At 46.2% G+C, this 144179-nt stretch overlaps 1 protein-coding gene across 1 annotated transcript; it reads left to right on the top strand.

The window, feature by feature from the left end:
* The first annotated feature begins 30759 nt into the window (after positions 1–30759).
* Positions 30760–102403, top strand: LOC134408950 (uncharacterized). Its single transcript, XM_063141469.1, has 2 exons — positions 30760–31267; positions 101799–102403. The coding sequence occupies exons 1-2, from the start codon at positions 30760–30762 to the stop codon at positions 102401–102403; spliced, it is 1113 nt and encodes a 370-aa protein (XP_062997539.1).
* Positions 102404–144179: the final 41776 nt, after the last annotated feature.

A 144179-nucleotide genomic window follows, 5' to 3' on the forward strand; every position in this document is an offset into this window, starting at 1 on the left:
TTCTGACATGGGATTTCATAGGCAACAGCCTGTTTCTTCAGAGGAGGTGAACAGAAAAACTGGCTACTCTGTATGTTACAGTAAATAGCAAAGGAACCTAGCGGACATTGACATTTACTGCCACTGGTATTGTTTAACATTTTAGAAGGCCTGTGGGAAATGTCAGGAAATTCTAAAATGTCAACTCAAAAAATCTTAAGTAAAAGTCATCATTCACAGAGATGACTAAGTTCATGCTGGTGCCCTCCAGATGGTTTAGACTACAATTCCCACTATCCCCACCCAGCATGGGATGATGGAAGTTGTAGTCCAGCTCATTTAGCGGGCACCAGGTTGGGGAAGGCTCCGGATGGAAAAATAAACAAAGCAAAAACTAAAGTTGGCAGCTTAAGAGTGCTAAACATGAGTTTGAGAGTGGATAGACACCTTAACCAGAGTTAGGCCTACACCCTAAGGTTGTAGTCCTGTACTTATTTACCAGGGAGAAAGTCCTATTGAATCCATTAGGATTTGCTTCTGAGTAGACATGCATAAGATTGCACTATTCATGTCCCGTTTTACCAAAGACTGCTCCCCTTGTCTGAAAACTGCCCTTGGTAAAACAATCATTTCTGTTCTGGTCCTATGGGGGAAGATGGTGGGTCTTTAGAGTGAAAGCTTGAGCAGGGAACCAATACATCTTGATTTCAAAATGCCAGTGTGCTGTTGTGTCTCTTGCATCTGCCTGTACTGAATGTGTTTGAGTTGAAGTTACTATATCCCGTGGCAAGTGAACCGCCCAGAGAGCTCCGGCTATTGGGCGGTATAGAAATGTAATAAATAAATAAATAAGTGAGCCTAATGAGAAAAGGAGTGCAGGATAGGTGGGAGTATTTAAAAAAGGAAATTTTAAAGGCACAGTTACAAACAATTCCAACAAGGAGAAAAGATAGAAGACAACAGAGGAAACCAATGTGGCGCCACAAAAAGCTTAGAGATGACCTGAAAACAAAAAGGGATACATATAGGAAGTGGAAGGAAGGCCAGGCTACAAAAGAAGAGTACAGACAAGTGGCTCAGAAGTGCTGAAATGGCGTCAGGAAGGCTAAAGCTCAGAATGAGCTGAGATTAGCGAGGGATGCTAAAAGCAATAAAAAGGCTTTCTTCAGATACGTGAGTAGTAAAAGATAGAGGAAAGAAATGGTGGTTCAACTGCTTAATGAGGATGGCAAATTGATAACAGATGACAAAGAAAAGGCTGAAGTGCTCAATTCCTACTTTGCCTCAGTCTTCTCCCAAAAGCGGGTCTATGACCCCCCTGGAAAAAGTGAAGCAGAAGTTGAGGGGGCAGGATTACAGTTTGAGATTGATAAACAAATAGTCAAAGAACACCTAATTTCCTTGAATGAGTTCAAATCTCCAGGGCCCGATGAACTGCATCCTAGAGTAATGAAGGAGCTAGCAGAAGAACTCTCAGAACCTTTGTCTATTATCTTTGCAAAATCATGGAAGACGGGTGAGGTGCCGGACGACTGGAGGAGGGCTAACGTCCCTATCTTCAAAAAGGGCAAAAAGGAGGAACCTGGGAACTACAGACCAGTCAGTCTGACATCCATCCCTGGGAAAATTCTGGAGCAGATTATAAAGAAGTCAATCTGTAAACACCTTGAAATCAATGCGGTGATCACTAGAAGCCAACATGGATTTGTCAAGAACAAGTCCTGTCAGACTAATTTGATCTCATTTTTTGATAAGGTAACCTCCCTTGTGGACCGTGGGAATGCTGTGGACGTCATATATCTTGACTTCAGCAAAGGTTTTGACAAAGTACCACATGTTCTGATTAATAAACTAGCTAAAAGTGGGCTAGATGGAACAACTATTAGGTGGATTCACAGTTGGATACAGAATCAGACTCAAAGAGTACTTATCAATGGAACCTTCTCAAACTGGGGAGAGGCAACGAGTGGGGTACCGCAGGGCTCAGTCCTGGGCCCAGTGCTCTTCAACATTTTTATTAATTATTTGGACGAGGAGGTGCAGGGAACACTTATCAAATTTGCAGATGACACAAAATTGGGTGGGATAGCTAATACCCTGGAAGACAGAAACAAACTTCAAAGTGATCTTGATAGGCTGGAGTGCTGGGCTGAAAACAACAGGATGAAATTTAATAGGGATAAATGCCAAGTTCTACATTTAGGAAATAGAAACCAAAAGCACAGTTACAAGATGGGGGATACTTGGCTCAGCAATACTACGAACGAGAAGGGTCTAGGAATTGTTGTAGATTGCAAGCTGAATATGAGCCAACAGTGTGATATGGCTGCAAGAAAGGCAAATGCTGTTTTGGGCTACATTAATAGACGTATAGCTTCCAAATCATGGGAGGTACTGGTTCCTCTCTATTCGGCCCTGGTTAGGCCTCATCTAGAGTATTGCGTCCAGTTCTGGGCTCCACAATTCAAGAAGGACGCAGACAAGCTAGAACGTGTTCAGAGGAGGGCAACCAGGATGATCAGGGGTCTGGAAACAAAGCCCTATGAAGAGAGACTGAAAGAACTGGGCATGCTTAGCCTGGAGAAGAGAAGATTGAGGGGAGACATGATAGCACTCCTCAAATACTTATTATTTATTTACTTATTTATTTATTACATTTCTATACCGCCCAATAGCCGGAGCTCTCTGGGCAGTTCACAAAAATTAAAACCATTCATAATATAAAACAACAGTATAAAACCATAATATAAAATACAATAAAAAAGCTCAACCAGATAAAAACAGCAGCAATGCAAAATTACAAATTTAAAACACCATGTTAAAACGTATTTATAGATTGTTAAAATGTTGGGAGAATAAAAAGGTCTCCACCTGGCGTCTAAAAGCATATAATGTAGGTGCCAAGCAAACCTCCTTAGGGAGCTCATTCCACAGCTGGGGTGCCACAGCAGAGAAGGCCCTCCTCCTGGTAGCCACCTGCCTCACTTCCTTTGGCAGGGGCTCACGGAGAGGTTGTCACACAGAGGAGGGCCAGGATCTCTTCTCGATCCTCCCAGAGTGCAGGACACGGAATAACGGGCTCAAGTTAAAGGAAGCCAGATTCCAGCTGGACATCAGGAAAAACTTCCTGACTGTTAGAGCAGTATGACAATGGAATCCGTTACCTAGGGAGGTTGTGGGCTCTCCCACACTAGAGGCCTTTAAGAGGCAGCTGGACAACCATCTATCAGGGATGCTTTAGGGTAGATTCCTGCATTGAGCAGGGGGTTGGACTCAATGGCCTTGTAGGACCCTTCCAGCTCTGCTATTCTATGGTTCTATGATTCTATAATCAATATAACCCAAACCATTGTGCACTCTACAAGCAGGACCTGCAATGGAACGTTGCAGCGTGGAACACTGGAGGCTGGTGGCTTCGATGTCAGGGGGCAGGGAATCCACTCCGGGTTTCAGTCAAAATTCTAAAGGAACTACCAAGGTGCTGGACAGCTCCTTTAGAGTTCTGACTGAAATCCGGAGCAGATTCACCACCCAACTGACATTGGAGCCACCAGCTTCCACTGGTGTGAAATGCTCCTGTTCATAGTTGCCAGCCGGAGAGCTAGCGCCATCCTCTTTCAAAACATTTCATTCTCATCTCACACTATTGCCCCGCTCATGCTCTTCGCTCCTCTGATGCCATGTTTCTCGCCTGCCCAAGGGTCTCTACTTCCCTTGCTCGGCTTCGTCCATTTTCTTCTGCTGCCCCTTATGCCTGGAACGCTCTTCCAGAACATTTGAGAACTACAAGTTCAACCGCAGCTTTTAAAGCTCAGCTAAAAACTTTTCTTTTTCCTAAAGCTTTTAAAACTTGATTTTGTTCTGACTTTATACTGTTAGTTTTACCCTACCCTGTGCCTGTTTACCCTACCCTGTGCCTGTTTGCTTTCTCTTCCCCTCCTTATTGTTTTATCATGGTTTTATTAGAATGTAAGCCTATGCGGCAGGGTCTCGCTATTTACTGTTTTACTCTGTACAGCACCATGTACATTGATGGTGCTATATAAATAAATAAATAAATAAATAAATAATAATAATAATAATGGTTGTCTGTTCAGTCCTCATTGAGGCTGCTTTTGAGGGCTCCCCGCAATTCCCCCCTCCCCATTTTTACTGCTTCTGCAAACCTTGGAGCAAACCCCAGGTCTGCTGATATCTCCCTTACTTACATGGGGGTGATGCCAGTTTGGTTACATAAAGATCTACACTCGGCGGATGAGTTCATTATTAATATGTTGGATATGTTGTTAATGAAAAATGGGAGAGAGATGTGGCATGTGTGCCAGTGAGAGACCCACCCAGAAACCTCGCCCAGCATCCCTGTAATTCTTCACACTCTTCATTTTGTTTTAGGCTAACGTGGTACAGGGTGAAGTGAGTCAGAAGCAGGAAAAAATAGGGTAGGGGCCTTGATGATGCCCCCCCAGCCCTCCATGGGCCGAATGGCATCAAAGGGACCCCCTGACATCCAAGGAGTGTGCCCATGATGTCATTTGGTCCCCGGTGGCATGTCAGGAAGATGATCCTTCTGGCATGTCCACCAGGAGCCAAGCTTTGCTCCCCAATCACCTTGTTATCTCAGATGTGTGATCAGAGGAAAGAAAGGGATTCCTCTCCTCCCTTCCTTCCAAAGGCCAGGGGAGGATGCAAGAGCAGGGGGAGACCTATAGGGGGAAACTAATCTTCTGTGGGTCGGATGGGCAATCTCCCCGGACCAGATTATAGCCATGGGACAAAGGTTGCATACCCATAACGTAAGTGGTTGGCATCAGAATACACCTTCAGCTGTTTGAAGCGTAAAGGTTACTTCAAATGCCCCAGATGGGTGGTAGAGAATTTTGAAGAACTTACTCTGGAAAGAGTCATGGTTGTCTCTATTACATGCACACGTACGACACTGTCTTAATTTAACAGCTTATTAGGAGAGGAGGGTCTGTAGTTCAGGGACAGCGCACATGTTTTCATGTAGAATGTCCCAGGTTCAATCCCTGGGTAGCGATGGATGTGTCTTGTCAGTTTCACTTTCTTCCATATCCAGTTGTTTGAAATTCAAATTCTTCCCTTCCTGTTTATAAAGAAATTTGTGAATTCTGGCAAGTTATCAAAAGACAAACCAAACAAAATCCCATCTGCACTGGCCAAATTCAATAGGTACAGCTATTTCCAATATGGAGAAATGTTGTACGTGAGCAGCCCACCAGAAAGAGCGGGGGGCAACCCTAATTCAGTACCACAAATATGGTTGAGTATATGTGGATTCAACCCCAGTCTTTAGAGCTTGGCATGTAAAAGCCCTTTGCCTGGATGGATACATCTGTCAGTTTCACTTTCTCTTACGTTTGATGATGATTTTTTTCCACTCTTAAGTTCCTTCAGTTCTGTTTATAAAAGAATATGCAAATTTGGGTAAGTTCTGATCAAAGAACAAACCAAACAAATTCACCCATCTTTATCTCTAGCATTTCCAGTTAAAGGGATCTGGTAGAAAGGGAATGAGAAAGACCTTTCTCTACCACTGGCAGTCAGAGCAGACAAGATTGGGCTGGACAGACAAATAGATGAATTTCTAAGGCAGCTTCCTAGGTTCCGACAAAACATTGTCTCATTCAGCCCAGCATTCACCATATCCTCTCCTGCTGGGCTATTTTTATTTTATTTGATCATATTATGTTTTAAGTCTGCTTTGCAGGAAAAAAAGTATCATTTCTTAAAGAGATGTGCATCAATTAAAAGAGAGAGAGAGAGTCTTTGCCCTCAGACTTTCAAACTAAAAAGACGAGACACAGAAGGGAAGGGGAGCAGAGTGGAAGAAATCAGGAGAGGAGGCAATTCAGTCTCGTGATGCCAGAGTGGTGAGTTGTAAACGAGCCTTGATATCCCTTTGAGGCCAGGCTGATCTTGCTGGTGGACTTGCTTGGATAGAGGTGCAGCTGCTGAGGCAGTAGGGGCCTTGTCTCTCTGGCCAATGGAAGGGGCTGAAGTGTGCTTTTCCTCTCTTCAACAGCAGGGAGACATTTTTCTCCTCTCAGAAGGACCTGGGGTCATTCCACAAAGCTACAAGACGTAGTGATGGCCACCAATTTGGATGGCTTTAAAAGGAGGTTAAAGAAATTTCTGGAAGAGAAGGTTATCTATGGCTATTAGCCTTGATGGCTATATGCTACTTCCGGATAGTGATGTTCAGATTTTGTGAAATCAGTCCCATATATGTTTCGTGAATTGTGAAAAAGAATCCAGAAGTCCATGGGGAGGCTGGTCTGCAGCAGATTTCCCAGGTTGGACTCTTAGAAGTCCAAACTCATTTTAGTCCATCTCGAATTTCTCCAGTATCCCTAGCTCTAGTATCAGAGGCAGTATGCCTATGTACACCAGTTGCAGGGGAACATGGGTGGGAGGGTACTGTTTGAGTCATACCTCATTTGCGGGTCTTTTGTCAACACCTGATTGGCCACTGTGTGAACACAATGCTGGACTAGATGGTCCATTGGCCTAATCCAGCATGGTCTTAACCTCAGGGCAACTGGCAACTGGAGATCCTCAGGAGGCACAGCTTCTTAGGAAGTAGGAGGCACAACCTTCCAGGGGCTCATGTTACCCTTCCTCCACATTTGTATTATCAGTAGGGATGTTGGAGAAATCTATTTGGGGGTGGAGTTTGATGGGCTTTCCTAGGTTTGCCCCCCCTGACTTCGTTCTAGTTCCCCCTGTGTTGCCAGACTCAGTTTGCAATGAGTTGGACCAGGTCGTGGATTTTCCAAGCTTTTTGCACATTTCCCCACATGTTCTGCAATTTGCACAAATTTCTGATCAATTTTGTACAAATTGGGGCTGAATTTGTGCAAATTTGACCTGAATTTGTGCAAGTTCGACCTTAATTTGCACAACATTGCTCAGAAATTTGTGCGGATTGCTCAGAAATGTGCACAAATTACAGAACATGTGGGGAGAAATGTGCAAAAATAGTTCCCGAAATTTGGGGGAAAGCCTGGAGCTCGGCTTGCAAATGTGAATTGCATCATACATACCACGGAACTCCATCAAGTCAAAGAAGAACCAGATTTCCCAGCAAAGGACATCCCTAATTATCAGCAACCCTGGGTTTGCCTCGTAATGTGTAGTTCTGGCCTTAGGGCTTTGTCTTAAAATTGCTGTAGCAACTGAGGGCATTTGGCAAGCACAAATCTATTTCTGTTCTGAAGTTCATTTGTACTTCGGGTTTGCACCTATTTAGAAGGAATAATTAGATATTTTAAACAGCAAATACAGACACGTCCACCTCTGATGGGATCACTATTATGTGCTAACAGCAGGCATTTGCAGGAGAGCTGCCAACCTGTCTCATCTTCGACATCCAGCCAGGTCTTGATTACCTTTAATCTCTCATCACTCTGTGTGATCCCATCTAATTTACACAATCTACCTAATTCAGCATTGTCTCTGCATAATAGTTGCAAGCCCTGGTACCAATGTCAAAACCTGGAGTTTGTGTTTACCTAGGAATCTGGTACTGATCGCACATGGATCTCTGTTCATGCATGGAGGTCTTTTCTATGTTGATGCCCACAAGGTGAGAACATCAATTGGAACATGGTACTCTGTGCTTATATTTGACAATATTTGGGCAATATTTGATTTGATCGCACACATGACCCTTCTTGCATATGTATCCTTTTAAACTCTTCTCGAAAAAGTGTTTTGGGCATAATCCAGCAAAATAAATGGCAACCACATGCCATTGAGAAGTCCCACTCCATTGGCTTGTGGCACAGGCCCCATTCAAACTAGGATTGCTGGAGACTTTCATTTGGTATGCATTTTTAAGCCAAATGACCTAAGTTGCACTAATATTTGGATCAGGACACAGTTATCCTTTGGTTTTTGCATTTCTACGAATTCTGCGATGCTTGACTCAAAAATTGCATACAAAAATGCATATGTTAGGGGAAGTTGCATTCAAAACCATGCATGCTATGGAAAGGTGCATGCAAAAATGCATATATTAGAAAAATGTGCATGTTATGCATAATAGAAAAAGAAATAGGAATTTTTGACCTTTTTAAAAACAACAACACACACATTGAGGAATGATATGGAAATTGGGCACAACAGATTTATGGCTGAATACATGTGAACTGGGTATGGACCTGATAGAGCCTGATTGATACATCTCTAATTCACATACACTAAACCAACCAACCATCCAATTGGCATGGTAGAGGAGCAGTGCAAAAGAGAGGGAAAAGAGCGGGAGATTCTCAGTGCAGAAGAGAGGGGAAAGAGTGGGAGATTCTCAATGCGAAAGAGGGAAAAGAGTGGGAGATTCCTAGTGCAAAAGAGAGGGAAAAGAGCGGGAGATTCTCAGTACAGAAGAGAGGGAAAAGAGCGGGAGATTCTCAGTACAGAAGAGAGGGAAAAGAGCGGGAGATTCTCAGTACAGAAGAGAAGGAAAAGAGCAGGAGATTCTCAGTGCAGAAGAGAAGGAAAAGAGCGGGAGATTCTCAGTCCAGAAGAGAGGGAAAAGAGCGGGAGATTCTCAGTACAGAAGAGAGGGAAAAGAGCGGGAGATTCTCAGTACAGAAGAGAGGGAAAAGAGCGGGAGATTCTCAGTACAGAAGAGAGGGAAAAGAGCGGGAGAATCTCAGTACGGAAGAGAGGGAAAAGAGCGGGAGATTCTCAGTACGGAAGAGAGGGAAGAGAGCGGGAGATTCTCAGTACAGAAGAGAAGGAAAAGAGCAGGAGAATCTCAGTACAGAAGAGAGGGAAAAGAGCGGGAGATTCTCAGTACAGAAGAGAGGGAAAAGAGCGGGAGAATCTCAGTACAGAAGAGAAGGAAAAGAGCGGGAGATTCTCAGTACAGAAGAGAAGGAAAAGAGCGGGAGAATCTCAGTACAGAAGAGAGGGAAGAGAGCGGGAGATTCTCAGTACAGAAGAGAAGGAAAAGAGCGGGAGAATCTCAGTACAGAAGAGAAGGAAAAGAGCGGGAGATTCTCAGTACAGAAGAGAGGGAAGATAGCGGGAGATTCTCAGTACAGAAGAGAAGGAAAAGAGCGGGAGAATCTCAGTACAGAAGAGAGGGAAAAGAGCGGGAGATTCTCAGTACAGAAGAGAGGGAAAAGAGCGGGAGATTCTCAGTACAGAAGAGAGGGAAAAGAGCGGGAGAATCTCAGTACAGAAGAGAAGGAAAAGAGCGGGAGATTCTCAGTGCAGAAGAGAAGGAAAAGAGCGGGAGATTCTCAGTACAGAAGAGAGGGAAAAGAGCGGGAGATTCTCAGTACAGAAGAGAGGGAAAAGAGCGGGAGATTCTCAGTACAGAAGAGAGGGAAAAGAGCGGGAGATTCTCAGTACAGAAGAGAGGGAAAAGAGCGGGAGATTCTCAGTACAGAAGAGAGGGAAGAGAGCAGGAGATTTTCAATGCAAAAGAGAGGGAAGAGAATAGGAGATTCTCAGTGCAAAAGAGAGAGAAAAGGAGGAAATTCTTTGAGATACAACAGATGCTCGGCTGGGGCGCCCAGCAAGCCAAGAACTGTTTTCTTTTGCATTCAGGTTTTATTGTTTTGACTATTTTGCTAAGGTTCTTGAAATCACAGTGAAGTGTTTTTTTCCTCAGCTCCTGATAAAGGATAATTTCCAAAATGTGTCAAGCAGATTGAAGAACTCATTAAAGAATAAAGAAAAATATTGTTTTATAGCACCAGAGCTTGGCTATCTTCTTTCCCGTGGTGGAGGAACAGCCAGAGATTCTTCCTTCCAAAGATATTTATGTAGAGATCCATATATGTAGTTTATATATAGTCTATCACATGAAAGAATCTGATGGTTAGATGAAGGTTTAAATTAGGGGTGTGCACGGACCCCCCGCTCCGCGGGCCGATCCGAAAATTTTGGATCGGCCCACTCCGCTCCACGCTGCCCATACTCCACTCCTCTTCGCCGCGGAGCACCGGCTCCGAATCGGAGCTCCGCAGTGGAGGGGAGTGGTGCCAGGTAAGGCCGGGAGAAGAGGGCGGGGGGGTTTACCGGGCCCTGCCGCCATCGCCGTCCGTGCGGTGATGGCGGCAGAGCCCAGTAAGGGACTGGGGGGGGCCTTACCTGCCTCCGTCCGCGGTCTGTCGGCTTCTTCAATTGAGCCCGCGGTTCAACCAGGAAGTCTGTGCCGCAAGTGCGGCCTAGACTTCCTGGTTGAACCGCGGGCTCAATTGAAGAAGCCGAGGGACCGCTGACGGAGGCAGGTAAGGGAGAGGAGGGAGGGGTTTACCGGGCCCTGCCGCTGTCGCCGCATGGGCGACAGTGACAGCGGCAGGGCCTGGTAAACCCCACTTACCTTTCCGGTGGAGCTCCGGATCAAGGCGAAAGATCCGCCTTCACCTCGATCCTCTTCACCACGCTCCGCCGGGCCCCCAATCCTCTTCGCCTCCGCCTTAAGGGGAGGCGAAGCACCCTGCTCCGCTTCTAATTCGCCGGTCCGATTAGAAGCAGAGCACATCCCTAGTTTAAATGGGCCTGTACCTTCCCAGGATCATGCTATTTTAAGTCAATTAGGGCACAATCCTATGCGTGTTTATACAGAAGAAAGTCCAACAACTCCCAGCGTATCCCAGAAAAAACTTACAACTTCCACAATTCCCTAGCCAGCCATGCATAGGATTGCACTATTAGACAAATAGATTGACTAGGTCATTGCAGGCAAGAGCAAATAAAAAGCACCCTCTCCTTCTCTCTCTCTCTCTCCACTCCCTATTTTTATGATGTTTTTACTTCTAAGAAAGAGAGCAGGATAGCGTCCTGATACAGTATGGCTGCAGCAGAGGGAGACTGAGATTGCACTGCCTGTCCTGTCCATTGGCTTAGGAAGCAGGGATTGACTTATTTGCATTTGATCTTGCATAGGCCGCCCTGGAAGCCTTTTTGGCCAAAGAGCGGAATGGGTGGCCAAAGACATTTTGCTGCATGAGGCAAAGAACAAGATGGCGCCCCCTTTATTCCATGTACAGAAGCTGCCGGAATTGGCAATTAAATGTTACTTCAACATTGGTGGCAGTAGGATAGTCTCTCTCTCTCTCTCTCTCTGTGTGTGTGTGTGTGTGTGTGTGTGTGTGTGTGTGTGTGTGTGAGAGAGAGAGAGAGAGAGAGAGAGAGAGAGAGAGAGAGAACTAGAACAGGACAGGCTCCATTACATACACAGAGCTCTGTCTATTGCAGCCCCTCACCTACCACCAGCAGGGCCGGCCCTGTTATTAGGCAGAGTAAGCCTGTCGCTTTAGATGGCAGATGCTGGGAGGTGTCAGCAAGTTGTTGGAGACCGCTGTGGATCGTGCTGCCTGCCTCACGCCCCCCCCCCCCCCCAAGCTAACCTGCTGCCTTCAGGTATAGTGGTGGATGCTGTCCCATTGCTAATATCGAAGAACGATTCAACTGCATGTTCAATTGGCTTTCGTGCATGGAATGGAAGAAGGCGCCATCTTGTCTTTTGCCTCAGGCAGCAAAGTGCCAAGGCTGGCCCTGACGCCCAGCATCTGTCACCTGAGACATCACACTGCCAAATGGTAGGACTGCCCCCTTGCGAGCGAGCAGTGGGGGCTGGTGGCTCCAGTTTTGGTGGGGCTGTGAATCCGTTCTGGGTTTCAATCAGAACCACTCTAAAGGAAGTACCCAAGGTGCTGAACCCTATCCCCAAAATAGGTCAAGGACCTTAGAAAGCTCCTTTAGCGTTCTGGTTGGTTCTGACTGAAACTCAGAATGGATTCACAGCCCCACTGACATCGGAGCCACCAGCCTCCACCGGGAGTGAGGTAAACATGCTCTAAATAAATAAATAACTTTTTCAAAAAGCCATTACCTCCTCCTCCCCCTTTTCTGGGTTGATTTTATGAAATATAACTGTACAACTGCGAATTGTAAGGATGACTTAAGACATCCTTACATTCCTGGGGCAGCATGTGGCCTGCTCCATTGTTTTGGACTCCAACTTCCATCAGCCCTAGCTAGCATAGTCAATCGCCAGGGATGATAGGTACTGTACTGAAAGGTAACGGTGTAAATGATCCTGTAGCATGTACCACTAGGTGGCGCTGTTTAATGACTTCAATGTCTGAATCTCCAAACAAGTTCTTTGTTGTGCAGTTGCTCATTCAACTTACTTGTATAGTCCCAAAGAGAAATCCAGAGAACCCCACATGGTTAGAATTCTTTATTGAAGATTCAGTACTTCCGTATTGTAGATTCCAATTCCGTCCACCCCACTCCCGGCCCATCTTGCCAGGCGTAGCTTTCGACGGCTGCATTTGAACTACCTTCTGCAGGCATAGTCTTGCCTGGTCTACACACCGAGGATTACACATCATAATCAGAAGAAAGGAAAGTCAACCCGGTGTCTCTCTGTACTCCTAAGCCACTGATGGGTGACATTTGAAGCGGGAGTTTGATCCCAGAGGCATGTACACGCACGTAACTCACAGATCCAGTCAAATACAATAGGTTGTTTGCAAAGAACAATTATGTGCAGTAAGCATGAAATTCATTCCACCCACCTAAAGCTTGTGCATTTGGGTTCGGTCATTAGATTATACAAAGGGGTAAATGGCTGAGATCACTACACCCCTGTCGCTGTCTGCAGGGGCAGGTTGAACTTTCTCACCTGTCCTGCCCCTTTTCTCACCTGGAAGTCAATCTGCCAGTGTTCCTTTGCAGCTCGCTGCAACGCTGTTAGTGACTCAGGCGGCTCAGGTAGGGATGCAAAGATTTTGTTAAATCTGCTCTGTCTGTGATCTGCAGATTGTCCGGCATATTTTGTTCCATCATCTGCTCATTGACGGAATCAGTGGTTTTTAGGGATGGCCGCGAAATTTGTTCCAGTTGCGCAAGTGTGGATAAGCATGAAAGAGGTGTGTGTGTGTGTGTGTGGGAATCCCTAAGTCCACATGACACTGAAAAAGATGGTGTTCTGCAAGTCTGATTCAATAAATAACTGAACTCATTTATTTATTATTATTGCATTTATATCCTGCCTGTTTTCATCCAAGGAACCCAAGGCAGTGTACATAATAACCACTTACACCTTCTTAAAAATAGGCAACTTTAGAAAGTGTGTGTGTGTGTTAGCCTGTCTTGAAAATTCTTGGAATTATTTATTATATTTACATCCTGCCTTTTTTTTCCTCCTTAAGGAACCCAAACTGGTATACATAATCCTCCACCTCTCCATGTTATCCTCACAACAACAACCCTGTGAGGTAGGTTGGGCTGAGAGTCTGCGACTGGCCCAGAGACACCCGGTGGGTTTCCATGGCCGAGTGGGGACTAGGACCCAGATCTCCCGACTCCCAGTCCAGTACTCTAGCCACTACACCACACTGGCTCTGAACCCATTATGAATTCTCTGACATAGAATAGAATCATAGAATAGCAGAGTTGGAAGGGGCCTACAAGGCCATCGAGTCCAACCCCCTGCTCAATGCAGGAATCCACCCTACAGCATCCCTGACAGATGGTTGTCCAGCTGCCTCTTGAATGCCTCTAGTGTGGGAGAGCCCTACCACAGTCTCCCTAGGTCACTGGTTCCATTGTCGTACTGCTCTAACCGACAGGAAGTTTTTCCTGATGTCCAGCCGGAATCTGGCTTCCTTTAACTTGAGCCCGTTATTCCGTGTCCTGCACTCTGGGACACATCTCTAAGCTTAGGTCAGCTTTCATCATTAGCGGTTCCAGGGCCACTAGGCAGCCTCACTTTTGCAGCCCCAGAAGAATTGACAGCTGCAGCAGAATTCTCTCTGGACAGGAGAGATCTCTTCAGACAGCCTGCTTTGGCTTGGGGTGCAGAGCACATCCCATTTGGGCCACACTGCCTTCCCCAGGGGTTGGAGGATGTCAGTGGGGATAGCCATTGATGTCAATGCCCCACCCATTTCCCTTTTTTCTGTGCTGGGAGAAAGGGACTCGCTGAAAAAATGGAGTTGCCTTTCTCAAACCGTCTAGATGCTTTGGACTTCAACTCCCAGCAGCCCTAGCCAGCATGTCCAATGAGCAGGAATACTGGGAGCTGTAGTCCTAAGTATAGGAGCCTCAGAAGCTGCTGAATACTGAGTCAGATCCTTTGGTCCATCTAGCCCTGTATTGTCGACACTGAGGCCGTTGCTAGACCAGGCGTTAGCGCGGTGTGAGGCCCGGTTTCCCTCCTGTGCATCCAGATGATGCACAGGGGAATCCTGGGTCAGGCCACGCTAAAACCTGCCTTAAACTGGGATAAGTGGATTCGCCTATGGCCTGGTTTTTCCGCAGCCCCGGCCTCAGGCCGGGGCTGTGGAAGGTCTAGCAGGATCCGTGGCTTTTTCCGGCTGCTCGACATAGGGGCCGCGGGGGAAGGCCGGACCCGGCAGGAGAGAGGGGTGGAAGAAGAGCGGGCATCGGGAATGGCAAGTGAGGGGTGAGGGAAGAAGAGCGGGCATCGGGAATGGCAAGCGGGGGGGGGGAGAAGATCAGGGACGGGGACAGGCCTGGCAGAAGGGGGGAGGACGAGCGAGCGGGCAGGCCGGGAATCGGGGGCAGGGGGAGCGGTGGGGCCTTTATTTTTTTAAAAAAATTTACTTACCTTCTCTGGCAGCTCTCCAGCGCACATGGCCCCTTTAACTTGCAAACAAAATGGCCTACGCGACGGGACTTCCCCTTGCCCCGCCGCGTGTTACGTTTGGAAGAGGGCGACGGCGTGCGCTAGCTGTAGTGCACCGTCGCCCCGACTCCCAGACGGATTATCAGGTAGGTCTAGCAAGGCCCCCAGTGGCAGCAGCTTTCCAGGGATTCAGGCAGAAGTCCTTCATAGCCCTCCCAGTATCAGAGGCAGTAAGCCTAAATACGCCAGTTGCTGGGGAACATGGATCGGAGGATGCCGTTGCACTCAGTCGACAGCTGGTTGGCCACTGTGTGAGCAGAGTGCTGGACTAGATGAACCCTCGGTCAGATCCAGCAGGGCTCTTCTTGTGTTCTTATGAGAAGCCGGGGATCGAACCTGGACCCTCCTGAGTGCAAGGCAGGTATTCTACCGCTGAGCTGTGGCCCTTCCTCAACGTCTGGAGGGCCCCAGGTTGGGGAAGGCTGACTTGGAGGAAAGGACTCAGCCAGTGCTGGGAGGAGTACAGGGTGTATTTTACGTCTAAGTGATAATTATTATTTCGAAGTGTGCATATAAATCAGCAGCTGCAAACTTTATGTAAATAGGTGTCTCTTTTTTTGGCACTGTGTAAAGCAGCTGCCCTATATGAGAAATGGAGGTTGGATCTGACTAGGGTGACCAACTGTCAGGATTTCCCCAGATTTGTCCTGGTTTTTGTTCTTTCCATGGTATCAGGGGGGATTTTCTATAATTTTCAATAATGTCCTGGAATGACACACCTTCCCCTTTAAGGCTGCCATTAGCATGGCAGGAGGGAGTGTCATGCTTTCTTGAGGCACATCATTCCCCCACCCCGAGCTCCAATTGAGGTCTTAAAGGGGAAAGTGGGTCACTCGTGGACATTATAGAAAAGGCCCCCATTGGAGTGGATGGTGGTGGTGCAGAATGAAATCCTTTCCCCTCCTCCACTCCAATCGGGTTCTTTAAGGTGGCGGGGCAATAACGTACTTTCTGCAGGACTCAGAAAGCTGCTTCCCCACACACACACTAGGTGTCCTCTTTTTTGGTTTCCCAAATATGGTCACCCTAGATCTGACCCTCCCATTAGAAAATCATAGAATCATAGAATTGCAGAGTTGGAAGGGGCCTACAAGGCCATCGAGTCCAACCCCCTGCTCAATGCAGGAATCCACCCTGAGAGATGGTTGTCCAGCTGCCTCTTGAAGGCCTCTAGTGTGGGAGAGCCCACAGTCTCCCTAGGTAACTGATTCCATTGTCGTACTGCTCTAACAGTCAGGAAGTTTTTCCTGATGTCCAGCTGGAATCTGACTCCTTTAACTTGAGCCCGTTATTCCATGTCCTGCGCTCTGGGAGGATTGAGAAGAAATCCTGGCCTTCCTCTGTGTGACAACCTTTGGAGTATTTGAAGAGTGCTATCATGCCTCCCCTCAATCTTCTCTTTTCCAGGCTAAACATGCCCAGTTCTTTCAGTCTCTCTTCATAGGGCTTTGTTTCTAGACTTCTGATCATCCTGGTTGCCCTCTTCTGAACACGCTCCAGCTTGTCTGCATCCTTCTTGAATTGTGGAGCCCAGAACTGGACGCAATACTCTAGATGAGGCCTAGAGCATTGCATCCAGTTCTGGGCTCCACAATTCAAGAAGGACGCAGACAAGCTGGAGCGTGTTCAGAGGAGGGCAACCAGGATGATCAGGGGTCTGGAAACAAAGCCCTACGAAGAGAGACTGAAAGAACTGGGCATGTTTGAAGGGCCAAGCTTGAGGTTGTTCCCTCCTGAGAGTTCCCTGCGTTCCCTTGTGGAAGTTGCACGGTCCAGGATCGCCTGGTTCTGAGCCTCATCCCATTATTATTATCATTATCATCATCACCATCATCATCATCATCATCTATATAGCACCATCAGTGTAACTCCCCCTCCCTGTCTGAATTACCGTCAGAGGTGTGGGTCTACTTGGTCTGTTTTGGAGCACACAAAAAAGTCTGTGCTTAAGCATAATGAATCAACCATTATGCTTTTTAAAACCTGCAATTAAAGGTGGTCTCAGTTTCATTCATCGATGAAAGCTTGTTAGCCCTGCTAAGGAACAAAAACAAGGCGATGGAACGAAGCCCAGAGAATGTCAGAACTGGCTGTTCATTCCTGATGATGCAACACGGAATGAACGCTGCCGGATGTGAACAGATGCTCCAAACAAGCGGCTTGACTCCCTCCGCTATTCATTCTTGGAAGTTGCAAAAAGGTAAATAAGAATCCATCTGCATGATTCAATGTCACCTATGTGTACATTGGCAAAGGGACTACAGCTGTTCTCTTTACTTCCAGCAAATCTTTTTTTCCCCTCATATATATATAAAAACATTGCACATTTTTTTAAAAATACACAACTTTAAAACACACACTCAAACGCCAATATGCAAAACTGTTCCACCTACGTACAACCCATATTACATATTTATTTATTTATTTATTTTATTGCATTTCTGTACTGCCCACTAGCCGAAGCTCTCTTTTGTGGGCGGTTCACAAAAAATAAAACCAAAGTATAAAACAACAGTATAAAACCACAATATAAAATACGATATAAAAGCACAACCAGGATAAAATCAGCAGCAGTGTGGAAATACAAATTTAAAACAGCAAAGTTAAAATTCATTTATAGACTGTTAAAATACTGAGAGAATAAAAAGGTCTTCACCTGGCGTCTAAAAGAATATAGTGTAGGTGCCAGGCGAACATATGAGTTGCTGCAAAGTCAAAAAAGATTGGCGTGCCTGAGAAATCGCAGGAATCATGAAACAAGTGTCCGTTATGTGCAAATATGTGCAATTGATACAGGTCCGGCCCATGAGCAGAGGGAGACCAGGCGAAAACTCAGGGTGCCAAAATTCCAGGTCCGCCTGCCTTAGCTATGTAAATGTCTTGGGGAAAGAGACACTGACTACACTGTGGAAGAGGTGCACGGCATCAGCTCAGCAGCTTGGCATCTGGACGATACGCCTTGCATTCCAGAGCCCCTTCTGGTCTCCATCAGCTGCCAAGGATATAGGCACAGATGTGAAGAGGAGGAAGTAAAGGTGCCACAGATATTAACACTGAAAACCATTAAGCAGCAGGCCAGTGGATGACATGCTGAAATGGGCGGGGGCAACACTTCACCTCCCTCGGGCAGCCCTAAATTAATGGCGATCCGTTCAAGCTCTAGCTTTTTAAACCATTTCAATAACAAAATAAAATACCAGTGGGGGAGCGGGGGCAGATTTCAGGTGTACATATTTTATTTTATTTGTGCAGGATATTTTTATTCCTCTCCTCGGCCCAAAAGTCTTCCAGAGTGGTTTGGAAATAATCAGTAAAAGAAGTCCCTGCCACAGTCTTACAAACTAAAAAGTCACAACACACAAAGAAAAAGAAAAAATGGGTAGGGAGGCAAGACCGGGGGAAGGCTTTTAGCAAGGCTGCTGGACTGGTCCTGCTTCTCCCTCTCCTCTCCAAAGGGGGCGAGGCCACGGGTGAAAGGGTGTCATGATTCTAGTCCCTCCCGCCGTGGAGATGTGGGACAGTAAAGAGGTCGGCTGTGCAATCTGCAAAGCTTTATTCAGTAAATAACATCTCTTCACACCTGAAGGAATTGTTAATGCTAGGAGCTATCTTCTAAGCTTCATTAGCTTAACAAAGCAAAGCAGAGCACTAAATGGACACTTTCCCCGCAGTGCTTGACAAGCTTTTATGGAAACCCTCCTTCAGGGTGGGTCTTCAAGTTGCAACCTCTGGCAAGTGGCTAATCTAGCAGTCTGCTTCCTACCTCTTCTCAATTCCACTCGCTTGACTCTGCAGTGGACTCTGGGATCTGTCAGTTCCGATGTTCTCTCCCCTTCCAACAAAGATTGAGTTCCTAGGAGCGGGGGGCGGGGGGAGTGGCCTTTGAGCCTGGGCCTCCTAGCCAATACGCTCTTGGGAAGATTCTTCTTTGACTCCTGGAGAGTCTTGGAGAATTTCTTCTACTTCTTATCTCCTCCTCCTCCTCCTCCTCCTCCTCCTCTTCCCCTTCTCCTTCTTCTCCTTTTCCTTCTTCTTCTATTGTTTATTTACTATTGCATTTAAATCCATCCTTTTTCCTTCCAAGGAACCCAAGGTGGCGTATATAATCTTCCTCTCCATTTTTATCCTCACAACTGCAACCCTGTGAGGTAGGCTGGGCTGAGAGTCTGTGACTGGCCCAAAGTCACCCAGTGGGTTTCCATGGCCGAGTGGGAACTAGATCCCGGATCTCTCGACTCCTAGTCCAACACTCTAGCCACTATACCTCACTGGATCTTCTTCTTCTTCTTCTTCTTCTTCTTCTTCTTCTTCTTCTTCTTCTTCTTCTTCTTCTTCTTCTTCTTCTTCTTCCACACCAGGGAGCCTGAGCCTGATCTTGACGAAGGGGGTGGGGCAAAATACCAACTAGTTCAGCATCTTTGAGTTTAAAGCTCTTCCTTCTAGTCTCTGAACCTTAGGTGAGGCATTCTTTCAATTTTTTAGAATGGGAAAAACTGCTCTAAAGCTGGGGAAACACCAAATGACTAGTTGGGAGAAAGGGGGTGGGGCCAGAGGAAAGGGTGTGGCTATCCAGGGGACTGCCAGAGATGGGCCAACACTTCTGGGCTAGACATACACTTAGAGTAAAGATACAGGCTATCTTATTTTCAGTACTAGAACTGAGCCCGCAGAGGGTGCACTGGTTGCTTGGCTAGGGGAGCTGAGAGGCCTCTGCCCCAGACAGATAGGTAAAACTAGATGGGTTTCGACACCTGTCTAGCTCAGATCACAACAAAGGAGGATGGTGAAGCTGTAAAAGTCTGCTGCACCTTCCAGCCTGGTATTCTACATAAGTTTCCCCAAGAGAGGTACCTGGAGACCAAAATGGTTTCAGAACTAGCTCTCGCTCTCTCTCTCTCTCTCTCTCTCTCTCTCTCTCTCTCTCTCTCTCTCCCTTTCTCCTTCTTCCCCCCTCCATCCTGCAGTTTCTTCCCACAAACACAAACTTTAGATCACCACCTCACCCCTTAACTGGGGAGATTGGTTGAAAAGTGTGTCACCTTCTCCCATTGAGGATTCATCGTCCAGCCATCATAATGATTAGCCCACTAATCTCTCCAACAAACGAAAGATATGGCCAGGGATGACTGGCCACATTAAGCCAGGGATTTACTACGGGGATGCCACGTTGTTTTGTACTGAATATACATTTTAGAAGTCGTGACACAGCATTTAAACACACTGTGTGTGTGTGTGTGTGCGCGTGCGCAAGGTTTTCAATTATTAAGAGCCGGGTATTTCAGTTATGCTTTTGATCTGATCCAATGATAAATTACGCCTTCAGAGAATGGCATGAGCACATGGTGTTCCTTTGAGGTTGGGGTGTGCGCAGGGAAGGAACGGCACACGGCTTAGCACAGAGCGCATTCATGCTATCAAAGAAAGAGTGCTAATTAGTTATGGTATGTATGCTGCTGTCATTGTTGGAGGAGAGAAAGTTGACGAATGCCAAATTAATTAAAACAGCATGTAGGTTAAAGAGGGCTGGTAGCACTGTTGAGCCAGCCCCATTGGATGTTAGTTGCATGAGCATCATGCTCTTATACATCCCCTATTCCTTTCTATGGTGCTCATGTAGGAGAACTTCCTAGCCAGTCCCTGCTAGGATCAGAGGTCCACAGACAATGCTGGACTGGGTGCACCCTTGGTCTGATCCAGCAGGGCTCTTCTTATACTGTTAATACCATGCCGTACCTTAATGTCTTGTTATTTTTTTAATATATTAACAGCAACATTAAGGAAACTCATCATGTGGTTTTCTTTGTTCTGGTGGTGATAGCAGTAATTTATTCATGGCCATCTTCCATGAATTTGTCAACATCCACTGTGCTGTAACCAGCCAACCAGCAGCAAATTGTAAAATACATTTTAATTACTTTTTAATATGTGCCTGGGGAGCTCTGGGGGATAGGGGGATGCCCACATAACTGTGGTCACGGGTAGGGGGAGGTATGGTGCTAGGGGAGGAACAGGCCAGATGAGGAGAAGAGGGGATAGATTCCTTACAGCTATTCCCTCTTCTGGTTCCTACCCCAACTGGATAGTTCCTGGTGGCCATATCAGCTTGCTCTCGGGTCTGGTGGTGCTGCTGCTGAACGCCAGGTCAGTCCAGAATAAAATCTCCCTCATCCATGATTTGATTGTGGATGAGGGGGCTGACCTGGTATGCATCACTGAGACCTGGGTGGGTGAACTGGGTGGGGTTGCTCTCACCCAGCTCTGCCCTCCTGGGTACTCGGTGCAGCACCAGCACAGACTCGAGGGCCGGGGAGGGGGGGTTGCCGTGGTCTATAGGAATACAATCTCCCTCTCTAGGCTTCCTGTTCAGTCGAGTGCTGGTCTGGAGTGTTTGTACTGTGTGTTGGGTACTCGAGACAGATTAGGGATTCTGCTGGTGTACCGTCCACCCCGCTGCCCAACAGTCTCCCTGCCTGAGCTGACGGAGGTTGTCTCGGACCTGGTGTTGAGGACCCCCAGGATGGTGGTTCTGGGGGATCTCAACTTCCATGCCGAGGCTGCTGTATCCGGAGCGGCTCAGGACTTCATGGCTGCCATGACAACCATGGGGCTGTCTCAACATGTCATCGGCCCAACACATGCAAAGGGACACACACTTGATCTGGTTTTCTCGACTGGACAGGAGGATGGTGATCTGGAAGTGGGGGAACTAACATCTACCCCCTTGTCATGGTCGGATCACTTCCTACTGAGGTTTAGACTCTCGGCGGCCTTTCCCCTCTGCAAGGGTGGGGGGCCTATTAAAATGGTCCGCCCCCGGAGGCTAATGGACTCCGATGGATTCCAGAGGGCTCTGGGGGATTTTCCTGCTGATATGGCCGGTGCTCCTGTCGAAGCCCAGGTCGCTCTGTGGAATGCAGAGATGACTCGGGCGGTTGACACGATCGCGCCCAAGCGTCCTCTCCCTCTGAGCAGAGCCCGGTCAGCTCCTTGGTATACATCTGAGCTGAGGGCGATGAAGCAAGAGGGGAGACGGCTAGAACGCAGGTGGAGGAAAACTCGTGCTGGGTCTGATCGAACACGGGCTAGAGCTCACTATCGAGCCTACTCTGTGGCGGTGAGGGTGGCAAAGAGGCAGTTCTTTTCCACCAGCATTGCGTCTTCTCGGTGTCGTCCGGCGGAGCTTTTCCGAGTGGTTCGTGGCCTGTTACACTCTGGGCCAGGGCGTGAGATAGTTGAACCCTCAGTAGCACGCTGTGACGAGTTTGCACGGCACTTTGAAGATAAAGTCGCTCAGATTCGTCATGAATTGGACACCACACTTAATGCAGCACCACTAGTAGAGGCGTTCAGAGCGCCGTCCGGCTCAGTTTTATTGGATGAGTTTCAGTTATTGAGGCCCGAGGATGTGGACAAGGTGCTTGGCCAAGTCCGGTCGACCACCTGTGTGCTTGACCCTTGCCCCTCGTGGCTCATTACATCAAATAAGGAGGAGATCGCCGGCTGGGTCCAGGAGGTTGTAAATGCCTCCTTGAGAGAGGGAGTGGTGCCGGCCTCTTTAAAAGAGGCGGTAATTAGACCACTCCTGAAGAAGCCTAATCTGGACCCGGAAGATGTTAACAACTACAGGCCGGTGGCTAATATCCCTTTCCTGGGCAAGGTGCTTGAGCGGGTGGTTGCAGGACAACTCCAGGCACTCTTGAATGAAACGGATTATCTAGATCCATTTCAATCGGGTTTCAGGCCTGGTTTTGGAACGGAAACTGCCTTGGTCGCCCTGTGGGATGACCTCTGTCGGGAGAGAGACAGGGGGAGTGCGACCCTGTTGATTCTCCTGGACCTCTCAGCGGCCTTCGATACCATCGACCATGGTATCCTTCTGGATAGGTTGTCTGAACTGGGAGTTGGAGGTACTGCGTTGCAGTGGTTCCGCTCCTACTTGGATGGCCGATTCCAGAAGGTGGTGCTGGGGGATTATTGCTCTGTGCCGTGGCTCCTAAGCCATGGGGTTCTGCAGGGCTCTATTTTATCCCCTATGCTGTTTAACATATACATGAAGCCGCTGGGGGAGGTTATCCGGAGATGTGGACTGAGGTGTCATCAATATGCGGATGACACCCAGCTCTACCTTTCCTTTTCATCAAACCCAGGTGAGGCAGTGACTGTTCTGAACCAGTGCCTGGGCACGGTAATGGACTGGATGAGGGCTAACAAACTGAGACTCAATCCAGACAAGACGGAGGTACTGTTAGCGGGTGGTTCATTTGTCCGGCGAGGTGATGTTTGCCCTGTCCTGGACGGGGTTGCACTCTCCCTAAAGGATCGGGTCCGTAGTTTGGGGGTGCTCTTCGATCCAGAACTGTCACTTGAGGCACAGGTGAACTCAGTGGCAAAGAGCACCTTTTATCAGCTTAGGCTGATATACCAACTGCGCCCTTATCTGGACAGTGATAGCCTAGCTACAGTTATCCATGCTCTGATAACCTCTCGTTTGGATTACTGCAATGCGTTATACGTGGGGCTGCCTTTGAAAACGGTCCGGAAGCTTCAGCTGGTACAAAACAGGGCAGCCCGTTTACTAACAGGGACTGGCTGGCGAGATCACATTACGCCAGTCCTTTTACAACTTCATTGGCTGCCAGTCCAGGTCCGGGCCCGATTCAAAGTGCTGGTATTGACATTTAAAGCCCTAAACGGTTTGGGGCCAGGTTATTTGAAGGAACGCCTCCTCCCATATGTACCTACCCGGACCTTAAGATCATCTACAGGGGCCCTTCTCCGTGAGCCCCTGCCAAAGGAAGTGAGGCAGGTGGCTACTAGGAGGAGGGCTTTCTCCGCTGTGGCACCCCGGTTGTGGAATGAGCTCCCCAGAGAGGTCCACCTGGCGCCTACACTGTACTCCTTTCGTCGCCAGCTGAAGACCTTTTTATTCACTCAGTATTTTAACACTTAATTTTAACTTAAATTTAAATTATACTGTTTTAACTCTGTATTTTAACCTTATATCAATTTTGCTGCGTGGTTTTATCCTGGTTGTGCTTTTTATATTGTATTTTGTATTTGTATTTTTAACTTGTTGGTTGTTTTATGATGATTTTAATTTTTGTGAACCGCCCAGAGAGCTTCGGCTATTGGGCGGTATAAAAATGTAATAAATAAATAAATAAATAAAATTAAGTGTGTTGGAACTGGACCAGGGTTTGAATTCCTGCTCTAAACGTTATAGTAACTGGGTGACCTAGGGCCAGGCACACCCTCTCAGCCTAACCACTCTTGCAGGGTTGTGAGAATAAATGAGGTAGCCCTATCAGGTCCAGCATCAAGGGGAGGTATGGTGGACATAGATCCCCAATGCATAGATCCTCAATGTATCATCATTGGTCCTTCCTTTTCCACAGAAGATCTGCCCTTGTAAAGAGTAACTGCAAGTCTTTGACATATACACAGGGCCAGCATCAAGGCATGGTGAAACATCTGCCAAGTTTGCACACCACAGTAGAGGCCCCATTGACAAGAGTCCCCCTGGACTTGTTCTTCCTCTTCCCCACTGCAATCTGTTTGTTCACCAGCCTCTTGCACTGGTCCAGACACAGGATTGGTGAGAAGGAGAGGCAGGAGATGCCATGGCCTCCTTGCTCCCTGGCTCTCCATCTGTCAAGAAAGCAAGTGGTTGCAATGGCGAGCAAGAGGAGGAAGAGCAAGAACAGCTGGCGACGATGGTGATGAGAAGGTAGACTCGCTGAGGGAGGGGCCCCATTGAGCCAGGGCCTCAATTGAAGCCCGTGACAGACCGCAACAGACACAGGTAAGGGGGCAGGGGTGAGTTTGGCTTACCTGGCTCTGCCGCCGCCGTCCATGTGGAGATGGCGGTGGAGCCAGGTAAGGGGGCAAGGGGGAGGGGGGCTTACCTGCCTCCATCGCGGTCCGTCACAGGCTTCAACTGAGGGCCAGGCCTCAAAGCGGAAGCAGGGCGCAGACCTCACTTGAAGCCCGCGCCGGACCATGGCGAAGCCAGGTAAGGGGTGGGGGAGTTTCGCTTATCTCGCTCCTCCTCCTCCGCAGTCTGTGCGGCAATGGCGGCAGAGCCAAGTAAGGGGGCAGGGGGGAGGGGGGTTACCTGTGTCCATCACAGTCCATTGTGGGCTTCAATTGAGGCCCCAGCTTCAAGCCGGAAGAGGCCGCGCCCTCCTTTTCCAGCTTCAAGCCGGGGCCTCAATTGAAGCCCGTGACGGACCACGACGGACACAGGTATGGCGGGGGGGAAAGTTTGGCTTATCGGCCCCCATTTTGTCCCCCCTTCCCCACTTACCTGCCTCCGCCGTCCGCCATGGAGGCAAGTAAGTAGGGAAGGGTGGGCAAAATCTCGATCCACCCCTCTGGATCTCACTCCACGGAGCAGAGCGGGGTATAGATGGATCGACCCAAAGTGGTTTGGGCACGATCCGGAAGTTCCAGATCGGGCCACGAAGTGGTTTGGGGGGTCCATGCACAGCCCTAGTTACAACCCCTTGAAGAAGGCGTAATAAAAAGCAATAGGCCAAAATGTGCTGGGCTTTTCTACAATACATTTGTTTATGGCGTCCTGAGACTTCCCTCTTGGTGTCCAACATGTCTTAAAACATCTGCAAATCACTTTCCTTGGGTTCTAGTGTCAATGTGAAAGGGAGGGAGGGGAAAAACTCTCACACCCTCCTATCTATCTACTTTCCCCTAACCCATGCCTTTCCTAACCCGCATTGAATTAGCCACTTGGAGTTATTTCAAATGCAACAAGGAGAAGAAACCATCGTTTCCCTGCCCGTATTGCCAGGAAAGGGCTGGTCAGTGGTTTGCCATAAATTCAGATGGCTGGACCATTCCCAGCACAGGCAGGAGGTCTACATTTCATCAGGGTGGGGACCCTGCCAGCCCAATCAGGCTCGTGGTGGACGCCATGTCTGCTTTTCCAAATATAGTGAAATATAATTTGTGCCGTTTGTGTCTGTTTGTTTTCCTAACGGACCTAAAAGCAAGAGTTGTTTGGCCGTTTTATATTTGTGCCTTAGTTTGCATCTTGTTCCCCTTTGGCCGTTTGCAAATATCTGCAGATAATTAATGTCTAAAAATATTCTCTGGTTAGAGGATGTTGATCCAAGCTAAACTTGTGGCTAATATCTGAGAGGTAGGTGAGAGAAAGAGTTTGTGTGTCAGAAATTCACATTTATCGGGCTCTTTTAACCTTGCCTTTCTGTTCCAGTTTAACCAGAATCCTCCAAATTCTACTATGCAGCTCATTCTGACTTGTATCTGTATCATATTGTGAGCTTTGTTATTCCCTTTTCACATAAAGGCCCTTTCTACTAGGGCTGTGCTCCGCTTCTCCTCGGACCGGAGAAGCAGAAGCGGATTGGGGTGCTTCGCCTCCCCTTAAGACAGAGGCGAAGAGGATCGGGGAGCAGCGGAGCGTTGCGGAGTGGATCGAGGTGAAGGCAGATCCTTCGCCTCGATCCGGAGCTCTGCAAAAAAGGTAAGGGGGGTTTACTTGGCCCTGCTGCCGCCGCCGCCTGTGCGGCGACAGCGGCAGAGCCAGGTAAGGGGGCAAGGGGGATGGGGGTCTTACCTGCATCCGTCCATGGCCCCGTGGCTGCTTCAACTGAGCCTGAGGACTCAAACAGGAAGACCAGGCCTCGGGCTCAGTTGAAGCAGCCGCGGGGCCGCGGACGGATGTAGGTAAGGGGGAGGGGGGTGGTTACCTGGCCCTGCCACCACCGCCGCCTGTGCGGCGGTGGTGGCAGAGCCAGGTAAGGGGGCAAGGGGGAGGGGGGTCTTACCTGCATCCATCCGCGACCCTGCAGCTGCTTCAACTGAGCCTGAGGACTCAAACAGGAAGACCAGGGTCTTCCTGTTTGAGTCCTTGGGCTCAGTTGAAGCAGCCACAGAGCCGTGGATGGACCCGGCAGGAGAGATGGGGGGTTAGAAGAACAGGGACGGGCATGGCAGATGAGGACAGGGCCTGGCGGATGGGGTGGGGGAGAAGAATGGGGATGGGCATGGTGGACAGGGACAGGGCATTGTGAGCGGGGGAAGGAGGGGTGAGTGAGCGAGCAGGGGGGGCATCAGGCATTGTGGGGGGAATTCAGGGGCAGGGGGAGCGGGGAACCTTATATTTTTATTTTTTAAAAAAACACTTAATGTGCTGCTGGTGCGCTCCTGCACACGCAGCCCCTTTAAGGGAGAAAAAAAATGGTGGATGCGACGGGGCTTCCCTTGGCCCCGTCGCATTTTACATGTGGACGGGGCCTACAGGCCGCGCTACTTCTAGCGCGGCCTGGCCCCTCCTCCCACACGGATTATCAGGTAGGTCTAGCAAGGCCCCGTCTGTGCGATGCACAGAGACCACACTCACAAAAAGGAAACTTGAAACTAGTTTCTCACCTATCCCAAGATTTAAATGCAGCCTAAATGCAACTAACATACTCTGGGGCCAGCTCTGAGCCTGCTCAGGTCTCCGCTCGGCATCGCCACCTCTGCTTCTGACAAAACCAGCCATCGTTGCGCTGCTGCGTTCGTTGGCAAAATAAGCCTTCCTGCCATGGTATGAATGTTTTTGAAAAACAGAGCTCTCTTCAAGATGGTGCTATGTGTGTGTGTGTTTTTTTTAAAAAAATGCTTTTCTTTTTTTAAAGTGAGGCCTTTCTCTCATCTTAATTGCCTCCATGTTCAGGTAGTTTATCTTTAGATGTGGCTCAAACCCACGCCGTCTCTTGTAGTGCAATTAATTCGACGCTCTGTCTGCAATTTCCCCGCCCCCCCCAGTCTGCCTTGAGCAAAGCTTTGTACTTTATAAGACTTCTTGTTTCATAGAGGTGTTGGCCTTCAGCCCATCTCCCATTTGGTTCCACCTGATTGGAAATATATTCATCTGGTATTCATCTGAAGAGAACTCTCCTTCTCTCTCTCTCTCTCTCTCTTTCTCTCACACACCCTAGCACTTTTGCTATTTATTTAACTTTTATTTAACTACAACTTTTATTTATGTGGTTTTACTTTTATTTTATATTTTCACTTTATTATATTCCACACTATTACATCTCACTTTTATTTCATTTCGCTTTTATTTCATTCATCTATTTAACTTTATTTCAATTTTCGCTTTTCTCTCAACAGAGCAATCCTATGCTCCCTGGGACGCTATCCCGGGGACCATGGGATAGTTTGGAAAAACCCTTCCAAGGTTGGAGACAGCGATCTGACCTTGGAAGGGGGGGTTGGAGATTCTTCCCCCTTCCCTTGCAGCCAACACAGAGGGAACCATGCGAGCTGCCTCCCTGAGGTTGGAGAAACGACATCGTAGGAATAGGAAAGAGGGCATTCTGGTGGGCGGGAAGAGGAGGAGACAGGAGAGGCCAGGAGATGAGATTTCCCGAGCCTCCTCTCCTCCCCCTCCAAAGTGTAGTGAAACCCATCAAAGATGGAGACAGGGAGGCCTATGCGGCAGGGTCTTGCTATTTACTGTTTTACTCTGTACAGCACCATGTACATTGATGGTGCTATATATATAAATAAATAATAATAATAATAATGCTCCTGTCCTGCTGGCTTCAACCCAGCAGGACATAGGAATCTCGCAAGCCTATGACTTTGGAGACTTCCAAGTAGCAAGGGTGCAATCGAAAAGGTTGCATCCTTAGTCACGCAACAACTTCTTCTTCTTCTTCTTCTTCTTCTTCTTCTTCTTCTTCTTCTTCTTCTTCTTCTTCTTCTTCTTCTTCTTCTTTAGAATTGCAGAACATTTTAGTGTCATCTTCTCTCTGTAAGCTGGCCAGAAATACAGCAAGTGATACCTTTGGAGCAGCGTGGTTGTGAATCCTACTTTACAAAGGACAGCCCTCTTTTTGATGGGCTGCCCAAGTCTGCTTTAAAGATAACAAAGCATGTGAAGGGAGAGCAGGGTGGCAACCTGAAGTTGCCCATCGTCACCGACTCCATGGACAGCAAACACATACAGGGCACAGTCGTCCCCACTGTGGTGGGATGACCTGTATTGCTATTTTAGGGCATGGCTAGACTAGGGTTTATCCTGGGGATCACCCTGGGATCATCCCTGTGCATTCACATGACACACAGGGGATCCTGGAGACAGGGAGGGATGATCCCTCCATTTCCCCGGGATATGGCCCTACAGTTTAATGCTATTTTTCCTGCTGTCCTGGGCTCCTTGCGAGTTTGTCCCGGCTCCTTGCGAGTAACCGTGAGCAGCTGGGGCATGGGGCACAGAGCTCCTTAAAAAAACTCATGTTTTGAAGTTGAGTGCTCGTGAGCTCCTTCTCCTTTAAAAAACAAAACAAAATGGCGGGCATGATGTCCTCTTTCTCCTAGGACAGCCTTCCTCAACCTGGGGCGCTCCAGATGTGTTGGACTGCATTTCCCAGGCTGGGGCATTCTGGGAGTTGTAGTCCAACACATCTGGAGCCCCCCAGGTTGAGGAAGGCTGTCCTAGGACATCGTGCGCTGCGTGTACACTGAGAGGGAGATCTCGCGATAAGCATATCATGAGATCCTCCCCACTCCGTCACGCTAGATCCATTAGGTCTAGCCATGGCTTCAGTTATAGGCAGAATGTCTAAATATGCATTCGTACATCATCATCATCTTCATCATCATCATCATCATCATCATCATCATCATTACTACATTTTTATACCACCCAACAACCGAAGCTCCCTGGGCAGTTCACAAAAACTAAGTTCACAAAAGCATATGCAAATGTTATGCAAATTGGTGTCCTCTTTTTTGAAACAGTGGTCTGAAAGTGCGAAATGAGGTAAGTTTGAATGGAAATGCAAACGGAATAAATTTTCTTCCCCGTGTATCTTTAACATGCAGAAAGACTAGTAATATGCATGTAATGTTTCCCAGCTCTCTGTTGGTCTCAGGAAGTATTTTCAGAAGCCCAAAGCAAGACGGTGGATGAGTTGAAATGCTTTCCTCGGAATGCACTTCTTGGCAAATCTATGTTAGGAAGATGTGGATGGTGGGCAGGCAGTATAAATGGTCGATCAACAAGGTCTTAGCGCTTTAAGATAAGATTTTCACTTGGTGAAAGAAAGTCAATTGATTGTTTGAATATGAATTTATCAGTTAAATCTCCATGTGCTTGCATATGGAGGAAACACTCTCTTTGATCTTAGATGATATATTTATGTAACACAGCAGGGATGGTCTTAGAACAGGCATTCCCTCCTGTGAGTGAGACAAGAGGGCATGATGCGTTAAAGACAGTGGCCAGCATCTGCAATGGTTACAGTAAGCATGGTTTTAAAGAGTGTGTCGCCCAATGAATCAGAGACACCTTTTTAGCTGCTCTGAAGGGTTTTAGTTGAGAAATCTAAATGCTGGCATTTTGATTTTGAAGCAAAATCAAGCAAGTTTTCTCAATCATTACATGACCCAGCATGGCCATTAAGAGTTGTAGTCAAAAACATCTAGCGGTTGGGCGAGCCTGGTATATACCCGGGGTGTGTGGGATAAAGAATTTCACAACTACTTTTTCAACTCTCTTAAAAATGTCTTGAGCCCAAGAGAGGACAAGGACCAATTTTAGTAGTCAGCCAGGAGAGTCTCAGGAAAAGTCCTTCAGCACATCATCCAAAGAAATCAGTGGTATACTATGATCTGCTATGTCCTCCAGATGTTTTAGACTACATCTCCTCCTCCTCCTTCACCACTGGCTATTCTGACTAGGACAGATGGGCCTTAGAGGTCAACACATCTGCAAGGCCACAAGTTGTAAAGGATTTTGGTCACTGGCCTTTGTTTTACTGGCTGTAGGTTCTAGAAGGAAATGGCACAGCTCAAGCATTGGTCAAGCATTGCCAGCATGTCACTGGTTAGTGGAGGACACTCAGGGTTTGTGATGTCACTGCTGCTGTAGAGACCATGTGTCCAGCCAAAGAAACAATTGGCCCTTTGCTCAGAGCAGCAGAGAAAGCAGAGACAGGAGGCAGCCTTTTAAGTCTGGCAGAATCACCCAGGCCAGTCAACTGAAAGAAGAACATTTCTAGGCATCCGGGCATTCATTGTTCCACTTCCAAGTCACAAAGATGGCTCAGGAAATTGATTGGTTAAACAGCCAAGCGGGCCTGTGCCGCGTCGACTTGTACAAGCACGACGTCCCCAAAGACAAGGACTGTGAAGTGGTTTGCTTTATCGACGTCTCCACCCTGAACCCGAAGGAGAGGGATCAGAATAAAGCCAAGAAAACCACGAGCCAGTCCAGTATCGTTTCGGTTTCCTCCAACGACTTTGACCTGGCCTTGGAGAACCTGGAAGAGAAAGACGTCATTGTCATCAAGGACAATGAACGGAACAATGCCATCAACACGGTCTGCCTTTTCAAGCAAGGCTCCTCCGAGGAAGCCAGCGTGGCGAACTGGCTGAACAACGACCTCCAGAAATACGCCGCCGGATTCAAGCAGGCCCTGTCCAATTTTGAACCTCCCCGTAAACCTAAGCCACCATTGCATTCATTGGTTGCCGACAAGTTGTCCCAGAACGCCAACACTTCTTTCCAGGGTTCGGATGGCAACCTGCTCCTGATTCCTGAGTTTGGTCGGGGTGGCTTAAGACCCTCCTAAACCCTAGACAAACTGTTCCCACCGTGGAGCCCTGAACATGGGGTTCCCCTTGGCAACTCTACTTCTGCCACCAGTTGCGATCTATTTATTTGACTGCACAAGATACAGTAACTCTTGCCTGAATTTCGATTCCTGTTATCTGTAACCAGGAGCTGGAGATTCATAAATAAAACATTCTTGACCCCAGCTTTCTGTAGTTACCTTTCGGGGGCACGTTTTGTACCTACCGGCTTGCATCTTTCAAAGTTGGCTGGTGAGTGTTGATGGTTGGGAGATCTCGGTCGTGTGGCTTCCCCAGTATGAGTGGAAATGGTCAGACCCTAAATAAGAGGCAGGGAACCTATCTGAGCTGAATTCAATTTTGGATGAATTCTCAGGCTGCATTGCCAGAGATGGGCAGAACCAAAGGCAACAAGGCTGTGACCCCAAATGCCAGCCCATATTAGCTTAAACCACTTGCTGCCGGTATTAAGCCTTTGAAGAGGGATCCCAACTTTTTAGAATGGGAAAAATGTGTGCAAAAGCTGGGAAACAATCAAAAATTGGGTGTTGGGTGAAAGGGGTGGGAACAGTGGAAGGGGGTGTGGCCATCTGGGGACCTCCGTGGGCCAGACTGGAATCTCGGGAGGGCCAGGTTTGGCCTACAGGCCTGCAGGTTGTCCACCCCTGCCCTAACTGGAGGAACTGCCCCCCCCCACACACATTTGCCTGTGGCAGTTCAGCCATAGGATTCACCTGAACCTCCTTTCCTCTGACCTCTCCAAAAGGCTGAGATCTTGACCTTCCTTGGGCCCTGATCCCTGGGTCTTTTGCAATATTCCATACTGCTCTGATATAACAGAAGACCAAAGCCACTGGAAGAAACCTGTCATAGGAAGAGTGAATTTTTCATGAGGCTGAAGCTGATTGAATAGAACATCTTTATTTATTTATAACATTTTTATACTGCCCAATAGCAGAAGCTCTCTGGGCAGTTCACAAAACCTCTTTGAGTGTGCATGCCTTTCTTTTAGCCTATCCTCTTTGGTGAAACAGGTTTTTCAGGTTCTTAAAACACTATCCCAGACTGTCTAGCCAGAAACAATACTGGGACAAAAGCAATAAGGAGACAAAAACTGAGCATCCCATGCAATAATCGCTCCTCATTGCAGGAGAAGAACCCATATTTTCTATACCTTATTTTCCTGAAGGATTTGGTTTTTATGCCATCTGCCTTCGATCTCCATTTATTCCACGCTTAATTTGCCCTTCCTGCAACAAGCTCAGGATAGCCTACAGCAGGGGTGGGCAATTTCACCTTGATTCCAAACTCGGCCCCCTGGAGTTATTCACATGACCACGCCCCTTCCCTGGCCACACCCCTTTCCCACATTTTAAAAGGTTGAAGTGCCTTTCCTAAGGCTTAGGGATTGACAAGAAAAGATTTAAGCTAAATATTCAGTTTATGTGTGCGTGTGGGAGTATTTTTTGACCACACAGCTTTTTGCCTAGGGCCCTGCCCACCACTGGAAATGTGACCCCTGAAAGCTTTTCTGAAACTGAATTTGGTCCTCAGAATGAAAAGAGGACCCCTGGCCATGGTGTACATGATTCTGCCCCTACTCATTTTATCTTCACAACAACCCTATGAGGCAGGTAAAGATGAAAGAGAGAGAGAGAGAGAGAGATATTGGCCCAAGGTCACCCAGTGAGCTTCATGGGCAAAGCCAGGATTTGAACTTGGGTCTTGCCAGCCCTACAATGATATAGAATCATAGAACAGTAGAGATGGAAGGGGCCTACAAGGCCATCGAGTCCAACCCCCTGCTCAATGCAGGAATCTACATTAAAGCATTCCTGAGAGATGGCTGTCCAGCTTCCTCTTGAATGCCTCTAGTGTGGGAGAGCTCCCGACCTCCCAAGTGACTGGTTTCATTGTCATCCTGCTCTAACAGGAAGTTTTTCCTGATGTCCAGCTGGAATCTGTCTTCCTGTAACTTGAGCCCATGATTCTGTGTCCTGCACTCTGGGAGGCTCGAGAAGAGATCCTGGCCTTCATCTGTGTGACAACCTTCCAAGTATTTGAAGAGTGCTATTCTGAGTGCTAGCCACTACACCAGACTGGCTGTCTCCAAGGCATTTTGGCTTCATTGAGCAGGCTCTTGCAACCATAACGAACCACCCCTTTAAATCCCACCCACCACCTCACTCTGCAGGGATGATGGACCACCTTCAGCTGAGAGGGAACAAGACAAGATTTCAGAACTGTCGGCACACAGGGCTCCTCCTGTCTGCTGAGAACCACAAGCAACGTGGAATGAAAACCACCATGGGAGGCTCAACTCCTTAAAGGAGCTTCTTGTGTCCAAAAAATAGCCAGGATGCAAGGCATCTGTGGAGCAGGGTGGCTACAGCTTGTGCCGCAGAGGTGGGAAGGAATGTAGAAGCGAGGCGGTGTTCTCTGGTCCGTTTTGTGTAGGGGACAGATGCAGTGGGACGCGCCCCAAAGGATCCTGTCCAGTAACAGAAAACTTTGCCCTCCTCTCTTCGAAGGGTAATGGCGATGCCATATTAGGGAGATAAAAGTGCAAAAGGAAAACCACTGAAAAAGTTAACAGATGTCACGCTTGAAGTTTTATTTCCAGAGCGGCTGCTTTCCTCCTTCTTTCACAGGACTCAGCCACCCCACCGGCCTCCGTAGCCATGAAGCCGGCCCACGACCACAGCCGATCAGACTGGTGGTCTTTCTTCGGCACTGGTGACAAGGCAGCATCCTCCACTGCACCTGAGAGCAGCGGCTTGCTCGGGGGATGCAGGGCACCCCATGTAGCACACACACAGCTCTGCCCTTCTATCACCCACTGCTTTCACCCCAGCATCCTGGGATGGCCACCTCATTTTCCCTAACAGTAGGGCCGGCCCTGCCTAGCTGCTGCTGCTGGTCTCCAGGTTTGAGGAGTTTTTGACAAAGTGCCATCTGATGGTGCCCCCTCTCCCAGGTGGCATTATCTGTTGTGGTAGTCACGGCAGCAGTGGGCTACTGGCCCAATGGGGACTGGCATTTAATTTCCCACAATGCCCTGGAGTGTCACTACTTTGGCGGGCATTGTGGGAAATCAAAATTGTGGGTGGCTTGCACCCAGCTGCCCAGAGCAGTGGGCCCTGGAAGGGCTGAAGGGTGCCAGATGCTAACCTTGCCCTGCCTCCAGGGAAGGGTTCCCGAGGTACCTGGTATGTAGCTGGTTGGCTCAGCCTGCCTCTAAACCATTGCATTACCACCCCCGTCCTCATAACTTCTTGTTGCCCTGGGAAAGAGAAAAGGCACAGCCAGCCTGAGAGCAAATGGTGGGCTGGCCGTCCTTGTGAGGGCTGGCCCAGGGTGGCATTGGTAGAGGAACGTGTGGCTATAAACAAGCACTAGGCAAAGGGTGCCGAGGAGGTGGGGGGAGGTGGTGCTTGAGAGGCGCAGGCTGGAATACCCTGCGAGGGGCCGTCGCTCAGTGGTAGAGCCCCCACTCTGCATGCAAAAGGTCCTGGGTTCAATCCCAGTAGGGTGGATAGAACTCGTGCCTGAGACCTTGGAGTCCCATTGCTACAGTCAGTGTTGATCATATTGGGTTAGATCAGTGGTTCCCAAACTTTTTCAGGTCACCGCCCCCTTGGTTCCACAAACTCATGCCCAGTGCCCCCTACCCTACACTATAAAAATCATTATTCAGAATAGCAGTTTTCAACGACCCACTAAGGAAGATAATAACAACAAAATTCAAAACAGTAACAATGAATTGAATATTTATTCAAACTCCGAAGCACTTGTCACAGGCTTGCCAAGGGAGGGAGGGAAAAGAGAGCAAACGCCTCTGTTTTGCAGCCGGCGTGGCAGGGCACACCGAGCAGGGTATGTCTCTTCATTAGCGTTTTGGTGCTTTTGAAATATTTCAATTCACCGTTAAAAGGACTCTTCTTAAATGGTATTAATACATGTGTGGATTCTTCCCCTGTATGGCTTGGGACCAAACTACCTTCTCCCATAAAAATGTCCCTGGGTTTAAAGACCTGCTGGAGAGGCGCTTCTCGGAAAAAAACACCTCGAGCACCCCCCTGCTGTCCCCTTGCCTCTTAGTGCCCCCCTGTGCAATCCCACCGCCCCCAAGGGTGCAGTACCGCCCACTTTGGGAACCACTGGGTTAGATGGACCCAATGTTCTGACTCAGGAAAAGGCAGCTTCTAAGGCTCCTAAAGATGTGGGGTAACAACTAGGAACGGGCAAACTCACCCGCTCCAATTTGTTGGATTCTCACCCTGCCGCTGCTGCCTGCTCCTGCTCGTTGGGCCATGTGAGCTTCTTTTGAGGCTCAGTGAGGACCGATGGGCGCTCGGCAGCTGTACTGCCCTTGCTCTGGAAATTATGCATTTCCCCCTATTTATGCAATGGGAAATTATGTAATTTCTGGAGCGTCCATTGTGGTGCACAGTGGAGGCTCTGGACGAGGGCGGGTGTCTGCTGAGTGCTCCTTGAGTCTTATGGGTGCTCAGAGCATGTCCACAAATGTGCCACAGGTGCCTGACTGAGTCCAGGGGCCGGACACAGGGGAGTCCGTCGGATTTCTGGACTCAGCTGGGCGTTTGCGACCTCCCCTGTCATAATAATACAATTCCATCGAAAAAGTCCCACTTGTTTCCATTCCTACTGGTTAACCACAGCTCCTAACATGCATCTGGGATTGAAGAACTAGCCAGCATTTGGGTTATTTAGTGTGCTTTCAGAAATAGACTCGAAATGTCTCGAAATTCCAAGAGTGGGTGAATTCTCAAATTTTTACATGTAGTTCTGAAATTTGAACTCAGAATTTGCCGCATGCTGGAGCTGAAATTTGGCCGCAACATCCAAAACACACCAATTTGCATTGGATGAATGAAGTGAAGGTAACATTGACTACATTCTGTGACAAATCAGCTGTGAGTTACTGATTGCTACTGCAGGTCTTGTGCCAAATATTATCAATGCTGGCTGTTACATGCCAGGTCCCATCCAATTCAGATTGCTCTGGCATGCCAGCTGTTGGCAATTACTATTAAATGTTGGCTGGTGTTACATGACATCTGTCAAATAGAGTCTAACACTGACGGCTACAACTCAGGCCCTGACAAATTCTAATTACTATTGTAAGCCAGCTGTCCAACATTGTCCAATGGTAACTGCTACTAAAGAATATTTGCATGTCAAATGCTGAAGATCAAATATCCACCCAACGTTTGATAGATATATGCATGCAAGTCCAGAGAATATCTGTGGTCAAAATTGACAGAGGGTGATGATTTGGAGAGGATTTCTCGGTATGCAGGGTGAATTACTTTCACTTCTAATGTGGTATCAGAGCAAGTAGTGAGGAGAGTGACATGGATTCCATGGCAGCCAATTGTGCCCAGACTAAAGGCACAATCCTATGATGATAGTCAGTAGCCTCCAAAGCTGTAGGCTGCTGAATATCCTAATGCTGAACAGATGGAGCACAGAAGTGATCCTTGCCTCTGTGCTCTGGCCATTCTCCATTTTTGCTAGAGGGGCAATTTCGCCTGTCTAGCCATGGCACTTTGAAGCAGGAGGGAAGAAGGCTGGAGCAAGCATAGGAAGCTGCATAGAGCAGCTGCCCTGGTCTCCTCTCTTCCCTGCTCCAGGGACCACCCTCTTCCCCCCATCTCTGCGCTCAGGTTTCTGAGTGTGGAGAGAGTAGCCAGCATGGTTCTCTCCATGCCAGCTAGGAGGGGGAGGGGGAGTGCATAGGGAGTGCTGCTTACTGGCTTAAAGGTCAGAACCCTGTCTCTAACCTCGGAGCCAGTAAACCGAACAGTTTTATGGCCTCACAGATACTGTTTAGGAGCTATAGGATTGGATTCTCCATTAGTTGAACTTAGTTCCCATTGAAAGCAGTGGGATTTAAGTCATGATGAACTTCTCTGATTGATTTCAAGGACCTAAATTCAAATAGCTTAGGTTGGGATTAGGGATAGGGAAGACATTTATTTGTTTGGCTTCCTAATGAGAAGTTAACTAATTTCACACTTTCAAACCAACATGCAAACTGAAACCCAGTTAACCTTTGAAATCCACCCTTCACAGAATTTTGCAATGGATTTCTCCAAAATGTGTACAAACGTGTGTATATTAGTGAAAATAACATTCAACATACATTTTATTTGGAAAATTGCTGGCAAAATTGTGTATATTCAGCAAAATATGCATACAACTATGCATGTATTAGGAGAAATGGACAAAAAAAGTGTAGACATTTTCATGCAAACTTTTAATAGAAGCCCTCAAAGTTCAAGATGATCTCAATGTAAAATTGAAAAAAAAAACCACCTCTCAAAGTACTTAAGAGATTAGAAAAAATGAAAAATGGAGAGAAACCAAAATGGACAGCTGTGTCCATTCCTACTCTGGATCCAACCCAAAGAGTCTAACATTTTGATCTGTGGACCATTGGCAGTTTCCAAGATGACAGGAAACAGTGATGGATGCTAAATTAAAACTAATTTCATCCTAGTTTGAAAACAAGAAACCCTGGACTTGAGATGTCACTGCACTGCAAAGATCCATACCAGAGGGGAAAAACCCAGGGAAATAGAATAGCGGTGTTATTTAGGAACACTACGCTACTAGAATGGCAAAGACATGGAATGCCCAGACCAAAACTGAAAGCATACACTCAAAAAACCATTGATGGTTTTTAGCTATTGAGCTAGGATAAGAATGTGTGGGGATTTTCTTTCAGTTTGGTTTTCATAAGAATGTACCCACATTTGCAAACTCCCCCTTATTCTGGACAAAAATGACTTTGGAAGGTGGGAGAAATCAGAACTGACAGATTTGTCCATCCAGGCCCAAGGCTTTGACTGCTTAGCCCTTAAAAGTCTGGTCTTGAATTTATTTATTTTATTTATTTATTACATTTATATACCGCCCCCATAGACAGGGCTCTCTGGGCGGTTTACAGAAATTCTAAAATTAAGATAAAAACAAGTATACAAAATTTAAAATTCTAAAACACTAAAACACAGAACATACACACATAAAGCATTAAAAACCGTTAAAAAACTAAACATGTGGGTGATTAAGAATCCCTGTGTCACCACCTCTTCTTTCTAACAGGCTCCTCGTCTTTAACAACCACAGGGCAGGCAGGCAGAACATGGCCCATTTCATGCTGGGAATAGCTGAACTGGTTGAATTTGGCTGGTGCGGAAGGATGAGAATTTAGTTTCAAATCAATTTTTGATCAGAATTGGCCAACATTCACAAAGTTCTTCATATTCGGGTGAGAAAGAACGTGAACTTTAAAAAAAAGAAAAAAGGAGGGGGGAATCAAATATGAGAGAAAGAGAAACTGACATATTCGCCCATCCCTGAACTAGGCAGAATTCAGCTTCCAATCTATTCTGTTAGCTATATTTTATGAAATAGGAACATCGGAAAATGCCTTATACTGAGTCAGTCCCTGGGTGCATCTAACCCAGTACTGGCAACACTGACTGGCAGCAGCGTCTCTCCAGGGTTTCAGGTGGGATTCCTTTCCTCACCCTACCCAGAGAACCTGGGGCCTTTTGCATGCAATGCAAGTGCTCTAGCACACTGAGCTATGGCCCCTCCCTATGAGCTGCCTCTGGGTGAATCATCAGACTAAATAAATCTAGAGCTGAGCCTGCTAACTGGAAAGAAGTGGGAAATGTTCCAAGAATCCTCCTACCAGAACAACAACCCAGAGAGAACACCCCTGATAAAAAGGTGTCTTTCTTTTTCTCTTTTTCTCTTCTTTTTTTAAGCAACACCAACACAGACATCACATATAATACATACAAACAAAGTTATACATGAACCAATTACAATCAAAACATTTAAGGGTAAGGTTAAAGTACATTTTTAGCCCTCTTCATGCCAAAAAAATGCCCACTAATTTCTTAATTACCATTTATATGTCAATCAAATTCAGTTCTTTCTTATGATTTATCTGAGGCCACAGCTAGACCTAAGGTTTATCCTGGGATAGGGTGACCAACTGTCAGGATTTCCCCGGATTTGTCCTGGTTTTTGTTCTTTCCATGGTGTCAGGGGGGATTTTCTATAATTTTCAATAATGTCCTGGAATGACACACCTTCCCCTTTAAGGCTTCCATTAGCATGGCAGGAGGGAATGACATGCTTTCTTGAGGCACATCATTCCCCCACCCCGAGCTCCAATTGAGGTCTTAAAGGGGAAAGTGGGTCACTCGTGGACATTATAGAAAAGGCCCCCATTGGAGTGGATGGTGGTGGTGCAGAATGAAATCCTTTCCCCTCCTCCACTCCAATCGGGTTCTTTAAGGTGGCGGGGGAATAACGTATTTTCTGCAGGACTCAGAAAGCTGCTTCCCCACACACACACTAGGAGTCCTCTTTTTTGGTTTCCCAAATATGGTCACCCTATTAAATGTGTGCTGTAAAATCAGACATGTGACCAAGGCTATGTTTGGGTGGGCACAACCCCTTGGTACTGGACATGCCCCCTTGGGGGCGACCATGTTGTCCTCCTTTTTGGTTTCCAAAATATGGTCACCCTATCCTGGGATCATCCCGGGTTTGCCCCTGCCTGAGCACTGGATCCCCTGTGTGTCACCTAGATGAACAGGTTTGACCTCTGGTTGATCCAGGGATAAACCTTAGGTCTAGCTATGGCCTTAGTCTCATCCATTGGATTCACAGAGTTGTACTTCATTTCTCTCTAATTCCTCCTTCTTTCCCCATCTTAATACTAAAATCCACAAACAAACACATCATTTCTCTGCCTCTTTCAGATGTTCTATCAAAGGTTTCCATTCCAGCATAAACATAGTTGTTGACCTTTCTCTCATTATCGCTGTAAGTTTTGCCATCTCTGCAAAAGGAATCCAATGGAATGAAATGGAGGCTTGGTTTTTGTCCTGTTCATGTCTAGGAGAACTCTGCTCCTTATCATTACATGGGAACCCGCCAATCTTGGGAAGGTTGACTGTAATTTTAAAGACTCTGATTTAATTGGTTGATGTTAATCTGTCTGGCCAGCTGCCATTCAAACTAACCCTGTCCTATCTCTTGTCTGAAGTGTGATCTTAAAGGAGAGACACGTAGGTGTGGGTTTTTATCAGGATTTCTGCAAAAGAGAGAAATTGGGCAGGAGCACAGAGTTCTAAAGAGTTGCCTTTGGTGGAATGCAGGAGTGAACATGCCAAATAATCTTAATAATTGGTTGCAGAGACCTTGAGAGCTCCATTTAAAAAAAGCAAAACACTTTCCCCCCAGTGGGCTACCTGAACCTGATGCTTTGCCTATGTGTGATAGTCTAATAATATAACTGATATAATTTTCAGCAGGGCTGGCTTGCCCAGCAAGACCTGCCTCTCTCTCAGGAAGTATTTGTTTACACAAAGGGCTGGGCCTGCAGAGCCTTTGAAAATGTCCTGTGGGAGAGATAATTTTCAAGGCGAAAAATCCCCTGACGTGGATCCAAGACTTTCCCAAAACATCTGGAAGACTCCTGGACATTTCTTGTAGGGAAAAGAACAGGAAATCACATGGAATAACTGAAATCATAGGTTGTTGTGTGCTTTGTTACTCTCGGCTCTAGGAGTTCAACCGGGCAAGCAAAAACCAACAAAGGTGGCTGTCCCGGAAGTATTGAATGGGTGGTAATGGGTGAACTCCCCTTGGCTGGATGGGGAACTGGGATCAATAAACTGACCTATTTTCAAAATCGTCGGGAATAATCTTTCTTCCTATCACTAAGGCCTCAACTAGACCTATCTGGTCTAGCGCAATGGAGGGCTGAGAATCTCACTATATTTTTATTGTGAGATCTCCCCCTCTGTTTACACATGGCGCACGACGACCTCGGAGGGAGAGGACGTCGCACCCGCCATATTTTTTTAAAAACAAAAACAAAAACAGAAGAAGTCCACGAGTGCTTGTGTGCTCAAAGGTTTGTTGGTTTGTTGGTTTTTAAAAATATATAATTTCCCCGCTACCCCACCCCACCCCGCTATGGGTGTAGAGCTCCTGAGGAGCTCTGTGGCCCGTGCGTGGTTCCCGGCTCGTCACAAGTAGCCGCGAGGAGCTGGGACAAACTGCCATGCCTGGCCCCAAGTTCCACGGTCTCAGGATCAGACGGGACCACAGAAAAACCAGGCTGCAAGGGTAGGGCAAAATCCCAGGGAAATGGAGGGATCATCCCTCCCTGCTCCCGGGATCCCCTGTGCGTCACGTGGACACACAGGGATGATCCCAGGGCAACCCCTGGGATAAGCCCTCGTCTAGCTATGCCTAACACTCCAAGCCCTCCTGTGATATTCAGGCCAGATCCACACCAAGCAGGATATGGCACTTTGAAAACATTTTGAAAACTTTCTATGGAGTGTGTCCTGGGCCACAACCGTTGTCACTACTGTTATAAACCGTTTTAAACCAGTAGTGTAGATCCTGCCTCAATCTCTGCTGATGACATTGTTGGGCACTCAATATCTCTTCCATGACTCTTGGGTGGCCATGTGTCCTACTTTACCAAGGACCATTGCCTGTTTGAAGAACAGTCACAGTCTTCTGAGGACTGGAGGGATATCCAGCTCAAAGCTTGCTTTAAGATAGAAAAACATAAAAAGTGCAGGAGGCTTGAAGTTGCCCATCCACGGTTAGCACCTGGACAGAAGACTGAGCAGGCAGGCAGGTAAGCTGGTTACAGTTTTCCCCATGAGAATAACATATTCGATTTCTATTTAAATGATAGGCATTATTCTAAGTTTGCACTCATGTGCATATTGAAAAATTATGCAAATCCCTGTGCATTTTTGGCCCTCTGTGTGTGTGTGTGTGTGTGTGTGTGTGTGTGTGTGTGATTCTAGCCATATAAATTAGCATCTGCAATCATTATGCAACTCTGCGTCAGAAGACTATAGATGATTCATGTGTGCCGCTAGGGCTAGTTCTGCTGTCCAGGTGCTAACTATGGATGGACATGTCCAGTGGAGACTGGTCAATGGATTACTGAATCCACTCTGGGTTTCAGATTTATTTATTTATTTATTTATTTATTTATTTATTTATTTATTTTATTTATTTATTTATTTATTTATTTATTACATTTTTATACCACCCAATAGCCGAAGCTCTCTGGGCGCTTCACAAAAATTAAAACCATCATAAAACAACCAACAAGTTAAAAATACAAATACAAAATACAATATAAAAAGCACAACCAGGATAAAACCACGCAGCACAATTGATATAAGGTTGAAATACAGAGTTAAAACAGTATAATTTAAATTTGAGTTAAAATTAAGTGTTAAAATACTGAGTGAATAAAAAGGTCTTCAGCTGGTGACGAAAGGAGTACAGTGTAGGCGCCAGGCGGACCTCTCTGGGGAGCTCGTTCCACAACCGGGGTGCCACAGCGGAGAAAGCCCTCCTCCTAGTAGCCACCAGCCTCACTTCCATTGGCAGGGGCTCACGGAGAAGGGCCCCTGTAGATGATCTTAAGGTCCGGGCAGGTACATATGGGAGGAGGCGTTCCTTCAAATAACCTGGCCCCAAACCGTTTAGGGCTTTAAATGTCAATACCAGCACTTTGAATCGGGCCCGGACCTGGACTGGCAGCCAATGAAGTTGTAAAAGGACTGGCGTAATGTTCCTGTTAGTAAACGGGCTGCCCTGTTTTGTACCAGCTGAAGCTTCCGGACCGTTTTCAAAGGCAGCCCCACGTATAACGCATTGCAGTAATCCAAACGAGAGGTTATCAGAGTATGGATAACTGTAGCTAGGCTATCACTGTCCAGATAAGGGCGCAGTTGGTATATCAGCCTAAGCTGATAAAAGGTGCTCTTTGCCACTGAGTTCACCTGTGCCTCAAGTGACAGTTCTGGATCGAAGAGCACCCCCAAACTACGGACCTGATCCTTTAGGGAGAGTGCAACCCTGTCCAGGACAGGGCAAACATCACCTCGCCGGACAAATGAACCACCCGTTCAGTTATAGCTCTACAGGAGCTATTAAAGTCAGGTGCATCACACATTGAATAGCTCCTTATAGTTCTGACTAGATTCACCACCCCATTCACATGGGAGCCACTATGTGCATCACACATTGAATAGCTCCTTTAGAGTTCTGACATCATCATCCCTGCTAATCAAAACACCCCAGTGGTTTGTCCCTGAGATCCTAGCTCCACTATGCCACCGCACCATATGGCTGGGATGGAGGCCTTAATCTAATTACCATAAACAACACTTACCAATTTTGTCACCACATTCCAAATTTTATATTAATTGCTGTCAGACCCATTGCTTCCCCTGCCCCACCAAGGAGAGGGGGAATGTATGAATTTCTTGTCCATCTAAACCTGACTCTGCATCAAAGTGTCCACGATGATGAGGAAGACATGGCATGCTCCTTGCAAAATGTCTCATATTTGCTTACGGACATGCATTGCGCAATTTGTGACACTGGAGTCATTCTGAGAGCAGTTCCCTCTTTGGCAGCTTGTTGTAAATATGTCGAATGCTGTTGTAGCAATTGCTACGGGAGCGAAGGTCTGTTCCAAATGATCGTCTCTTTATTCCTATCCCAACCCCATAGGTCCACTGGGAGTCTCATTTTGAGACATTGGCTTGGCAACAGACTAAAAATAAAACACTCCAACCTGATTATGAGCTGCCTGGAATATTCCACAATGCAAGGATGTTAAAACAACCAAAGAAAGGAAGGCGGAAAAGGAAAGAGAAGAGGTTCAACAACCCAGCCACAGTGATAGAAATGGCATATATCACTGGCTGATTCAAAAGGCTGTATCCTAAGAATGTGAGAATTATTAATCTGCTAGTTCCGCAAAAGTCTGCCTCTAGCAATGGCTGTCTAGATGTCTCTGGGTGCCCACGAAGAGGACATCATGGTGATCACCTCCCCTACTTTTCATCTCGGCATCTGGCAATTGTAGTGCTTTACCAAAATCTGCCCTCCAATCTGCCCTAAAGAAGAAGAGCCCATGTTCAACTCTTGGCATTTCCAGGTTGTCGTCATTGTTTCAGAAAGGATCGGGTCACGTGGAAGGCCTGATCCCGGGATTCTGGAGAGCTGCTGCAAGTCAGACTGGCCGATACTGGTTGAGGTCTGACCTGGTAAAAGGCAGCTTTCTAGTTTTAGGGCCAGCCCAAGACATTTTGCTGCCTGACTTGAAAAACACGACACTGCTCCTTCCCATACAATGTATGAACGTTGACTGGGCTGGTTATCGAATTTGTCTTTAATGCTGACCAATGCTGTCTCCAGGTTTTGGAGGAGCCTTGGACACGGCACCTTCAATGGTCCTTCTCCTTCATTGCATCTACCTTCTCATCAGCATTGTTGTTGTCTGCTGCTGTTATTATTACTATTATTACATTTATATCCCGCCTTTCTCCTCCAAGGAATTTATTTATTTATTTATTTATTACATTTCTATACCGCCCAATAGCCGGAGCTCTCTGGGCAGTTCACAAAAATTAAAAACATTCAAAGTATAAAACAACGGTATAAAGCCATAATATAAAATACAATATAAAAGCTCAACCAGATAAAAACAGCAGCAACGCAAAATTACAAATTTTAAACACCAAGTTAAAAATTATTTATAGACTTAAAATGCTGGGAGAATAAAAAGGTCTTCACCTGGCGTCTAAAAACATATAATGTAGGTGCCAAGCGAACCTCCTTAGGGAGCTCATTCCACAGCCGGGGTGCCACAGCAGAGAAGGCCCTCCTCCTGGTAGCCACCTGCCTCACTTCCTTTGACCTTAGGGTCCGGGCAGGTACATACGGGAGGAACCCAAGGTAGCGTGCATAATCCTCCTCTCCATTTTATCCTCACAACAGCAACCCTGTGAGGTAGATTGGGCTGAGAGTCTATGACTGGCCCAAAGTCACCCAGTGGGTTTCCATGGCCAAGTTGGGACTAGAACCCAGATCTCCTGACTTCCAGTGCAACACCTTAGCCACTACACCACACTGCTGCTTCTCTTCTTCATCATTGCTACCATTTCCTTGCTTGACAGGCAGGGAGCCAGTGAGCGAATAGGCAGTGGCATCTCCTGCTACTCCAACATACCATTTCTGGGGAGAAACCGAGAGGCAGGTGAACAAGCAGGTTGAAAGGGTAAAGAGAAAGAGGCGGCCAGGGGCTCTTGTCTGTGGGCCCTCTGCTGGATGTCGGCCCTCGGCAAGTAGCCAACTGTGCTGATCCCTGACACTGATGATGGAGCAGTGTCCTCTACCACAGAGGAAGGCAACAAGCTAACCTATTGGGCACACGGCAGGCCACATGCCCCACAGGTTTCTCCTCCAACACTTCACTGCCACCTCCCAGGATCTGCCTCATGGTGTCTATAGGTAGGGCTGGTCCTGTTGGTTGCTAGGATACAAACAAGTGCAGCATCCTTGTCTTCTTCTCCTTTTCCTCTCTTTCCTTCCCTTGCAGCACCACATCCATTCGATCCAAAAGCGACAGGGTTTTCAGCCCAAAAGCTTTCAGCCCAGAAGCGCCAGGTCCTCTAACTCCTTTGCCAAACCCTCTCCTACTTTCCAGACTTACAAGTTTGGATGACAACGGTTCGGATACCAGGGAACACATTGTGGGAGGGAGATGCCAGCTTTTCCTCCCAGCATGGGAATAACCCACAGAGAAACGCTGGGTCCTGGAGACATCCTGCAGTTATCTCATAGAGCTTTGGAAGCAACCTGCTCCTCAGTTCATCCCACCCCCCGCAGCACACTCCTCTATCAAGAGTCAAATCTACTAGGGCTGTGCACGGACCCCTCGATCCGCTCCGGATCCCGATCCGCAACTTCCGGATTGGGTCTGTTCGATCTGCCTATGGTCCGCTCTGCTCCACTTCGGAGCTCCAGATCCGAATCGGAGCTCTGTGCCGGTGCTAGCGACGCCAGGTAAGGCCCCCCTACCCCCTCAAAACTTACCTGCCTCCGTTGTGGTCTGGCAGCAGCTTCAACTGAGGCCGAGGACTCAAACAGGAAGACCAGGACTCAGCCTCAGTTGACGACGACGACGGACCACGATGGAGCCAGGTAAGCTGCCCTCCCCCCTGTCCCTTACCTGGCTCTGCCGCCATCACCACACGGACTGCGGCAGTGCCATGTAAGCCCCCACTTACCTTTTTTCTGAGCTCCGGATCGAGGCAAAGGATCCGCTTTGTCTCAACCCGCAGCTCCTCCGACCCGATCCACCTCCGCCTTTGTCGGAGGCGAATCAGGCCATCTCGCTATCACTTCTTCGATCCGAAGCGAAGCGGAGCACAGCCCTAATATCTACCACAATACAGCATCTACTTCAAATAGGAAAACTGATACCATCTCATGAAATATAAGAGGGCAGGCAGGGCTCCTGCAGCTTGAACTGTTGTGATGAAGAGGGAATTTCTTCAGGTGCTGCATGCCTATAAATGACACCTGCTGAAATTCCCTTTTCTAGATACAGGAGCCCTGTCCCACTTTCCATATGGTCACCCTAATCATAGCAATGAGTGTACCTGTGTGAACTTGCCAAGAGTGCCTTCCTGAAATGGCCATTCACATGGTTGTGGTGTACCGTACAGTAGCTGAAGGAAAAGCACCACATCAGTTTCTGGGCTAAAGTGCATGCGACATGGCAGGCCGCCCTCTGCCATGTTGTTCCTTAAAAGCCTGAGCTCAGCTCGGGGTCTTGGCTAGCTGCCTTGCGTTCCACAAACAGTCCTTGGCCATAAAGAAAACAGTAATTGAAATGTCTATAAGCTTTTCCTGGAACGGAGAACTGTGTGTCAGTGCTGATTTCGGGGACACGGAGCAAGCATTTGATCTGCATTGGAAACAGCTGGGAATCTGTGCAGGCAACGGCATTACCATGTTGAAAATTGGACTCCAAGAAAGGACCTCCAATTTCCTCTTTGCAACCTATCCTATGACACAAGTAAGTGTATGCAGAAACCTGGCAGATTGTCTCTAATGTGTTTGTTTAAATGTGGTAATAGGGTTTAATACTGATATCCTGTTCTTCATCCAAGGAGTTCAGGGTGGCCTATACTAGGGTTTCCCCATCCCTCCCACCTCACAACGGCCCTGTGTATAGGTTAGGCGGAAGAAGAATGAGAAGTTCACCCTCATCTATGGAGCATCTTGGGATTCCTCATACAAGTCCACTCTTCTGTCTACCATCTTACACACAATCATGACAACCACCATTTTTCAAATGCCTGACTTCTAAAGCAGGAGTGTTGAACCTCAGGTTAGCAAGCTCAACCTGGCCCTTCTGGGATTCTAATCTGGCCCACTGGATTTCCTAGATGGCTATATGTAATGTTTTAGGTTTCTATGACGGGGCAAGTCTACACCAGCTGTATATCCCAGGGTTAGCTCAAAGTCATCCCTGTGCATCCAAATGATGCACAGGGGATCCTGGGGTCAACCGGGGACAACCTCTCAGTTGTTCTGGGATAAAATGGACTGGATATACTGTATTATGCTTTTCCCATGGTCCTGGGACAACACTGAGGACCATGGGCAGTGTGGCACAGGCTCCCGGGTCCTCCCTGAGAGTAGGGCCTCAGCAAATGGGCATGGAGCTGTCCGAGGGGTCTCCGTGCCCATCGGGTTTTTTTTTTTTTATCACTTTCACCATCCGTTGGATGGCTCTCAGTGTCTTTGGGCACCAAGGTTTGAGGTTTATTTTTTTTAAAAAACATACTTTGGTGCATGATCATGTTTGTGCTCCTACACAAATGTCTCCAGTTTGGGGGAAAAAACACCACTGCACCGGAACGTCCTTCCTCACTTTCGGGATGATGGACAGGCGTGTGCATGCTAGAAGATGATCCCAGAAGCGGGAAAGCCTGGGATTCTCCCCCCCCATCCCGGAAAGCCCATAATTATGAAAAATCATAATACAGTATATCTAGCATGAGCAGGTGCAGATTGCAATCACTCCAGAGATAAACCGATATAAACATTTAACAGAATTAACTTTGCTTAAGAAGGTTAGAGTATTATTATTATTATTATTATTATTATTATTATTATTATTTATATAGCATCATCAGTGTACATGGTGCTGTACATAGTAAAACAATAAAATAGTAAACATGAAGAAAACAATTAACACAACTATGAATCAACTATATTCAACTCCCTTTTTAACCTGGGGCACTTCCACACGTCGTTCTCAGGGTGATTCCATCCGCCCCAGTGCACCCCGAAAACGATTGTGTAACTTGCCTGTAAAAGAGACGAGGAAGAAGCGTCCTTGCCACCGCCGCCGCCACCCAACTCCCTCCTCGCCGGCCGGGATTGGAGAACTCGGCGGAAGAAGGTGGGGTGAAGCTCTCCACCCCGCCTTCTTCCACCGAGCTCTCCGTCCCGGCCGGCGAGGAGGGAGTTGGGTGGCGGCGGCGGCGGCCAGGACGCTTCTTCCTCGTCTCTTTTACAGGCAAGTTACACAATCGTTTTCGGGGTGCACTGGGGGCGGATGGAAGCACCCTGAGAATGACGTGTAGAAGTGCCCCTGCAGTTCTCTGTGAAGTGCAATGTTAGATTTAATGTTTACTATTTTAATTGTTGTAAACCGCCCAGAGAGCTTCGGCTGTGGGGCGGTATATAAATGTAATAAAAATAATAAATAAAATAAATACATTTACTGTTTATCCCTGTTCTTTATTTCCTTGGCTGCTTGTCTCTCTGTGTGGAGGCGCGCTCTTCACTAAACCTTCTCCTCTTCTACACGATGCTGCTGATTTCTCTTTCCTTCCCTTTTCTCCACCAACTCACTCCTTCCTCCTCCTCTCTTTTCAGCTCCCTCTTCCTCTTCCACTCATCTCTTCAACCAATGTTTTTCTTTACTCAGCCAACATCCCAAGACTTTCAGAGACAGGCACTCTGGCCTAATCTACACCAAGCAGGATATTGCACTATGAAAGCAGTATGAAAGTGTCATATAAAAGGCAGGAGCCACACAACTACTTTATAGCGGTATGGGCCCATTGACACATACCATATACAGCTTTCATACCACTATATCCTTCTTGGTGTGGTTCCTGTGTTTTATATACCACTTTCATAGTGCAATATCCTGCTTGGTGTAGATTAGGCCTCTGACCCAATGATTCTTGGAAACTTCCTGGGAGTGGAATTTTGCTTCAAAATGAGGCACACGCTCCCTGTGAACCTTACTTTCTTCTTTTTCTAAAGCTGTTTGCCACGACACTGTCAAAATTCAGTGGCAGCAGGGGAGGTGGCCATCCCCAGTCGCTTGGATGCCCAGACATTGCTCACCCCTTGTGCAGACAGTGCTGAACTAAATGCACCAAAGGCAGGGCCAGCTGAAGGCATTTAGCTGCCTGGGGTGGAGAACAAGATGGCGCCCATGCCGATTCCATGTACAAAAGCCAACTCCATTTGGCTAATGCTAGGGCCCAGGGGCGGCCCATCCATATAGGCAAACTATGGCAACAAGCAAAGTGGGGTGCCAAATCTGAGGGCTTTACAGGTCAGAGAACCTGTCTGTCAACTGGCTTTGAATAGGCTTATAAGAGGGGGAGCAAAGCTGTAGAGCTTTTGCTAGGTTTCATCTTTCCATGCAAGGCCTGAAATCTCTCTTGCTTGGATTGATCTGCGCTTGAGACTTTGAAAGGATTCTGCACATGGACGCTCTGCTATTTGGGCTTTGGAAATCTAAGCACTATGCCCAGGGCCGGTGCCAGACTATTTTGCCCCCTAGGCAAGGTGAGCTACTTTCAACCCTAACCCCCACCCCAAAATGCCAACTTTGATTTTTCAGAACAGATGTTTCCTGGAAAAAATAACAAAACTTGAAACTGCTAAATTTATTTTAAAGTGCAAGAAATGCGTCATGCCAATTATAGCAAACAAATTGGAAAGGAACGTCTATGGGTCTAAAATGCATTATTTAATAGGAATATCACCTCCAAATCATCCCCCCAACTCACACACGTGTGCACACACACGCACACTCAGCATCACTCACTCCAAACAAACACACACATGAACACATGCATTCACTCAAAGACCCCATGCGTGCACCCCATTCACCCGTACATTCTCTCTCTCTCTCCTCCGGGCACGTTCCGGAAGTCCGAACATGGAGCCGCCCCACCCCAGCGTCCCTGGCTTCGCTCCGCCTGGGCAGGTGCAGGGTGCAATCTTGCCTGCCCAGGCCCAGCTGAATCCTCGGTCCGGGCTGGCTCACAGCCAACGTGCATGAGTGCTGCGCTGTGCCTGATGCCCCTCTTAGTTTGGTGCTCTAGCCTGAGTGGCCTCTATGGTAGCACCGGCCCTGACTATGCCATGAAAAGTACTGTGAGGCTTTTCATAGACTTGAACTTGCATTTGCTGTGGATTGCATGTGCGTGACCTGACTCAGGTGATAGAGAGCTCCCCTGGAGCTAAAGTTATGTGCAGGGGAGTTCCTGTGCCTGAGACTGTACCTTCTCTGCTTTGCTTAGCATATGGCAGGCTAGGTGGGACTGTTAGATGTCTTCTCTGCCAGACTCCGGTGACAGGGAGTTCTCCCAGAGCTAAAGTTGCATGCAGGGGAATTCTTGTGCGGGAGATATTCCCTTCTCTGTGGTCATGCCTACCGGGTCAGCTCAGCGTACGGCAGGCTGAGATTGACTAGTGTGTGATCTTTCTCTCTGCCAGATTCAGGTGGCAGGGAGTTGCCAGTGCTCAGCAGAAAGCATGGGGCTCCTGTGCCTAGGATTTTACCCCACCCATGATCTTGTTTAAGCTTGCACTATGTTTCTTGAGTTACCTATGTGTGGCTGCATTTAGACAAGCTCTCTTGGGCTGGTTTGTTAAGCCTTTCAAGAATTCTCTTTGCGATTGCCTGAAGTATAGAGCCTAAAGTGTTCTGACCATCATTCAACTTTCAGTGTGTTTTTGGAGTGTACAACCGTTAAGCCTGTTACCGTGAGATTTCCTCAATAAAAAGAAATCTCACTGATGTGAGTGTCTTGTGTCAGTTTCCCAGCACGTGTGAATGCCAGAGGGAATGGGCATGCATGTGACAAATATGCGCTCCTCCACAGAGATAGGTTTGTATTAAAATAACAAAACAATGACAATCAGTGATGAAACACGCTGATCCCCATCCGAAACATGTCGTGAAAATGGCAGGCAGGTTCACTCCGACACACCTCCGATACCCATGCACACGCCCCCTCACAGCTGATTGGCTGTTCGCTGAGCCCAGAACTCCTGGCCAACAGCAATGACCTCCCAAAGGGAAGAGAGCACACCACACACATTCTTTGGAATGGATGCAAGAGAGCCGGAAGGAACGTGACAAAACCAGTCATGGAAAATCCGGTATAACTGGGAGGTGGAGCAGGTGAACGTCATGTGCCCCGTTAGTGATGACTGTGATACAATCCTGCGATCAATGGCTGGTGTAGAGTCCCCCCTTGGTACAAGGCTGCGTCTATGTTCCTTAGCTCTCCCTGATCCAAGTCTAACCATCTCACTATTGCACCTTGCTGGATCACAAGCTGAATGTGAGCCAATAGTGTGATGTGGCTGCAAAAAAAAGCAAATGCTATTTTGGGCTGCATTAATAAAAGCATAGCTTCCAAATTGTGTGAGGTACTGGTTCCCCTCTATTCGGCATTGGTTAGGCCTCATCTTGAGTATTGTGTCCAGCTCTGGGCACCACACTTCAAGAAGGATGCAGAGGAGGGCAAAGAGGATGATCAGGGGTCTGGAAACAAAGCCCTATGAGGAGAGACTGAAAGAACTGGGCATGTTTAGCCTGGACAAGAGAAGGCTGAGGGGAGACATGATAGCACTCTTTAAGGATTTGAAAGGTTGTCACACAGGGAAGGGCCAGGATCTCTTCTCGTTCATCCCAGAGTGCAGGACATGGAATAATGGGCTCAAGTTACAGGAAGCCAGATTCTGGCTGGACATCAGGAAAAACTTCCTGACTGTATGACAATAGAACCCATGACCTAGGGAGGTTGTGGGTTCTCCCACATTAGAGGCCTTCAAGAGGCAGTTGGACAGCCATCTGTCAGGGATGCTTTAAGGTGGATTCCTGCATTGAGCAGGGGGGTTGGACTCCATGGCCTTATAGGCTCCTTCCAACTCTACTGTCCTATGATTCTAGGATTCTAATTTATCCTACTCTCCTGCCCAATGTTCATAGTCCACCCGCTTCCTCCTTTTGACAGTCCAGATTTGTTCAACCGCATGTTTTTATTTGGGTCAAACGAACAAGGCTCTGAACGCACCCAGATGCTGAGACTTCGTACGGTATCCCTGCGACCGCGGCCAGCAAAGCCTGAGTTGCAAGTTCCGTAACTTTCTCTTTTTGAAACGTTCTGCCTTTGGGCAAGATGCGGCAAGTTGGTTTTTTCTTGTTTTTTGTTTTATTATACACATGGTGCCTCTTTGTCTGTGCTTTGACTTATGCATAACAAAGAAGAGAGGGAAACCATAATAGAGCTATAGAGAAGATGCTATTGGCAATGGCAGCTGAATTATTAAGTAGACCCAGGAATCTCAAGCACAGTTACTGGAATCTCCACACTGCATTGTTGTGTTCCGGAGTGTGGTCTTAGGGGGAGGCTGATGGGGAGGGAGTATTTCTCCCCCTCCTTTGAAACGGCGTATCTTCTCTGTTCCAAATGTCTTATTTCCGTGCATTCTCCATTCTTATCCTCTGCATGATCTCCTTCCCCACCTCTGCTATTAAGCAAAGCAGAAAGGATGGCTCCACTTCTCCTTGAACTGCAACCCAGAGGAAGCCATTTCTGGGGCCAAAAAGGAAACCGAGCATCGCTGAGCGAGAAGCCGGGCTAAGAGCATTTTTAAAATGTATCTCATCTAGAGCTGTCTTCCAACAGCCTCTCAAATTCCTCCACCCTATTTGCAGGCGGGGAAATTGTGGGTGGGGAGAACCATCTAACTGAATTTCTCCAGGCGGAGGAGAAATTCTCCAAGAGTTTCTCAAGGGTGGCGTTCACCATGAACAGTGGCATTGCTACAGCTTCATTCTTCCTTTTCTGAAGGCGAGTTGCTACTTCCTTTGAAGCCACTCCAAGGAGCTGTAGCGGCAACCGTGTTGGTAGACTAGCCGCCATTTTGCATCCTTCATAATGCCCAGGACCTAGCGTGGGACAAAAATCACACACACACACACGTACCCAATGGGGAACATTCAGAGAATATTTTGCAAAGTGGGTGCCTTTTTCTAGTGTCTGGAGGGGTAGCCATGTGATAAAAAACAAACAAACAAACATAAGTCTTCTGGTACCTTAAAAGACTAACACATTGATCATGGCATATGCTTTCATGGACTGGGGTGTGAGAAAAAGAAAAACCTGAGAGATTTCTGCTCAGCTCTAATTCTGGGCCAGATCTATCCCAAGCAGGATATAACACTTTGAAAGTGGTTTGAAAACGATGTATGAAATGTGTCATTGGTCCCAAGCGTTGTCAATACCATTATAAACCGTTATAAACCAGTAGTGTAGATCCTGCCCTGGCCAGTAGCAGTTAACACAACTGGACAATTGTCCGAGTGCTGGGACATCCTGTAGAACAGCAGTGATGTACATATAGACCCAGTTAGTTGACTAAGGCTATACCCACTTACCTGGGAGTGCGTCCCATCGAACTCCATGAGACTCCAGTAGACATGAATAGGATCTTTTCCAACAGCAGAACCTCTCTTGTCTCTTTAATTGTGAATTTTCCCTGATCCCAGCAACTGGGGATGGGAGAAAGACGCTGAATCTGGTTGGGTAACTATGTGGACTACACTTCCTCCTGCTTCAATAGCCTGCCTTGAGTGACTGTAAAACACAATGTGACACTATTCACAGATGCAAATGCAGTAGTGCTGGTCTACCATATGCTGTACTGTGATGTGTCAGTGTGATGGAGAATGTGGTCAAGACTAAATGATAAAAACTAAAAACTAAAACCAAACCTTTTAAGCTCTGTGTTTTAAAAAACAAAACAAAAAATGGTTAAATGTAATTTTTGTGTGTTAGAAGCTAATTTAATACATTTGCTATGCAGTAAAGAGATTTCTATAACAATCTGAAACCCCGATCCAGAAAGAATAAATCAGCCTCTTCTGGAATTTTCACGTTATTTTCACTAACTTCCTCCCTCCACCAATTGGTGCCTCAATACATTTTCTTTTGTTGAAAACGGTGTGAAAAATGACCCCTGAAAGTTTCAGGCCTGTAACGCAATGCGCAAGATTGAAATGAGGGTGAGATAGTGCATCTTGTTGACTTCTCAGACAAATGGGTATGAATAAAACTATAATATCTCAACAAGGGTTACTCCTATAAAAAGATTGATAATGAGTTTTTGTAGCAAATTTTATGCTCTTCAATTTTGTACTGAGACATCTTTTTTGTGAGATTACAAATAACAGAGTTATTGTGTGAAAACTGACTTTTGGGTGCCATTTTCCAAGATGGCGGCTGTTACAATGATTTCTTGATATGCCTAGGGTGACCATATGAAAAGGAGGACAGGGCTCCTGTATCTTTAACAGTACTGTAGAAAAGGGAATTTCAGCAGGTGTCAATTGAAGAGGGTGAAATTTCCTCTTCATCACAACAGTTAAAGCTGCAGAAGCCCTGCCCTCTTTTGTATCTGGTCACTCTAGTATAGCTAGTGTAGCTTTAACTGTTGTGGTGAAGAGGGAATTTCACCCCCTTCAACTGACACCTGCTGAAATTCCCTTTTCTACATTACTGTTAAAGATACAAGAGCCCTGTCCTCCTTTTCATATGGTCACCCTATGCCCCTATATCTAATTTTAATCTACATGGTAATAAATACCACCATACCAAAGTTCACACTTGTATCACAATGTGCACGATTTGGCCAGACATTGTCGTTAAGCCACTCTACTAAGAGGAGAGAGAACAGCTAGGAGCCAGGATGAACATAGGAAGAGCTATGCTGGATCAGACCAAGGATCCATCTAGTCCAGCATTCTGTTCATGCTGGACCATGGTGAGGGGAGACCCACAAGCAGGACATGAGTGCAACATCTCCCTCCAGCCCATATTCCCCAGCAACTGGTGTATATGGGCTTGCTGCCTCTGATGGTTGCCACTGATGGCCTTTTCCTCCAGGAATTGGTCTACCCCCTTTGAAAGCCATCCAAATTGGTGGCCATCACTACATCCTTTGATGCCTGGATGGTTTGAGAAAAGAGGTTTCTGGGAGTAGCATTGGTTTTATTTGATTGAAAAAGGTGCCAGTCAGGAGTTGAATTTGATTGAGAGTGAATGGTGTGTGTGTGTGTGTAAGAGAGAGAGAGAGAGAGAGATGTGTGCGCATGTGAATGCAGCATTTACATGCAGCCCATCACAACCGCAGCAGAAACCTGATGCAGCTCTCGGGGTCAAAAAGTCTATGCGCCCCTGTTTTAAGTTAGGGTGACCATATGAAAAGGAGGACAGGGCTCCTGTATCTTTAACAGTTGCATCGAAAAGGGAATTTCATCAGGTGTCATTTGTATATATGGAGAACCTGATGAAATTCTGTCTTCATCACAACAGTTTAAGCTGCAGGTGCCCTGCCCTCTTTTAAATCTGGTCACTCTAGTAGAGCTCCTACAGCTTTAACTGTTGTGATGAAGAGGGAATTTCACCAAGTTCTCCACATATACAAATGACACCTGCTGAAATCCCCTTTTCTATGCAACTGTTAAAGATACAGAAGCCCTGTCCTCCTTTCCATATGGTCACCCTATTTAAGTGGGTATGTTAAGAACTAGATCCAAGACCTTTTGCACACAATATATGCTTACTACTCTAGTGGGGGGGGGGAATCAAGCATACTGCTATAGATGGGCATTGGTTACAACTGCTTTATTTGGTGTGTGTATCTGAGGGCCATTTATTCCAGTCCTCACAAAAACACTCCCATTCACAAATCTCTGTCAACGAAGGGCATTTTTCTGCTCATGACAGGCCCATCGCACAGGTTCAAAGTAGTCGCCTTACCTAGGGCAAATGCTGTGAATGCCAAACCTTCCCTCTGACTGCAAGTTCACTGCCTGTTGAAACTTAAAGGCCTTTCGCTCTTCCACTGTAAATCAGCCAGGCACTGGTGCCAGTGTGGCGTTACTGCAGACACTGCTTTGAGGGACGCCGTGACTCATTACCTCAGGGGGTCCGGAGGAATTTGCCTTCAAATATTTTCCTGCTGATTTTTAAGCTGCAAGACAGAAGCTTTGTTGCCGTCAATTGAGAAATCCGAGGCAGCTCAAAAACGACCTCTCTCAGGTGCCAGAAATGCAGAAAAGGAGACAATGACTCAAGGTTTCTCTGCGGCTCAACTGAGCCCGCGCCAATTGAACTGGCCTTGTCTGGGCAACAAAACGTTATCTCATCGTTCGACGGCGTCTCGTCCACAGGGCAGAAATGGAGATGTGCGAGGAACAAAGAAACGGTGGTTTTAATTATCTGCGGAGAAAACGGGAGCTGGAGGTTAAAAGGGACTGGGGTGGAATTTTGCCTTTCGGAGGATGTTCCCAACGCTCTCTCTGGGTGCAGGATTCTCATTTCAGCAGGAAAAGTGAGGCTCTTAGCCGTGTGGTTCAATTACTGAGGTCAAATGCTTAGCGGGGCCCCAAATTAAAACAGACCCATGGCGCCCTGCCGCTTAGAAATAGTTTTCAGTGGCAATTGCACCAGTGCTGCTACTGATAGAATCAGGCCTAAATAGGGTGGTTGTATTGCCAAAGGAGGAGGAGGAGGAGGAGGAGGAATAAGAAGATCATTCAAAAAAGGGTACTCCAATTTGCATAACATTTACAGGTATAAATTTCTATGTGTATCTGCAAACGTAGGAATAACAACTATAGTTTAAATAGAAATATGATACATCTCAACTCTGGTGGAGAAGGCAGATTAGATGAGCTGGGTGCCTGCTCACCCTGCTGTCCAGGTATGTGGATGGGCAACTCCATCCAACTGCTTACCCTCCTTATGGGTCTTTTACTTTAAACCAGACAGACCAGGACTGGACACCTGTGCAAATAGAGGATACCTTCAGACAGATGTTTCTCCTTTGCCAGCTCTCCAAAATAGAGGACCGCCCTCAGTAAAATAGGACATCTGGTCACTCTAGAGCCATTGGGCTCCTCTAAATGAGCAGATTCAAAAGAGGGCAGGGCTCCTGCAGCTTTAACTGTTGTGATGAAGAGGGCATTTCACCAGGTGCTGCATGCATACAAATGGCACCTGCTGAAATTCCCTTTTCTATACAGGAGCCCTGTCCTCCTTTCCATATGGTCACCCTAGGATGGGGAGGCATTTTTTCTCCCCCTCTCATAGCCGTAGAACCCGATGGATCAAGCTGATTTGTGGGACATTCAGGACAGATAAAAGGAAGGACTTCTTCACACAGTGCAGATACCACATAGATACCACAAGTTGTCAAGACGGCCACCAGTTTGGATGGCTTTAGAAAGGGTTTAGAAAAGTTCATGGAAAATAAGACTATCATTGGCTACTAGTCCTGATGGCTATATATTACCTCTAGTATCAGAAGCAGCACGCCTATGTACTTCAGTTGCTGGGGAACATGGGCGGGAGGGTGCTGTAGCACTGCTATCCCATTTGTGGGCCTCCCACAGGAAGCTGGTTGGCCACTGTGTGAACTTTCAATGCTGGACTCACAAGGTCTTTCGTCTGATCCAGCAGGGCTTTTCTCTTTCTCTTTATATTGGCCCATGCAGGTGCCCTGTGCTTTCTGGCTTGTTGTGCCTTTAAAGGTTTGCACACAATCTTCCTTTGTTTCGGTGACTTTGGCAACGGCAGTCTCTCCACGTTGTTTTCCCAGGCGCCTTTTGTCAGAGACATATTTGCCTACAGGTTCTGCACCGTAGAACTAATCAAGTTTATTCAGTGGGTGTGGACGGCCGCTATTTTGCTCAAATCTAGAGTGCAAGGACAGCATATCCTCTTAACTGTGGCCAGATCTACATCTTGTAGATATCCCGTTAGGGTAATGCTAGATCCTTCTTGCACATTAATCCCTCTCAGGACACACAATGGCATTTAGGGACATAGGAAGCTGCCTATGGCCATGGCTAGACCTACCGGGTCAAGCGCGACAGAGAAGGGAGGATCTTGCGATATGGTTATCATGAGATCTCCCCCCCCTGCCGTCTACACATGGTGCGCAATGTCCTAGGAGGAAGAGGACATCATGCCTGCCAATTTTTTTCTTAAAGGAGAAGGAGCACAAGCGCTACATTGCAAAATGTAATTTTTTAAAAAAACAATTCCCTGCCCCCCCCCCCCCCGATGGGCACAGAGCTCCCGTGAGGAGCCGGGACAAACCACGGTGCCACAGCCGGGGCAAACTGGGACAAACCGTGGCACCCGGCCACACGTTGCGTGGTCTCAGGACGAGCCCAGGACCGTGGGAAAAAATGGCATTAAACTGTAGGGCCGTGGGAAAATGGAGGGATCAGCCATCCCTGCTTCTGGAATCCCCTGTGCGTCATGTGACTGATAAACCCTAGTCTAGCCATGCCCTAAAATAGCAATATAGGTCATCTCACCACGGTGGGGACAACTGTGATTTGCCTCACAGAACCTTTGTTTTGCAAGCAATATCCCCAATATAGTGAACTATTTTCACTTACATGTTCATTTTGTATGCATTTTTTGAGGGGTACAACATGGGAAAATTCAAAGAAGTGCAAAATTTGGAGGATAATTGTGGCCAAATCTACATTACTGTAGCCGTAACGTTATAGATAGCTCTGGATGACAGCAGTGATCATGTGATGTGTTCCTTATAACATTATGCAGAAAGGTTTTGTACCGTTTTACCTTTTGTTGTAACACTTCTGCATTGTTAGACTTCTTTCAATGTGCTCTGTTGTTATGATGTCTTCTGTGTCGCATTGTGAAACTAATGTCACATGATCCCTCACCGGGCTTCCTGTCTGATGTAAATTCCTCTATGCGCCTTCAGTAACCATTGTTAGAACTGGTGAATGGAATGTGTTAAATCTTTCTCATTTTTTAAACATTATTTCCGTGGCATTACATGCAACCTACCTTGGGTAAAAACTTTGTTTTAAAATTTTTTTTATTAAAGGATGCGCATATGAACATCCTTAATTTAATTTTTTAAAATAAATTAAATTAGAAATGTGCATATGCGCATCCTTTAAGAACAATTTTTTTTAAAGAAAAAGTTTTTACCTGAGGTAGGTTGCATGTAATGCGATGGAAATAATGTTTAAAAAATGAGAAAGTTTTAACACATTCCGTTCACCAGGCATCCCTATACTTTCCTCAAGAGACAGACAACTCCAACAATCCACAAACCACTCTCTCTGAAGAACTCCTGCCACAAAGATTTGAAATTAAGAGCATGCGCATAAAGGAATGTTAGCTAGAGAGGCGCGGAAAATACAAAAACAAGGAAGTGGGAGGCGCAGAGAAAGGACAGTCTGGGAATTGCAAGGATCACAGAAACGAGAAGAAGAAACAACACAGACAACAGGGCAACAAACAGTGTGCTCCTCAACAACGTTAAAAGAAAAGGTAAGTAACGCTACTGAGCAACGGTATACAAGGTAGTGATATTACAATGTTACAAAGGCTCAAAAAATCGATATAAGCAGAAGTGTAGATCCACACTGTGTATAGGTTGGTAAGTGTGAAAGTAGGTAAGTCTGCATTAACGTGTGAACCAAATAGATGTCTCCTTGATCCCTAATTGAGCTACATTCTCTCCATTTCCAAGGAGAATCCCTGTTTTCAGCCCCTATTCTGCCTACTGGTTCCTAATTGACTGCTAACTGGCCACTCTGTGAAGAGAACCCTGGACTGATGGACCCTTGGTCTGATCCAGCAGTGCTTTTCTTATGTTCTTACTGGAGAGATATTTGGGACACTCTTAAAAATACTGGTAGTGTGTACAAACATGCCTCTGCAGCACACTCCTCTGCATGTTTACTCAGAAGTAAGCCTTGCTGTGTTCTTTGAGACTTCCTCCCTAGGAAGCATGTTTCAGCTTGCAGCCTCAGCCCCAGTGCAAACTCCATGTCTTTTCCATCCCTTATCCCAGTAGGCACCAATCTGGAGGGGAACTGCATGTCGAATGTGCTTGACAAACAATTATTCTATAACAAATAGAGCCATTGTATAATTCAACATTGTATAATTCATCCAGATCCATTGTATAATTCAACTTTTTTGTTTTTGTTTAAGGAAACTTTTATAGACAGCTAGTACCATGTGCCAGAGGTGTATCCCCCATTGCAGATCCTGCATTGAGCACAGGGTGGCTACGTGTTCTACTTTAGAGAAGACAGTCATCTATTTGATGATAGTCATCTATTTAAAGGGGTGTCTGGTCTAAGTGTGCATAAGAAGGAAATCAGGAGCATTGAAGTTGCCCATACACAAATGGACAGTACACTGTGTAGGTCCAATCGTCCTGCTATGGTGAGATATATTGTATTTCTATTATAATTATAGCAATTATTTATACATTATGAACATGTAATTATTTATGGCTCGGGTCCAGGTTATTTGAAAGACCGTATTCTCCCTTATGAGCCTGCCCGTGCTTTGAGATCTTCTGGAGAAGCCTTTCTTTCAGTCCCACCATCTTCACAGGCACGCTTGGTGGGAACATGGGAGAGGGCCTTCTCGGTGGCTGCTCCGGTGCTCTGGAACTCTCTTCCCGGGGAAGCTAGGCTGGCTCCCTCCTTGATGGGCTTTCGGACGCAGGCTAAAACTTTTTTGTTCCAGCAGGCCTTTGGAGAATAATCTGGCCCTCCATCTATGTTAATGTCTTATAATTTTGTTGTGTATTTTAAATGTTTATGTACCCCCCCCTCAATGAACGTTTTAAACTTTGTAAGGCTGCCTTGAGGCCCAGCATTGGGCAAAAGACAGAATACTACTACTACTACTACTACTACTACTAATAATAATAATAATAATACATTTGCATCTACATACCTAATTTAGCATGTCACATGTGCACATTTTATGCAAAAGTATGCCCTTTGTGGTTAGCAATTCTGCAGTAACATCTGCAACAAACACCTTCTTTTGTTTTCAAATGGTTGGCACCACAGATCGAATATTTCTGACCACATGCAGAATGCCTTGCCTGAGTGGAGCATTAAACATACAAACACACACACACACACAAATGAAGGACAGGTTTTCTGAACATGTGCGGAGATCCTTTCTTTTCAGACAGGATACAACATTTGCAAAACGCCAAGTAAGGATGGAGTTCCTTTGAGCATGTAGAGAGTGCCACAATCTATCTATCTATCTATCTTTCTTTCTTTCTTTCTTTCTTTCTTTCTTTCTTTCTTTCTTTCTTTCTTTCTTTCATCACATCTCATGGAAAGCAAAGAAATAACAAACAATTGGAAACTCAGTTTCCCCCTCTGACTTTATATCCTCTTTTCTGGCAACTCTCCAAGAGGAAGAAATTCTGGTCAGGCCAGTAAATTCTGGGTGGGTGGCAATCTGTCCAAAAGCACTCCTAGACAGGAGCTGAAATGTGGGCAAACTTGCTTAGAAAAGCTGGTGAATATAAAGAGCTTCAGATTCTCAAGCAAAGCACAATTAACTGCAAAAACAATCAATGACATTCCCAAAGAGTTAAACCCTTTGCTTTTATTCTGTCAGTGCAGTGATATAAAGTCCTTAATGTTGCTGGATCCAATGACACAACAATGAATATCCTTTAAAATCTACAGTCTAGACTGCAGATTATAATTTTAAAGGATAATTATTGAAGCGTTGTTACAATGCTATTAAGGACGATACATATTTGTACTAATGGGATAGAAATATTTGAGTCAGGTCGTTCTGAAATGTTATTGAGAGTGATGCTGCAGAATTCCGTAATTAGCTGATGTATTACGACTTTGCGATTACGTTCAGAATTGATTGTGAACTTCAGTGCATGTTCAGTTTACATCCAAACAATACCATTTTTGCACGTGTGTTGAATTAGCTGGTTTAAACCATCCTCTGCTGCTCCTCTTGACAGCATTTCCACTGCACCTCTTGCTCCTCCGTATACTGATAATCGACAAAGGTGAGTAAACAACCAATCAGCAAAGGAAACATGTTGTGTTGACCCATGGTGTCCTATTGCACTACGTGTTTCCAAACGACAGCTCCCAAGATGCACTTTAATGTGGCGCAGGCTCAAAACCCCATATACATGGAACAAGAGTTCCCGTTAAAGGAGAACTCTCATCCGAACGCACATGGGTGAATTTGTTACTTTCCGAGGAAATGACAATTCACCTGGGGTAAGTTCACCCATCATGAGTTACTGATTCTTTTTACAAACCTGCTTTATATCAGAAATGGGACCAATTGAAGAAGGATCCAACCTCTGACATCCTCTGTGTGAAACTGTTACAAATAGTAGTAGAAGTCTTGTTATCACTTCCTTAACTGGCCCGAGCAAGGAGGGTCTATCAATATCCCTGGTGCTCCTGGTCTGAAAAATGTCTTGGAACGGCATCCCCCTGTGTTTGCTCTCCAGATGATGCTCAATCCTTCTCCTCATCTGCACCTGAGGCCTAAACACTCCAAACTAGACCCTAATCTCCAATACCAGGATTCTCAGATGAGGGAAGTATAAGAAATGAAAATTTCATTTCAGTTTGCAAATCATCAGGCCTTGCCCCCATTCAAAACCCTGTATTTGAACACCAACGGGAGTACATTTTTGTATGTGAAAAACAGGAGCCAGTTGAACGGAGCTTCAAAGTGGAGTTTGGAAAATCTCAGCCAACTTGAGCCTTCCTGGTCCTCCCATCCATATATATCGCTGACATGCCTGCAGAACCAAAATGAAAGAGGTTACAATCTCATCGCTCAGCATGCCTGAGCCATTACGTGACAGGTTTAGCATCTGTTACAGTTTATTGGGATTTCAGGGAAAGCTTTGATAAGGAACCACAAGGCAGACAAGTGGTTGCAGCAGCTGAAATGAATGGGATATTAAGGTGGTGAATGAATCACCAACAGGCTTGAATTCAGCTGGAGCTGCAATTCTACAGGAAGAAGGTGTCTCTTATTCATGGGAATTAGTGGCCTGTTAACGGTTTTTAAAAAATAATAGAGAAAGAATACACAATGAGGTAATGGTTTAATGAGCTTTATTAGATGAGGGATATACTGGATATTCATTTTGAAAGCAGCCCATTCTACATTGCCAAACTACCAAAGAAAATCTCTAACCCAAAGCCGCTTTCACCAAGAGATCCCATTGTTTCACTGCTGTTTGCCCCCATTTTGTCTCTCCAGCTGCTTCTACGTAGGGATGTTTTGGGATGTTGCGGTTTCCAAAGTCCAATATAAACTGACCGAATCAACACCTCTCAGATTTTGCATTTGCTGAATTTTGCAATGCAGATTTTGGCTCTTAAAAGGTACCAAAATTCATATAAAAATGCATATTTTAGGATAAAGTTAGTTTAGAAAATACACTTAGAAATGCTTATTTTGTGAGAAAATACGTTCATAAATATATGAATACAAATGTTGGTGGAGATTTTTTTTTTAAAAAAAAATATATGTGCAGATGAATTAGGAGATGGGATGGAACGGATTTACGAAGGAGTAATTGCAAAACTGAGATGAACCCACCCATCCCAATGTGATGCCATTTCCCTGTTTATTGCCCTCACTGTCCTCAGCTTCATTTGCCAGTTGTTAAAACCTGATTGGCTAGTGTAGGGATGTGGAACCCCTGGCCCATGTGCCTAATCTGGGCTGTGGAGATTGCGCATCCGGCCCACAGAGCCTCCTTGGATTCAGCCCCCATGAGGACCCTCTGTGCTACAAGAACCACTCAAGACTAGGGATGAATGCATTTTGTAAAACCCATTCTGTCTGTGTTTCATGGGTTGCCAGATGCCGTTCATTCCATCATCCATCCATTGCAGAATCGGATTTTATCCAATTTCCTGAATTTGCACAAATTCGCACTTGCAAAAATGCACAAATTCCTCCTTCAAATGCACATTTTCATGCTTTTAGGCCATGGTGGAAATGTGCATTTTCAGGTGATTTTTAAAAACAATTCTTATATTTCTATGAATAAATTTGAATAAAATTCAGGAAAATGAAAAAAGAAGTCTGGAGAATTTCTGTGACCTGGGAATGTGGTGTGCCATAGAATCCATGTGTCAGATTCTTAGAAATCTGAAGTCATTTGGTTCTGTTGCACATTTCTCCAACATCCCAGCTGAAGACTCAGCAGGCACTAAGACGAGCAGCTTCCTTCATACTAAGAGAGGCATGGAGTCCCATCGTGGGGAAGGTTAAATGCTTTGGGGTGAGAGTGGGGCAATGATGTTGATGTGTGTAGCCACACCCACTGACTTCATCCAGCCTGCAGAGGGTCTGGTGGGGGGGCAATGTGGCTCCCCAGACCAAGGTCACAGCTAGACCTAAGGTTTATCCTGGGATCATCCAGGGTTCGCCCCTGCCTGAGCACTGGATCCCCTGTGTGTCACCTAGATGAACAGGTTTGACCCCTGGATGATCCAGGGATAAACCTTAGGTCTAGCTATGGCCCAGTTGTGTTCTGCACCCTGGCTATGGGGAACCTATGTGATTTTGTTTATGAGCATCCGTAATGTCATCATGACAGAGATGGTGTTGTCTCATGGGCACAACCACTTCAAGGGATGCCAGACCTGATTGGGAGGGGCCATAGGTCGAGCACATGCGTTGCATGCAGAAGGTCCCAGGTTTGATCCCCAGCTTCCCCAGGTAGGACAAGGAAAGAATTTTGCATGAAATCCTGGCGAGCAGCTGCCAGTCAGTGTTGACAATACTGGGCTAGATGGACCAATGGTCTGACCCAGTATAAGGCAGCTTCCTATGTACCGATAGGATTAAATAGACCTGTGGGCCAATTGGGGCTGAAGAGAGTGAGGGCAAAGAAGAAGAAGGAAAATGGCACCCAGAAGAATGGCATCGGAGCAGTGCACATGTGTTCCTAATAAGTCCTCCTTTTCGACACTCATGAAAGTGAGCATGAAAGGAGGCAAATAGCTTTCAGGCCAGTTCTGTATCTGATTGTAAGTCTGTCATGCTTCATCCTGGCTGAAGCTGAAGAAAATGAGTAGCTAAATAAATGGTTCCCATTTAAACAGGAATAGTGTGACACATGTTGGCACAGATCCTGACAGCTTCTCAGCGTGCCAAAGCCACACCCCCTAGCTCAAGTGGAGTCAAGATGGGTGAAGATATATCTCAGAGGGTGCTAGCTTCAAGCCACCTCACTGAAGAAGGGTGAGGTGGGGATATACCAGCTGATTGCCTGACTAATTGATTTCTGGTATTTATAGGATGCCCTATAACCAGGGTCTCAGAGTAGCTTATAATATAGTTAAGAACAGGTTAACATTTTATACAATGCACTAAAACCAGAAGAAAACATGAGAGTGGTATAAAAACATATGGCAAAGATTAAAAAATAACAATATGATGGGTTTGTCAGCAGACCTTTGAGAATAGAACTATCACTTGCCTATCCCCAACCTGGTATTTTTTTTTAAAAAAAATATTTATTTCATTTCTATACCCCCCCACCCACCCCGGCCAAATAGCTAAAGCTCTCTGGGTGGTTCACAAAAATTACTCTACAAATGTATTGGATTGCAATTCCCAACATCCCCAGACAGCACAGCCACTAACCTGCTGACTGGAAATAGAGTCCAACAAATCTTTGGCCAGAGTTTTGGACTTTTTCAAACGATGTTTTAGTAAGCAAGGATATTCATGGAACGTCTCTCAGTGGGAGCGAACTTTAAGAAACGTGCTTCTTGATGCAGAGACACTTCTGGGATGTTCTGAAGGGGCGGCGGCGGCGGGGGGGAATGAACAGAGAAAGCAGTAGGGGACATACCTCCCCCTCCCCAGCTAAGGGTGATGTAACTTGGGTCTCTGTGTGAAAAGAAACCAAAGGCATGGCAGCTTTGAATCAGGGAATGAGACAGACTGAGGCCTAATCTACACCAAGCAGGATATTCCACTATGAAAGTGGTATGAAAGCGGTATAGAAAAGGCAGGAGCCACACGGCTGCTTTATAGTGGTATTGAAGTGCACTGACAACTGTTGGGGCCCATTGACACAGACCATCTACCGCTTTTATACTGCTATATCCTGCTTGGTGTGGCTCCTGCCTTTTATATACCACTTTCATAGTGCAATATCCTGCTTGGTGTAGATGAGGCCTTTGAGACCACGAAGAGAGAAACAGGCCTCCTCTCTCGAGTTCAGATGTGGTGCCATTAAGTTGGCTGTCTGTGGAAGCGTTATGCTCTTTGCCTCCACCTATGCTCAACCTGTATATTTGTAAATAAGCTCAAATATGAGAAACCGCAATAAGTGTTCTGCCATCACTGCCTTCGAAAGGCAATCAACCTGGGATAATCACTGTACCCTTGGAACATCTTCCCACTTGGAAGAGGGGGGAGTCCAACAATTGATTAAAACTAGCACAGATTAAAATGGCTTGGGCCTTAGCTAGACTTGAGGATTATCCCAGGCAAATGGAGGGGTCGTCCCTGCCTGCTCCTGGGATCCCCTGAGTGTCGTTTGGATGCACAGGGATGATCCTGGGACAATCCCGGGATATAGGCCTGGTCTAGCCATGGCCTTGGAGACATGACAATGTGCTACAATGACACTGAGGTAAGCATCAGGCAAGCCTCTCTGGGGAAGACATTCTAAAGGCTGGGGTGCCACCACCGAAAAGGCAATTTTCCTAGTAGCCACCTGCTGCACCTTACCTGGCGAGGCCTATGGAACTCTCTTGATCTTTAAGCCCACCTTCTCAGTAAAGACGGAAGAGAAAAGGAGCCACAGCCACCACTAGAGTTCTATGCTTCCTGTGAGGCAATCCGCCTCAGGGGAACGGAGTGGACAGGTCCCTCCCTCAGAGGGCACCGCGCTGAATAAGTTTGCTTGAAGGAGTTGCTGTATCCAACCAAGGGCGAAGCTGAGTCAAATAAGTGTGATGTGGTTGCAAAAAAAGCAAATGCTATTTTGGGCTGCATTAATAGAAGTATAGCTTCCAAATCATGTGAGCTCCTGGTTCCTGTCTATTCGGCCCTGGTTAGGCCTCATCTAGAGTATTGTGTCCAGTTCTGGGCTCCACAATTCAAGAAGGATGCAGACAAGCTGGAGCGTGTTCAGAGGAGGGCAACCAGGATGATCAGGGGTCTGGAAACAAAGCCCTATGAAGAGGGACTGAAACAACTGGGTATGTTTAGCCTAGAGAAGAGAAGATTGAGGGGAGTCATGAGAGCACGCTTCAAATACTTGAAAGGTTGTCACACAGAGGAGGGCCAGGATCTCTTCTCGATCCTCCCAGAGTGCAGGACACGGAATAACGGGCTCAAGTTACAGGAAGCCAGATTCCAGCTGGACATCAGGAAAAACTTCTGACTGTTAGAGCAGTACGACAATGGAACCAGTTACCTAGGGAGGTCATGGGCTCTCCCACACTAGAGGCATTCATTCAAGAGGCAGCTGGACAGCCATCTGTCCGGGATGCTTTAGGGTGGATTCCTGCACTGAGCAGGGGGTTGGACTCGATGGCCTTATAGGCCCCTTCCCACTCTACTATTCTATGATTCTATGATTTTAAGTGCTTCAAGACAACAACATTCAAAGAGGGAAACGATGAACTCCAGCTCACTTCAGCAGGACTGGCCATGCAAACCGGCAATGACCACTGTAACATTTTCAATTACCTTTCAATCTGACACATTGGATGAGGGAAAGTGTAGACTCCTGAGACATTATCGTTATTACAGTCCTGTGATGCCATAATCTTGTGGTTTGCTTGGATGCCGTGTGTGAAAAGATATGTCTTAAAAGAGGGAGAGAGGGAGAGAGAGAGAGAGAGAGAGAGGAACAAACAGGCTTATTATCTAAAGTGACGGGAAGGCGCTTCCGTGGAGTGCTTGCGGTAACTTCCATTACGCTTGTGTTAACGTACGTGGCGGATTTATACCAGTTTTGTTGTCACGAAGAGGTCTGGTAATGGGAAACAGTAGCTGACTTTCCACAATGCTATTATATTACAATAATCTTGAAATGGGCTGTAATTAAGAAAAAGGGGGAGCTACATAATCCCAGCATTAAATCGTAGTCATTAGCAACAAAAGTGTGCATAATTTGCCACTGTGTTCAAGGAAAACTGGACATGTCTAAATACCGGAACGACTTACTGAGATGCATGTTCTCTTCCCAGCAGAGAGAGATGAAGCCTTTAATCTCAACACAGAGAGAGGTGAAGGCAATTTAAGGTTTTTAAAATAAAATAAAATAAAATGCATGAATAAATTAAAAGGACTCATTGATTGGGAAAAGCACTTGCAAACTGGAAACCATTATATTTATTATGAGTCAAATCCAGTGGGCTGTCAGAGATATAGGAATGTCTTCTCCAACCCTCCCCTTCAGAGCTCATCCAGATGTTCATTTCCCCCCATACATTCATCTTGGAAACAGCAAACTACTCTGCATAAAGCACATAATCCATCTTAAAAGTCCATCTTTTCTACCCAGGCTCAACCTCTTAGCCTGCATCCCACTATGAAACTACACCATGCCTTATCCCGGGGATCGTCCCGGGGTCATCTCTGTGTGTCCACATGATGCACAGGGATCCCGGGGGCAGGGAGAGAGGATCCCTCCATTTCCCCAGGATAACTGGGACGGCTTTTAGCCTGATTTCTCCCATGGTCTCGGGATCATCCCAAGACTGTGGGAGGTGTCGGTGGCCGTCCTGGCTTTGTCCCACCTCCTCACAAGTAAACGTGAGGAGGCGGGCACCAGGCATCAGGTGCTCCGTGCCCATCGTGGGGGGAGTGGAATTAGTTTGGGTTTTTTTTTACTTACTGTTGCGTTGGAGCGCATGTGCGCTCATCTTCAGTAAAAATAAAACAAAAACTGGTGAGCGCGACATCCCTCATTCCTCCCGGGGAGAATCTCCAAAGGGGAGAATCTTTTGATCAGAAAATCATGAGATCCTCCCCCCTCCCTCCCGGAATGCCAGGAGGTGTAGAGGTGCCTGAAGACTAAGGCTGCAACACTATAGACATTTACTAGAAAGTTAGCTCCACTGAAAACAGCAGGACTTACTTCTGTGTAGTAAACATGCATAGGATTGCACTGTAAACCTGCAATCCTGTATACTCTTGCACTAGTTTAAGTCCCATTGAACACAGTTAGACTTAAGTACACGTAACCTTTTGCTCATATACATCCTTCGTTCCCCCTTGTCTTTCTCTTTCTGCCTTCTCTCCATTGTACCACTCACTGGGGAAAATAATGGATTGAAAACGTTGAGGACTTTGATGGCATACTCTAAACAAACAGTTCATACACACTTTCGCTCTGTTGTGACTTAATTTTGGGTTCCATGAATCGAAAGTCCTGCTTAAGGATGGTTCCTTCCTTTGAAGCCCTGTTTCTAGAACATCCTAGGAAGTGTTGGAATAAGTAACAGCCATTGTTCAAACTCAATGTCTGTTGGGGGAAACAACGGATTGAAAAGCCTCTAAACCAGTGGTTCTCAACCTTTTTTGCTCCATCCCCCCCTTTCACCATTGTTCAGAATATAATTCCCCCCTTCCCAAGATAGTCTAACTCAAAAGGTGCATTCCAAATAATATGCATATAATATTGAAAACCTTTTATTTTTCTATATTAGTCCCATTTAAAGGGGCAACGCAAAGCATGACCCCTTTTACATTCTCAGTTCCCATGCTTTGCGTTGCCCCTTTAAATGGGAAGCTTGAAACTTCTAGGATTGCGAGGGAGGGAGGGAAAAGAGAGCAAAGGCCTGGCTTTTGCAGACAACATGACACATTTCTGGGACGTTTTTAATAACATGTGTAGGAAGACTCAGGGCCTTGCTAGACCAGGGGTTAGCACAGTGCGAGGCCCGTGCTCATCCGTGTGCATCCAGATGACACACAGGGGATCCCGGCCTCATCCAGGCCTCGAGCCATCCTGGCACCGCGCTAATGGGAACCGCTTGTAGCGTGGTTCTTCCTGCAGTCCGGCCTCAGGTTGGGCTGAGGCTGGGACCACGGGCATGTAGCCAGGTCCTCTGCTTTTCTCGGCTACCGGATTTACTCCCCAGTAGCCAGGAAAAGTGGCAGATGGGCTGCAGCGCTCCATCAGGGCTATGGTGGGGACATGGGGAGGGGCAGGAAACAGAGTCCGGGGACATTGGGTGGGGGGTGGGCAGGGGAAGGAGAACGGGGCTGAGGGGACATCAGGCGGGGGATCGGACATTGCAGGTGGGGGTGGGCAGGGGAAGGAGAACGGGGCTGGGGGGACATCGGGCGGGGGATCGGGCATTGCAGGCAGGGCAGGCGGGCGGGGGAAGGAGAATGGGGCTGGGGGGACATCGGGTGGGGGATTGGACATCGCGGGCAGGGCGGGCAGGGCAGACAGGGCGGGGGAAGGAGAACAGGGCTGGGGCGGGTGGGCGGGGAATCGGACATCACGGGCGGGTGGGTGGGTGGGGGATCAGACATCGTGGGCAGGGGGCGGGCGTGGGGAGATCGTGGATGGGGGGAAGGAGAATTAAAAAACAAAAACAAAACCCCTACTTACTTTTCCTGCCTCCAGTCGCTTTAAAAATAAAATAAATGGCGGCCGCGACAGCTCTCCTCCAGAGCTCGTCATGGCTCGCAGCTGAATAAGGGTGAGATCTCGCGTTATGAATAACGCAAGGTCTCCCCTCCTCTCTCCCGGATTCTCACTTAGGTCTAGCAAGGCCCATAAGCTACAGGACATCATACTTTGCTGAATAGTGGTCCCAATTCCTCCCCTGGAACCCCAGGGGGGGGAAATTCCCCCTTGTTGAGAACCCATGCTCTAAAGGCATAATCCTATGCATGTTTAAATGGGAAAAGAAGTCCGACAATTCCCAGCATTCCTCATCCAATGGGGAATCCCGGGAGTTATTGCGCTTTCTTCCATATAAATAGGCATAGGATTGCATCATAAATGGCTAATGCATGGAAGGAATTGGAGCATTGTTTTTGCTTTTGCCCACTTACTTTGTTTTAGTTGCCACAAGAAGATGCCTATTAGTATTAAGTAAAGGTCCTGTTTAAAGCTTGTAGTTGTCTTCTGTCTCAAGTATGGCCAGAGAAAACTTACTCTGAATCAGGAAGCACAAAGGAGCCTTTGAGCTCAGCTTCTGAGGATGCTCTAGGAATGACATGATAGAGGTGTACAAAATTATGCGTGGTGTGGAGAATGTGGATAGGAAGACATTTTTCTCCCTCTCTCAGAATACTAGAACCCAGGTTAGGGTGACCATATGAAAAGGAGGACAGGGCTCCTGTATCTTTAACAGTTGTATTGAAAAGGGAATTTCAGCAGGTGTCATTTGTATATATGGAGAACCTGGTGAAATTTCCTCTTTATCACAACAGTTAAAGCTGCAGGAGCCCTGCCCTCTTTTAAATCTGCTCACTCTAGTATAGCTCCTGCAGCTTTAACTGTTGCGATGAAGAGGAAATTTCACCAGGTGCTACATGCATACAAATGACACCTACTGAAATTCCCTTTTCTATGCAACTGTTAAAAATACAGGAGCCCTGTCCTCCTTTTCATATGGTCACCCTAACCCAGGTCGTCCCATGAAGCTGATTGGCGGGAGATTCAGGACAGATAAAAGGAAGCCCTTCTTCACACAGCGCATAGTTAAACTATGGAATTCACTACTGCAAGATGTAGTGATGGCCACCAGTTTGGAAGGCTTTAAAAGGGGTGGTGGTGGATAAATTCCTGGAGGCAAAGGCCATCAATGGCTACTAGCCCTGATGGCTATATGCTACCTCCAGTTTCAAGTGGTGCTCACAGGCAGTAAGCCTGTGAGCACCACTTGCTGAGGAACATTTATTTATTTATTTATTACATTTTTATACCACTCAATAGCCAAAGCTCTCTAGGCAGTTCACAAAAATTAAAACCATAGTAAAACAACCAACAGGTTAAAGACACAAATACAAAATACAGTATAAAAAGCACAACCAGGATAAAACCATTCAGCAAAATTGATATATGATTAAAATACAGAGTTAGAACATGGATGGGAAGGTGCTGTTGCACCATGTCCTGCTTTGTCCGTCCCTGGCCGATGGCTGGTTGGCCACTGTGTGAAGAAAGTAGTGGACTAGACGGACTCTCAGTCTGATCCAGCATGGCACTTCTTACATTTTTATGTTCTTAAGTTCTTAATGACAATTCTATGGCAGGAAACATATTGTCCATATCCAAAGCATTTTTCCTTCCTCCCTGGTATTTTTGGGAGAATTTAGGGGCCACCATACAAGTCCTGGGAAGGGGATCTGCTTGTGCCCCATGGACCACCATTTTTGTAACCATGGGGTAGGGCTACCATGGTTTCCAGGTCAGGCTTGGCTTTTGATTAGGTAACAGTCAATTAGACTTGAGTTTGTCTGTCTGGATCCTTCCATTGCCTGACTCCCTAGGGGGAAGCTGCCAACTGCTCAGCCTGAGGGGATCATCAGCTCTGTAGGCCCCATCGAAGTCTTCCCCAACCTGGTGCCCTTCAGATGTATTAGAGTACAAGTCCCAGCATCCCCCAGCCAGCATGGCCCTTGTGGGTTTCCTTGCTTTATTCCTTCCATTTACAAGGGGGGTGGCCCACTTGTCAGTCAAACTCATCTCGAGGACCACAACTCCCAATATCCCTCACCATTGGCTATGTTGGTTGGGCTGATGGGATTTGTAAGCCAAAACATCTGGAGCACAGCACTGATTTACAATCTGATTTACAGTAAACAGCAGGGATTGGGGGCAGAAAACTGGTATTGTACTCCAATCCAGATAGACAGCACATTCCGGATCAGACCCCACAGCTCCTGCTTAAGCAGCAACCGAAGCATGCTTCCTTAACAGCATGAAAAATGCTGCACGTAATTTGGTCCTCAGTCATTCCAGCTGGGCTTCCGCTGAAAGTGGAGGGTCGGTTTTAAGATCAATTATGTTTTGATTAGTTAGGGGAAGAGAATACGCACACCTCTTCACATGAACTGTTGCTTTTAAAAACATTATACTTCTCTTTGATTTATAGCATGCCATGCTGCTAAAACCCCAAACTTGGGAGTTCTAGTATATAACTTTCAAGGTTCTAGTATATAACTTGTTTGTCCAAAATGCCCACTTTGGAGCAAACTTAGTGGAGATGGACCACAGCCATCCCAGATGAAAAGGAAGCCGAGACCTAACAGCTGCCTTGCCTTCTTGGAGGATCATGGAATGCCACTCCTCTGAAATTTAAGGCAGTGTCATCAACCCCTCTTGCTTATTTCGTTCTCAGATGCATCTCATAAATCTATGCAGAAGCAGGATCAAAACACTTTTTTCAGAAAACTGTAATTTCCCCTCATTCTAGAGCTGTCATTTTCATTCTCCTTTGATTCTTCTGTGCTCCCTTTTGCCATTGGATATGTGCTGAGAAATATTTTCAACTTATGGTGAAGGGTGAAGAAGAAGAGGAGGAGGAAGAGGATGAAGAGGAAGAGGAGGAAGAAGAAGAGGAGGAGGAGGAAGAGGAAGAAGAAGAAGAGGAAGAGGAGGAGGAGGAGAAAAAGACTGATTGAAGACTGACCCTATGTACAATTACTCAGATGCAAAGCCAACAACTGTCATGGCAAGGTGATTAAGACATGACCCATGAACCAGAAGATGCAGGTCAAATCTTTCCCTCTGAACTCTTCATGTGGATCCACGCAAGCTCTGCCTCTTTCCCCCCTCCTCCATTGTTTCTGATTTCAGACCTGAATTCAGATTCAGAGGAGGATGAGGAGGCCAAGTCCAGGGCTGTACGGATAGGGATGTACAGATTTTGTAAAATACATTTCATAAGTGTTTTGGGGATTGCAAGGTGCCTTTTGTTCCATTGTCCATTGACAGGATCAGATTTCCCCCCAATTTCCTGAATTCACACTCGTGAAAATATGCAAATCACCTCAAGATGCACATTTTAATGCTTTAGCTGATGGGGGAAATGTGCATTTTCAGCCGTTTTTTTGAAATGTATTTTTCTGAGACAAAATTTGCCTAAAATTCAAGGAAGTAAAAGAAACCTGTCTTGAATGCTTGCTGAATCCACACATCTTGAGAAACCTGATCTGTTGCAGAACCCATCAGTTGGATTCATACAAATCCAAAGACATTTGAACACATTTCACTGACATCTCTACCGTTAGCTGATGGACTGGACTGGGTTCCTGAGGCTAAGCCCAAGGCTGGTGTTCCAGAGCCCCCAGAACCTAAGCCAGGACTTTCATGGGTGCCTTCCCCCAAGCCCAATTGCCTGAGGAGTCAAGTACCATGCCTGCCCATCAGCACAGAGAATGGGCCAGGTGGAAGCTCACACAATTGAGGAGAATTGTTCCCTTTCAGACCTGTGGGTTGGCACTTTAAGGATTCACCTTTGTCAGGCAGTAGGGGTGGAGTTTAGGAGGGCTGGGACTGCAGGAAGGGACTCATGCAAGGCCTCAATGCATCTTCAGCCTTGCTTGGAGCTAGTTGCTCCATTAGAACGTTCTGTAGGGTTGTAACTCCTGGACTGCTTTGACTTGTGAGTACCTGTTAGGAATGGCTCTGAACAACATTGTTATGTGGACAATAAGCCTACCTCATAGGGTTGTTGTAAGGATTGCTTTGGTGGAACATTAGGAGAAACTTGATGGGGAAGCAGTTTGTCAATACAATTGAATACCTGTTTAGGGCTGGGTGGGCTCTCCCTTGCTGGACAGCTTTTGGAGATGCTCTAACTGTTGGATCCTGGAATGGATCTTGGTTATGTTTTCCATTGCTTTGTTAATTGCTGAGGATCTGGAAGAACAGAAGACTCAGCAGAAACTTAAAGGTCAGCTCTACACCTGGACATTGAGTGTCATAATTGAATAATTGTCTAACTGATTGTCTTCAATTAAGGGTTGCAAGGAGTTGCATCATTGTACAGGTTGTCTATAAAAGTAAATGTGTTTTCATGTTCACTACTACTTCCATGTCCCTTACCCAACTTGAAGTGACTGACCGTTTGTAAGTATTTGTATCTGTACTGCCATAACAAAATTATATATTTATTTGCCAGTAAAAAGGTTTATTTTAACCTACATGAATCTTTGTCTTAATTCACGTCTTTGCTGACTTGGCTGAGAACCGCTGCAATCTCTGCTAGTCTCTGGAAGGCCCAGACAGAGACTTAACACAAAAGGTTATGTGTCAGAATCCCAGTCTGTGCCATAACTAATAAGCTTATAAAGCCATAACTCAACACTAACACCCAATTGCCTGCACTGAGCAGGGGACAGGACTAACTGAATGGTGGGGCAGGGTTAGGACTAACTCAGTGGATTGGATCCAGACTTAACCATAGAGTAGACTCACTGAAATAAGTGGGACAAGTTAGTCATGGTTTTTAATGGGTTTGCTCTAAGCATGACTAAGTCTGGATTCAGCCCTATGATTCTACAGCATTAATGTTTGAAGGTGCAGAATGTGGGATGTTCTGATGTCCTATAGATGCAAAAACAACAACAATCAAGTAATAATTGTGTGAAATGCCTCCATTGAAAAGCCTCATTTTCAGATAATGCAAGCAGAGATGTTCATGAAACGTCGTGTCACTATGTCAAAATTCTCGTCGTGTCAAAATTCTCTTGGTTTTTTTCACAATTTCTTGGATGTTTCATCCTGGAAAGAAGTTCCAGAATTACTCTAACAAGTTTGCTTGAGATGACATGAGTGACAAGTCTAATTCTGATGTGATGGGGAAGTTCTACTGGTGGTGCTTGAACTGTGTTCTCATTCACACACACAGCTTTTCACTTGATGGTGCTGCAGTTATCAAATGATGATAATGGATATGTGGAACATCTCTGTGTTTCTGCTCCAATATACTTTGATGATAATAATAATAATAATAATGTAGCTCCAAGACCATGAAACATAGACATCTGACATGCATATGAAGGGGATCCTAGGAGTGTGCATCTCAGGGTTATTTGTTTTTTTTAAAATGCAGCAATTTAAATAAATGTAAATATGCCTGTGTGTTGGAAGCCTGCACTGCTATCTTCAGTCACTAGATGGCAGATGTGTCTCGCCAGCACATGGCTTTGCAGTTGATAACAGTTTAAAGTCAGGATGGGACAGTCCAAGGGATAGAGCTATACGGCTGCCCCTCACGTGCTGTAGGGCAGCCCCCCCTCAAAAGGAGGGAGTGGACAGACATCTCCTGCAAGGAGCTATAGGGCTGCACCATGGCAGGGGCTGTACCTAGACATGCTAGCAGCTGTGGTGGGTACAATGTGTCCAGCTCTGAGAGTTGCATAACTTTGCTTGAAGGCTTCACTGTATCAAACTAAGGGCTATTCTAATCTGGGTCTGTTTGCTAGTAGTCCATCATAAATGACCAAAAAAGAAGAATCAAACTTGGTAACTTCTTGGCATCATATTTAGCCTTCATCCTGATCACCCATAGATTAAAAATGCCTCCTTTTTGTCCCAATTCTTATGCACTACTGTATAGTTCATGTAGGTCTTTCTTGGACCTGCTGAAGAAGCAAGTAATATTCTCCAACATATATATTTATACAGAAAACATTCTGTTTGATGCCTTTGGCTTAGTTCCCTGCTGCAAAACCTCAGCAGAAAGTCTGGCTTCTCCAGAGGGAGGTGTAAACAGATCTGGGTTAGTTTTAGAGAAATTCAGAATATGAGCCATCAGCTGCCAAGGAACGCTTGCGAGAAGCAGGATCCTGGAACCCGGGAGCTAAAGAAGCACATTTTTAATATTTGCCATCAGTAAGAAGTTTGTTTAGGATTTGCAACCTTTAATGGATTTAAAGTGTAGGCCCAACTATCATAGAACCACAGCGCTGGAGGAGAGGTGGAGGCATTCAAGCCCTGGGCCTTCATTCTAGTGGATTTCGGTTGAGAGCATGGGGGAAATTGGAGCTCCTCAGAAGCTTATCAAAGGTTCCCCAATGAGATCAATAACATCAGTAAGTGTTCCTAAAGGACAGTTTGCCCACCGCTATTGTTGGAAGGGCAACGTGGAATCAAAGGGAAAAGGTTGGCTGGTTCTAGGGTTCCCAATCCTCTGGCCCATGGACCAAATGCAGCCCATGGTGGTTCCACTTTGGACCCAGCAGTTTCTCTACAGTCCACGCCCTTTCCCCCAGCAAGGAAAAGCTCTTACTTCTGATTAGGAGTTGACTGGAGATAAGAGGTTTCCCCTGCTGTGCAATGAGAAAGGCAGCCTTTGTCACTGTGTGCAGAGATAAGAGTTCCCCCCTGCAAGACAGAGGGAGTAGAGCCTGGGGAAGAAGCTGCTGAATGACTCAGGCCTGCTTACTTCTGAGGCTTTATCCTGCAAAGTCTCTACTTATTTGTGAATAGCTATGCTGCTCACACTTACTTCTGAGTAGGCCAGTCAATTGGGGAGAAGAAGAGACCTTCTGCTCTTCCTACTTCTTCTGGGGCAGCTGGCAGAGATAATCTGTGGGGTGATTACTTACCTGCCTAGTGTCAGTCCATGCCATAAGGTGAAAGGGGAGAAAATTCTCATCACAAACGAGCTAGTTCCTTATTGTTTAGATTAAGACTACTAGTGTTGTAACTATTAAACTTTTGAGTTAAATTCTAGAATCATAGAATCTTAGAGTTGGAAGGGGCCTACAAGGCCATGGAGTCCAACCCCCTTCTCAATGCAGGAATCCACCCTAAAGCATCCCTGACAGATGGTTGTCCAGCTGCTTCTTGAATGCCTCTAGTGTGGGAGAGCCCACCACCTCCCTAGGTAACTTGTTCCATTGTCGTATTGCTCTAACAGTCAGGAAGTTTTTCCTGCTGTCCAGCCGGAATCTGACTTCCTGTCACTTGAGCCCATGATTCCGTGTCCTGCACTCTGGGAGGATCGAGAAGAGATCCTGGCCCTCCTCTGTGTGACAGCCTTTTCAGTATTTGAAGAGTGCTGTCATGTCTCGCCTCAATCTTCTCTTCTCCAGGCTAAACATGCCCAGTTTCTTTCAGTCTCTACCTCTTGCTGCTGTGTCTCTGATGAAGCCAATAGACCAATGAGCTTTTAATGTGCCTTTACCACAAGACCCGCTCACAGTAGGCGATCTCATTAAGCCACGCTGGAGTGTCCGATGATATGCCCACCCATGGTGGGTAAAATAAACTTATTGCAAACTTTGGGTTACTGGGGTGGCTTATTTTGTGTAAATAAACCACCGTAAATGGGAAAAGCAGCAGGCAGTAGACATGCTTAGCCATCATGGGTAACTCAGGAAAAGAAAGCATTGTGGGTTAACGTGTCATCCGAACCCAGTCAGTGAGTTCGTGGAAAAGGCAAATTTTGTCTCAGGAGCTTCCTTGTTTGTAACTCAGTCTCAAGCACTTGATTACACTACCACATTGTGCAGCACTATAATTAGAGGTATCACTTTGGTATAGTCAAGCGTGACTAAGTGATTATTTTGGCATATTACAGTGGCCATTGCAAATCCAGGCGCTGCAATGTTTGGGATGTTAGCTGGGAAGCAAAATGGGAAACCAATTCATGGTCACGTAAATATGCAACGTTATGAGGCCTGTGGTGTTAGTAGGTGGGAATAGGATATGACTGGAAATGAATACTTACATATTTGAGTAAATAAATGGCGAAAAGTGGGTAGATATTGGGTTGTATCCAGATTTATGCTGGATCAACTGTGCTGTCAGAAGTGGACTTGGTTGCCCCCTCCTTCCCATAGCAGCCCACCCCTGCTCCCATCCCACTGAAAATGCTACACAGAGAGTCAGGTGACCCAGTTGAATGTGTTAAGTTGTAGAATGGAGGGATGGGGGGCTCCCAAAAGTGGGTGGAGGAACCTTTCCGAGAAGAGCCCTTCCTCTCCCAAAAGTCGGACCCATTGTATGTTGAACCCTCTTCAGGTAAAATGGATCCTCTGATGTTATGTATGTTTGCTCACAAGGAAGTCCCACTGAATCAAATGATGTTTTTTTCCCAAGTAAAGGTGCATAAGATTGCAGCCGTATAATGCAATCCTATTCAGATGTTTAATGGGATTTGAGTTAAAAACAACAACTGGTCCACAAGTCCACAGAATCCATCTGACTTGGGGAAAGCCTTTCTGTTTTGGAATCTGAGGGTTGAAATCCGAACTCATTTGGTTCTGTGGCAGATTTCTCTGACATCTCTAGAACGAATTCTTGTCGGGCTAACTTTCTACCTCCATGGAGTTTCTTTTAATATATTGTCCTCAAGATGGTTTCCATCAAATTGACAAAAGTAAATGATACAACATAGTTTGAAAATGTCATTTGCCCTCCACCTGCAGTCTAAAATGGTACAGCCACATTCACCACCGTAGGACTTTACCACCTCATTTTACCACCTGTGTAGACAAGGCCAATGATAAGGACGAGAGAGGGTTGAGGTTGGAATACAACAACTCTGCTGTGCTCAGCTTTCTGCTCCTGTAGCCCAATCTGTACTAAATGTCTACTAGAATTCCCAGTCAATTTGGTCTTTTAGCTAAGTTGTTTTCTATCTGTTATTGAATTCTAAATCTCTGCATTGCTGCTCACTTTTATTCTGTTATTTACTTCATTTTATAGTATAGTAGTTTTGTACTTTTTTTAAAAAAATAAGGCATCTCATACTATATTTTATGGTTTTAATTGTTATGAATCACCCAGAGAGTTTTGGCTGTTTGGCAGTACAGAGATGAAATAAATAAATAAATGGGGTGGTGGTGGAATGAAGCAATGGAGGGCTCACAATACATTGGAAATGAGCCCAGGTAATTCAAAACTCTGGAGAGAAATTCAGAGAAGGGGAATTTCAGAAGCAGCTCTAGATAGGTCGTACATTGCCTTATTTTTCGTGTTGTACATTAGCAACAAAGAGGTGAATAGTTCTTTCCATGAATGCAATAGCTTTTGGCAGGCAGGGCCGGTGCCAGACTATTTTGCACCCTAGGCAAGGCGAGCTCTGGGTGCGGGCGGGGAGTGGGGCTACCTCACAGTGGTGTGTGTGAGGGGGTGTCACTTGCGCTGCCCCAACGCTTATTGGAGGTGCAGCCCCGCCCCTTATTCTGAGGGGCAGCCTGTGGGCGCCACTTCTTCCACGCCTCCCCGAGGGCCGCCCCCCCCAGCTCTGGAAGTGCAGCCCTTTGGGGCGCAGCAGCAAGGCCGGGCACGCCACTTCTGCCCCTGACCGTGCGGCTGCTCCTGAGCCTCTGCGCACCCTGCGAGGACAGGCTGCGATTGAGCCCTGGCTGGCTGGCTGGCTGGCTGGCTGGGGTGTGTGTGTCTCTGCCCTGCAGTCTCTGCTCGGTCACCAGCGGCTGCTGCCCCCAACGGGGAAGGCAGCGCGCGGGGGCTGCCTGTCTCTGCATCCTCCTCACTCGCCTCCCTGGCCCAGAGAGCCTTGGGCTGTCTCCCTGGCCCACTCCTCTTCTGTCTCCTCCACATTGTTTCCGAGAGTTTTGCAACAAGCAACACCCCCCCACCCCCACGGACAATGGAAATGAGCGGCGCCTCTCCGGGCCTCTGATGGCAGCTGCCGGGGTGCACACAAGTCAAGCCCCCACCCCGAAAACCTCCGACCCCAGGAGTGGGGGGAGGGGGCACTCTGCGCCCCTCTGACGTCTGCACCCTAGGCAGCTGCCTAGTTGGCCTTAATGGTAGCGCCGGCCCTGATGGCAGGGGTGGGGGTTGGCTCTGGTCCAGCATGTGGGGGGGAATGCAAGCAGTAGGGAGGGCCTCAGCCCAAAGTGGGTGGGGCCACCCTGACTGCTGGCATATAGCCCCAGACATGCTTGTCACACACATTCTCTCTCACACAAAAAGCCCTCTCCTGTGTGCATGTCGTGAGCTCCTCCCACCCCTGGCCTTGCCTGTTTGGGGAAGGAGAGTGGTGGGCGAAGCCCTCTGAGATGGCAACTTGTGTTGTGATGCCTCTAGCCACCGACCCCTAAGGGGGCATAATTTTGGAAGGGGGTGTTCCCATGGGAAACAGGTTTATGGCCTGGATTAGAGAGCCCTTCTGTCTGGATTAGGCCCGAAGGCTGGAGGTTTCTCATGGCTGCCTTGTGGGAATCAGGACACAGGGCAGGCGTCAACGGTCGGTATGACTGGGCCCTTGCTGAGGGCCTACACCCCAGCAGAGTCCCATTGACAAGAGCTCCCTGGAGTTTCTCCTCCTCTTCCCCACTGTAGCCTGCTTGTTCCCTTTCCTCTCGCTCCGGCCCAGACAAAGGAGGAGCAGGAGTTGTCGTGGCCTCCTTGCTCCCTGGCTCTCTGCCTGTCCAGCAAACAAGTGGCAGCAATGATGAAAAAGAGGAAGAGCAGCTGGTCACAATGGCAGGGAGAAGGTGGACTCACCGTGGGAGGGGGCCATTGAAGGTGTCTTGCCCCCCAAGATGACCCCCCCTCAAAAAAAAACCCTGGAGCCGGCACTGCCAGAATGCCAAAACACTTATTGTTGTATGCAAAAAGCCATATAATGCAACATCTATTTAGCCAAGTAGATAAAAGACCCATTTAATTTCTTCTTCCCTGGGGCTATTTTCGTTCCCCGCCCCCACGTCTCCTTGCTGTAGCTTTTCCTAATGAAAATAAGGGGACGGCAATCAAAACCAGGGCTGGCTGACAGCGATATGGAACAGACCTGGGCTCCAACAAGGAGGCCATTCATACCTCAGCTCATGCGAAGATATGTCACAGGGCTTGAAAGAGCCGAGCCATCAACCTGCCATTGATTTGGATACCGATAATGGAGGTGTGAGAAATACGAAGAGGCTGAACAGGCCGGGACAGCTCTCGGCAAACTCTGCTGCTGAATCAATGGTCTTTTTTCATGTCTCTGGAAAAAACAACAACACCCATCTCTCTCTCCCCTCTGGTAAATTCAACCAAGACGGCCCATTCATTTTGTACCTTCTTGGTCCTCCTCTAATCTCAACCATCTTCCAATATCAGGTCTCTTGACAGCCTTTCTGTAGAAAAACAACAACCCTGCAGCCTGGAGAGGTGAGACATTTTTCACAAATCAAAAGCAGGGATAGGAGGGGAAGGTGAAAGCAGGGATGCTTATGGTGCTTTGCCAAGGTGTGGTTTCCCTGTCAGGTGAAAAGACGACGGAGTGGGGAAAATAAAATGATAAAAAAGGAAACCCCAATAGCTGGTCTGAAGAAAAGAAGGAATCTTTTAAAATCCCGGTCTCACAGGCCATTGTAGCAGTAGGGCCCCATCCTCCTGCATGAGCACTTGAGCGGCCACCTATGAATCACCCCCCAAAGAGGAAAAGTGTTGCCAAACGAGTGGTCAAAACAGGTGGACCATTTGTGTAAAATGTCTAACTGTTCACTTATATGTAAAGATGTGTGTTCGGAAAGAATTAGAATTCGCACAATAGTGTGGGTAACTATAGTGTGGGAGACTGCGACCAGGGGGTTGTCTTCAGGGGTAATCTCAACACGAAGGAGGGAGCATGGGGTTTCTGGGCAGCCATCTGGGGACCAGACCCACCCACGCCTTCTTCCCGGTGGAAGGTGACCAATCGTAGGTCGCCTTCCACTGGGCACCGCCCGGCCATGCCTCCGCTGTGACTGGAGCAAGGCTTTGGGGTTGTCTTGAAGTCATCTTGCCCGTCCTCATCTCGCTGTAGAGAAAAAAGTTGGAGTTAAGTCCCCAACTTTTTTTCTCCGCAGCTTCAGCTGAAAGGCCCAGGGTGGGTGCACAATTGCAGCTGCGTCGTATAATTGACACTGCGCCACCACACTTCCACCCTGGGGCTTTCTGGGCATTTAGACAGCCCCCAGGTGAGCTGTGTGCCTCGCTCAGTCTGCAGTCCAGTTGCTGTTGATGGGCAGCTTCAAGGCCCTTTAGCTCTTCTTTGGATGGTTCTTTATCTTTAGACCTGAGCTGATCTATGATTGTTATCTATCTATCTACCTATCTATTGTTCATTCATTATCATAGAATCATAAAATAGTAGAGTTGGAAGGGTCCTATAAGGCCTTCTAGTCCAATGCTCTGCTCAATGCAGGAATCCACCCTAAAGCATCCCTGGCAGATGGTTGTCCAGCTGCCTCTTCAATGCTTCTAGTGTGGGAGAGCCCACCACCTCCCTAGCTAACTGGTTCCATCGTCATACTGCTCTAACAGTCAAGAAGTTTTTCCTGATGTCCAGCCAGAATCTGGCTTCCTGTAACTTGAGCCCATTATTCCGTGTCCTGAACTCTGGGGTGATCGAGAAGAGAGTCTGGCCCTCCTCCGTGTGACAACCTTTCAAGTATTTGAAGAGTGCTATCATGTCTTATACCAGGCATGGACTGGGCTGTCCTCTGGAAGGAGTACACATGGCCACCCATGTGTCCAGTAGGTTTCAGTAGGGTGCCTGTAGGATCATGGGTTTGATTCAGACTCAGTAATGCTTACAGCAGACTCATTGGAATCAATGGGACAAGTTAGTCCAGGCAAACATTTTTTCCTTCCCTCAACTGCCTGTCGTCGCATCTCTTTTTCTCTCCCACTTTGGTTCACCACCCATAGATGTGTGCTTTCTCTCTCTCAGACACAGACACCTATCCATTCATCCAACAATTCATTCACATCTATGCTTTGATTCGATGTGAGCCCAGCTGCTAGTAAGAAAATTGGTTAGTTAAAAAATATTAGAAAGCAGGAAGGAAAGTGCACCCTAGTGGATGCAAAATCTATATCTGTATCTATCTGGGGGAAGGGGGCCAAATTTATGCTCATAGACGCCATGTTGCCTATTCCTGCCCTAACCTAATGACACTACTAAAACCCAATGATCCCCAAACGGGCTGGCCCTAGGATTTGCTGTGGGCTTCTGGATATTTCTGGTTTCAGTCATCACTTTTGGGAGCTGATGTGTTGACACTCTGTCAATGAAAGGTGAGCTTTATCCAGCTGACAGACTTCTAGATTGGCAGAAAACCTCGCTCAATATCTGGGCACCTGGGGAACACGAACCAGTTGATACATGAATTCGGCACACAGCCAGTCTCAAGTGGATATGTCTGGAGATATTAGAGATTGGATGTTGTGTAGATGGTGGCTTGAGGGTAATTGTGTTGGCATCCCCATTTGGATTTGTATCAAGGAAGAAGAACGAAACAGGGGCACTCCAATGAAGGAATGCCCTCAAGATTCCTTTGGGTAGCCAGAAAATGCAGCAAATATTCCAGGTGCCTTTCGTCATGTCATACAACCCCCTTTGCTCAATTGTGTTCTACTTTAAATAATCATGGGGCATTCACATGTTGCAGAGCAATTAACTTCAAAATACATTTCTCCTCTGCCTCTAGCCAGTCTTGATCTAAATTTACAGTTGCTCAGTACGCCAAGCCAACCGTGACCTGAAGAAATTCCGATCCATTCATCAGCGACTCAAGTGGAATGAGTTATGTCTTCGGACTAATTGGCCATGAAGAACAGTCAATACTGAGACATCACAGCTGCCACTAGATATGCCCAGATTTCACCCGTGGAATAACTGATGCCTTCATTCCCAGAGCGTGGCACATCAATGAAGCTGTCTAGAGATGTTCCTTCCCAGCTCCAGATGCTTTTGTTCTCCAGCCAGGGATGAAATTCTCCCTGTCTAAATTTCTCCCAGGATTTTGAAGTTCCTAATTACTGAATCTTGTTTCCAAAATGGAACTGATGGGTTTGGAATTCTTCGTTGTCCTGTTGGTTGGTTTTTATTAGCAACACTGGAGAATTTTGTTTGGTCTGAATTTTTAAGGGCACCCACCGAATTCACGCTACCCAGATTAAAACCTGAATCATAATGCAGTTATCCTTCAGACTGTAGATGCACTGGGACCTTTTCGCTCCACACTTTGAGGACAAAATCATTTTCATCCACAGTAAATCTGATGCTGTGAGCGCAGCTGCAGTCAAGGTCTCTGATACTGCCATCTGCCTGATTTTGTGGGATCCGTTTCTGTTGCTGTAGCCTGATAATGTGGGCAGGGTACTTGCAGCAATGCGATCAACCGCATGCCCTCTTGAAAATTGCCTGTCCTGGCTAATAAGAGCAAATCCGTGAGTGTGTATGTGCGATCTAGGAAGTGGTAAATGCATCTTCACATGAAGGGGTGATTCCTGCTGTCCTTAAAAAAGCAGTAGTGAGACCACTTCCAAAGTTAATCACTTCTGAAGATAATCATTTTCTTGATCCTCTGGGCACATTTGTCATTTTGCGGTAGGGGAATCCTCTCTTTACTTGCCCCCTTGGATTCTCTTTATTTTTGCCCCCCACTTTCCTCACCTGTATGAAATTTCCCCAGCCCTTAATTGTGACCCCCCTCCTCTGCCACTGGCTACCTCACATCTGCACTGTTGAAACCCTAAGGAAGAAGTAGGAAGTCAACAGATGGTTGTCTTTAGACTTATGTGCACTTGCAGGTGGGTGACAGGGGACAGGACTTGTATAGCGTGTTCTTTCCGCTCCGATGATGTCAAGACTCCTTTTATCTTTGGATAGTTTGAAATGACTATACTTTGACTTTGCAATTGGAGCTGCCAGCTGTTTAGTGTACAAAGCGTTGGCATTCGGGCAGAGTTCGGAACTGCCAAGATTGAAGAAAGAGGCTTACTTGGTAGGTTCTTGTGGTGACCGTGGGTCGAGAGGGGCATCTTCGATTATATCACATGTAGCCTGCCCTTGGAGACCGGGGTTCTGTGACAACTGAGATCCATTAATAGGGGCTTTGTTAATCTCTACTTCAGCTCTCATCGTTGTTTCTTTCAGCCATTCTCATCAGACCACATATGATTGCTTGAATTTTCCTCCTATGTTCTGTTCAAGATCTAATGTTAACACATGTCCCATCCTTGCTCTGATCTTACTCCCTTTTACCCTTGATTTTTATGTATTAAAATGTATTACTAATGATATGTTTTATATGCTTAGGTTATCTTACTGACCTTTTGCTTGGAATAACTGTAACTTTCTTTTTCTGGTCTATTGACTGTAAATAAAGGATTGAATTGAATTGACATGTGCAGAGTCTGGGAAATAATCAGAATGAGCTAGAACCCTTTATTCAAGAAGGTAAATATGACTTCATGGGTATAATTGGGACTTGGTGGGATGACTCCAACCACTAGAATGTAACCATTGAAGGATGTAAGCTGTTCAAAAAGAGCAGAAACTATAGAAAAGTGAGGTGGGGGACTTGCAGTATATGCTAGAAATGTACACACCTGCACAGAAATTCAAGAGCATAAACATGGTGACCTTGGTTGAAAGCTTCTGGGTTAAAATAAGTGGAAGAAGGAATACGGACGATACTGTGCTTGGAGTCTACTAGTAGTCATCCAACCAAGGAGAAGATGTGGATGATGCTTGCCAAAAGCTAACTAAAGATATAGAAGGGAAGCATGAAGAAGTACCATATTTCTTCGATTCTAAGACGCACTTTTTTCCCTAAATTAACAGCTCTAAAAATGGACTGCGTCTTAGAATCAATGGAGTCTTAGAATCGAAGCAATACGGTAAGAGGAAAAGAGGAAGCTCCTGCAGCAGCCTCGAGCCATGCGAGCGAGGAGCTGGTTGGGTAAGCGCCTGGTTTTTTGTTAGGCAAATTTATTCGTAAGTCCCATCGATTTCCATGGGACTTACTCGCGTGTCGTCGTCCCCTGGTACAGAGACAAGTAAAGAGCAGGACTGGAGAGTTAAGTTTACTCTTTGTTTCAACGCCCCCCCTTCTTCCCGCGCAAATGGCAGTTTCTTCTCTCACAGAGGGAAAAAAGGACACAACCATTAGAAGAAAGCATGGAGGGGGGGGAGGAGGTTGGCTGGGCGGTGAGGGAAGTATTTATTTGATTCTAAGATGCCGTTTCCCCCCCAAATTAACATCTCTAAAAATGGGGTGCACCTTAGAATTGATGGCGTCTTAGAATCGAAGAAATACGGTAGTAATGGTGAACTTTAATTACTCTGAAAGCTATTGGAAGATAAATTCTCCCAAGCACGAGGCGCAGCACTCCTCAGGAGCGTTGCACACATCGGGGGTAGCGTGGGGGGAGCAGGGAAAGTAATTTAAATTTTAAAAACCGCTTACCTTATGCGCACGAGCGTTCGTGCACTGCTGGCCCTTTAATAATCATTTTAAAATGGCGGGAGCGACGCCTCTCCTTCTGAGGTCATCACACGTCGCATGTAAACAGAGGAGGGATCTCGCATTAAACACAACGTGAGATCTTCCCTCCTCCATCGTGGGATAACAGGTAGATCTAGCTAAGGCCTTTGAAACATTTTGAAAACTTGGTGGAATGTCTCCTGGGCCCCAACAGTTGTCACTACTGTTATAAACCATTTTAAAGCAATAGGGTAGATCCTGCCAGAAAGAAGTTGACACCAAAACTCCTTAAATGAGTTCATGTCTCCAGATATGATTCTCCCATTGATTTAAGTGTGTTTGTTAACTTTTTTTTAAAAAAAAGTACACATTTTTTCATGCGCGTTCTTCAGATGGACACATGCTGTCGAACACGTTTTTTTAGTTGGTGAATCACATTGCAATGTATGGAAAAGCACAGACTGCCTTCATTCACTTAATTTATTATACTTCTATACATACCACTTAATTTATTATACTTCTATACCGCCCCCATAGCTGAAGCACTCTGGGCAGTTCACAACCATTCATGGCCATGTTTATTTATTATTTATTTATTTATTTAAGGATTTTTATGCCGCCATTCAGCCAAAAAAGGCTCTCACGGCGGCTTACAAAAGTATTTTGTTGACAGTCCCTGCCCACAGGCTTACAATCTAAAAGACATGACACAAAAGGAAAGGAGATTGGGAGGGAGGAGGAGGAGGGGGAAAAGGAAAGCAAACTCAGGCACTACAATCTTAGTTGGAAAGTTCAGCAGTTACAGGTGACAGCAGGAGGGAGGGGGCTCTCAGCTGGAGCTGGACCCAGGCATGGTGGAGAGGTGCCTGGCTGCTGCTTCCTCCCTCACTGGTGGCCTCTGCAGAGACAGTTGGTAGCAGGAGGGAGGGGGCTCTCAGCTGGAGCTGGACCCAGGCACGGTGGAGAAGTGCCTGGCTGCTGCTTCCTCCCTCACTGGTGGCCTCTGCAGAGACAGTTGGTAGCAGGAGGGAGGGGGCTCTCAGCTGGAGCTGGACCCAGGCACGGTGGAGAGGTGCCTGGCTGCTGCTTCCTCCCTCACTGGTGGCCTCTGCAGAGACAGTTGGTAGCAGGAGGGAGGGGGCTCTCAGCTGGAGCTGGACCCAGGCACGGTGGAGAAGTGCCTGGCTGCTGCTTCCTCCCTCACTGGTGGCCTCTGCAGAGACAGTTGGTAGCAGGAGGGAGGGGGCTCTCAGCTGGAGCTGGACCCAGGCACGATGGAGAAGTGCCTGGCTGCTGCTTCCTCCCTCACTGATGGCCTCTGCAGTGTCAGTTGACAGCAGGAGGGAGGGGGCTCTCAGCTGGAGCTGGACCCAGGCACGGTGGAGAAGTGCCTGGCTGCTGCTTCCTCCCTCACTGATGGCCTCTGCAGTGTCACAATGTTAGGTCCAGAAGGTATGAGCTGGGCAGTTCCTGATCAAAAACAAACTGAAATGAACTTCTCATACATCTCTAGCACGTGTTTGCTGAAGACCAGAACTCATGCCTGTGGTGGCAGGTGGGCAGGAATAGTTTGCCACAGCTTTACAGCCTCCATGCCTAAGATGTATCTCCATAGCAACCACTAGCCTAGACGATCCTAACAGGCCTTTGGTTTTTAATGTTTTCAACTCTCACTGCAAGACTGATTCATTTTGTGTGCCTGCCCAACTAGCGAGGTGATGAGTATGTTGTGGAGTCCATGGCACTGCCCACCAAAGCATGGAACATCATGCTCTGGAAACCAAGGAACTTGCTTAATGTTCCTTGAAGGTGAGATTTTCATGTGCATGTGTGTGGTTGGATAATATTTTTGGATTGTATCTCATTAGAACAGATGCCAAACCACTTGGCAACCATTCAAGTATCTTTGACCTTAGGGAAACCTTTTTCACTTTGAATTCTAGGTTGATATTTTCTCTTCTCACCCAACCTGCTACTGGTATTTTACCCAGACAAGGGCTCTACTGTTCACATTTTGCCTGCTTGGCTATTTGTAGCTGATTTCTTTGCGTAAACTATATGAAAAAGAGGCCTTCGCTTTTCCAACATCTTTGCAAAAATAGATCTTAAATCTGAAAGGCTGGTGTTGAGGCTAGAGCTATTTCCTTGTTATTATAGTAACAAAATCCAACTGAATGCAACACAACGTCATTATGCTTTCATAGCTTTGACCTGGTCAGCCAAGATATTATTGATGGCTTCCTAGGTGAGGCCAGTGAATAGAGCCAGGGCAAAACTGCACACAAACAGAACCTGGTGGGTTGAGACCCAATAAGTCAGAGGCAAAACAATTTGACATTTCTTGGCTTTTCTGATCCCAGAATTAGACAGTGGATTTAACCACATTGTGGCGAGTTTGGTTTCACGGGCAAGGATGGCGTCAGGATGATCAAAAGGATGTTTGTTTTGTTTTGAAATACTTTTGATTCTTTCTGATTTTGGAAGTTTCTGACATTTGAAAGTTTTTTTCTTTACTTTTTTTTTTACATTGATTCCAGAAATGCCTGTGGTAACACAGTGGCCTGCTCCAGAAACTCAAGCTATCCAGCCTTTCGTGGCAGAGTGGACAAAAATGGCTAGCAGTTAATTGTTTCAATATTTAATTATAATTTAGCCTGCTTTTGAGGCAAGTAGTGACTCCCAAAGTGGCTCACAAATAAACATACATACATACAAGAGGCAGGCCCATCTTCCTGGGCCAAATGAAGACATTTTTGTGGCTGAATTGAGGGCAGGATGTCCTCACTCCCCCATTCCATATCCAGAAGGTGACTGAACTTGCAGCTGGATCTTTCTTCAACACTGGTGACTGGAGAACCCCCTGAAGGCACTGGAGGCTGCTGGCTCCGATATCAGATGGGTGGTGAATTTATTTATTTATTTAAAACATTTGTATCCCGACCTATATCACTAGGAACTCCACTCCCTGTTTTAGTCAGTACCAGTCAGAACTCTAAAGGAGCTCTTCTTGGACAGCTCCTTTAGAGTTCTGACTGAAACCCGGAGTGGATTCACAGACCCACTGACATTGGAGCAACCAGCCTCCAGTGCCTGAAGGATATCAGGCTAACTTAGAGATAGAGATCATAGAATCATAGAACAGCAGAGTTGGAAGGGGCCTCTAAGGCCATCGAGTCCAACCCCCTGCTCAATGCAGGAATCCACCCTGAAGCATCCCTGACAGAGGGTTGTCCAGCTGCCTCTTGAAGGCCTCTAGGGTGGGAGAGCCCACCACCTCCCTAGGTAACTGATTCCATTGTCATACTGCTCTAACAGTCAGGAAGTTTTTGCTGATGTCCAGCTGGAATCTGGCTTCTCCAGGCTAAACATGCCCAGATGTGAAGGCTTAGGGAGAAATTGGGAGCAAATAGAAGGGGGAAGGGGAAAATGGGACTCCCCCAATTTCCCCCAATACCCTGGAAAAAAACAAAAGGAAAAAATGAGCAACATTTCCCACCAATATTTCCTAGGCATCCACATCTCTATTTAGGAGACACAGGACAGGTCCCATGGCACTCATAGCTCTGTCCTCCAACCCTTCCCCGCCATCTTGTGCTTTCCGCCACAGAATCTACTGCCTGTGGCAGCTGCCTCCCTCTGCCTAATGGTAGGGCTGCCCCTATGTCAGGAATACAGATGGAAGGAAGAAATTACCACTAAGGAAGGGAAATGAAGTGGGGGAAAGATAGAGGGAGGACGTGCATCTGATAATGCCAGAACAAAGCGATGATTTGTAAACAGGCAGTTCCGTGCAGCTGGGGCCTGGTTGCTCATGAGCTTACTAGGGTAGAGGTGTTACAGCTTAACTCCTGTTCTGCAATCCCAGGGCAATCTTTTTACCTGGGCTAGATCCACACTGCTGCTTTATTAAAGTGCACCGATAACTGTTGGAGCATATTATGAGCATCATCAGATGGGGGTGAGGAAAATCACAGTTCCCTACTGTTGCTTCTCTGCCCCCACTCCTGTTCCACATTACTTCCCTTTTCTTCCTGGAGAAGAAAGAGGAAGTAAACAAAGACCAGGGCGTTTTTATCGCACCGCTTTTCCTACACACAACATGAAATGGCAGCACATTTTGTTTCCGAAAAAGAAAAGAGTCAGATTAAAAGGGGTCCATTTTGTGATGGGAAAAAGGCAAGAAGGTGCACAGGAGGTGGACGTTGTTGTCTAAAAGATGAGTGAAAAACAGTGTTGCTGAGGTTTTTTTTAAAAAAGGGTCCCGCTCCCCCCTTCCATCCCTGATGGGCACAGAGCTCCTGAAGAGCTTTGTGCCCCATGCCGGGTTCCTGGCTCCTCATGTTTACTCGCAAGGAACTGGGACAAAACCGGGACGGCTGCCCCGAGACCGCGGGAAAAGTCAGGATTAAAGCCATCCTGGTTATCCCTGGGAAACGGAGGGATCATCCCTCCCTGCCCCTGGGATCCCCTGTGTGTTATTCCTGGGATAAGCCCTCGTGTAGATTTGCCCAGAGTCCTCTTCCTTCACATGCTGAAGAAAGAGGAAGTAAACAAAGACCACGTGGACATTTTTATCGTGCTGCTCTCCCTGTACATAGCAGGAAATGGCAACACATTTTGCTGTAGGAGGTAAAATCGGATTTTCTGGGGTCTTTTTTTTTTTTAATGGGAAAATGACCAGAAGGAGCTGGAGGCACATGGAAAGCGGACGGTGTCCTGGAAAGGACCCACAAAAAGCCGTGTGGACCCAGTAACGAGCATGCCATAAAATGCTGGTCTGGTGATCCTCTTTGTGTGTCCCATGAGGTGTAAATGGGCAAGAAGGATATAGCGTCACTATAATGGGATCGTAATGATTTGACACAAGGTTTAGATCTGGCCGATGCCTCTCCATAAAAGGCTCAGGGCAACTTCCAACCACATTAAAACGGTCAATATTTTAAAACCAGGGTGTGTCAAACGTTCTGCCATGAAGTTTTTCAAGTTAGAAGTACTGCTTGAGGGGTGGGAACCAATATATCCCCAGAAAACCCTACTCTATGTTCACTTCCTTTGCTAATGATGTTCCCAAGCACTGATTTATTGCTTTTTCATCTAAGTGCCAGCAGGGTTTTCTCTTCCTGGTGATCCTAGCCAATTAAGGATTATGTCATGAATGGGATGACGTCAAGATGTAACCTAGCCAATTGGATCTGGCTATGTGATGACATAGGTGATTCAGAGTAAGGCAATATTTCTAGGCTCCCAGCCAGCCAGGGATCACAGAATGAATGGGATGATGTCATGACATTCAGCAGCCAATCAGAATTGGGGACTTGGGCAAACAAGTCAAATTAAGGAACATTATGCTCACGTTCCAAAAAGGAAATCATTTTTGCCTCCTTTTGAAGGATTCATGGGTGGGTGGGTGGGTAGAATCACTGAATTTCATCAACAATAAAAATATGCATGAAAAGCATACCCCGTTTTGGCTCAGTACTGTTTAAAATAGGGCTGTGCTCCGTTTCGCTTCGCTTCGGAGAAGCGATAGCAGAGCGGCCTGATTCGCCTCTGACAAAGGTGGAGACAAATTGGGTTGGGGGCCTGCGGATCGAAGCGAAGCGGTTTGCCTCAATCCGGAGCTCTGGATGCAGGTAAGTGGGGGGGAGGGGGACTCACCTGTCATTGCCACCGTCGCCGCAGTCCATACAGCGACACCAATCGAGACAGGAAAGGGGGCAGGGGGGCTTACCTACCTCTGTCAAGGGCTTCAACTGAGGGCCAGGCCTCAAAGTGGAAGCAGGCTGCTTCCGCTTTGAGGCCTGACCCTCAGTTGAAGCCCACGACAGAGCCAGGTAAGGGGGCAGGGGGGAGGGGGGCTTACCTGTGTCCATCACGGGCTTCAATTGAGGCCACGGCCTTCTCTTCTGGCTTCAACCGGGGCCTCAATTGAAGCCTGCAACGGACCGTGACGGACACAAGTAAGGGGGCGGGGAGTTGGCTTACCTGGCGCTGCTGTTGTCCATGCGGCGATGGTGGCGGAGCCAGGTAAGGGGTAGGGGGGCTTACCTGCCTTCATCATGGTCCACCACGGGCTTCATCTGAGGCCCCAGCTTGAAGCTGGAAGAGGCCGCAGCCTTCTCTTCCAGCTTCAACCAGGGCCTCAATTGAAGCCCGTGCCAGACTGCACCGGACAAAGGTAAGGGGGTGGGGGCGGGTTGGCTTACCTGGCGTTGCCACTGCCGTTCATGTGGCGACAGCGGTGGAGCCAGATCTCACTCCGCGGAGTGGGGGCTGAGCGGATCGGCCTGAACCAGTTCGGGCCCGAGCCAGAAATTCCGGATCGGGCCACGAAGCGGTTCGGGGGCTCCATGCACAGCCCTAATTTAAAATATAAATGATAATTTAAAAGCAACAACACATCTTATTTACCCAGCATGCAAACTGCCTTTTTGAACAGAAACAACTTACAAAGGCCCAAAGTTTGGAGCTCAAAAAAGTGGCTATGCTGTGATGTAATCCTACATCTAGGGACCTAGCACAGAGATCGCCAATACAGCTCAAAACCTGAGGTACTTGTTGAGTTTGCAGATGCTCTGGAAAGCAAAAGGTGCCAAGCACAAATACGTTCCTTTGGAGATTTTTTTTTTTTTTTTAAAAAAATCTATATTTTACAGCACCATGTTGTTCATCTCTCTGTTCTTTCTGTAAATATCCTGCCTTGGCCGAATGTCCAGGGCAGCACAGAAATTCCAATCTTCTTAGGTTGGTGGGCACATTTGGGGTTTTCAAAGACTGTCCTGGGTGCTCTCACAATATGGCTGCCATGGGGGTGGGGCTTGCTCATTCATATAATGGCTGTCATAGTGGACATACTTGGTCACAAAACACCCATCACCAGGGCAGTGAACCAGTGGGACTGAAATAAAAGTAAGTTGCTGAAGAACCTTAGTCCAAGGCAGAGGTGGGGTCTGAGCTCCAAAACTCAAAACCACTCTGTTGAGCCCAACTAAAGATAGCACTGGAGGGCAGCCCTTGGCTTTGCAGCATGCCAGCCTCACCATTTTATTATTTTTTCTTTAATTTTTAAAAATCTTAAGAAATAAAATGAAAACTAGGGAGAATCTGGGAGCTTACCAGGCAGTAAGAGAGGTGTCTGTGGGCACATTGGTGCCCAAGGACTTCACGGTGCAGATCCCAGCTGTATCCCATGCAATCACAGGTGCTTCAGTGGCAGGCAGGGGAAAGACAAGCCCAGTGAAGCAGGGTGACAGACAGGTAAATATGGTCAGGTCCAGGAGAGCAAGGGCCACTAAAATGATCAAGGGGCTGAGTGGAGCATCTCCCCTATGAGAGAAGGTTACAACAGCTGGGAATTAGGGGTGTGCACGGACCCCCCACTCCGCTTCACTTTAAAATCTGCCATTTTCGGATTGGCCCGCTCCGCCCCGCCCCCACTCCACCTGTGCCCACTCCGCTCCACTCGGAGCTCCGGATCCGGATCGGAGCTCCGGTCCCCCCCCATAGGGGGGGTTACCGGGCCCTGCCACCATCGCCGCCCATGCGGCGACGGCGGCAGAGCCCGGTAAGGAGGAGGGGGGCCTTACCTGCCTCCGTCCATGGTCCGTCGCCGTCTTCAATTGAGCCCGTGGTTCCACCAGGAAGTCTGGGCCACAAGTGCGGCCCAGACTTCCTGCTGGAACCACGGGCTCAATTGGAGACGCTGACGGACCGCGGACGGAGGCAGGTAAGGGAGAGGAGGGCGGGGGGCGTTACCGGGCCCTGCTGCTGTTGCCGCATGGGCGACAGCGACAGCGGCAGGGCCCGGTAAACCCCACTTACCTTTCCGGCGGAGCTCCGGATCGAGGCGAAGGATCCGCCTTCACCTCGATCCTCTTCGTCACGCTCCGCCAGCCCCCCAATCCTCTTCGCCTCTGCCTTAAGGGCAGGCGAAGCCCCCCGCTCCGCTACTGCTTCTCCGGTCCGATTAGAAGCGGAGCACATCCCTACTGGGAATGTTTACTTGGAAAAAAGGAGGCTGAGGGGAGACCTGATAGAGGTGTACAAAATTATGAATAGTGTGGAGAATGTGGACAGGGAGACATTTTTCTCCCTCTCCCATAATACTAGAACCCAGTGGGGTCGTCCCATGAAGCTGATTGGTGGGAGACTCCGGATAAATAAAAGGAAGGACTTTTTCACACAGCACATAGTTAAATCCTGGTTGTGCTTTTTATATTGTATTTTGTATTCGTGTTTTTAAATTGTTGATGTTTTTGATGTTCTTCATGGTTTTAATTTTTGTGAACCGCCCGGAGAGCTTCGGCTATTGGGCGGTATAGAAATGTAATGGATAGATAAATGAATAAGTAATAAAAACTATGGAATTCACTACCACAAGATGTAGTGATGGCAACCAATTCGGATGGCTTTAAAAGGGGGTGGGTGGATAAATTCCTGGAGGTGAAGGCTATCAATGGCTACTAATCAGTAAGCCTATATACACCAGTTGCTGGGGAACATGGGCAGGATGCTGTTGCTGCACCTGTGTCCTGCTTGTGGGTTTTGATATAAATAATAGTTAACTAATAGTTAACTGTTCTCTATCAGAAGACAAGCAGTAAGGCAAACATGCAGCCTAAGGGAAGAGACCACATATACAGTTGGGGTCAAGAGGTAAGTGCGTTATCTGGAAAGACCCAGCTTGCTCAGTCAACAAACAATACACAATGGGTTTCTGTTAAGGGCAGTGGCTGTAATGTTAGTCTATGAGTTTCTTGTGGAAATATACCCAAGCATGCACACTGTATAACCAAATATGTAACTTGTTTGCCACACAGTATAAAAGTCCTGGATGAGAAGCATTCAGGGCTGCTGCTGTTCCTAAATTTGAAGCAGGCAGTCTTTTCGCTGCGGAAATAAAGCCAAGGCTTTGATCTTCTCCCGTGTCTATTTGTTATTTGGTTCTGGCGGCTAGACATGTTCCTAGAGAGAGAGCTCAATTTGAGGGCTCTTATCACAGTTTCCCGTGGGCAGCTGTTTGGCCACTGTGTGAACAGAGTGCTGGACATGATGGACCCTTGGTCTGATCAAGCATGGCTCTTCATATGTTCTTAAGGTTATCATCGGGACATTGGCTGGAGTGTTTCCCCACAGGGTGAGCTGTTGTCTGAGGAAGGAGCTGTGGGCAACTGAGGCCTTTAAAAGGTTAGCAGGTCTGAGCTTTCATAGGCTCAACCCCTGGTGAATGCTAACCTCATGCTGCTGTGTGGCTGAGGGACAGGAGAAACTGCAGGGGAGTTTTCCTCAGAGTCTGAGCCTATATCCACAGGCCTGGAAGTTGTCTGGGGCCATAGCTAGACCTACCGGTTAGCCCGCGATGGAGGAGGGAATCTCGCATTATGTTTATTGCGCAATCCCTCTTTCATTTACACGCAACGTGCGACGACCTCAGAAGAAGAGGCATCGCAACCGCCATTTTTTAAAAAAACACTTAAAGGGGAATCAGCGCACAAACTCTCATGTGCAAACAGTAAGGTTTTTTTTAAATTTCAATTACTTTTCCCACTCCTCCCACCCTACCCCCAAATGGGCTCAGCTCCCAGCTCCTCATGAGGAATCGCGTGGAGCTGGGTCAACCCGCAGTGCCTGGCCACAAGTTCCACAGTCTCGGGCTCTGCCCAGGACCGCAGAAAAACCGGGGCCAAAGTGGAGGGCGAGATCCCGGGGCAAGGGAGGAATCATCCCTCCCTGATCGTGGGATCCCCTGTGCATCAAGTGGACGCACAGGCACGATCCCGGGGATCACCCCGGGATAAAGCCCCATCTAGCTATGGCCGGAGTGAGTGCTGAGGGCCCTCCCTGGTGGGGAGACCAGTGACTCATCAGAATGAGTCAATGCCACAAATGGCCACCAACCTAGATGGCTTTAAAAGGCATATCCATGGAAGATAAGGCTGTCATTGGCTATTAGTCATGATGGCTGTATATTATTTTGAGTATCAGAGGCACTATGTCCCCAAATGCCAGTTGCTGGAGAACAAGTCCTACTTGTGAGCAGTTGGTTGGCCACTGTGGGAGCAGAATACTGGACTAGTAGACCTTTGCTTTGATTCTGCATGGCTCTTCTTAAGTTCTTAGATTCTGAGTCCTCCTTGGGGTGCTTCTGAGCCTTCGAGCCTGAGGACATGACACTGAATGAGCCCCAGTTCCCATGACCATAGACTTTGCACTGACAACCTCCCATTGAAATGGGTTCCTAGTCACCACTCAACAGGCCTGCTTGAACTTCTGGACTTCTTGAGCTGGGATGGAGAAAGGGCACTAAATGCTAGAGACAAGAGAAGAGATGTCCGTTGCCATCTTGAATGTCTCCAGAAGCCTCTGGGAATGCAGTATCTTGGATACACCAAGTTCCGTAAGTTCTTTCCTCCTGCAGTATAGAAAACCTAGGGCGTTGCTAGACCTACCGGGTGTTCCGTCGTTGAGGAGCGGTGAAAGCGGCTTTTCCCGTTCAGCCGTGACGCCTCATGATCCACACCTGCCTTCGATTTATGGCGGAAGTTTGCGCCGGTTGTGCTGCTGCCGCCGCGAGAACGGTTGCGCAGCCACACCGGCCTGATTGCCGCGGCTTTTTTTTTCGCTCGCTGCACGGTTTGCGCACGTCCGAAAGACCGCAAACTTGCGCAGCCGTCAGCGATGCCGCCGCCGGCCCTGGCGGCGGCAGCGGCGGCAGTGCCAGTGCCAGCTGAAGTGCTGCTGGTGCTGTTGAGGGTCAACATTGATGCGCTCACTTCCTGATGGGGGTCGTGGCGGGTGTCATATGACCCGAGGTCAATCGTCTGCATGGCCACTCTGTGCCTACATCTCCCATCATGCCTCTGAGGTGTCGGCGGCGATGACCGCCTCTGTGCCCTGTGCCCCATCCCAAGGAGCCAACCCACATCTGGCCGTAGCCATGGCAGCAGCCCACAAACAGCTCTGCCCTCTGCCAGCCTGGTACCCACACTAACAGGCAGCGTACAGCACCGCCATTATGCGGCCACGGTAGCTGCCCACCGCAAGGAGTCACCAGCCACTTTTGCGGTCCTCCGTTCCTGCGCAAACTGTCACTGGGGAAATAAAAAAAAAAAGCCGCTCCGCCGCGCTGCCCCAGCTGGCGGACTGCGCGCAAATGGCGGAGGCGGCTTGACCGAAGCCGCTGACCACTCCCCCTTAGCACGCCTTTTCCTGACCAGTGCCGACCGCAGTGACCTCACATCCTCCCACACGTACTCCAAATTACCGCGGGACAGCAGGAAAAGGCGCACTACAACTCACTTTTTTAAAGTCGGGAGAAAGAGGCTTCACCGCGGGATAACGGCGGATCCTCGTGAACGTCATCTGGAAGCCTCGACGTGGCTGCGGAAGGTAACGCGCGCTAGAGCCTCGTCTAGTAACGCCCCTAGTTGAGTTCCAACGGAAGTCCTCAGGACAATTGGCTTGTCCTGTCAAGCCAGGATCCATCGCTGGTTGCCAAAGAGAAGGCCCATTGGAGTCTCACCCACTTCCTCCTCTCGAAATGTGTGTTAAACCAATTTGGATTTGGGCTGTTGTCGCAGTTTCTGCAGCAAAGGTCCCCTCTGCTGTCCCCTGACTGTAGCGATGAATGTCTTTGAAGCACACTGAAATTTCACCCACCCCCCAGGACACGTTCTTACTCTCCCTGTATTTCAAAGGAAACAACTCATATTTTATTTTTATGTTTTGAGTCCTGCCTGTCATCAAAGGCTGGAAATTTTGACTTCCCAATGTAGTGACTATTCTATCCACAGGCATTTCTGGAACAGATGTCAAACAAGCCCTGGCGAAAGCAGCGTATCACTCTGAGAAAGACCAAAGTGTCCTAACAAATCAATGCATTCATTCTTAAGGCCATGTCTAATTGGGTTGTCTTTCTTTCTTTTTCTTTTTAAATGTTTTGCTTATCACCTCAGCCTCATTGACCATTTGAGCTGCTGGAAGAAGCAGAGCCAGATTAAACAAAAAGAGGTCCCTGTGTGAAACTATTCCGGGGTCCCAGCATCTCTGACCCATAAACCACACTTCCTCTTCTGCCAACATTTGCACAAATAAAACATTCACACAGCTAACGGGCCTCCTGGCCAGCCAGTACTTTGCCTCTGGAGTATAGCCAGTGCACCTCTCTCACGGAGGTCAGTCTGCGGCCAGCCTTTACATTTAGGAGCTGAAAACGGAGCTGCCCAATAGATGATTGAAGAGATGACTTTCCGGCGAAGACAGCTGTACAATTTTAAGAGATGTTCTTTAACAGACATGTGAGTTAGGGCAGTGGAGGCTGGTGGCTCAGATGTCAGGAGGTGGTGAATCCGCCCCGGCTTTCAGTGAGCACCAGTTAGAACTCATTTCACAAGATGTATATATGGAATGTTGAAGACATTTACCACACACAGGTTTTCTACAAATATATTTTTTCTGTTTGTTCTCCTTTGTAACCCAACATTGTCCTTGTATAAATGAAACTGTTACGCATCAATGCCAGCACTATCATCCCATCAGGGGTCATAGGATTCAATTATTTCCAGTTAATTTTGGGAAAATCATACGACTTCCTTAACGATATTGTGAGAAGATGTGGGCGCCTATGGCAAATGGCTGAAACTTTAGAACTTGAATTTGGTGCATGGGCAAGGGGGGGCTTGTTATTTTTGTGAAATAATTATACTAGCTCTCTAGTATTGACTTAGACCAGCCTTCCACAACCTGGTAGTCTTCATAGGTTTTGAAATACAGCTCTTAGAATTCCTAAATGTTGAAGTCCAAAACATCCAGAAGGCACCAAATTGGGGAAGGTTGGCATAGATAATACTTGATTTTTAAATCTAATTTTTTTAGTCTTTCAAGTTCAAGATTTTTAAAACTTTTGTAAACCGCCCAGAGAGCTTAGGCTATGGGGCGGTATATAAAATAAATAAATAAATAAATAAATAAATAAATAAATAAATAAATAATAAAGGAGCTATCCAAGGTGTTCTGCATACACTTTAAACAAAGACTGTTAATCAATGGGAGAAGAATGAATACATTTCAGAGATGGAGACAGTTGGAAATATATGCGTGGAAAAAACCCACAAATGCGCAGGAAAAATCCACGAATCATGTGGAAAAAACAAACAAATCCAAGCCACAATCTGATACGGATTTGAGTCAGAATGATCTTTGAAATCTTTGGCAAGCTCAAATTTTGCTGATTCGCCAGACTCACAGAAATCTATGGGACAAGTTAATCACGTCTAACGCAATCCCCATTGGTTTTGTTGGGTCTACTTCAAGTGTGATAAAATCGGGATCTTATCCATAGAGTTGGAAACGGACGGTGGTGTTTGCCGGGTCCCAAACCCCCTGCTCAATGCCGGATCTGCAATGCAGAATGCTATTACAGAATTTAGTTACAGCCAGTGGAGGCTGGTGGCTCTGATGTAAGTGGGGTGGTGAATCTGCTCTGGGTTTCACTCAGAATGAGTCAGAACTCTGAAGGATCTCTCCAAGGCATTTCTGCACTTTGGATGGCTCCTTCAGAGTTCGGACGACCAGCATCCACTGCTTTAAGTGAGGGATGGGCGAACCTGGGAAGGTTGAGCTTGCCAGAATGAACCATCACTGTAGAGTTTGGTTTGGCTTGCTCCCGTTTTGACCCAATGTGACCCATTCCCCCCCCCCCACCAGTTCATTCAAATGGGAAAGTGCATATTTGAACAGGGAAAGCCTGCAAATTTTTTTTTCAAAAGTGCACACTTTTCCTCCATTGACTAAAGCATGATTTAGGTTTTTTTTAAAGTGTGTATTGTTAAAGCTGCGCATTTTAAAAACTGTGCATTTCCCAAATGTGAATGCAAGTTTGGGAATTTGGGAATATTTGGGGGAGAACCTGCACTCCCGATCATGTCTGGGTTTGCAATCGGGGCATTTCCCAGTAATTTTCCAGCTGAGACAACATTCTGGTACATCCCTAATGTGAGTCCAGCATCATAACGTTCCAGCAAAGTCAATCAGTGAAGTGGTTATTCATTTATTAATTATAAAAAAAATTTAAATTTTAATTATAGAATTTTTAAACAGCACTAGTGTTGCTCTGCTGAATCCTTTTCCCATGAGGCCAGCGGGCGACACGGACGGAAGTGGGGGTGGGACAAGGAAGTGAAAAGAAGATGGTGGAGGGTGTCGAGAAGCCCACCGGAGCCGCGGCTGCTCTGGTGTCGTTCGGTTTCACCGAACAACCGGGCGGAGGTGTTTTCTTTTCGTGACTGGGCAGGATGGCAGCGAAGCGAAGCAGGAACCCGATTTCCTGTCCACCATTGAAGGGCGGGAATTGCAAAGCGTTCGGCCAGCCCCACAACCAAAAGAACTTGTTATTCCCCTGATCCAGAAGAACCAGTGGAAGAAGCCAGTGGGCTCTGTGCCCCTGCAGGAACAGGATGGGATCAACGGTGTTGAGGCCCAAGCCGTCAGAGAGCTCATTGAAGAATCAAAGAAGTCACAGGAGCAATGGGAGAGCGGCACCAAAGTGGACCCCGCATTTGCCATCCCTCTTCTCATGCAGAACCATGTGCCTGATGGCTACGAGGAGGGAGAGAAAGTGGATGTGAGCCTTCGCCCGGAATCGTCAACCGATGCAGATTATGAGGAGGTGCCAGTGGAAGCCTACGGCCTTGCCATGCTGAAGGGCATTTGCTTGAAAGCAGGCGAGGGCATCGGGCGGACCTTTAAGCAGGATGTGAAGCCCCCGGAGAATTGCCTCCGGCCCAAGGGCCTGGGCCTTGGCACATCATGCTAGTGAAGGGTGCACTAGTGGAACACATAGCGTACTCCTGACAGTGGTTGCACAAGTCGTTAAGAACATAAGATCATAAGAAGAGCCCTGCTGGATCAGACCAAGGGTCCGTCTAGTCCAGCACTCCGTTCACACAGTGGTCAACTAGCCATCGGCCAGGGATGAAAAAGCAGGACATGGTGCAACAGCACCCTCCCACCCATGTTCCCCAGCAACTGGTGCACACAGGCTTTCTGCCTCGAATACTGGAGATAGCACACAACCATCAGGGCTAGTAGCCATCGATAGCCTTTGCCTCCAGGAATTTATCCAACCCCCTTTTAAAACCATACAAATTGGTGGCCATCACTTCATCCTGTGGTAGTGAGTTCAATAATTTCACTATGTGCTGTGTGAAGAACTTTCTTTTATTTGTCCTGGATCTCCCACCAATCAGCTTCATAGGATGACCCCAGGTTCTAGTATTTTGAGAGAGGGAGAAAAAAGCCTCCCTATCCATATTCTCCTTACTATGCATAATTTTGACACCAGTTGTGCAAGCAAAAGTATTGTTGGGTTCTCCCCTTGCACATGTTTAGGAGCTTACTTTCCTCTTGCACAATGTCATTTGCACTATCAAAATGGCACAGTCGGATACTGCCCAAGGTATCATAGACTCATAAAACTGCAGAGTTGGAAGGGGCCTACAAGGCCATCGAGTCCAACCTCCTGCTCAATGCAGGAATCCGCCCTAAAGCATCCCTGACAGATGGTTGTCCAGCTGCCTCTTGAAGGCCTCTAGTGTGGGAGAGCCCACAACCTCCCTAGGTAACTGATTCCATTGTCGTACTGCTCTAACAGTCTGGAAGTTTTTCCTGATGTGCATGTCTGATTTCAGTTGAAAAGGCCTTCCATTTTGCTCTTGGTGTCTATTTAAAAAGAAGCAGCAGCTCTGGGATCTGGGGAAGAGATGCTGGTTATATTGTAGATGTTAGCCAATGGACACCCTCCATGGGTGGATTTCCCCTAATTTGAAATAACCTGACTGCAAACTTACATGCTGCAGCATCCAGTGACACAGGGGTTCATGAGAACTGAATTTCCCATGGTTCTTGATATCCTTGGATGCTGCTGCACATGCTCACGACAGAATCCTGGGACTAAAGTTGAGGACCTAGTGCAATAGTTTCCAGGGACTCTTCCCATTTCCACCCCTCGCCTTAGTTAGGGCTCATCTACACCAAGCGGGATATTCCACTAAGAAAGCGTTCTACAAAAAGCAGGAGCCACACTACTGCTTTATAGTGATATTGAAGTGCACTGCAGGATCTAAACTACTGCTTTATGGTGGTAATGAAGTGCACTGACAAGTGTTGGGGCTCATGACACATCTACACCATTATTATTATTATTTTTATTTATTTATTTATTTATTTATTTATTTATTTATATAGCACCATCAATGCACATGGTGCTGTACAGAGTAAAACAGTAAATAAACCAAACAGGAAAGAACACTGAAAGTGGTATGAAAGCAGTATATGGTCTGTGTCATGGGCCCCAACAGTTGTCAGTGCACTTCAATACCACTATAGAGCAATGCTGTTGCTCCTACCTTTTAGTTTCAGCCTGCAGAAGTTCCATGAAGGTTTCCAATAACTTTTGCAGGCTGAAAGCCATCCGTTAGGAGAGGTACAGGTTTGATATGAAATGCAACAGAAGGAACAGACACGAGAAGTCCAACAACCACCCACCCTTTTCAGGCCCCGTGCCGTGGATGTGTTCTTCAAATTGTCAGTCTCCCTGGGGCCTTACGCTACAACTTTGGAGGCATCACAATCTACCAGAAACATATGCATTTTGCAAGCCCCGTGCAAAATTCCCAACTCTTGTCTGGCTCCCAAGCTTTTGAGAATGTGTGGGCGGGTGGGTTGGTAAACATAAAATCTTAATTACAGTAGGAAAGAGCGGAACTAAATTCAGCTACGGTTGCTTTCTTGCTTCAGCCTTTGATATGAATATATAAAAATGTGTTCAAAGTAGGGTTTGGGGCCCTCTAATTAGCTGTTTATTGTGGTAATTATTTCCTACAGCCCTTTCCAGACATGTATCATTGGGGCGGCAGCCAGGGTGCCAGAGAAAGTATTTCTCCATGTGGGCGTAAGCTACAAAGTATTTTGCAGATCGCCACTCCAAATATTTAAACATCAAGAATGCAGCGGCCACTTTCTGGTTACGAGATTCCTTTACAAATTCTCCCATATAATTTGTGGCGTACAATTCTCACTTGAGCTGGAGTAGGGGACTTCGCGCTCCCCGCCCTCCACCCCGGTTTTCAAGTGAGGGGTTGTTCGAGAGCTTTTTTGTGTGGTCTGGCCACCCCTGAGGGTTTGGCTGTAACTTGCAGCTGTTAGCCAAAGCCAACTAGCCAAGTCTGGATGCCACTAGAACTCCTGCGATGATGTCAGACAGGGGGCTTTGAAGCCATGTGAATTGGTTTAGATTTAACAAGGGACTCCCGTAGGGTGTTATTAAGATGCCCTGCATCCTTCTAACACCTTTCATGTTAGGGCCTCAAAGTGTGTGTGTGTGTGTGTGTGTGTGTGTGTGTGTGTGTGCTTCGTTCTTATTGTTGCAAAGAGAAGTCAAAGACTTACTAGCACCCTTTGTTTTAAAATCACACAACGTTGCTATTCATGCACTTGAGCTTCAAACTCCCCTTTCTTAATTTCTGTTTGCAGAATTGCCCCTTCAAGGTGGTATCCAGGATTTCATGGCATACAATGATCTACCATACACAATAATCTAATTAAAACCACTCACACCTCCTTAAAAATAGGCAACTTTAGAAAGTGTGTGCGTGTGTGTGTGTGTGTGTGTGTATTATCAGCCTGTCTTGAAAATTCTTGGAATTATTTATTTATTGCATTTACATCCTGCCTTTTTTTTTCCTCCTTAAGGAACCCAAACTGGCATACATAATCCTTCTCATCTCCATGTTGTCCTCACAACAACAACCCTGTGAGGTAGGTTGGACTGAGAGTCTGTGACTGGTCCAAAGTCACCCAGTGAGCTTCCGTGGCCATGTGGGGACTAGAACATGGGTCTCCCAACTCCCAGTCCAACACTCTAACCACAACACTACATTGGAATGACAAGTTTCCCCCAAATGGATCAAGAGAGTAATCCTGTGGTTCCTAGACAGTGTTCCAGGGGGTCAAAGGATTATTAAAAACCCCAAATACAATCCCCAAGGTATTAAGACAGAGCTCCAACCATCTGCCCATGGGATACCCACAAACATGACGTGAGTGCAACGGCACCCTCTCACACATGTTGTATAAATAAAAGTTGAAAATAAAAGTTGGATTTTAAATAAATGTATTTAAACATTTTTTGTAAACAATTTTTGTAGAAGATTGGATTGCTCTCCTCCTTGAACTGAACGAAGGTCAAGGGAGTCGAGAAGCTGTATTCATGTTAAAAATTTAATTAAAAGTACTGATGGGATTGTTAAGCCAAATGTGGATGTCATCTTAAAGTAAATAAATGGGGTTGGCTGAATTTGTTTATGGAACAGATTACTGAAGTGCCTGAAGAGTTTACATTTTGAAGATGGCAGTAAAAATATATGTCGGAGCTGATAACATGCTGTATTTCCATTTTGTATTGATTGATTTTTCATTAATTTCATCCTGGCTGTAATTAAATTCTTGCAACTTTGTTCAATGAAAAAAAAAAACAGTTCAAAAACAGTGCTTGCCAAATTTGTGAATCATATCCAGTTCCAGGAATTTGCATCCACACTCTTGGAAAGCCATCGCGAACTCTGGCTGACTCTGATTAATTTGCCGCATTCCTAATTAATGATAATTCATAATTCATGCATTTGCAATGAATGATCTGACAACCTGGAATTCATAATTCATACTTTTAAATATTTAGGAAATACAAACACTGGCGTGTCAGTCGGTATTCCAGGATCTGGGAATCAGCTGTGCTTTCAGGAGAGCTAGTCAGTCTTGCCAGGACTTCAGATGGGATGCTTCCTCAAAGGCCAAAGAGACTCTATACTTGAAGAACTTCAAGTATAACCTGATGGGATCTGAGCTGGTGATGACCGATCAAGAAAGGGGTTGTGGTGGACAGCTCGATGAAAATGTCCACCCAGTGTGTGGCCACTGTAAAGAAGGCAAACTCCATGTTAGGCATTATTAGAAAAGGAATTGAGAATAAAACTGACAGTATCATACTGCCCTTATACAAATCTATGATGCCACCACACTCAGAATACTGTGTACAGTTTTGGCCACCACACCTAAAAAAAAGAAGACATTGAGTGTCATCACATGGGGGAGAATCGTGTTTCCTTACCATTGCTTCTCTGCCCCGCTTTTGTCCCTTATTACTGCCTCTTTCTGCCCAGAGGGGAAAGAGGAAGTAAACAAAGACCACGTCACCCATTCAGGAGCCATTTGTATTGTGCTGCTTTTCCTTCACACAGCAGGAAATGGTGGCACATTCCATTTTAAAAAAGAAGTCGGATTAAAAGGGGTCCATTTTGCAATGGAAAAACGAGCAGAGGAGCAGGAGGTGCAAGGGAGGCGGACGTCGTCATGTAAACCCTTTTATAGCTTTTACATGGTATTTTATTTTTGTATTATGTTGAATTTTATAAGCTGTCTTTTTCTTTTCATCGAAAGGAGGCATAATAATAAAAATAAGGCAATAACAATAATATTGCTCTTATTACTATAGTGCCATCAATGTGCATATGCAGAGTACACTAACACGAGTTCCCTGTCCTGAGGACCTTAGAATTTAAAATTTAGCACAGAGGAAAAACAGAGGAAGAGGAGGCAGAGAGAATAGTAGCATAACAATTCACATATATGTTGCCCCCCAAAAGAGGAAATGCTTCACCAAAAGAGGATAAAAGAGTGTTGAGGTTTGCATTAAAAATTCTATCCCTCCCTCCTCCCTTTTCAGAGAACCTCCTTTCACTGTCATCCTTTTCCTCCTCTCAGTCTCCTCCAAACTTCCCCTCGTCAAGGTCAGAAAAGCTCCTAGCTTTCCATCAGAGGACTGTGCTCTGCAGGGTTACACAGGACACCTTCAGTTAGAGGACTGCCCCTTTTGCTTTCAGCCCTGACCAACGACTGGAATGCAGTCCTGAAGAGCTTCTCCAAAATGGAATTTGGCCCTTGGTCTGAAGAAGTTTCAACACCCTGGAACTGTGTGTGTCCTGCCAAAGCCTTCAGAACATCCTGCAGGTGTTTATTATGTATGTATGTATGTATGTATGTATGTATTGCATTTTGCATTTCTATATCACCCAATAGCTGAAGCTCTCTGGGCAGTTCACAAAAATTAAAACCATGAAGGTGTTCTGGGGGACAGTCCCAAACGTGCCAAACAGCAAAGGGGGGGGGGAGAGGAAGACATTGGTTTCTGGGGGAACAGGAGAACTTTGGAGGTTGGTGGAGCTGGAGGAGTGAAGGTCATGGGCAGGCTCATATTGGGATATAAAAGTGGTGGTCCTTGAAGTTAAGGATAAGGAAATGGTGTGGATCCATGAGTGGACCATAAGTTGGTGTAGGAGCATCACATGATTAATAATAACAATAAGAAGAACAACCCATGAACATCAGGGGAAAGAAAAAGAGAGGAAGAGTCCCCACAAAAGGCTCCACTTGCCGTTCCCAATTGGGGAAAAATTCCTCTCTGGCTCCAAGTATGTAGGGTGACCATATGAAAAGGAGGACAGGGGGCTCCTGCATCTTTAACAGTAGTTTAGAAAAGGGAATTTAAGCAGGTGTCATGTGTATACATGCAGCACCTGGTGAAATTCCCTCTCCATCACGACAGTTAAAGCTGCAGGAGCCCTGCCCCCTTTTGCATCTGGTCAAGAGAGCAGAGCTCCTGCAGCTTTAACTGTTGTGATGAAGAGGGAATTTCACCAGATGCTGCATGCGTACAAATGACACCTGTTGAAATTCCCTTTTCTAAACTACTGTTAAAGATACAGGAGACCTGTCCTCCTTTTCATATGGTCAGCCTACAAGTATGTTCATCAGTCATCCCAGCGACCACATTTACAAAATACGTAATGTGTCGTCCAGCCCTCTGGGAAACCTTCCAAGAAATAATTCTCAAACCAATTGGTGAGACGGGCAGAGAGGCGCTACAGCTACTTGCTCCGTATTTATATAGAGAAGTAGCCCAGAAAGATACAGCTAGTAAGCCAGTAAGAAGGGAGAAACTACATCACTTACTGCACTATTTCATGCACGGGGCCCGAAAGAAGCCCTTGTCCAAGAGTTTGGCAAGTGGTACACAGCTTAGGTGTCGGAACAGCAGGCATGGCATTGTGATTTATTTATTTATTTTTAAAAAGGGATGAAGTAATGAAAAGAAAAAAAAACCTTGGCATCAGCATGGCAGTCTTTGCATGCAAATTCCTTCATGTCAATTAAAGTTGCACTTTGCCGGGTATGTGGGATTTATTATGCTTGAGACATTTTGCTTGTGTTCTGTGCCAAAGAAGGCTCCTTCTGTGTGTGCAGAACCATGGGAGGACAGATCTTGATTTGTGCCTCCCTCAAATGCGGTTGGGCTCCTGCTCCGTCTGTTTTGAGTTAGCGCACGGGAACTGATTTGCAAGAGCAGGGAGGTTTGCCGCGTGCCCGTATCTCTAGCAAGAACAACGGGACAGTCTTCCTGGCAACCTTCCCAAGTTTATTGTGGCCAAAGCCTTTGAGGACTAGAGTTGACTTCATCAGATAAAAGGAAGGACTTCTTCACACAACGCATAGTTAAAAACTATGGGATTTGCTACCGCAAGATGCAGTGATGGCAGCCACTTTGGATGGTTTTAAAAGGGGGCTAGATAAATTCCTGGAGGAGAAGGCTATCAATGGCTACTAGCCCCGATGGCTATGTGCTACCTCTGGTAGCAGAAGCAGTAAGCCTATGTACCCCAGTTGCTGTGGAACATGGGAAGGAAGGTGCTGTTGCACTCATGTCCTCCTTGTGGGTTCCTCGTAAACAGTTGGTTGGCCACTGCATGAACAGAATGCTGCACTAAATTGACTCCTTGGTCTGATCCATCATGGCTCTTCTGAGGCCCTTTCTAGACCTAAGGATTATCCCAGGAAAAAGGAGAGATTGTCCCTGCCCGCTCCCAGGATCCCCTGCGTGTCATTTGGATGCACAGGGATGATCCCGGGATGATCCCAGGGAAAAAAGGCAGGTGTAGAAATGGCCTTAGAGTGCCAGTACATGTGTATGGAGGGGGAAAGATGCAGCTGAAAGGCAACAAAATTCCAAAAATACAGTCTATATGTAAAGCTTACAGTTAAGAGTTGGCACATCTGTCAATGTCAGTTCCTTTCAGTTTCTAATTTTTCCTTTCTTAAGTTCAATTTGTCTCAAACTTTGAGAACTTAAGAAACTCTGCATGAAAATTCATATGGATTTTTGTTCATATTTCTTCCAATTCATGTGTTCGTATGCATTTCTGCCTACGATCCGCATTCTGTGTTTCTCAAAACACAGTTTCGTATGTTGTTGTTGTTGTTGTTGTTGTTGTTGTTGTTATTATTATTATTATTATTATTATTATTGGAGAATCCCATTGCCAAATGTGGAAAGGTGTGGATTTTGAAGGATAACTGAGTTTTGACTCATGTCGTGCTTTGAAAGTGCGAAATTAAGTTGGTTTGTGTTAAAATGTGAACTGGACGCACGTCTCCCTTGTCTTTACTTACAATACACAAGATGATGATTTAGGATGGCAGTAATTGATGAGAACAGCATCATCCCAGTTTTGTTATGTTAATTAATGACTGAAGTGGGGCAGGAAAAATGTACAGCACAAATCTACAGCATTGTCTAATGATGGCTTTGACTGGTAACCCTCCCGGGTTTTCCCACCATTTTGTCTGTCTTTTTTCTTACTGTGGAAAATGCATTAAGGAAAAAACACACACCAAGAGAACATGAATTGCTGCACCATGCCTCCTAAGTGGTCATACTAGGCACCCCTTGTCTGGAAGTACTCCTAGTTTATTTAGGTGCCACAACACTCTTCATTGTTTTTGTGGTGGCAGACTATCATAGCCTCTTCAGGGGCACTTGGATGATGCCAGGGTCCAGGGATAATTTTGGGGGACAACCTCAATCCCATCTCATACATACAATCACAAGAATCCTGAAAGGAACATTTCTATTTTAATTCTAAAATTTACATTTATTACATTTCTGAAATGGCATCATGTGGAGGAATGGATTTTGCTAAATCCACTCCAGATGTGGTTCGTTGATTGTCAGGTTCTTTTATTCTGTTGTCTGCTCATTGATGGAATTGAGTTTTTTTGACGGGGGGCACGCATGAGAATTGCATACCTGTTTGCCAATGTGCGCTGGAACTAATTCGCACTTGCTAATGCATATTAGCACTAATGCAGCTTGTGCTCATGCACGTAAGTGCTAATATGCATTTACATAAACCCGCATTTGTACAAGTCCTCCTAAAAAGCAAAAGTAAAAGAAGAAGCCAGTCCTCAACTCCACGGAATCTGCACGACTGGGATAAAGCCAGCACATTGCACACTATGCAGGTGGGAATCATAAAAACCTCAACTCTCTTGAATCTGTTGTAGATTTTTCCAAAATCCCTATAATACCATGGCCTGGACAGGGGTATTTCAATCATGTTCCAGGCCCAGGCCCTTCTTTGGCTGTTTTTGTCTGACATGATCTCTAGCCTGAAGAAGAATCCTACACTGCTTGTTAAGTATTTTTGTAACTTTTGGGTTGGTCCTAATGAAGAGCCTCGTGTGGCGCAGAGTGGTAAGCGGCAGTTACTGCTGCCGAAACTCTCCCCATGGCCTGAGTTCAATCCCAGCAGAAGCTGGTTCTCAGGCAGCCGGCTCAGGTCGACTCAGCCTTCCATCCTTCTGAGGTTGAGTACCCAGCTAGCTGGGGGAAAGGTAACTGTGACTGGGGAAGGCAATGGCAAACCACCCCGCTACAAAGTCTGCCAAGAAAACGTCAGCGAAAGCAGGCGTCCCTCTAGGAGTCAGCAATGACTCAACTGCTTTGCACAAGAGGTTCCTTTCCTTTCCTAATGAAGGTATTGCCTTGCTGACGTTTTGATTTAATTTTTTTTTAAAAATGCTAATATACCGACACAGCTGCACATATATTTGATAAAGACAGCAATTCACTGTAAAGCTTTATTTTACTTGCCTTTTTCTTTCAAAAACATTGGTTTTCTCCCCATGGTCAGTTTCTCTTGCAAGTTCACCCTCAAGGTAGCATAACTGTTCTTTCCCCATATTACCCCAGAATCAGTTTCAGTTTGTCTCTCAATGCCAGTTGGTGGGGATCATGTGTGAGAGGGAGGGTTTCGCACTCATGTCCTGCTTGTGGGCCTCCCAGAAGCATCTGGTTGGCCACTCTGGGGGAAAAAGATTCTGGACTATATAGACTTGGATTTTCTTGCATTCTTATGTTATGTTCACCATGGTTTTGGATGACATTGTGTGTCAAGCCAACTTTCTGGAGAACATTGGCTTGACCATAAATGACCATAAAGAGGAAACAAAGGGGGATCACAGAAAAGGGAGCCTGACCAATGGGTGACCAGAGCAAGGTTACATGTCAATGGCTGGGCTTCTGATGAAAACTGGCTAAAAGATAGGCCTAATTACTATATACGCTCAGACAGACACATGAAAGACAAGCAGGGAGAGGGGTGAAGGGTGTAATTTGTAGGGAAAGGACCACGAGAAGATAGAGCAGAGGTGAAAGATATGTTTCCTGGACCTCCAAGAGTTTCTCAGAAATTTAGTTTGGCCCTTGGGTTCAGAGAGGTTCAACCGCCCAGGGACAGCAAAGGAAGCCTTGAAAAAAGGCTGCAGGTGGACCATTGCTTTAGTTATGGTGGGGACCTAGGTGGCAGAAGAATTCCAAACTACGTCCAAGAGAAGAATCCAAGCGGTTTTGCAGAACTTTTGTGCAACCCTTTGTATAACTCCTTGCACATTCCCATTGCACAACTAGCTAGGCAACTGCTTGCACCCATTGTGCAACAGTTGTGCAATGCACTGCACAGGCAGTTGTGTAAATGTTTTCACAACCGGTCGCACAAGCATAATGGGCCATGACTTGCACAATGGAAAGAATCAGTGGAACTCTGCTAGTACTATTTGAGTTTGCGGGATGTCACCATCAGATCCCACCAGGTTTCCATGGTTCAAAGTGATTTTAGCACAGGACCAAGAGCCAATGAATGCAACAAGGACAACTGGGCTTGTCACACAACCAATGGGTGTATGGCAGCAGAGCTTGGAGCCCAGGAACCAAGTGAGTTCTGCAAAGCATTATCTTGCCCTTGAGATGCTAGGAACCAATTGATTTCAGGGGTGATGTGAGAGTCAGAGAGTCAATGGGACCACTGGGTGGCTGCTTCAGATATTTATTCTGGGGATATACATGAATTTCTAAATCTGTATCTATATATTTGTAAATTAGCACATGTAAACTAGATGCAAATAGGTGCCCTTGCTGTTGGTGATTCATTTCCTGATTTTTGGAGATTCGTAGGTGGTCACCCTAGATGGATCTTCACTGTAGGATGTTTAGGCTCATCTCTAAGCTGTAATGGAAAACACAGGAGAAGGGAGGCCACCAGGAGCCTGCCAAGGAAGGATTATGCCTCTCTGTAGAAGGAAAAGCCTGGCTGAGGTAATGAGATATCTGTGGTTTGCTTCTGGAAAAATCTAATTAAGCTGGAAGAGTTATTTTTCACCTTGTCTCTGGTGGTTGTATGCCTTCACCCCGAGGGGCCTGGCCTTGTGCGAGTTCTACCAATTATGCACACATCCAAGTTAAAAGAGCAGAGGTGAAATGCTTTATACTAAGAGAACTGAGGATCAGCAAGACATGTTTATTAGGAAGAGCGACAGGAAAAGCCAGAGAAGTTGGCTCATTTGCACGGCGCCCTGGTTTTTGCTAGTGTATGGAAACGAGGACCCATCGTTCATTTTAAGAACAGCTTCAGCATCAAACTGGGAAAGGTTATGAGCAGTTCTGATTTCGATTTGGCCAGAATATTTGCACCCTCATCAGAAAAAGGACTAGGCGATGGTTTGGATCCTGACTTAGTCATAATTAAAGTAGACTAGGGGGTAGGAGAACCGGGCATAGTCAAGCTCACTGAAATTCTTTGAACTTTACTTCATAGCTCAGTTCAGCTCACTCCCATTCTAATTTGTAACTCATTTGTCAATTCATTTGAACAGGAAAAGTTGTGCATTTTCAAAAGTTGTGCATTTTGCCAACAGAAACGCAAGTTTGTGAATTTGCGAACATTTCAGGAGAACATGCACTCCGTATTCAGGGTTGCGAAAAGGACATGTTTTTGAGTGATTTGCAAACTGAAAGGAAGTTTTCATAAAACCCTAAAGTTTTATGAATGAAATGGGATTTAAGTTAGTCATGATTTCAACGGGACTGCTGCATGTACAAATAAGTTGGGATCTAGCCCAGTGGGTGTGAACATAAGAACATAAGACGAGCCTTGTTAAATCAGACAAAGGGCCTATCTAGTTCAATGTTCTGTCTACACAGTGGCAAACCAGCTGTGAACCACAGTGGCAAACCAGCCAGAAAGTAGGACAGGAGTGTAATAGCACCCTTCTGCTTGTGTTCCCCAGAAACTGATAGACAGAGACATACTGCCTCTGATACTGGAGGTAATATATAGTCACCATTAGGGCTGTGCACGGACCCCCCCCCCGATCCTCTTCATCCTCTTCAAATCTGGATCGGGCCTGATCCTCTTCGGGCCGATACACCTGTCCCTCACTCTGCGGAGCGAGATCCGGCTCCACTGCCATCGGTGCATGGATGGCAGCACTGGTGGCGCCAGGTAGGACAACCCCCCACCCCCTTACCTGCGTCCATCGCAGGCTTCAATTGAGGCCCTGGCTTGAAGCCAGAAGAGGCCTTGGCCTTCATTTCTGGCTTCAACCAGGGCTTCAATTGAACTCCGTGATGGACGCAGGTAAGCCTCCCTCCTCCCTGCCCCCTTACCTGGCTCCATCGCCATTGCCGCAGGGACTGCACCGCCGCCACCACCACCAGATGAGTCCCCCTCCCCCCCCCACTTACCTGCGTCCAGAGCTACGGATTGAGGCGATCCTCTTCGCCTTGAGCCACAGCTTCCCCCGACTCTCTTTGCCTCCGCCTTTTCCAGAGGCAAATCAGGCCACCTCGCTACTGCTTCTCCGAACTGAAGAGAAGTGGAGCACAGCCCTAGTCACCATGACCAGTAGCCAATGATTGCCTTATCCTCCATGATAAGCCAGGGAATAATCAAGGAAGGATCCTTGTGCATCCCTGTGTAGGGAGTATTTCCCACCATTGACATGAATTGAGTAGCCACAGCTCATGAAGAGCTCTGTGTTCATCAGATCTCTTCCTAGCCCAACAACCACAGGGATTATGGCGTATTGGGCACCATGCCTCTTCAGCAGACCCACCATGGCATGTTGGGCAAAAGCAAACATGGCCAGGCTTGCAGAAGTGAGACAGCACCACCGAGCATAAGAGGTCCCCTGCAGCAAGCCGGGGAGGAAGTTGAACATGGAAAGAACCCAGATACTAGCAGCTGCAGTAATTTCAGTAGCAGCAGGGCACGGGCACTCCCATGTGCTTTCTAGAGGACACTCCACTGGGGAGGAACGAAATACCAGTGAGGCACTGGAGGCTGGTGTCTCCAATGCCAGTGGGGTGGTGAATCCATTCCCGGTTTCATTTAGAACCAGTCAGAACTCTAAAAGAGCTTTCCAAGGTGCAAAGCAGACTCACTCTCTCTGTAAAGGGCTTGTGGGGTTATGAATGGCATCTACGTGTATCTGCGTGAAGTGCCTGGGATAGTTTACGCCCAGAGTGACCAAACCCAGATGTCTTTGGGGGCTCTTCATGACCAAGTAAGGAGTGATCTGGGGTGCATCCAACACTTCACATGTTGATGAGTTATTCAAGTCAAGTTGCTATGTAGAAAATGATAAAAGTACCATTGTCTGCTGCGGTGCTGCGGTCAACATCTTCTGTACTCTGCAATATACGCACATGGTTTTAATTAAATTTCCCAGCCTATTTTGCAATGTTAAGAACTGGTGATGGATTTTTTCTCCAGTGTCAGCCAGATAGCTTCATGGCTAAATACGACACTCATCTTATATCTGCTGTGTCTAAGTCTGCACTACTGATTATATTTATTCTAGGGTCAAAGTTGGGGTTTGCTCTCCTTTTCCTCTGGGCCTGATCCACGCCACCTCTGAGATAGAGTGACACATGAAAAGGAGGACAGGGTTCCTGTATCTTTAACAGTTGCATAGAAAAGGGAACTTCAGTAGGTGCTATTTGCATGCCTGCAGCACCTGGTGAAATTCCCTCCTCATCACAACAGTTAAAGCTGCAGGAGTCCTGCCCTCTTTTGCATTTTTCAAAATGTCTTCAGATCGGTAGCAGGGCTGTTGGAAGTCCAAATCTTTTCTGATATTTGAGTTTCTTGATCTTGTTTTCAAGCCATTCTATATCTTTCTTCCCGGGACAAATTTAATCTTCAGGTGGTGGGTTGGAACACAGCAAATGGTTTGCACCCATATCCATGAGGTTCAGGAGGCGAAAGAGGTGGGAAGGAGAAATTCTCTCTTTAGAAATTTTGGCTTAGTTAATACTGATTTCATCTAGATTGTTAGCTCATTTTAGGAATCACTTTTTCCCCACGTTCAACTAGTTTACAACTCATGTTCTTTCATCAAGTATTAAGAATCACAATGAAAGAGGACAAAAGGGACACAGTGTTGCATAAAACTGGCATAAAAGTTGCATTTCCCAAGGAGTGTTGACATGAGTAAGACTCTTCTTAGTTGTGGTCCCCTCATTGTGGAACTCCCTGCTTTCAGAGGTGCACAATTCATCATCAGTAACCCAATTTTGCCAGATGTTCATGACTCACTTCTTCACCTAGGCTTTTGGGTCTTTTTCCTTAGAGAGTTGAGCCTTTTGGTTATTGAACAGTGTTGAGAATCTTTTATCTTGCTGCTGGTTGATTTGATGGATATTTACAGTAGATAGTGGCGTATGAAAAAATTATTCAGTTCATTTTTGTTTGGGATTTAACCAGTTTGCACCATCCAAACTGAACATGGACTTGGACACAATCTGTGGCCGAATTCGGTACATGTCCAAGCTTCCAGTGTGATTCCCTGACCAGAAAAAAATACATCCGGGAGCATACATTATTTTAAAAATGTGCATGAAAAAAAATGCACACTTTGGAAAAATGTGTGCAAATATGGGAGGAAAATGCTTACATTTCAAAGATGCACACAGCGGATGCATAGATTTGGAAAAAAATATGCACAGAAATATGCACACACGGCTGTTCATGTGACAAGAAAAACAACAACAAAGCTTGCAATCTGATTCGGAGTCGAGTCAGAACGACCTTCAGGATGGAATTTGGAGAAATTGGAAGCTCAAGTTTTGCTGATTCGCACATCCGTGCATTTAGATTTTAATAGGATTGTTTTGTTAGTGCTTGTGTTTTTATTGTTAATTTATTTCTAAAACCTTTTGAGATTTATTGCAAAGACAGGTATATAAAATTAATTAACTAATTAATTAATTACAGATGCAATTTCACAAATAATGACGATAATTTAAATAGAAATACAACACATCTTACCATTGTGGGGAAGCAGGGTGACCATATGAAAAGGAGAACAAGGCTCCTGTGACTTGTACAGCTGTGTAGAAAAGGGAATTTCAGCAGTTGTCATTCGTGTGCATGCAGCACCTGGTGAAATTCCCTCTTCATCATAGCAGTTAAAGATATAGGAGCCCTGCCCTCTTGACCAGATACAATAGAGGGCAGGGCTGTAGCTTGAACTGTTGTGATAAAGAGGGAATTTCACCAGGTGCTGCATGCATACAAATGACACCAGCTGAAATCCCCTTTCCTACACAACTGTTAAAGGTATAGGAGCCCTGTCCTCCTTTCCATAGGGTCACCCTATGGGGAAGACTCCTGATGACTTGTATACCTGCTCAGTCCAGGTGCTCCCTGTTGATGGACAACTTCAAGGCTTCTGCTGTTCTGCCTTCTTCTGGCTCTTTATCTTGGACCAAACATCCCTTCAAACAGAGGACTGTCCTCTGGCAGCCTTTCAAATGGAGGACTATCTTGTGTTCATCATCATCATCATCATCATCATCATCATCATCATCATCATCTAGTATTACTATTATTTACTATTATTATTACTATTTGTTGTTATTGTTATTTATGTATTTATTCCAATTAAAATGTGCAACATTTAAAAATAAATAATGTCAGATTCATGGCCACCCTTTTCTTTCTTGAATTTTGAACATAGCCCTGGGAGGAAATGTTTTCCCCCAAAAGAAATGAAAATAAAAGAAAGAAAGAAAGAAAGAAAGAAAGAAAGAAAGAAAGAAAGATTGATTGCAGCAGCAATTCATAGGATCCCAGTCAATTACTCACATCCCTCCTCTGGCTGTGGTTTTGGCGGCTCCATGCTTTTATAACATACAGATGTACAGCTCCTTGCCTCAGCTAAATGTCCCCCCTTGCTGACTTCTATGTAGAAAGCTGCCTTTTAAAATGCTCCAGAGATGATTTCACTTCAAACCTCTGGATCTAAAGCACCCCGGGGGACTTTAAGGAGTGATGAGTTTTGATCTTTGCGCTTGCAAACAGTTGCCGTACCTTCTTTTCATCACATGCTGTGCTATAGCTGCTACCTGCTTGCCAGTGTGTGCAGCAGAATAAATGGATGCAACATATGTAGATCAAGCACAGTAGAGCTTCCTGCAATACATTAAAGTGTGGATGGGCTCAAGCCCTCCAATATTACAAACACTAAAGCCTTAGATGCAAATCAGGGCTGCAGAACTTTGGACCCGGGGGCCAAATCTGGCCCATTTATGGTCCCAATCCAATGCTTTATGGTTCACCAAACGGCCTTTCCCTGGCTTCACCCACATTCCCCGGACCACTATTCATTTGGTGGTTCCTTAGCTTTTGTGCAGTTTTCCCCCATGCTAAAAGGTGGAAATTAGGGATGTGCTCCGCTTCTCCTCGAACCGGAGAAGCAGGAGCGGAGCGGGGGGCTTTGCCTACCCTTAAGGTGGAGGCGAAGAGAGTCAGGGGGGCTGCGGATCGAGGCGAAGAGGATCGCCTCAATCCGGAGCTTTGCCTGAAAGTAAGTGGGGGGGGAGGGGGACTAATCTGGCGCTGCCGGCGCCGCCATCCATGTGGCAGCAGTGGCGGCAGCACCAGGTAAGGGAGCAGGGAGGAGGGACGCTTACCTTCCTCCGTCACGGGCTTCAATTGAGGCCCCGGTTGAAGCCGGAAGTGAAGGCCGAGGCCTCTTCCAGCTTCAACCGGGGCCTCAATTGAATCCCGCAATGGAGGAAGGTAAGGGGGCAGGGGCTGGGGCCGGGGCTGGGGTGGGGGCCTGGCCTACCTGGTGCCGCCGACGCCGCCATCCATGCAGCGGCGGCGGCGCCAGGTAAGGGAGCAGGGAGGAGGGACGCTTACCTTCCTCCGTCGCCGGCTTCAATTGAGGCCCCGGTTGAAGCTGGAAGTGAAGGCCGAGGCCTCTTCCAGCTTCAACCGGGGCCTCAATTGAATCCCGCGATGGAGGAAGGTAAGGGGGCGGGGTGGGTGGGTGGTTTCTCTTGTGCCACCGCCGCCATCCATATAGTGATGGCGGCGAAGCCGGATCTCACTCCACAGAGTGGAGCGGGAGACGGGCGGAGCGGCGCGAAGAGGATCGGGCCCGATCCGGATTTTCCGGATTTGGCCATGAAGCGCATTGGGGGTCCGTGCACACCCCTAGTGGAAATGCCTCCCCAAAGGCTAAGTTACTACTAAGGAAGAATGTCAAACTGAAGTATGCTGGCCTCTTTAGCATGATAGCACTCTTCAAGGACTTGAAAGGTGGTCACACAGAGGAGGGCCAGGATCTCTTCTTGATCCTCCTAGAGTGCAGGACACGGAATAACCAGCTCAAGTTACAGGAAGCCAGATTCCGGCTAGACATCAGAAAAAACTTCCTCACTGTTAGAGCAGTACGACAGTGGAACCAATGACCTAGGGAGGCCATGGGCTCTTCCACACTAGAGGCCTTTGAGATGCAGCTGGACAGCCATCTGTCAGGTACGCTTTAAGGTGGATTCCTGCATTGAGCAGGGGGTTGGATTTGATGGCCTTGTGGGCCCCTTCCAACTCTACTATTCTATGATTCTATAATATCTTTTCTCTTTGGCCATGCCCACCACTGGAATGGGGTCCCAGAGACCCTTTCCAAAATGGAATTCAGCTCTTGGGTTCAAAGATGTTCAATAACCCTGATGTAGAGTTTACCCCAAATTTCTCAAAACAATTTCCTGAGATTTTTGCTTTCTTTCTTTTGTGACCTCTAGGTGATGTTTTGGAGTCTTTCAAGCCCTGCCAGGAGAATATTCAGTGAAATGATCTGCCTGTAATTTCAATGCCTGCAAAAAGGGTGGAGAATTTCAGGTATAACTGTGGATCCAAGCTGATAAGATTTTAATATTACTAAAAGAAGCAGTGGGCTTGGCTGCTACTCCTTCCAATCCTAGACTTCCCTTCTATCATCCATAACAATGATCTGGGCATCAAAGATCATAGTTGGAAGGGGCCTAATAGGCCATCGATTCCAACCTCCTGCTCAATGCAGGAATCCACCCTACAGCATACTTGACACATGGTTGTCCAACTTATCAAAATTCATAGAATCATAGAATCATAGAGTCACAGAATAGTAGAGTTGGAAGGGGCCTACAAGGCCATCGAGTCCAACCCCCTGCTCAGTGCAGGAATCCACCCTAAAGCATCCCTGACAGATGGTTGTCCAGCTGCCTCTTGAATTCACCGTTTTCTTCTTTAAATGGGTGGAAACTATTGGGGTAGAATCCAACTGAGGTTGTACTTACAATACATCTATTGACATGAATGGGTCATTCATGTCAATGGGTCGGCTCTACGTAGGAGTTTGGTTAAATTCTATCCCCTGAGATATTTTTGAATCCAATATGGAAGAAGGCCAACTTATAGATGAATGAAGAAGTTGTTTCATTTCATTTTTGAAAGGAATTTGCCAGCTTTGCAACTCCCAGCACCAAACGCAACCTGTGCTTGAAGTACAAATATTTCTGAGCTATCATTCAGAATCATGGAACAAGAATACGTTTTTGAAAAATGTGTACGTGGAAAAGTGCATATGAAAGAAAAGGAATGCTTTTGAAAAACGTGCACAAACCCACATGAATGCGTGGGAGAGAAATGCTTACAGTTCAAAACTGCACATGGTGGATGGATAGACTTGGGAATATGTTCATGAACACGTCCACATTTTCATACAAAAAGAAAAACAAAAGAAAAAACCCAGGAGCTTTCGATCCGGTATGGACACAAGTTAGAATGAGCTTTGAGGTGGAATTGTGAGAACTTCAAAAAGTTCAAATTTGCTAGATTTTCACATCGCTCTGTGCAGCTGACAGATTCGAACCCCTGTGTATTCAACCATGGAGGGGGAGGGCCAGTCGGCCTCTGGGGGGCCCTCAGCATAATTGCAACAATGCCCCCTATTTGCACACTCCCCAAGACATCCCTGATCCTATTGTACTTGAGCTGCCCCCCCATGGTCCCCACAACCCATCCAGTTCTCCCTCCTTATGTAGCCAAAATGGTAGCACCCTCCCACATGACGTATAGATCAGCAAGCTTACAGGGGACCCCAAGCTTTGTAGAAGTATAAAAAAATTAGAAGTATAAAAAAATTAAGTTAGAAAGAACCTTAAGTGGGGAACCCTGAAACAACCCTATAAGGGTTCAAGATACTTGGGCTACAGCTAGACCGAAAGTTTATCCTGGGATCATCCAGGGTTCGCCCCTGCCTGAGCACTGGATCCTCTGTGTGTCACCTAGATGAACAGGTTTGACCCCTGGACGATCCAGGGATAAACCTTAGGTCTAGCTATGGCCTTGGTGGTCATGGAATGCTGACTTAGTGTATCTGCATGTGAGTGGAGTGTGTGTGGAAAACCAGGAGGGAAGGAGAAGGAGGATGAAGTAGCTGGAACAAGAGTCCTCCGCACTGAAGTATGTCGCTGCAAGTTCCCTTTTCATTTTACTTTTCACTTATTGAAAAAGGGATGCCAGAGAAATATGCAACAGAATCAAATGAGTTCGGATTTCTGAAGTTGCACAGATTCCGTGGACTTGCAGACCAGTTTTTGCTATGTTTCAGAATTTTTAACAAATTTAGTTGTTGAAAAATAAATCAAATAAAATTAAAAAAAAAGGAAAGAGAAAAAAAATACTGGCTGGAAATGGCATTTTACCCTTAGGCTAAAGTATGAAAATGCACATTTGGGGGGGGGGATTTGCGCATTTTGGGGGGAATTCGCAAATTTGCACAATTGTGAATTTGTGCGAGTGTGATTTGCACACATTCGGGAGATGGGGGGAAAAAATCTTTGTTCCATTAATGGGCGGATGACAGAACCAAAAGCACTTGACAATCTGCAAAACACAGACAGAAAGGATTTAGTAAAATCTATACATCCCTATATGAGCCTCGTGTGGCGCAGAGCGGTAAAGCAGCAGTTTCTGCAGCTGAAACTCTCCCCATGGCCTGAGTTCGATCCCAGCGGAAGCTGGTTTCAGGCAGCCAGCTAGGGTCGACAGCCTTCCATCCTCCTGAGGTTGGTAAAATGAGTACCCAGTTATCTGGGGAAAAGGTAATAATGGCCGGGGAAGGCAACGGCAAACCACCCCGCTATAAGGCCTGCCAAGAAAACGTTAGCGAAAGCTGGCATCCCTCCAAGAGTCAGTAATGACTCCGTGCCTGCACGAGAGGTTCCTTTCCTTTCATACATCCCTATACTGAAGTGATGGAAAGGTTGTGATGCAATCTTTATATGACAAAACTACAATACCCCATAGCCTCATGCACTTCAATCAACAGGCCTTCTTGAGTGGTTCTTCTACATCAACATCTCTGTGTGTCGTTGACATACAATTTTTTCAGGACACGAACATCACTCCTGGAGTGTCTCATTAAAAACACTGACATGGATACAGAAGAAAATGATGGGTTTAGAAACCATTTTGGGGGTGGAGGGGAATGCATTGGCCTCAATGTGTGGGCTTCTTTATATTTACGTTTCTTGGACTGTTAATGGGCTGACAATTTAAATCCACTCTAATTGGCTCTTCTACGGGAGAGCTCTCAACAGTTGGAATAATTGCAGCAGAGGGAGAGCAGAGGTCAAAAGCCAGCAGATGTGCTAACTTCTCTTCATGCGTTCATGGAGTGTTTGACACATGATGTCTTTGCACTTTTGCACTGCTCTTCATTCTTAACGGAAGACAGGCTAATTAGGAACATAGCAAAGCGCCTTATATGGAGTCACTGTTGGTCCATCCAGCTCAATTTTGGCTATACGGACTTTTTTGGGATTTTCAGATGGTGGACTTTGCAAGCCTTACCTGGAAATACCTGGGATTGAACCTGAGGCCTTTGACATCTACAGAAGGTGCCTGCCATTGAACTAGGAGCCTTCCACAAAAAGGAAGCTGCTTCCTATCAAGCCACGCCACTGTTTCATCTAGTTTAGCATTTTCTACAGCAGGGCCTTTGGGACCGGCGGCCACATTTAGCATTTTGTGAAAATGGCTGCCATGGTGAGCACAGCCAGTCACAAAACACCACATCCCTCAGCCTCTGAGTCCATGTGGGGTCCAGAGGCATTTTGTGGAAAGGAAATACAGAAGGTGGGTGGCTTCACTTTGCAACCACCCAAGTTTTTTTTTTTAAAAAATCAACTTAAAAAAAAAAAAGCAAAAATTGGAAAGGAGAAGGACCTTGGTGGTCACCAAGAGAGGTTCCTGTGGGTACTTTGGTGCCCCACTTGTACACTGAATGGCAGCAGCTTTGCAGACTTTTAGTCAGGGGTCTTTCCCAGCCCCATTCATTCATTCATAACATTTCTATCCCATTCTTTAGTCAAAATACGGAGGTTTGCACAGCATCTATTGTCCTTCTGGGCTGTCCTGTCCTCTGTTCTTTCTTCCCTTCTTCCGTTTCTCTTCTTTTGAGTTCAAGCCTAATATGTTTCTCCTCTCATCCCCTCAGGGAAAGATGATTCCCCAAACACTCTTCTGATAGCAATTGGGGGGAGGGAGAGGGGCCACCACCGGGAGCAAGATGGTGGCAGCTCGCCAGGCTGTTTCTGCTTCTTCTCCAATCCACTCCAAGCAAAATGTTCCTCAGAAGCCCTTCTATCTAAGCTATCTGGGAAGCATACCAACCTGGTAACATCCTGACTGATCTGCAGCATTCATTTGGAGCACAGGCATCCCAATTACCTTTGCTCCTCTTCGGCAGAGAGTATTTATTCATTTGTTTCTTTAGCAAAGTTATTTCCCATTTTTCGACCAGGGTCCCCAAAGTGGCTTACCATATCTATAAAATACAACAGGTACAGCAAGAACCACCTGCTCATAAAAGCCCCAAACTGAACAACGCAACCAGCTTCATTGGAGCAGGAAGCATTATCTGATGTTCCCTCCCATAGGGTAATTGATACCAGTTGGCCTGGTGGTGGTGGTGGTGGGAGTGCAAATGGAGCAGGCCCTGATGTTCCCTTTGGCTGCTGCCACCTCCCTCATGCCTTCCTCCTTCCCACAGGGCAGCCGATGTCTGTGAATCCAACTGGAGCAGGTTCTCTTATTCCCAAAAACATCTGCCAGGTGTTTATCAGACTGTTTTCTAAAAAAAGAGAGTGCAAGAGAGAGAGAGAGAGAGAGAAATCCCTGTCCCCCAAAACACACAGCAACAGTCCCACTCAGCCCAGGAAATGGTACAGCAACATGCAACCCCTGACTTATTTTCCTACGCTAGGTCCTTTGTCTCTCCCCGCTCACCACCACAACGGCCGGATTGCATTACAGAAGCAAAGTGTTGCATGATGGAGTGATTTTATTTCAGGTATAAGTGTTCTCTAATGGCCGGCACATTTGCACAGGGGGAAAAAAAAAACCACATTCAAGGTTGCCAGCAGGGATACGGGGACGAGAGGAGGGTGAGATTGGACAACAACAACAAAATCCCATTAAGGCTATCGCACAAAATCCATTTCTCTTCCAAAGCTGAGGTTAGTCTTTAAAGGGCCTCAACATTAAGAAGGCCAAAGAGGAAGTCAATACGGAGATGGCAGAATTTAAATTGACAATTGGCAGGGCAAGGTCACAGACTCTTCCTGCGGTGAGCTGGGTGAATTCTATTTCGGCATTTGAAATCGCTCGCTGGCCTCAGACTTCGCAATCTATTTACAGGCAGGAGAACATTACCTCCCCCAAATTAAGGGACAGAATCTACTTTGTTGCTTTTGTTTTGCTCTTGAAATGGAGCCTACAATTTTAGCCAATTTATCACAGTTACGATCTAGTTCTAGGCGGGGAAATATTGTACCTTTGATCCGCTTTGGATAAGCAAAGGGAACGGCAAGCATGGCGCTCATGCTTCCTGTTTCCTTGTGTATCAACAGGGAGGTTCCCATGACAAGTGCCGACTCCAGGTTTTTGCCTGCCCTTGGGCAAGACGTCCTCAATGGGTCTAGCATAGATCCGGATTACTTTTGTGAATCGCCCAGAGAGCTTTGGCTATGGGGCGGTATATAAATGGAATAAATAAATAAATAAATAAATAGCCGTCCCTAAACTGACTCTGTCCAGGTGTGCTGGACTACAATGCCCATCATGCTGGATAGGGATGATGGGAGTTGTAATCCAACAAATCCAGAAGGCATCAGCTTGGGCACAGCTGATGTATGATTTGGAAATAATGAGACCACATTATGCTAGTCCTTATTAGAATGTAAGCCTATGCGGCAGGGTTTTGCTATTTTATTGTTTTACTCTGTACAGCACCATGTACACTGATGGTGCTATATAAACAAATAATAATAATAATACTGGCTGCCAGTCCAGGCCCAGACCTGATTCAAAGTGTTGGGATTAATATTCAAAGCCGAAAACGGCTGGGGCCAAGGTTATCTGTGTCGTGAGCTGAGCCCACGGTCCCTTTAAGGGAACATCTTTTGCTTCATCCCAGGGAGAGGGAGAGGGGTTTCTTTGTGTCTGAAAAGGGAGTAGCAAGTGAAATGCCAAGGCCGCGCTGGGCGAGAAGCGCCTGCCATCTGATAACGCCTCCCCGGGCTGGTACTGGGGGGAGAGTAACAAGTTGCAGCTGTGCAATGTCTGGGAGCATTTCCCCTTCCCTTCGGGAGAGGTGTGGATTGCTATGGGGTTTCTATTGGTCAAGGTGGGTCTGGTGACAAGGGGGACCCAGAAAGAGTTAAAAGTCTTAGGCATCTAAGGGTCTGGTCTCTTTCCTGGGGGTGTTAGGAGTCCAGCGTGTGTGTGGTGAGTCGGGGCATCCAGGCCGGACCGGCTGGATGGTGGAGGCCCCATGCGGCCGCTGAGGGAAGGAGTTTAGCTCGAGTGGCGTGAAGCCAAGTCGGGGTGAGCAGCAAAGATTGAGTCGCAGAATTAGGTGTTTGTTTGTTTTAGAATAGGTTTGGGTACAACTGGGGCAAGGGACCTTGCCGGAGTAACGGCTGGTGGGGAAGGTTAAGCGGGCAGCAAGTGTGAATTCTGTTAGGCTTGAGCGTGTGAGAGGGAAGGGTGAAGTGTCAGTCCCTGCTGTTTATGTGTGTTATTCCTTTGTCTGTGTTCTTCCCCCAAACCTCCTAGGTGTTAACCTTAATGTGTGGCCCCTTGTGGTAGTGTATGTGTGTAAAGAATAAAAGTGTTTGGTCCCTATTCTGGAGTGTGGCGTGGTTTCCTTGAGAACTTAGACTGTAAAGGGTTAACAAGCGGCAGTGAAGGGGCGTGTGTCTGGGCTGGCGGAGTCAGACCCCCCTTCTCCGGCCGGGGAATTGCTAAGCCAAACGGAGCAATTCCATTACAATCTGAACGAATGCCTCCTCCCATATGTACCTGCCCGGACCTTAAGATCATCTACAGGGGCCCTTCTCCGTGAGCCCCTGCCAAAGGAACTGAGGCAAGTGGCTACCAGGAGGAGCAGGGCCTTCTCTGCTGTGGCACCCCAGGTGTGGAATGAACACCCCAGAGAGGTTCGTCTGGCACCTACGTTATACTCTTTTCGATGCCAGGTAAAGACCTTTTCATTTTCACAGTATTGTAATATTTTACCATCTTAGTCTTTTAGCTTTCCTGTTTTAAATCTGTATTTTTTAATCTGTATTTTATTTATATTTATTTATTCATTGCATTTGTATACTGCCCCATAGCCGAAGCTCCCTGGGCGGTTCATATAAGATAAAAACACTTAAAAACAATATACAAAAATTAAAAACCACAAAAACTTGCAATATACACATACATTTAAAACCGCTATAACAACTTTAAAAACAATGAGCCAAAAAACAGACCCAGGCTCATTACATATTTCTAAATGCCTGGGAGAAGAGAAAAGTGTTGACCTGGCGCCAAAGAGATGACAATGTCAGCATCAGGCGGGCCTTGTCAGGGAGATTGTTCCACAGTTGGGGGGGCCACCATAGAGAAGGCCCTCTCTCTTGTTGCCATCTTCCAAGCCTGCCTCGGAGTAGGCACCTGGAGGAGGACCTTAGATATTGAATTTAGAGTTCAGGTAGGTTCAAGTTGGGAAAGGCGTTCTGTCAATAAGTCTCTGTATTGCTGCTCAGTTTCATTCTGGTTGTATTTTTATTTTTTACATTTTATATTGAGTTTTTACATTGTGGTTTAAGTTTTATGGTTTTGATTTTGGGGAACTGCCCAGAGAGCTTTGGCTATTGGGCGGTATAGAAATGCAATAAATAAATAAATAAATAAATAATAAAATAATAATAATAAATAATATGAATGGAAATCTATGGGACTCACACCCTGTGCAGGAATTCTCCACATGTATAAATGAATATATTGAGCTAGGGATGTTTGAGTCTTTGTGAATTCCAATACAAACTGACTGATCGCCACATCTTGAACCATTACGTGGATTAGGACACAGCGATTCATGCTTAGATTTCAATCTTCTCTTGGAACGTGATGATGCTGTTGTCAGCAAACTGTGTATCAAAGTACACATTTAGGCTGCATGCCTAAACATATTTACAAGCGAGTAAGCTGCAAGTCTTTCTAAGTAAAGTGCACCGTATGGATGCAATCCTATACACATTTACCTGGGAGTAAATCTCATTGAACTCAATGGGACTTAGTTCTGAGTAGATACGTAGCGCATTGCGCTGCCAAGTGTGTGTTTTGCGTGAAAGTACATTTTAAAAATATGTATTCACATTATCTGAGGGGTGTTGTTTTTAAAAGTTGCAGCTCAATGCAGGAACAGAATGAAATTATGGATTAAAGCATGTGAAGATGACATGAACAAAGAGCAAACGTATTCATGGGTCTTTACATGGAGGTGGGGGGATCATGTCTGTGCCAGCTGCTTTCACTCCTAATCTACATCTGCCCGGTGTCCTGTTTGCACAGGGGTCTCTGCGCATAGGGGCAGCAGGGACAAATCACACATCAAGCACTTATGTGAATTTCTGTATACGCACGCAACCGAGACCTTGAATGCTTGACCACTGATGCCCAACCTGAACTTCTCTCTGCACATGCATGTCTGTGCTCATCTGCTCAGGGCTCTATCTGCAAGTAAAGAAGGGTCAAACTGGAGTGTTCAAGCATATTCGATTGCGAACAGCTTTATTTGGTGGGAAGAGGACACCTAGAGGCGACTGTAAGATCAACTGTAATATTTTGAATGTTATCAACAAAAAGGCACCCTGAATCCAATGCTCATTTTTTCCCAATTCAAAGTTCTCTCTCTGGTCTGCATTCGGACAACACTTTAGTCAATGGTGGGTGGAACAGTCAACTCACAGGTGGTTTTTTTGTGGGTTCTCCCTACACAACATGTTCCTACACAACTGTGGCTGGTTGAGGCTCACGTTGAGTGGATTCACAGTCAACCCAGCATTTGACTGACACAGCCTCCACCTCTCTCCCCACCCTCCCTCCTCCCTCAGTCCTCCTGGTGCTATCCCAGCAGCCTCTGTGAGTTGTGCTGGCTGTAGCAGAGCAGCTGGCTCGGTTTTGGCCAGGAGAAAAAGTCCACTGAACGGGTCGCAAACTCCACTGGCTCAGTTCGGACAACACAGTAACCACTGGTTGTGTGACTAGTTAACTCTGCAGCTGGTTGTGTTTCTCCAGAGGTGTTTTTGGCAAAAAAAGAGTCAACCATGGGGTGGTTTTTACCTGACAGATGGCACAAAGACCAACCGTTGACTGCTCAACTTATGGCTGACGACTAAAACTACTGGTGGTTATTGTGTTCTCTGAACTGAGCCTCTCCCTCTCCCTCTCCCCCCCCTCTTAAATTCAGGCCCCTTTCCTGGTACAGTCTTCTCATGCTCTGATGCCACTGGGTGGTAGTGCAAGAGCTGCTGAAATAACTCTTCCGAATCAGAGTCAATGCAACGTTCCATCAGTTAACTGGGTACCATGGGGTTTAAACGTGTCCTTTGAAGACAAAAGAAAAATGGGGCAGAGCAGTTTGGCCATGCTCCACCTGCTACTCAAGCCATCCAAACTGGTGGCCATCACTAGTACATCTCCTGGACTTTGCTACCACAAGATGTGGTGATGGCCACCAATTCGGATGGCTTTAAAAGGGGATTAGACAAGTTCAAGGCTGTCATTGACTACTAGTCCCGATGGCTATGTGCTACCTCCAGTACCAGAGGCAGTCTTCCTAGGTGAACCAGTTGCTGGGGAACATGGGTGGGAGGGTGCTATTGCACTTATGTGTTGCTTGCGGGTCTCCGGTCAACAGCTGGTTGGCCACTGTGTGAACAGAATATTGGACTAGATGGACCCTTGGTCTGACCCAGTATGGTTCTTATTTATTTATTTATTACATTTTCTTTTGATGTTCTTATGCTCTGACCCGCTGTAAAGAGCTGCTTTAACTACTGTGACCTAGATCTCTCTGTGTTTAATAAAGACAGGCACGTGTGAAACCTGCCTAGGCATGTCATGGATAGCCGGGGAGAGGGGATAAGGGTGGAATTTGGCTCCGCTTGCTGAGTTGCTTCACTCACCAGTGCTCTGCTAGAACATTTATGCTTGTCATGTTCTGTAGGTGGCCCCTTTATGGCTGCCATTTACATAACATTAAATTTACAGAAATGTTTGGGCCGCCAGTTCTATGCAAAATGGCAGCTTGGCAAGGGAGTGCGTTTCCTGGGCGCTCCCTGGGCCATACAGTATGGCATAGCCAGTGGTGGCGGGTGGTGGCAGTGGCTCAGTAGGCATCCATTGAGGATGGACAGAGGTGAGTCCGTCCATCTCTGAACCTGCCAGAAAAATTCCATCTTGCAGTTCTGTAGGACGGAAATAAAATGCCTCCCCACGATTTGCAGGAGATAAAAATGGCCAGCATGTCTCCAGTGTCCATGAAATTATGCTACATACCCCCAGACTTCAGGCCATGTTCCGCTGTGGATTCCAACTCAATCAGTCTTGGATTGGGCCAGTTTTCATATTTTTTTGTATTTTTCAAGTTGCACAAAATTACGACTGAATTTTGCACAACTGTGCATAATTTGCACAAATTTCCCCTGCAATTTGTGCAAGTTATGCAAATTGTGGATGCGATTTGTAGAAATCTGTATTTCCACAAACTACACCTTACCACCAAAAATAAATAAATAAATAAATTTAAAAAATGCACAAAAAGTTCCAAAATTTTTGGGAAATCCTGCAGCTCGGCCCACAAATGCAAGCCCAGTCAGGCAACCTGCAGAACTCTGTTCTTTAAAATTATTTTAAACATCACAAACACACAATCTTTACCCCACATATAATACGTAAAAAAAAAGGTATACACAAAACTACACTAAAATACAATAAAAATCATTTAAGAATAAGGCTAAAGCATATTTTTGGCCCTCTTCATGCCAAAAATGCTAACTAACTTCTTAATTACTATTAATCTGTTAATCAAATTTAATTGTTTCTTATGACTTATCTGAATCTCATACATTGGATTCACAGAATCATACTCCGTTTCTCTCTAATTCCAATTGATACATCAATCAAATTTACTTTCTCTCTTTTTTCCCCTTTCTCTTTTCTTTTCTCTTTTCTTTCCCCGTCTTAATACTAAAACCCACAAACAAATACATCATTTTTTCTCTGTCTCTTGCAAATATTCTATCAAAGGTTACGATTCCAACATAAACATAGTTGTTAATCTTTCTCTCATTATCGCTGTGAGTTTTGCCATCTCTACCAATTCCAGCATCTTCAACATCCATTCATCTGTTGTTGGTGTTGTTTCATTTTTCCAGTTTTGTGCGTATAACAGTCTCGCTGCCACTATCATGTACAAAAATAAAGTTCCCCCTTCTCTTTTAGTTGTTTGTCCATTAATCAGAGTAAGAAAGCTTCTGGTTTCATTTCTATATTTGTCTTTAATATTTTTTGAATTGAAGAATGTATTTTGGTCCAAAACGTTTTGGCTTTTTACAAGTCCACCAAAGATGATAAAAAGTTCCTTCTTCTTCCTTGCATTTCCAACATTTTCCTGAGGCACCCTTATACATTTTAGGTAATTTTACAGGTGACATATACCATCTGTACATCACCTTATAAAAATTCTCTTTAAGTTTTGCACATAATGTAAATTTTAAACTCTTTCCGCACATACTTTCCCACTCTTCCATTAAGATGTTATGTCCAAGATCTTGTGCCCATTTTATCATACAATCTTTTACTTGCTCATCTTCCATCTCATATCTTAACAACAATTTATTCATCTTTGCAATAACATGTTCATCATTTGTACATAATGCTATTTCAAATTCAGATTTTGTTTGTTCAAACCTATGATTCTTCTTATCTATTTTGAACCTTTCTATAATTTGTGCACAGAAAAATCATTGACATGTATGACCTTCTTTCAACAATTCTTCCCTTGTTTTTAACTTATATTCACCTTGTGACAATTCTAGTACATCATTATATGTCAACCATTTGTGCATACTGTAAAATCCCTTCTATGAAGGACCTCTTGCATTGATACCCATAGCGGTATTTTCTGGCAATACCTTAATTTGTATTTATTCCATATTCTTAAGATAGCACATCTCACATAATGATTATGAAATTCTACGTTAACTTTTGCTTTACCGTAACACCGGTAACCATGCCATCCAAATCTCAATTCATGTCCTTCAAGTCCCAACATTCTTCTATTTTTTAATAACACCAATTCATTCATCCACAGTAAACCGCAGGCAGAGAAATACACTTTGAGGTTTGGTAGCCCCAGTCCTCCTCTTTCTTTTGCATCTTGCAATATTTTAATTTAAACTCTTGGTTTTTTTGCTTGCCAAATAAATTTAGATATCATAGAATCATAGAATAGCAGAGTTGGAAGGGGCCTACAAGGCCATCGAGTCCAATCCCCTGCTCAAGGCAGGAATCCACCCTAAAGCATCCCTGACAGACGGTTGTCCAGCTGCCTCTTGAATGCCTCTAGTGTGGGAGAGCCCATGACCTCCCTAGGTAACTGATTCCATTGTTGTACTGCTCTAACCATCAGGAAGTTTTTCCTAATATCCAGCTGGAACCTGGCTTCCTTTAACTTGAGCCCGTTATTCCATGTCCTGCACTCTGGGAGGATCAAGAAGACATCCTGGCCCTCCTCTGTGTGACAACCTTTTAAGTATTTGAAGAGTGCTCTCATGTCTCCCCTCAATCTTCTCTTCTCCAGGCTAAACATGCCCAGTTCTTTCAGTCTCTCTTCATAGGGCTTTGTTTCTAGACCTCTGATCATCCTGGTTGCCCTCTTCTGAACACGCTCCAGCTTGTCTGTGTCCTTCTTGAATTGTGGAGCCCAGAACTGGACGCAATACTCTAGATGAGGCCTAACCAGGGCCGAATAGAGAGGAACCAGTACCTCACGTGATTTGGAAGCTATACTTCTATTAATGCAGCCCAAAATAGCATTGGCCTTTCTTGCAGCCATATCGCACTGTTGGCTCATATTCATCTTGCAATCTACAACAATTCCAAGATTGTAGTAAATAACTGGCAAGGAGTCCAACTGCATGAAGGGGAGGCATCCCAAACAGGCAGCCCCGTCTTGGTTTTTATTAAGAACTAAGTGGTTACATTTCTTGTATACAAGCTATGATTGGTTGTTAAGTACAGCATGTTAAATGCATGATTACCTCGTGCACAGGGGGTGCACAGGAGGTGTTGGTTAGTGTGTGTTCAGCATGAATATACCATATAAGGGTTAAGGAAATACGTGATCATAGCATAGTGATTTCAATACTGTATTGTATTCTGTGGCCCTTACGTCAGTACATTCCAAGGCATTGGCCGGCAAGTACCAAGATGTTACTTAGCAAGGCTTTATCTTAAAAGTGTTATCCTGTGTTCTAGCACATCTCAGCATGGTATGCCAATACTGAAAGTGTGCCAAAGAGAGGGATAACAATTTCCCCTACATCTCCCCTTTTATTCTTTTAATTGTAAAGCCTTGTAAGCATAATAAATTTGGCGTTTGCTTGGTTTTGAAGCCTTGGGACGGCAAGAGGGAACACACCATGACAGTAATCCTGGGATACATTGTATGAAACAGCAGAAGGTGATTAATAAAAATACAATCAATACAGCATATTGAAATATAGTTTTGAACCATCCTGTTGGAAACCAGGACCACAAAAACTTCCACCATTCAGGTGCAATATCTTGTTTAACTGCATGTGCATATGTTTTAAGTAAGTCCAGTTGGTGTTGAATTTGGTTACTATTGTCTGTGAGATTGAAACAGCACATATTTTCCACAGCTTCGCAGCCAAGATGTCTTTGTAACAACAAAAAGTCTATTGCAGCTCGATTGTCCAGTATAGCATGCCTTAAATCTTGTTGTTCTTGAATCAAAAGTCCAATAGCAATGGAAGTACTATTAATTGTCTTTGCTAGTAAACATGCCAGATGCCCAAGTTGTTTGGCATTTCCCACAGCCAATCCAGGAACCCCGACAAGGCTCATAGCCAGGGAAATATATTCTGCTGGACTCAAAACAGTAACATTTCCATCACAAACTGCATTCATAGTCTCAGTCTCTCTTTTCTGTCGAGTGCTTTTAGTAGGCCGGGGTGGTAGAAACACTGTCAAGCGACTAAGACAACATTGTGCTAATGTTATATTAGCTGGTACATAATTATAAGTACGAGACCCACATGTGAAAAACCATCCAATTGGCAATATAATGTGTCCATAATTACTTGTTACATTTTCTATCTTTGAACAATTCCACAAAGAAGGTCCTGGGGACAAACAACCTTTTAGTGGACGGTGAATAGAGCAATTTACCATTCTAGCACATGTGTTATTCTTGTGGTTTACAACATATGGGGTGTATAACTGTATAGCATCTTGGGGTAACTGGTATGTAGCAATTCCCCATTGGGCCATGGTATGATAATGAATCTCACTAAAGTTCAGAAATTTACTCAACCCAGTAACATTACCAAGAGAACCAGGAGCTTTGCATATGGGAATGAGACATGTACTAAGTAATCCATGCATATCTGGAGCATCAGTAAGACAGAAATCAGTGGTGTTTACTATTTTTGCTAACTTTATCCATACATTGTACTGCATTCTATCATGTAGTGGAGTGCTTATAACTGGGCAAGTTATACAGCTAAATAACAGAATTATTGTCAGCAAAGAATTAGCATTTAAGCAAGCAAATGTAGCAACTAGAAAATTCTCTGGAGTTGGATCAACGTGCTGTTGCTCCAATAATTTTTGAGCTTGGAGAAATAACGCCTTTATCTCTCCCCATGTTGGTTTATGTTTTTGGACGGGCACCCTGCCACGTGCTTTCAGGGGGTCCTCCTGAAGTTGTAGGGAGAATTCTGGAATCGGGTTGGTCAATCCTTGATGCCACGACATTCTCTTTCCAGGGTTTCACACACCGTGCTGGAACCCACACTGGTCCTGTTGGAGTAAGCACAGCAGCATAACCCCGACCCCAAGTGATCAAGGGGACAGGGCCGTGCCAGACAGGATTAGGTAGCTGCCGGTACGTGACCAGCGGCTGCGGCAGAGGGGTATGCATTTGGAAATGTTGTTGTAATCGGGTAGTATTAGTTGGTAGGAGAACATTCAAATGGTTAATAGTGAACAACACTTTTGCCAGCCATTCCTGGCGGGAGCCCAAACCTATGGGGATCCCTGCTTTTTGTTTTTGTTTGTATAAATGCTCTTTCAAGGTACGGTTGGTGCGTTCAACAATAGCTTGACCAGTGGAATTATATGGAATGCCAAAAGTATGTGTAACCTGCCAGGTTTCACAGAACTGTGCAAAAGAAGTACTGCAATAAGCAGGTCCATTATCTGTTTTTAAGGCAGAAGGTATTCCCATTACTGAAAAACTTCTAATGCAATGATTAATAACATGTTTTGTTTTTTCTCCTTTTTGACATGTGACCCAAATATATCCTGAGTAAGTGTCAACTGACACATGAAGGTATTTCCATGGAGTGAAAGGACTAAAATGAGTAACATCCATTTGCCATAGCTCATTGGCAACTGTGCCACGAGGATTGACACCTATATCAGGGGCTGAATGTACCCTTGTGCACTGTGGGCATGATTGGATAATGGCGCGTGCCTGATCTAATGGCAGCTGAAACTGTTTTGCTAAAGCTTTAGCATTTTGATGATGAAACGCATGGCTTTCCCATGGAGTCAGTTTTTGCACAGCTAGAGCTCGAAGGGATTGATCAGCCACTTGATTACCAATGGAGATCTCCCCAGGGAAGGGTTGATGACTACGGATGTGAGCAATAAAATATTCATTGGTGCGATGAGCCAACAGAGTCTGCAAGGTTATAAAGAGACCTAAAAGGTTCTTATCTATGACTGGGGTTACATAACTTCCTGGAAGACCACGTACTACATTGTTAACATATAAACTGTCTGTTATTAGGTTTAGTGCTTGAGGTAATGTGCGGAAGGCCAAAATAACTGCAGCTAGTTCAGCTCTTTGAGGTGATTTCTGGGGCACTGTGAACATGGTTCTCCACTGATCTTCCTGTTTCCAGGCCACTACTCCTCTCTTTGGGCTTCCATCAGTGTAAACAGTAAGGGCTTCCTTAATAGGGAAGTCATTATGTAAAGGCTTGATTTTAACAGACAATTGACTTAAACATTGCAGTCGAGGGTCAGCAGGAATATGATATGTAACTTGTCCTACAAAGCCTGCTAGGGCTTTGCAATTCTTCAGAAAATGACACTGATCGTTCCCACATCTGAAGAGGCATGGGAACTATCAGAGTTTCTGGATCTTGGGCTAAAAGTGCTCTTGTGCGCTCTCGAGCTTTAATAATCAGATTGGCATACATAATTGGTTTTGTAGAGATTGTACAGCTAGGGCTATGACTGAGATACAGCCATTCAAGTATGTGTGTGTGACGATTGTAGGTCTTAGTGTTGCAAGGTCTACTCCTGAACTGAGTGTCACAGGTTTCAATTCGTGTCTGTGTAATAACTGCATATGGTTGACTTAACCCTGTAAGTATAAGAACTTGACAAGGTTGATCTAATACCTGGCGATCTACCCAAATTTCTTTTAAACGTTCATTGACTAAAGACAAAACTTGCAATTGATTAGTGGTTAAAGAAATTTTATCAGCTGGGTGTTTGCCTTGTTTTAGGGCGGCAAACAAAGGTGAAAGTTCATCAGTTGTGAGCTTGCAGTAAGGTTTGAGCCAATTAATAGCTCTTCATTGTCAATTTGTCTCTGTAAGGCTTCCTTTGATGGTAAGGCTCACTAGGTCCTTGGTGTGTGATAGTAAAGGATTTTGAGGGTTTTCCAGACACTGGCACCCTTTGAAATGCTTTTAGGATGCAGCGGTTAATGGCTTGAAAGGTAGGCATAGGTAGTTGCGCCTGCGCCTCTATCCCTGCAAACTGTCCACTGCCATACAACTGCTCTGCTGTTATCACTCCATTAGAGCTTAGGGCTATATGGAGCGACTCCTTTCTGTATTCACTGTCCCAAACTACATATTGGGCTGGACTTAGGATCATGCGAAATAAATCTTTCCAATCTTGAGGAAGCATAGTGTATCCATTGCCAATACTCTCCACCATGCCTTGGGCATAAGTAGAGCGTATGCCTGTCTCTTGAATAGCTTTATTCAATTCTCTAAGTACTGAATAAGGCAATGATGTCCAATTGACAACTACTTGTCCTTGGTCATTTTGATGTGAGGTTATAGGATAAGCTGAAGGAAAGTTGTTAAGACCCTCAAACAGCTCATCTGAGGTTAGTGTTCCTTTCCTCTTTTCCTCTTCAAAAGCCTCACGGACTTTGCTAAGTTTTGGCAACACTTCACTATTTGCTTCTTCTCCTCTCAGCTGTGAAGCTGATGCAGGAGGCACTAACTGGGGATATGGGAGTGATGTTTGAGAAATGGGAGCGATAAAAGATAATGAGCTGGAGGATGCCTCGGTTCCTACCTTCTCCAGCGCATCTTTGCATCGCTGCCACAGCAACAAGTGCTGTATGGGAGCTCGTGGTTCAGTATATAGGTGTGTACCTATTTTCACCCAATCTGTGAGCTGAAGTGTCCCTGCCTCGGGATACCAAGGGCATTTCATCCCTATTTCATTTACTAGGTCACTTACATGACTGAGGGATACAGTTGTACAACCTTGCTCTTTTAAAATTTTATGTAGCTCTTGTGCATGAAGCTTCTGCGGAGCTGACAATTCCCCCCCCCCATACTCATGATAAGGGAGCGTAGGAACGCTGAGTGGCGCCAAGGCTATTCCAGCCGCTGAGCAGGGCGTTTCCTAGATCCGATTACGTCGGGGTCACCAGATGTAGTAAATAACTGGCAAGGAGTCCAACTGCATGAAGGGGAGGCATCCCAAACAGGCAGCCCCGTCTTGGTTTTTATTAAGAACTAAGTGGTTACATTTCTTGTATACAAGCTATGATTGGTTGTTAAGTACAGCATGTTAAATGCATGATTACCTCGTGCACAGGGGGTGCACAGGAGGTGTTGGTTAGTGTGTGTTCAGCATGAATATACCATATAAGGGTTAAGGAAATACGTGATCATAGCATAGTGATTTCAATACTGTATTGTATTCTGTGGCCCTTACGTCAGTACATTCCAAGGCATTGGCCGGCAAGTACCAAGATGTTACTTAGCAAGGCTTTATCTTAAAAGTGTTATCCTGTGTTCTAGCACATCTCAGCATGGTATGCCAATACTGAAAGTGTGCCAAAGAGAGGGATAACAATTTCCCCTACACAAGATCCTTCTCGTTTGTAGTATTGCTGAGCCAAGTATCTCCCATCTTGTAACTGTGCCTTTGGTTTCTATTTCCTAAATGTAGAACTTGGCATTTATCCCTACTAAATTTCATTCTGTTGTTTTCAGCCTAGCACTCCAGCCTATCAAGATCACTTTGAAGTTTGTTTCTGTCTTCCAGGGTATTAGCTATCCCACCCAATTTTGTGTCATCCGCAAATTTGATAAGCGTTCCCTGCACCTCCTCGTCCAAATCATTAATAAAAATATTGAAGAGCACTGGGCCCAGGACTGAGCCCTGCAGTATCCCACTCATTGCCTCTCCCTAGTTTGAGAAGGTTCCATTGAACCTTTGAGTCTGATTCTGTAGCTGACTGTGAATCCACCTAATAGTTGTTCCATCTAGCCCACTTTTAGCTAGTTTGTTAATCAGAATATCATGGGGCACTTCATTGAAAGCTTTGTTGAAGTCAAGATATATGACATCCACAGCATTCCCACAGTCCACAAGGGAGGTTACCCGATCAAAAAATGAGATCAGATCAGTCTGACAGGATTTTTTCCTGACAAATCCATGTTGGCTTCTAGTAATCACTGCATTGATTTCAAGGTGTTTACAGATTGACTTCTTTATAATCTGCTCCAGAATTTTCCCAGGGATGGATGTCAGACTGACTGGTCTGTAGTTCCCAGGTTCCTCCGTTTTGCCCTTTTTGAAGATAGGGACAACATTAGCCCTCCTCCAGTCGTCCAGCAGCTCACCCGTCTTCCATGATTTTACTAAGATAATAGACAAAGGTTCTGAGAGTTCTTCCGCTAGCTCCTTCATTACTCTAGAATGCAGTTCTTCGGGCCCTGGAGATTTGAACTCATTCAAGGAAATTAGGTGTTCTTTGACCATTTGTTTATCAATCTCAAACTGTAATCCTGCCCCCTCAACTTCTGTTTCACTTTTTCCAGGGGGGTCATAGACCCGCTTTTGGGAGAAGACCGAGGCAAAGTAGGAATTGAGCACTTCAGCCTTTTCTTTGTCATCTGTTATCAATTTGCCATCCTCATTAAGCAGTTGAACCACCATTTCTTTCCTCTATCTTTTACTACTCACGTATCTGAAGAAAGCCTTTTTATTGCTTTTAGCATCCCTCGCTAATCTCAGCTCATTCTGAGCTTTAGCCTTCCTGACACCATTTCGGCACTTCTGCGCCACTTGTCTGTACTCTTCTTTTGTAGCCTGGCCTTCCTTCCACTTCCTATATGTATCCTTTTTTTGTTTTCAGGTCATCTCTAAGCTTTTTGTGGCACCACATTGGTTTCCTCTGTTGTCTTCTATCTTTTTTCCTTGTTGGAATTGTTTGTAACTGTGCCTTTAGAATTTCCTTTTTTAGATACTCCCACCCATCCTGCACTCCTTTTCTTTTTAGGCTCCCTTGCCACGGGACCTTACTTATCATAGTTGAGTTTATTAAAATCAGCTTTCCTAAAATCCAGAGTACGTGTATGGATGCACTCAACTTTTGAATGTATATTAGAAGAATATATTTTGAGTATGTATTAGAAGAAAATTGGAATCCGAGTTCGGTGACAGCCTCCATATATTCCCAGACAACCAAGGAAAATTATTGGCCCAACCTGATAGTGTCAGGCTACAGGATGTTGTAAGAGAAAACCAGAGTTTGAAAAGAGAATGATCAGTTTTAAAGGTTAAGGCAACAGACATGAACAAGATCATTGATAAAACATCATTGCACATAAGAACAATGATTAAAACAAACTTGATGTCAACACCATGGCCATATCATCCTTCAGACGTTGATAAAGATTCATTTACAGTGCCTGGTTATCTTATCTATGGGGGAATCCGCACGTCATACCGAGACTGCGTCTAAGTGACCCCAGTGCAGCCCCAAAGTGATCGTGTAACTTGCCTGGAGAAGAGACGAGAAAGAAGCGTCCTTGCCGCCGCCGCCACCCGCAAACCTCCTGGCCGGCGAGGAGAGCTCGGCTGAAGAAGGCAGAGTGGAGAGCGGAAGAAGCTCTCCACCCCGCCTTCTTCCCCCGAGCTCTCCGTCCCAGCCGGCGAGGAGGTCTGTGGGTGGCGGCGGCGGCGGCGGCAAGGACGCCTCTTTCTTGTCTCTTCTCCAGGCAAGTTACACGATCGCTTTGGGGCCGCACTGGGGTCGCTTAGAAGCGGTCTCGGTACGACGTGAGGATTCCCCCTATGATTCTAGTGTGGGAGAGCCCACTACCTCCCTAGGTAACTGATTCCATTGTCTTACTGCTCTAACAGTCAGGAAGTTTTACAACAATGGAACCAGTTACCTAGGGAGGTGGTGGGCTCTCCCACACTAGAGGCCTTCAAGAGGCAGCTGGACAACCATCTGTCAGGGATGCTTTAGGGTAGATTCCTGCATTGAGCAGGGGGATGGACTCGATGGCCTTGTAGGCCCCTTCCAACTCTGCTATTCTATGATTCTATGATATAATGTCACAAATACATTTGGTGGGGTGGAGATCAAGGAGTAAGAAAACCCTTTGCCTGTTCCTGGTGGGAAACGTCCAAATTAGGTTGAAAAGCCAGGTCATTCTTTAGTGTGAATCTTATTTCTTCTATGGAGTTCAACTTTAAATATCAGGCCTACGGTTGTATCCAATAAGTTGTGTCCAGTGTTAGTTTAACTTAAGTCATTATTTTTTATGAGCCTACTCAAAGTAGGAAAACGTTTGATAAAGCACACACACACAACATCTTCTTACCTATGATATCTGGGTAGGAAAATTTCCCTATGAAAGAAACCGTGTTCATTAAGAACTGGGAAGAAAAAGCTTTTTAATTATTGCAATTACATGTGACTGTCATGGGTGGAAAGACTGGGAGGCATCCAAACTCAAAGGCAGAGCAGATGCTTTCAGCAAAATATTTAATCACTGGAAACCTAACGAGAAAATGGGTGTCTTTAATCATTCTTTTTAATTGAGAGGCAGTAATAAATGATGGTGGAGATGGGAGAGATGAAATTCTCACGAAGCGAGAGAAACATGCAGGAAGAAGAAATCTTAAAACCACATAGAAAACTGTGATCTTTTCCCATGACTTTTCAAAGCTTCTGTGCAATCTCTAGGCAAGCTGCAATTACTCATACACAAATGACGGTTCCTTCCTAGGGCATATAGGAAAGCCCCCCCCCCCCGTCCTCAAGCAGGCACCTTCCAAATGTGCCAGACTACAACACCCATCACCCCAGTCTACACGACCACGTGGGCTGCGAGTGATGGAGTTATAGGACACCAGGTTGGAGGGGTGTGCGTCTACCATCAGGCATCAAGATCTACTATTGAAGGCAGACACAAGGCATATAGAACTGCCCTAGGGTGACCATATGAAAAGGAGTACAGGGCTCCTGTATCTTTAACAATTGTATTGAAAAGGAAATTTCAGCAGGTGTCATTTGTATATATGGGGAACCTGGGGAAATTTCCTCTTCATCACCACAGTTAAAGCTGCAGGTGGCCTGCCCTCTTTTAAATCTGGTCACTCTAGTATAGCTCCTGCAGCTTTAACTGTTGTGATGAAGAGGGAATTTCACCAGATTTCCCATATATACAAATGACACCTGCTGAAATTCCCTTTTCTATGCAACTGTTAAAGATACAGGAGCCCTGTCCTCCTTTTCATATGGTCACCCTAAACTGCCCAGCACATGATTTGTATATGCTCAAGCTGGAATAGAATTGTCACTGTCTCTACTGTTTGCATTTCATTCCTCCCTGACCTCTCTGGCTGCTGACAATTCTACTACCAGCCCCAGAAACCATCTATATATAATATACCTGTAATGAAGGATAACACTTCATCCATCTGATGGTGGACTTTTGTCACGAAAGCTTATACCATAATCAGTTTGTGAGTCTTCGAGGTCACAGAAGACTCGATGTTGTTATTTATTTATTATTGCATTTATATCCCACCTTTTTTTCCTGCAAGGAACTCAAGGCGGCATACATAACCCTCCTCCTCTCCATTTTATCCTTGCAATAACTAAGCCTGCGAGGTAGGTTGGGCTGAGAGTCTGTGACTGGCCCAAAGTCACCCAGTGGGTTTCCATGGCCGAGTGGGGACTAGAACCTGGATCTCCTGACTCTTAGTCCAACACAGCTAACTGTCTTGAGAAATTGTTGCACCTCTCCATCATGCCTGCATCCAGCTCCAGCTGAGAGCCCCCTTCCCTTGTGCTACCAATTGTCGCTGCTAAGGCCATCAGATAGGGTGACCATATGAAAAGGAGGACGGGGCTCCTGTATCTTTAACAGTTGCACAGAAAAGGGAATTTCAGCAGGTGTCATTTGTATATATGGGGAACCTGGTGAAATTCCCTCTTCGTCACAACAGTTAAAGCTGCAGGAGCTCTACTAGAGTGACCAGATTTAAAAGAGGGCAGGGCACCTGCAGCTTTAACTGCTGTGATGAAGAGGAAATTTCACCAGGTTCCCCATATATACAAATGACACCTGCTGAAATTCCCTTTTCAATACAACTGTTAAAGATACAGGAGCCCTGTCTGCCTTTTCATAGGGTCACCCTACATCAGAGGGAAAGGAAGCAGCTGCTGAACTTTGCAACTAAGAATATAGTGCCTGAATTTGCTTCCCCCCCCCCTCTTCCTCCCAATCCATTTTCCTTTTGTGTCATGTTTTTTAGACTGTAAGCCTGTGGGCAGGGACTGCCTTAAGAAATATTTTTGTAAGAGGCCTTGAGAGCCTTTTTGGCTAAAGGGCAGGATAAAAGTGCTATAATAAATATAAATCTGAATAAAAATTTGATCCTCACAACAATCTTGTGAGGTAGGTTAGTCTGAGACTCAAAGTCACCCAATGAGCTTCCATGGCTGAGTGGGAACTAGAACCTGGATCTCCTGAGTCCCTGACCAACGCTCTTATCATTGCACCACACTACACCATCTCTCAACATCAGATATGAAATTTTGTTTGTACGATACTGTAATCTGCTCCTGCCTGCAACAGTGTGACAGGAAGGAGGGAGGGAGGATCCTTTCAGCCTGCCCTTTGATCCCTCAGATGTGAAGGGATCTCCTCTTCCTCCTCCTCATCTCTCCTGGCACGCTAATGAGACGCACCCTCCAAATTGGCTGCTTCCCTCCCTCTCTATTAAAGTAGGCATGTCACGCTGAGCAGGCTCCAGGGAACTCCCTGGCTCCCACGAGTTATCAGGGCCTTGACCTGCACCCTGGTGTTTTTTAAAAAAAAATCCTACAGGCCCTATTTTAAAAGGTTTTGTTGTCCTTTAAAATTGAGCATCCCTAAACCTCGTTTCCACCCAGGTATTCCAGCTTCAGCCTGGCATAGCTTTGCTTCCTGTTTTGGACACAGCACACAGCGAGATTCTCCTGCAATGAGCCTTATGGCAACACTCCCATACATTGTGCTTCAGCGGAGACTTCCTGGTGGACTCTGCCCTCTAGTGGAGAAATGATCTTCACAGCAGCGTTGGGAATTCAGGGTCCCATTTGTCTGGGAGGACAGACGCTGAGCACAGAGACCAATGTGATGGGTCACCGCTTGAGAGTGGGAGCCAGTGTGGTGTAGTGGTTAGAGGGTTGGACTGGGACCTTGGAGATCCGGGTTCTAGTCCCCACTTGGCTATGGAAACCCACTGGGTGACTTTGAGCCAGTCACAGGCTCTCAGCCCAACCTACCTCACAGGGTTGTTGTTGTGAGGATCAAATGGAGAGGAGGACTAGGGGCATGTCTAGACAGGGCCATACTCCAGGGATAATCCCAGGATTGTCCCCGTGCATCCACATGATGCATAGGGGATCCATGGGAGCAGGGAAGGAAGATCCCTGCATTTTCCCGGGATATTGCCCTACACTTTTGTCCCAGTTTTTCCCATGGTCCCGGGCGGCTGTCCTGGTTTGTCCCAGCTACTCGTGAGTAAATGCGAGGAACCGGGCATGGGGCACGGAGCTATTCAGGAGCTCTGTGCACATTGGGAGCGGGAGGGGTGGGAGCGGGAATATATATATATATATATATATATATATATATATATATTAGGGCTGTGCACGGATCCACAAATTCCGGATCAGGCCCACTTCTCCCCGTGTCGATCTGCCTAAGGGCCGCTCCATTCCACTGCGGAGCTCCGGCTCTGAATCGGAGCTCCGCAGCGGTGCCAGTTAAGGCCCTTTCCCTCCTTCCCCCTTACCAGCGTCCATCGCGGTCCGGTGGCTGC

This window comes from Elgaria multicarinata, chromosome 14, assembly GCF_023053635.1.
Source record: "Elgaria multicarinata webbii isolate HBS135686 ecotype San Diego chromosome 14, rElgMul1.1.pri, whole genome shotgun sequence".
In the NCBI taxonomy this organism is placed as follows: Eukaryota; Metazoa; Chordata; class Lepidosauria; order Squamata; family Anguidae; genus Elgaria; species Elgaria multicarinata.

Bases quoted from the DNA above. Each gene is read 5' to 3' on its own strand.
- LOC134408950 (XM_063141469.1), top strand. From the start codon at position 30,760: ATGGCTCAGGAAATTGATTGGTTAAACAGCCAAGCGGGCCTGTGCCGC. The intron at 31,268-101,798 runs GTCGGGGTGGCT...GGTGTCGAGAAG, and splicing joins GCTCCTGATTCCTGAGTTTG to CCCACCGGAGCCGCGGCTGC.